Source organism: Notechis scutatus, chromosome 14 (genome assembly GCF_049901735.1).
Source record: "Notechis scutatus isolate UNSWTSFEM ecotype Mainland chromosome 14, rNotScu1.2, whole genome shotgun sequence".
NCBI lineage: Eukaryota > Metazoa > Chordata > Lepidosauria > Squamata > Elapidae > Notechis > Notechis scutatus.
In genome coordinates, this window is record NC_142022.1 from 3,360,575 (window position 1) to 3,480,303 (window position 119,729).

Sequence of the window (119,729 nt, forward strand, 5' to 3'; positions counted from 1 at the left end):
AAAGGTAATTGTTCAATCCAGGTGGTATTATTTTAATAGCCAATACTTTCCCACCCTCAGGAACGCTTCATGTTGCCTCTCTTGATCCCAGAGCAGCATTAGAGGGTGTGGGGCTATAGTGGCCTCTGCTCTGCAGGACGGTGGAGGCTCCCAATTAAGGAACCTTTCCGACAACAAGAATTAAGCCAATTGGAGGCTGCACCATTACGTTTTATGGACAAATCTTTTCTAGAGCCAAATCTCAAAACAGCTTGAATGGAAATGAATCTTCAACAGAAAATCAAGCAATGCACATTCCTGGTCTTTGGTCTGCTTCCCAGCCGAAACAGCAGTGTGATTTGGCGTTTCCTAAATTCCCTTTGCCTTCCGCTCCGTTTCTAGATTTAATTCCTTGTTGCTCAGCGTCCCCCAAGTTCTCAGTCCTTGAAGCATAAACCCATTTCAGAGAAATGGTCTTGTGTTCTAGGGCCCAGACTCTGCCTATTATTCTCTGATATTTCTTAGCAAGTTTTTTTCACTTTAATTTTGAGAAATCTTCGGTGAAATAGGCCCCCATTAAAAATACAATGCTGAGTCGAGATTCTTCCGCTCAGTCGGAAGGTTCTTCAAGTACCCACAGCAGCTGCCAGAAGCTGCTTGGGAGCAGGGCGGGGGGGATTCCCCACCCTTATTGCCCGACTGCCCCACCTTGGATTATAAATACCGTACATTTGGCTGATCCTAGATTGGACCATTAAAGAAAAGACCTGGATTAATTGGCAGGCTGGTAGCAAAACGGTTTGTGTTCTGTCCTGCTTTCTGGGACCTTTTGGGGAGCAAGCAGCTCACCCCTTAGTTTTTTCCTATTCCCGGTTTTCTCAAAACCGGAGCAACCTGATCCCCCTTTTGAAGTCGGAGTTTAGGGGTTCGGAGGGCTTTGAATTCTAAGGAATCAAAATATCTTCCAGCAAGTCCCAATCTTCCCCAGCACTTCCTTCGGTGGGGCCCAGGAGAAGAGCCGCTGTCCTGGATCCCTCTTCGAAGGTCACCCCTCTCTTTGTTGGAGGGGGGGACAATTAGAGGTCATCCGGCACCTTGAGCAGCTACCTGGTTAATCCTTTGCATAAATTCAGTGATTTCTGAAAGCAAGAGATCCTGTTAAGTGACCTTTGTTTAATGTTTTTCTAGAAACATTGTTTTTATAAGATTGTCCTCGTGGTGTTGGTAGCTGAGACCGGTTCCTAAAAATCAATATGTTCTTTTTAAAAAGCTGGCAAACAGATTGTTATTTTAGAATTTCGTTCACTGTTGGCACAAATGATCTGTTGTTCTCTCTTCTATTTTTTTTTTGGGGGGGGGGGCTTTGCTTCTTCCCAGAAGATTTTACAGATGAGGACTTTGAAACAAGGTGTTCCAACAATCCTTATGGCCAAGTGATATTGTTAGGAACAGTTTTTTGATCCAGTGGGAGATGCACGTTTTATTTTGCACATTTCCTTTTCTTCCCTTCTTCCCCTCCCCCTTTTTCCATACATGAGTATCTCTTGGAATATTTATTCCGTTGTGGAAGGATTATTATTCAGTAGAAAGTTCCAGTGTACAAACAGGAACGATGTCCTATGAAGTCCCATAAAATCCCATTCGACGAATTGAAATGGAAATGCATCTTGGGTTAGCAGGAAAAAAAAGACAAACCAGGCCTTTAGCTTGGCCTGTATCAGTGTGATCAATCTGAGAAAATTGCTGTGCCAGGGAGGTCATGTAGTCTGACCTGCTCAGTCCAGCTTCTGCCAGACCAGTCAGTTGTCCATCAAGCTCAGAAAGTCAGCCCAATGGAGAGAACCCTCCTAAGTGTCAAGAGTCGTGTTAGTCGACCCACAGATTCCTCTGGCTAACAGCTGGTGCAGTGAGGAAATTCCTTTTGGCATTTAACCTGGACTTCTTTTGATTTGGGGAGGGTCTGGTTTTTCTGTTTACTTAGGTAGACAGAAGGTACTAATTCTGTGTCGATTATGTCCATTTCTTTCCTCTCCCGGAACCAACACGGATTAGATCCATTCTCTAAGCAGGCCTGGGAGAGGATGCGTGGGTTGGTACTGGCATGAGGCATGAATTGTGAATGAAGCTCGAATGAGGGGAGGGTGGTCCTTAAGGAGTCCTAGCTCGATCCCACCCGTTCAGCCTGTCTCCGGAAGAAGAAGCCGGTCCTGCTGCAGCGCCAGAGGGCCCTGGAGGAAACGGATTAGCCCCTTCAGTTGGGATTCAGGCCTGGATAGGGGGTGAAAACGGCATTGGAGGTTCTCTGGTGGGAGCAGGTGGTGTGGCCATCCTCGACCTCTCAGTGGCTCTCAAGAGCACAGGACCCTTCTGGAGCGCCTTTGGGGGCTGGGAATGAGTTTGCCCCCTTCCCCCGAAGCCATTTCCAGCCAGTGCTGATCCAGAGCGAGAGGTCTGGTCCTCGGCCCCCTGCTTTGCGGTTCTCTCTGTGTAGCCTCTAGATGCAACCTCTGGGGGACTCCGCCCGTCAACTGGCCTACAGCTCTGCCCGTGGAGAACTCAGCAATGCCACAATTGTCTGCCTGGCACCTGGAGGCTGTGAAGGTCTGGATCAATCAAGGTTCAAGGTCTGCAACAGGTTCAAGGCCAGGCAAGAAGGGTATGGGCTCTGTGCTGTCCAGCCAACGTATGGGGATTGGATAATTAGTTAGCAATTATGAGCTGTCCCCTTAAGGGAATCATGGTAAATGTAGTTAAGGTATCCTGGGAAATGTAGTCCATGTCACGTGACCACATCTGTAATCCTGATTGGTCACTAAATTGACCCTCAATGGGTTGGAGGAGGTTTCCTCACTCTTGGCTGAACTCATGGACTCGTAGTAACTGCTCTACTTCTACCGCTATGAGATGGGAGGAAAGGGATCAGGAGATAACCATCTTTTTACCTGCAAGACAGATATGCAAAGGATTGGACATTAAGAAGAACTTTGTCACAAATGTGAGTTTTGAGGATTATTATAAAGACTTTGTATGAATGTTTTGTTGAGTTTATCTATCTGCCTCTGTACAGAAGACAGAACAGGCTCTTTGGCTCTTGGGGAAGGGCCACCTTTGATTGGATTGCATTGCCCCAGACCCAGGGTGCCACCTGGAGGTTCTCCTGGACCTGTCACTCATGCTGAGGAGCAGGTGGCAATTGTAGCCAGGAGGGCCTAGGCAAAATGGTGTGTTGTGTGCCCGTTATCCCCGCTCCTGGGCCAGCAGGCCTTGCTCCCAGTCACCCACACCCTAGTCTACTCCTGTTTTGACTTTTGTAAAGCACTCTGCATGGGGCTGCCCTTGGAGAGTATCTGGAAGCTTCAGTTGGCTTAAAACACAGCAGGCCACGTAGTTCTGTGCAAACCCAAATTTCCACATTTGTCACCTGTTGTGTGGGAGCTGCATTGTTTGCCAGTTTGCTTCTGGGCGCACTTCAAGGCGTTGATTTATCACCTTTGAAGCCCTTCATGACTTGGGGCTATAGGTCATTTGGCAGACCGCCCCTCAGGGGATGTGTGGCAGTTCCTCTCTATTATGGAAGACCACCTGGTGATACCAAGAAAAGGGGGCCGCCTTTCCCTGTGGAACGTCGTGCCCCCAGAAGGAAGGCTCTTCTGAAAAGCCCTGAAGAGACGTGGCTCTGTCTGTGGGCCTGGGGGGCCCAAGTTGATATGGAAGCAATCCTGTTTAGTTGCTCGTTGTTGCCCGGGGCAGAGGAGGTGCGCTGGGCAGGGTGGGGTTTTTAAATTGTGACCTTTTTATTGCTGCATGTACACTGTGGGCCATCTAAATGTGTTCATTAAAACAAAACCAGAAGTGGGCCCATAGTAAATTGGAAGCTTTCAGGCTTTGAAGGCTGAAGAAAGACACATTGATCACCTGAGAATATTTTATGGGAATGTTCCTGCAGTAACTCTTAAAACAGATCGCCCTTCGGATAACTTCTGAAGCCCCCTGTTAAATATCGGCAGCACCAAAGCTCAAGTTCCATTATAGGAAGCAGAATTTGGCATCGCTGATATTTTCCCCTTTTATTTAATGGAGTCTGGTTCTCAGAGGCTTCCTGGACAGGACCCTACAATTTTCTTGCAAGGTTTTTCCAAAGTGCTTCGCCGTTGCCTCCTCCCAGGGGCTGAGAGACTGGCCCTAAGGTCATGTAACTGGCTCTGTGACTAAGGCAGGACTTGAATGGAGCATCTCCCATTTTCCAGCCTGATGTCTTCACCACAGCCTCAAAGTGGCTCACCCCATTCTGGAAGAGAAGGCTAAGAGTCACAATCCATGCTTCCCATCCCAGGATCATCCAAAACAAATACAGATCTTCGCAGTTGACATTTTCCAAAAGGTCAGTCTCGAGTTGAGAAAAGTCAATAAATTGCTATCAAATTTCCTTGTTTATTTCATTGACAACACTGCACATTCAGCTGATCTGACTCACCCAGGCCAAGAACCATGATTAATGCAAAGGTTAAAGGAAGAACGGACACAAACCACTTTCAGTCTTATAAGTTAACATAAAGCATGTCAAGTGGAAGGAAGGCTGGCCTGGTGACTGAAAAGTGGCTGGGGGAAGAAATGTGATTGACAGCTTTTAGATACACAAGATAGTATAGATAAGGCAAATTAATTTCTGTGTTTCTTACAGCAACATTAGTAGCATTCCATTTTCAAAAGAAATAAAGACTCTGTGGGCTTCAGTTTAAACATCATATACACTTCTTTTTCTTTTTTTGTAAATTTTATTGGTTTTTAAAAACAAACATAAACAAACAAAACATAAAAACATCAAACTTTCTTCCATAGGTATACAAACAGTGTGCCGGTTGGTTTACAAATCATTTTGTGCATCCATTTCGTAGTCTTCAATTACAGTTACATTACATAAAAGCTCATATTATGAATCAAAAATTAAATACCCTAATATTATTAATCAATCATTTGACTATAATTTTATTCATTCATATTTTACGAGATAACCACAATTTACTTAGTTTATTTTATAACGATTCATATTATCCTCCCAAATCTATCCTAAAAACATTTTGTAGATATAATAAAAAAGAAATACATCTTTATATATTTATTATTTTCTAAAAATCTACATATTTCATTACTATATTTTATTATCTAACCATTGATAGAAAAGGTCCCAAATTTTATAAAATTGTTTATCCTCTTGTTCTCTAATTTCAAATGTCAATCTACTCATTTCAGCACGTTCCAATATTTTCTTAATGATTTCCTCCTGTGATGGTGTTTTCTCATTTTTCCAATTTTTGGCAAATACAATCCTAGCCGCTGTTAATACATTTACAATCAGATATTTCAAGTCTTTACTATATATTTCAGGTAAAATTCCCAATAAAAATATCTCTGGTTTCAAGTCTATATGTTTTTTTGTCATTTTTTCCAACCACATGTGGATTTTAGTCCAGTATTTTTTAGCATCCGCACAAGTCCACCACATATGGTAATATGAGCCAGGTGTCTGATGACATTTCCAACATTTTTCAAATTTATTCTTGAACATTCTTGCTATTCTTGTCGGGGGGGAAATGCCACCTGTAAAACATCTTATACAAATTTTCTTTATAAGCTGTTGACATTGTCATTTTATAATTTTGAGACCACAATTTTTGCCATTTCTCTAAATCAATCCCATATCCAAAGTTCTTCCCCCAAGCAATCATAGTTTCTTTAACTTGTTCTTCTTCTAGTTTAATTTCTAATAAATATCTATACAGTTTTTAAATCACCTTTTCATCAGTACCTGTCAAAATCTTATCTAGATCAGTCAATTTATCATAGAATCCCTCTGTTTTGAGATCTTTATCATACCTTGAATGTGTTTGCGCATATGAAAACCAATTCATCTTTATACCTTGTTCCTCTAGTTTTTGCATCGATTTGAGTTCACCCTTTTCATTCAATATTTCCCCATATCTAACTGTTTGTTCCTTTTTATATATTATAGGATAAGAAAATGCTTCAATAGTCGATAACCAGACTGGACTTTTCAAATAACATTGCCTCTTAATCTTCTCCTAAGGCCAACCTAATTCTAACCCTCTGTGGCTCAGGTTGGGAAGCCCAAAGAGAAAAAGCTACTCGGAAGGGCCCTCCCTGGCACGCGAGGAAGCAGGCTCTCCCCGCTCTTCACTTTGTCAGGAGCAGTTTTTGTCCCACTTTGGTCACGCAAACCATCTATAGCTCACCAAGTCCAGGGAGCAGGAGCAGCGTGGGGAGGGGAGGGGAGGGGAGGGGAGGGGCTACTTGAATGGCAGTGGGTGGGTGGGTTGCTTCTGGCCCTCTAGTCCCCTGCCCACCCTCTCAGCTGCTGCCCTCTCCGAAAGCCAGGCTGGGGACAAATTCCGTGTCCCAAGCAAGTGAACCTGGGTCCCTTGCAACAAGGTTCATTAGGGTTGGGGTTGGGGTTGGGGATATCTCCTCAGGGAAAGCTCGGATCCGAAAATCAAGCGGGTTTTCAATATTTTCCACCCTGGGGAACATGAAAATGAGGTTCTTTTCGAAATCCGAGCTCTGCATCAAAAGTTTTGTATTGTGGCTGAATTGAGTTCAACCCACCATTTTGAGATTAGGGTTAGGTATAGGGTTTGGGTTAGGGATATCTCCTCAGGGAAAGCTCGGATCTGAAAAAGAAGCGGATTTTCAATGTTTTCCACCCTGGCTGAATTGAGTTCTACCGACCATTTTGAGATATGTCTTGGGATATCTCCTCAAGGAAAGCTCGGGTCCGAAAATGAAGCAGGTTTTCGATGTTTTCCACTTTGGAGAACATGAAAATGAAGTTCTGATTGGTTGTGAGACTCCCATGGGGCCATGCAGGGGCAACTCTGTACTGAGTCCCAGGCTTGGTTGAGCCTTTGCTGGATGATGATGCTTTGGGCAATTCCTATTATAGCTTTACCTGGAGTAGATCTTTGTTATGTAGAATACTCTGGCCCAGGTGTTAATGGCCCACCCATTAACAAATGTGGGGGCTGAGCTTCTGCTTCTGAGGTGAGTTTCTGCTTCTAAGTTTCTACTTCTCTTTTTAGGGAAATATTCTGCCTTTTTAATATTTCCTAGGATATTTCATTTTTCTAGGAGAGAAAAATTCCTATTCTATTCTATTCTATTCTATTCTATTCTATTCTATTCTATTCTATTCCATTCCATTCCATTCCATTCCATTCCATTCCATCCTATTTTCTATTCTATTCTATTCTATTCTATTCTATTCTATTCTATTCTATTCTATTCTATTCTGTTCTATTCTGTTCTGTTCTGTTCTGTTCTGTTCTTTTATTCCATTCCATTCCAGTCTGTTTGCCCTTCGGGGAGAGGCCTGCAGTGTCCCCGGCGGCCAGCAGAGGGTAGCACGAGACCAGCCTTTCCTAGCCCTTCCTCCTCCTCCCCCACCCCCTCCTCTCTGCACGGGTTTTCTCCCCGCCTTTCTGACGTGCTCTTGCAAGCCGGGGACGCGGGGACAAGATGAATCCCCCGTAGCTTCGTCTTTTGCAGGTGAGGAACCGAGGAGAAAGGGATTCGAGGGGGCTTCCTCTGGGGAGGGGAAGGGTTGGAGCGGGGGGCTCCTTTGGGGCGGAGGGATGCCAAAATAGACTCGGGGGGTCTTCCCATGCAAAGGCTCTTTCCGTGCGAAGAAGCAAGACACGCGTCGAGAGAGAGGCGTCTGGACCCAGATGCGGGTCGCCCAGAAGCTTGACTGGGGGGCGGGTGGGTGGGAGAGCAGGGGAGCAGTTTGGATGCCCTTTCTTTGCTTTCCTTACTGGGTTCCATCCAGCTTTCCAAAGGAAAGGAATCTCTGCCTTAGTGGCCAGGAAAAGAGTTCCTCTGGGCATGGGCAGAGTGCATCCCTTTCCTTGTTCTATTACTGTTGGAAGCAAGGGGAAAGGGGATGGGGCTTAAACTGAACCCCCTGAAACCCAGAGAAGCCCCCACAAGCTACAACAACAACAACAACAACACACACACACACACACACCTGATTTGCACCCAGGGGGTTGTGTGAATCCAGCCAACTGGGTCTTAGAGTCAGCTCAGAAGGGACTTTGGAGGTCTTCTAGTCCAGCCTGCTTGCTCAAGCGGGAGATCTTCCAGCCACCCAGCTCGGGACAGGTAAAGTGCTCGACTTAGGATGGAGGCCAACATTTCTGTTGCTTAAGCGGGACAGTGAAGTCAGTTTCCCCCCGTTTTGTGACTCACTGCCGTTCTTAAGTGAGTCACACGGTTGCTAAGTGAATGGGGCTTCCCCCGTCAACTTGGCTGATCAGAAGGGATCCCTCATGACCCCTGGACACTGCGTCCGTCATAAACGTGACTCAGTGGCCGAGCGTCCGAATTTTGAATTGCGGTACTGCAGCGTGGTTGTAAGTGTGAAAAACGGTCTTAAGTCGCTTTTTTCAGGGATGTTGTAACTTTGCTCCCTAAAGCAACGGTTGTTATGCTGTGTGCAACAAATACACGCTCCTTGTTGCACACCCTTGTTGAGGACTGGTGGGTGTGTGAACTCCGTGCCAAAACTACCATTGCGTTCACCCCCAGAATAAACTGGGTTTATTGTTGCTTTTTGCTTTTGTTTTGGGCCAACCCCCAACACAGGTGCATCCAGCTGTCAGGTGCAGTGGGAAGGGGGGACAGTTATTTGTGGGTGTCGGGGGGGGGGGGCAGCTGGCTGGAGCCCCCACTTCGGTTGTTGAGTTGCGCACCAGAAACTGCCCTGCAAAAAAATCCTGAAGAGGAAAAAGGATCTTAAAAAGGATTTTATTACTCCACATCAGTTCCAATTCTGTAAAATTAGAAGTTAGAAGCTGAATCTGGTTTAGATTTATTTCCCTTTTGGTTCCTTCCCTGGGGGGAATTTTGCCTTAAATTGTAATTATTCCCATTTTACGGGTGGGTGAAGGAGCCGGCATATAAAACAGATTCCCATTTCAACTTAAAGGCTCCAAAGGAGTCCGTCTCAATTATATTAAACAAGGTCGTAAAAGGGGGATCCCAGGACTTGGGGACATTGCAGTGGTCATAAGTATGAAACGGGCCAAGCATCTGATCATGTGACTGAGGATGTTGCAAATGTAATTGTGAAAAGCACTCATAAATCACACTTTTCACGTTGCTTTGGTCACTGGACAAACAGTTGGATTTAATCCTTAAATCAAGGATTTAATCTTATTTTTATTTTATTTTTTTCTCATTTTCACAGCTTCTTAAAAACAAGGAAGCAAAGTGGGTGAAAAAAATGGAATAATCCTGGCTTCTCCTTTAAACCAGTTTTTAATTTCTTGAACTTTGGAGCCTTTTCATGTTATATTGCAGACTGTTATTGGGTGGAATTCCTGCTTCTCCGGTTGCCATTGTTTGATTAATCATTTCTCAATTAATTAACATTCCTGGCGGGGCTGGGGCAGGAAACAGAGCTTTCAAAGAAATAGATCACTTGGCGGAAAAAAATCTGGAGTCTCAATCGCACTACCTCTTGCAAACTAACAACAGCAGCTTAGGAAAGAGTTCATTTCTGCTTTTAAAATGTTCGTGAATTGCATAATTCTCTGCAAATGTTGGTCCAGGGTGGAAAAATCTGCCAGTGGACTTCTGGTTTTTTAAAAATTAATATATATATATATATTGCTTCGTCTTTCCTCCGGCAACCTTAAAATGCAAGATTTTTGAAGTTCTTTAAATTCCAGGAACAAAGTTGGATCAGATAAAATAAAGATTTGAAAGGGGAAAAAATGTGTTTCTTGGCCTGTTTTTGCTGTGATTAAAAGAAATGTTAGAGAAAGGGTTTAACAGGTTAACAAGAGTTAGAAGGGACCTTGTAGGTCATCTAGTCCAACCCCCCGCCCAAGCAGGAGACCCTACATCATTTCTGACAGAGGGCAGCCCAATTTTGAAAGCCTCCAGTGATGAAGAAGGGTTAGAGAAGAAGGCAGTGCAGGTAGTCCTCTATTTACAACCGTTTGTTGAGTGGCCATTCAAAGTTACAATGGCACTGAAAAAAGTGACTTACAACCATTTTTCACACTTATGACCATTGCAGCATCTGCATAAACGTGTATTTATATTTGGATGCTTGGCAACCGACTCATATTTACGACGGTTGCAGTTTCCCAGGGGTCACATGATTGATCCCCTTTTGCGACCTTCGGACAAGTGAAGTCAGCGGGGAAGCCCAATTCACTTAATGACCATATTACTAACTGCAATGATTCACTTAACAACAGTGGCAAGAAAGGTGGTAAAACGGAGCAAAACTCACTTGACACGCATCTCGCTCGGCAACATCCATTTTGGCCTTAATTGTGGTCATAAGTCTGAAGGAGTCCCTGTAATGGGAAGTGAAACATTTGTTCTTTCCTCCTCCTTTCCTTCCTTCTCCCCATTCCTTTTCTCCTTGCATGCTGTGTCTTTTAGAGTCTGTACATTTTGGTCCTCAACTTACGGCCACAACTGAGCCCAAAATCTCCACTGATTAGCAAGACAGTCGCTAAGTGAGTTTTGGCCCATGTGGCAACTTTTCTTGCCAGAGTTGTTATAAGTGAATCCCTGCACTTGTTTAACAACCATACGGTCATGAAGCGAATCCGGCTTCCCCATTGGCTTCACTTGTCAGGCAGTCGCAAAAGGGGATCAGGCGACACACACACACACACACCCTCTCCCCCCGGGAACACTGCGACCGTCGTAAATACGAACTGGCTGCCAAGCTGGTCCAGATTTTGATCACGTAATCCTGGGGATGCTTGCAACGGCCGTAAGTGCGAACGACGGTCGTAAGTCACTTCTTTCAGAGGTGCTGCAACTTCAAACGGGGGTCACTAAACAAGCGGTTGTAAGTCAAAGACTTCCTTTACCGCCTCTCTTTCTCAGAGGGGTAATCGTGGCTCCTAATTGATGGGTCTTTGTAGTGAAGGCATGGATGATTTTTTTTAAAAAAAAAGTACAATAAGTAAATAGATCATAAATAGGTATAGGGTTGGACTAGAAGACCTCCAAGGTCCCTTCCAGCTCATTCTGTGAAATCTACTAAATGTCTGTGGAGATTCTCAATCATCCAGGTCATCGTGGTCCCAAAGGTGCTTTTTTTTTTCAAGAGGCAGCTGGACTTTCTTTGTTTTTCCTTTGAAGAGGTTTTGCTTTTCATCCCAGAAGCTTCTTCAGCTCTGAACTGGATGGTGGGGAAGGGAAGGATTGATACTCCTTGCAGACACAGCTGGTCATTTGCATCCTTGCAGAGGGTCATTGAGGTCACCTGGGGGCTTGTCTGTGTCCTCAGGGTCCAAGTAACCTCAGTGACTCTCTAAAACAGGGGCGGCTCACCTTTTTGGGCTCCCGTGCCAATAATTGCGTGCGCACTTGCCTGCTCATGCTCGCGTGCCATTGCCCAGAAGGCAATGCGCGCGTGCCCCCCATGTCTCCTGCGCATGCACACACAACCTGCGCAACTCATGCGATCTGCGCTTCTGCACATGCATGCACGGTCAGTGCTGCATGCTTCTGCACATGTGCACGCAATCCCCCACACGCGCCACATGCTTCTATGCATGCACGAGTGTGTTCTGCGCACCGTCGCACCCCTGCACTTGCACACCAGGCACCCGACAATCAGCTTTCAGGCGGGTGGCACACGTGCATGTGCAGTAGACCTTTTCTGGCCGAGTGCTCATGTGCCGGCAGTAATGGCTCTGCGTGCCACTTGCGGCACGTGTGCCATAGGTTCGCCACCACAGCTCTAAAAGGATGCAAATGACCAGCTGTCTGCAAGGAGTATCAATCCTTCCATTCCCCACCATCCAGTTCAGAGCTGATGAAGCTTCTTGGATGAGAAGCGAAACCTCTTCAAAGGAAAAACAAAGAAAGTCCAGTTGAAAAAAAAAAGCACCTTTGGGTTAAATCTGCTAATGCTTTTGTGCCTTGTTTGGGTTTCCTATGTAGACGACTCTGTTGGAATCTGAACCTGGAGCATCTGAGGGCCATTGCAAGAATCCCCTGGCCTGAGATCCGGTGATCCACCCTTCGGAGTCCTCATGGAATGGATCCCAGCCTCCTCGGGATCTCTCATTCATCCGATGGAGCCCGAGAGGTGGGAAGCGGCAGAGCCTCCGTCCGAGCCGGCGAGGGCAGCCGAGGAAGGGGCCGAGCTGCGCTGTGGGGCCTTTTCCAGCAACGGCTTGCAGACATGCCAGGGGTCCCCACCCTGCCCGCTGAGCCAGGTAACCTCTGGAGTGCCCCCAGCTCCAGCTCCCTCCCGCCTAAGCCAAGCCCCAGGGGTGCCTTCCGACCGGTCCGTCTCGGGTTCGTCCACCTGTTCGTCTTTGGCCAGTTCGTCCCAGGAGTCGGATGACGTCTTTAGCGACATCGAAGGAAGGTCGGTCACGACAAAGAAACGAGTGCTGAGGAAGGTGAGATATGGGTGTGTGTGTGTGTGTGTGTGGGGAGGTCCAGAGCTGGTGTGAAGGGGGTGTGTGTCTTTCTTTAAAAGCAGGGGGATCCAACCTTGACAACTTTCAAGGCCTGTGGGCTTCAACTTTCAGAGTTCTCCAGCCAGTTCTGCTGAGTTTGTGTCAGGATTCCAGCGATCGCCCTAATTAAATCATATGGGCCTTGAGCCAAACATCCAAAGGTTTATTAGGAGCAACATGCTGGCATGACCTGTATGAAGCCGACTCTGAGATACGAAATTTACAATCCTCTATGACCCCATTTCCCCCCCACTCCCCCCCCCCATCATCATAATTCAGATTCTCCAACAAAACACGTTCATAGGCTGAATGTCAGCAACCACATTCTCCAGTAAAGGATTTTCGGGCCAAAATACCCCGTTGCCTCAGTTACAATCTTGGTGAGATAAGCTTGGAATGTGCTTCTGAGTTCACTCGCCATCTGCGCCTCCAGGTTCCACCCCCATCTTTCTTATGGAGATTTGGAAACAGGCATAGGAATGTTTTACAAGTTGACAGTTGCTCGTCGGAAGCTCGGAAAAGGGGGGGGTCGTTGCTCGCCACCGTTGTTAAGTGAATCACTGCAGTTACTCTATGAGTCAAACGGTTTTTAAGTGAATCTGTTTTTTCCCCATGGACTGTTCTTGTCGCCAAGGGGGATCACGTGATCTCGGGAACACGGCAACCGTCATAAATATGAGTCAGTTGCCAAGTGTCTGAATTTTGATCATGGTGCATGGAGTTGCTGTGTTGTAAGTGTGAAAATCGGTCACAAGTCCGGTTTTTCTAGTGCTGGTGTGACTTTGAATGGTCCCTAAACAAACTGTTGCAAGTCGAGGATACGTGCAAGGGATTCATTGACGCAGATAAACCTATCTTTTCACTTCCGTTCCCCTCCTGAAGCAAGGAAGTTAGTTAAGGAAAACTGGGCTAAATCTGCAAAGAAGGCGCTTTGAAATCCGGCCAAGGCATTATCGTGAAGGTTTAAAGCCAAGTTTGTTTGTTTGTTTGGCTGTTTGCATTTTAAGCTTGGAAGCTCTTGCTTGATGTTCGCCAAAGTTAAAAAAAAAAAAGAAGTTTACATTAGAACATGATATTAGAAAACAGGATGTGGATATACGTCCACATAAACAGCATTTCTACACCCTGGCGGCTTGAAGATGGGTGGATTCAGGGGTTGGATTCAGCCGGTTCGGGCCAGTTTGAGCAAACCAGTTGTTAAATTTACATCTGGTTTGCCAAACTGGTAGTTGAACCGACCAGCCTGGCCCCGCCTACCCCTCCCCCTCCCCCGGAGTCTCCACACGGACCGTTTTGGATCCAAATAAGTGCAGGGTTTGCCTGGAGGTTCTGGGAGGGCAAAAAATGGGCCAAACTGGAAGTTCCGGAAGTCCAAAAAGGGCTTGTTTCCGGCTTCCGGAAAGCCTCTGAAGGTGGGCCACGCCCACCATGGCCACGCCCACCCAGCCACCAGGCAGCCAACCGGTTGCTGAGATTTCCGAATCCCACTCCTGGGTGGACTTCAACTCCCAGAATTCCCTAGCCATTGCTGGCTGAGGAATTCTGGGAGTTGAAGTCCACCCCTCTTCAAGGGTTGAGAAACATTGTTTAGTTAGGGAAACTTAAATTCCTCTTTTTGAAAAAAAAATCCAACATTGGATTCCCTTAGACCCCCGTGCATTGCTCCCCCCCAAAAAAATCTGGATTAAACAACCCCGAATTACATCAAAAGTCATTTTTTTCTATGGATAACCAACCACCACCACCACTCACAACCAAGATTTGAAGAAGAAAAAAATCTTTCCAGTTAAATGTTGAGTTTGCTTAGCAAACTTTTTTTTAGGAAGCCCAACTTTGACGAGTGGTGAAAAGGTCAAAGTTAAAATAGGAAGGAAGTGCGATGCTGGGATTCAGAGCTATTTGTTTGCAAAATAGCAGCCCTGGGTTTCTGCAAGATTAGCAAAAAAAAGAAAAAAGTTTTTAAGACATTATCAGCCTGTGCAAAAATGAATAACTCAAAGGAGCAGCGGACTGGACAGTCCCGAGGGAGAGTTCTGGAAGGCTTAATGTGGGGGTGAGGGGGGGGTGTTTGTCTCCAACCGTGGCCCCTTTAAGACTGGTGGACTTCAACTCCCAGAATGCTGGCTGAGGAACTCTGGGAGTTGAAGTCCACAAGTCTTAAAGGGGCCACGGTTGGAGACCCCTGCCCTGGATAACAGCCATGTTAATTCTTTAAAATCCTACCATTGCCAAATTTCTAGACAGGCTGATCAATACCCTTCTGCATATTCAAGTAGTCCTCGACTTAACGGCCACAAATGGAGCCTAAAATTATTGCTGTTAAGTGAGACGGTTGTTAAGTGAGGTTTGCCCCGTTTTACGACTTTTCTTGCCACCGTTGTTCAGTGAATCACCACCATTGATAAGTGAGTCACCAGGCTTTGCTTGTCAGAAGGGGACTACATAATCTGGGACATGGCAACCGTCATAAATACGAGTCAGTTGCCAAGCCTCTGAATTTGGATCACGTGAGCATGGGGATTGCTGAGAAGGTTGTAAGTGTGTGGAAAATGGTCGTAAGTCCCTTTTTTCAGTGCTGTTGTAACGTCGCTCACTAAACAAATCATTGTAAGTTGAGGAGGTCTGCCTCTTTAATTAATTGGTATTAATCGTTGTCCCCTTCAATCAAACATTTGAGCGTCCAAATCAAAAGTTTAAACCCCTCGTTTGCATTATTTAAAAAATGTCTTAAGCATCTGGTTGGAAGTTGAGAAGTTTCTTTCCTGACTAACCTCAACTACTAATTTTAGTAAAAGGCAGAAGCTTCTCAAACCCCCTCTTAAAAAAAAAAAAAAAAAAAAACTTTGTGGTTTTTTTTTCTTTTTTCAAAAAATACGTCTCTGCCTTTTTAATAACTTTTCAGCCTTCTAACTAAAAAGTTCTGGCTTTTTAATAACATTACTTGGTCAGAAACTGGGGTTACCTTGGATTGGTTGCCAACTAACAACTACGCGATGAAAAGAAGGCATCTTAAAGATAGCAAAAACTTTTTATTTATTTTACTAAGCGCTGTGTTATGATGAGTCAGATGGTTTTAAAACGCTGCAAAAAAAACCTCCCAGTTGTCGGTTTTAAGATGACAGTGTAGAAAACTGAAATAAATAAATAAAGTGTATTCATTATTGCTGTGTTTGATTCCCATCATTCGTGGAGTGAAAACCAGACAAGTTTTTAAGTTTTTGACCCTGGACCCATCAGGCTGGGTGGGGGGGGGAGGGTTCTGGATCTGGACTTGGTGGGTTCTGGATGTGAGGAAGGATGAACTGTTCTGCAGTTCCTAGAAGTTGCTTAGCAAAGTCAATTAATCGGAATAGAGCTGGAAGGGACCTTGGAGGTCTTCTAGTCCAACCCCCTGCTCAAGCAGGAGACCCCAGACCATTCCAGACAGGGGGCTGTCCGGTCTTTTCTTAAAGACCTCCACTGACTTCTGGAGGCAAGCGGTTCCACTGGTTATAGAATGGAACCGAATGGAACCGAGTGGAGTGGAGTGGAGCGCAGTAGAACAGAACTAGAACTAGAACTAGAACTAGAATAGAATAGAATAGAATAGAATAGAATAGAATAGAATAGAATAGAATAGAATAGAAATTGGAAGGAATAGAAAAGAACAGAACAGAATAATAGAATAGAATAGAATAGAATAGAATAGAATAGAATAGAATAGAATAGAATAGAACAGAACAGAACAGAACAGAACAGAACAGAATAGAACAGAATAGAATAACAGAGTTGAAAGGGACTTTGGAGGTCATCTAGTCCAACCTCCTGCTCAAGCAGGAAACTCCACACCATGTCTGACAAATGGCACTTGTGACTGTTTGCAGTATCCCACAATGACCAATCAACTAACAATCGGAATAGAGCTTGGAGATCATCTAGTCCAGCCCCCTGCTCTAACAGGAGGAAACCCGATATCATCTCAGACAAATGGCTGTCCAGTCTTTTCTTAAAAACCTCCAGGGATGAACTTCTGGTGGCCAGCTGTTCCACTGGTTCATTGTGCTCCCTGTGAGGAAGTTTCTCCTTAACTCCAGGTTGCTTCTCTCCTTGGTTGGTTGTTTCTTGTCCTGCCTTCTGGTGCTTTGGAGAATAATTTGACCCCCACCCCCCCTCTTCTTTGGAGCAGCCCCTCAATTCCTGGAAGATGCTCCTGTGTCTCCCCTCTTCTTTCTTGTCCCCAGACGGGCCAGACCCAAATCCTGCAGCCGTTCTTCCTATCTTTTAGTCTCAGGGCCTTTAATCGCCTCCGTCACTCTTCTCTGCACTTCTTCCAAAACTGGGTTGCCAAGCTGCCGCGTTGCCACAACAGAGCGAGACGAGAGCCGGCCCCGTGGTGCCTGGACCACGTGAGGAGCCCCACGGGACGGGCTCTGAGTGCAGGGCAGCCCTTGGTGCCAAAAGGACTCTGCATGCTTGCAGTCGAGCTTTTGCAACAGGGCCACAGGGGGAGGTCCTGGGCTGTTGCAGAGCTGTAGTTGCCAGGTGTGGCTGTGCCCGCTGCCTGTTTTCGGGGGTGCAGGGGGGCTTGTTGGCATTGCTAGCGCGACGGAGCTGCTGAAGAGCAGCTGCCCCTCCCAGCTGGCTGTGCAGGAGGAGGAGGAGGCGGCTGAGATTTCCTGCCTGGGGGTGACACACCTCAGTTCCTCCTCTGTTGGGGAAGCCGGGCAGGCCCCGACAATTCTGCCTGGTGTTCGGCTGTTTTGCACACGTTTTTGCACATCCTTGCGAGATGCAACTGTAATGCGGCAACACCCAGATTGCAAATGTTTAGGAATGCCATTCTTTGCACGAGCAGTTTCATGTTTTCTTTGCATTTAGGGCCATAGTTTTTCTTCTCCTTATGTGTTGTTATTAGTTGCAAAGTTGTGTCCGACCCATCACAACACCCCATGGACAACGTTCCTCCAGGCCCTCCTGTCCTCTACCATCCCCTGGAGTTCCTTTAAGCTCACGCCGACTGCTTCCGTGACTCCATCCAGCCCGCTCCTTCTCTCTTGTCCCTTTCTTCTCCTCCTTTGGCCCTCCCTCGTTCCCAGCATCCGGCTCTTCTCCAGGGAGTCCTTCTTCCTTCTCATGAGGTGGCCAAAGTCTTGGAGTTTCCTCTCCGGGATCCGGCCTTCTAAAGAGCAGTCAGGGTTGATCTCATCTAGGACCGACCGCTTGGATGGCCTTGCAGTCCAAGGGATTCGCAGCAGTCTCCTCCTCCAGCCCCAGAGTTCAAAGGCCTCCATTCTTTGGCGCTCAGCCTTCCTTAGCGTCCAACTTTCCCAGCCATACATTGCAACTGGGGAAACCAAAGCCTTCACTCTACGCCCTTTTGTTGGCCTTTAGAGTAGACCCCCCTCTTCTTTGGGGCAGCCCCTCAATTACTGAAATAGTGCAATTAGTCACGTGCAATCTCAATTAATGACCGCCATCATAAAATCGGCCACAGTCGTATGGGCGATCCACTTAAAACTGGCTAGACTTACCACCAGAATTACGGGCTAAGTTATGGTCATAAGTCAAAGACTTCCTGTATGTTCTTGGTAGCTTGAAAAATGGGTGAATTGTCAAAGAAATCATGTCTTGTGTTCTTTGGATGTGTTGAGCTCGAATATTTGTTGTCGCGCCCGGCCAGTTGGGTTGTGGGGAAAACTATCCATGGATATATCCATGTTTGAGGCCTCCCCACCAGGGTTTCTGGTTTTAACACACACACACACACACACACACACACACACACACACACTGACTTTCCACATTTTTCAACCACCCATTTTCTGGCTTCCCTCTAGACAAAATCCTGGAAGACCTTTTTCACCATGGTCCACTGGTCCTTGCGACGACGCAGCTCCTGGGTGCAGTTGGCCGGACACGAAGGTATGAATTGCACAAGAATCTGTGGGGTGGCCAGGGGGAAGGTGTGGGGAGGGGGATCAGGAACCAAGCCCCAATCTGAGACTGAACAGGCCGGGGAGTTAGTGTTTCTCGACTGTGGCAACTTTAAGATGGGTGGACTACAATTCCCAGAATTCCCCAGGCGGCATGCTTTTAGATGGGTGGACTACAATTCCCAGAATTCCCCAGGCGACATGCTTTAAGATGGGTGGACTACAACTCCCAGAATTCCCCAGTCAGCACACTTGAAGATGGGAGGACTACAACTCCCAGAATCCTCCAGCCACATTGGGAGAGGAGTCCAGCGGTTTTCCTTCCTTCTCCTTGCAGGCAACTTCAAGCCCAGCGAAGGGGGCCAAATCCTGAAGAAGTTCAGCGCTGTGGAGGCGGCGTGTCTGTCGGAGCTGATGACGGACGCCCTGCGCCCTTTTGTGCCCACCTACCACGGGGTGGCAGAAGTGGGTGGCGAACGCTACATCCAGATGGACGACCTTCTCCGCGGGCTCCAGCACCCCAGCATCATGGATTGCAAGATGGGCACCAGGTCTGAGCGGCCTTCCTCGCAGGGCGGGCGGGGCGGGGGTGGGAGAATGGGATCGGGGCCCTCTTTCATTGGCGGATCCCTCTAACTCCGTGATTGCTGACCTTTTCTCATCACGTGCCTAAGTGTGTGAGCCCTCGGCTGCACAGGGGAGGGGAGAACAGCACCTTTTCCCGCAGCCAAGTGTGCGTGGCTGCATCCATAAGGCAATGTGCACGTGCCCCCCTCCCATTTGCCCCACCCCACGGTGGATGTGCACGCGACCCCACCTTGCTGCCCCACGCATCAACACACAACACCACCCCCCGCGCCCCGTTTTGGGCCTAGTAGGCCTCCCTGCAGCCTTCTGGGAGCAAAGATGGGGCCCGGGAGGTGCGGCTCCTCCATGCCCCCTTTTTGCTCCCAAGAGGCTGCAGGGAGGCCTACTAGGCCCAAAGCGGGGAGCATGTGGAAGCCTCCCGGTCCCCCTGGGCTGTTCCTAACCCCCGGCACGTGTCTCACGCATGCAGCCTGCCCCGCGTGTGTGCATGGCAGAGACTTGAAGATCAGCTGGCTGGCGGGAGGCGCACGCAGATGTGCAGCGGAGCTGAGCTGGGGCAATGGCTCGCATGCCCACAGAGCGAGCTCTGTGTGCCACCTGTGGCATGCATGCCGTACGTTCGCCATCACGGTCCTAACTTATCCGGCTGTTAAAAGAGACAGAGGGAGATTCCTCCTTTCAGACCTGCAGGGTTTTATCTAGAACATACTCAAGCGTGGTCGTAGGTCGAGGACAACCTGTATTTGTGAGTGAATGGGAGGGAGAGTCCCAACTTACCAAGGCATCTTTTCCCTTTCCTCCCGGTTGGCCAGAACGTACCTGGAGGACGAAGCGGGCAAGGATCAGCCCCACGCAGCCCCCCGGCGAGACCTCTACCAGAAAATGGTGAAGATTGACCCCTGGGCCCCCACACCGGAGGAGCACAGCCAAGGAGCCGTCGCTAAGCCCCGTTACATGCAGTGGAGGGAGAGCAGCAGCTCCAGCACCTCCCTGGGCTTCCGGATCGAGGGGGTTACGGTGAGTGGCCGAAGAAGGGCCCCATGCGGATGCGTGCGCGCACACATGTGTCGTGTGTGTGTGTGTGTGTGTATGTATGCCGGAGAAGCAGGTCTTCCGTCAACAGGGCAGGATACACGCTTTCCAAACTCTCTCTCTTGAGCTGTGGTGACACAGTGGTTAGAATGCTGAAGTGCACCCTGACTCTGCCGACTGCTAGCAGTTCGATCCTGACTGGCTCAAGGCCGACCGTCCTTCCGAGGTGGGTAAAGTAAGGATCCAGATTGTTCGGGGGGGAAATACGCTGACTGTGTAAGCCGCTTATAGAGGGCTGGAACGTGCCATGAAGCGGGATATAAGTCTATGGCTATTCTATTCTGCTTTTATTTTATCTTCTGATTTTCTATTCTATTCTGCATTCTATTCTATTTTCTGTTCTATTTTCTATTCTGTGCCGTGCCATTCTATTTTCTATTTTGGTTGACTCAGCCTTGCATCCTTCCCAGATCAGTAAAATGAAGACCCAGATTGTTGGGGGCAACAGGCTGATTCTGTAAACCGCTTAGAGAGGGTGGTAAAGCAAGGTGAAGCGGTATATAAGTCTTAAGTGCTATTCCTATTCTAACCATGGCAGCACAGTGGTTAAAATACAGAATCGCAGACTAACTCTGCCCCCTGCCAGCAGTTTGATCCTGACCATCTCAAGGTTGACCATTTTCCTTCCTTCCCTCCCTCCCTCCCAGTGGTTAGATTGCAGGCTAACTCTGCCCACTGCTAGGGGTTCGATTCTGATCGGCTCAAGCTTGACTTAGCCTTCCATCCTTCCGAGGTTGTTAAAATGGGGAGCCAGATTGTTGGGAGCAACAGGCTGACTCTGTAAACGGCTTAGAGAGGGCTGTAAATGCATTGTGAAGCAGTATATAAATCTAAGTGCTGTTGCTATTGCTCTCTCTCTTTTTCCCTCTTTGCAGATCGAGGGGGGAACCGTGCAACGGGATTTCAAGCAGACACGGAGCCAGGATCAAATTATAGAGATCTTTTTGAAGTTTGTGAAGAATCGCGTGGATGTGTTGGTGAGCCCTTGACCGAGGAAAGTGGGCAGAACTCTTAGCTGGAAAGTGGGACCACGTTTCTGATCAGTGGCTGAGCTAAAATGTCATGAGGCGGATTTGATTTGGGGGTTTTTGGGTAGGGGTCCATGGTGGTCCCTGAGCTTGGTTGTTTTCTTGCAGACGTTTCATTACCCAACTAGGGAACATCATCAGTGTCAGAAGGGAGTAGGGTTCACTCCCTGTTTACATAGAAGTGTTGGTGGGGGTGTCCTTGCTTGTTCCTTGTTTAGCTTGTTTGTCTAAGTTGATAGTTCCTTGACTGGAGGGAACTTGTTTGTCTGGTGTTAATCTCTGCTTATCTGGGTGTTTGTTGTTGGCTGTTTGGTCTCTTTGTTTCCTTTTGGGTTTTGTTTTTTTAATGGTTGTGCAAATGTTGCTTTATCTCTATGTGTCTGGTGATAGCTGAGTTCCAGGCTTCCAAGAGTTCTCTGTTGTTTTTGGACTTGGCTCGGTCTAGGATGCTCACAAGTTGCTTTTTTTCCTGGCAAAGGATGTTTCTAAAAAGAGATTGGGGGGCGGGGAGGAAGACACTGGCCCCCAACTCTTTCTGATTTAATATTTAATAAAGGTGCATATGATTAACGGTTGCAGGAACTGGGCCTGGCTAGTCTAGTGAAGAGAAGGACCAGGGATGACAGGATAGCATCTTCCAATATTTGAGGGGCTGCCACAGAGAGGAGGAAGGAGTCTCAAGCTATTTTCTAAAGCACCCGAAGGCCAGACAAGGAATAATGGATGGAAGCTGATTAAGAAGAGATTCAACCTGGAAAGAAGGAGAAACTTTCTGACAGTGAGAACCATCAACCCATGGAACAGAAGTTGCCCTCAGAAGTTGTGGGAGCTTCATCAATGGAGGCTTTCAAGAAGAGATTGGACACCTGTCAGGAATGGTGTAGGGCCTCCTGCTTGTGCGGGGGGTTGGACTAGATGACCTCCAAGGTCCCTTCCAACTCTATTAATCCATTAATTCTCCTTGATTTGCAGAAAATCTACTTGGCCCGCCTGGAGAATTTATGCCAAGCCTTGGATGAGTCCAACTTCTTCAAGAGGCACGAGGTGATTTGCTGGGGACCACCTCGCCCCCAAAGGAGGAAAGCCGAGCACTTCTCAGCTCTCAAAGGGGGCGTGAGACCGAACTGTCCTATCCCACTACCCCAATTATGGAAAATAATCTGGGGGACCTGCTTCCCCCTAACCTTATTGTGGGTACCCAGGTTTGGACTGGAAGGTGTTGAGAAAAAGCAGGAAATTAAGCTCCGGGTTAGGATTCCGGGTTAGCATCTGGAGCAATTTTAAGGGGAATATTTTATCCAGATGAGCTTTCAACTCCCATAATTCCAAGCGCTTTGCTCAGGGGGATTATGGGACTTGCAGTTCCGCTAGGCCCAAGATGGAAGAGGGACAGCTTAAAGCACAGGCAACTGCAACAGGGTTGTTGTTTTTTTTTGTATTTTACTCGTAAGGAAACCTCCTCTAACCCAAGGGCTGCATTCACACAAAACACTGGGTCTGTGCGAGATCCTTGCATTTGCATGGATCTTTCAAGCTTGTTTAATTTGGGCCCTGGGTGGCCTTTAGTGCCTTGTGTCCCCATGTTTCGTGACTCCGTTTACAGTTTGGCACGTTGCATAATCCAGGTCAGTGGATTATACAACCAGTGGGCTGGCGACCACTGGTGGTCCGTGAGAAAATTTTGGTGATCCGCAGAGAAATGTCCTCCCCAAAGCAATTAACCCTGGCTGCGCGAGAACACAAGGCTGCACCGCCCACATGACCCGCGGGAACACAAGGATTGCATCGCTTGCATTGCGAACAACTCAAGGTAGTGAGGGGAGGGGGGAAAGGGCGGAGGGGGGGAACTTGCCCCACTCACCCCAAGCGCCTGGCCTGGCCACTGGGCTGCTTCTCTCTGCTTCTTTCTTTCTTCTGCTTTTGGCTGCACGCAAGGAAAGCAACTAAAGTCTTTCTTTCTCTCCCCCAAACTCTGCCAGAAATGAGACTGTGGGACCCTCCAAGGCCTCCTGCTCCAAGAAGCTGCGCCGGCAAAGACTCATTTCTGGCAGAGTTTGGGGGAGAGAAAGAAAGACTTCTGCTGCTTCTACTGTTTTCCTTGCATGAAGCCAAAAGTCTCTCTCTCTCTCTCTCTCCCCCGAGAACGGAGCTGGAGACGGAATCCTGTGATCCCAAATAAAGAACGATCGATCGGTGGGGAATTTTCCTGCAGACTTTTGGGGGGATTTTCCCAGGGTCTCTGGTCCGTTTGGATTTAAAATGATGAGTTTGGTGGTCCCTGAGGTCCAAAAGGTTGGAGACCCCTGCTCCAGGTTTATATTCAATTAATCAGATGTAAGAAAGTTGTGGGAACGCAGCCAGTCAAACTTATTTCTAAGGGGGCACATATAAACTTAATTTGCAAACCAAGAGGAGTCTAGTTCCTTTGTGGCAGGGACTTCCTCAAAAGGCGACTTTTAAGAAGCCTGGACTTCAACTCCCAGGATTTCCCAGCTTGCAGTATTTGAAAAACATTGGGTGAGAAGGGGCGGGCAGCTATGGCAACCTTACAGCCTGTGGACTTCAATTCCTGCCGAGTAAAATACAAAAAAACCAAACAAAAACCTGTTGCAGTTGCCTGTGCTTTAAGCTGTCCCTCTTCCATCCTGGACCTACCAGAACTGCAAGTCCCACAATCCCCCTGAGCAAAGCGCTTGGAATTACGGGAGTTGAAAACTCATCTGGATAAAATATTCCCCTTAAAATTGCTCCAGGGAATTCTGGGAATTGAAGCCCACAAAATTGCCATAGTTTCCCGGGGTTTAGAGGAAAGCTAGAAAGCAGCAGGGTTTTGGTTTTTTTGCATCCGGCAGGGTGAAAGAACTTTGTGCATGTTCAGGGGCAGCTCCACCCTGCTGCTTTAAAGCAAACAGCACATCCATGTAGAAGTGGCGTGTCTCCAAACAAGAGCATTTAAACAGAGGGGAAAAAATGCAGATTCTGTTTACATTGTCTGTAGTGGGATGGGTGGGTGTTCCTGCTTTATTTGCCCAGCTGCGTGAAGTATTTAACATTTGGCTTTCCCCAAAAATTGGCTCGTTTTTTTCCAGGCTGGATGGCATTTCAAGAGTTGTTTGACTTTCTTTCCTTCCCCTTGGTCCTCTCTCTCTCTCCTTCCCTTTTTCTCTCCCTTCTCTCTCTCTCTTCCTTCCACCTTCCTTCCTCTATTCCTTTTTCCCAATCCTTCCTTCCATCTGACATCTTTCTTCTTTTCCAACCTTCCTTCGTTCCTACCTCCTCCTATCCATCTTCTTTCCTTCCCTCCCTCCCATCGACTTCCATCTTCCTTCCTTCCTTCCTTCCTTCCTCCTTTTTGCAACCTCTCCTTTCCCTCTCTCCCATCCATCCTTCTTCCCCTCCTTTTCCTAACTTTTCCTTCCTTCCTTTCTTCCATCCTTTTTCCAATCCTTCCAATTTGCCATCTTCTTTTCCAACCTTCCTTCCTTCTCTTTTTCCTTTCCTTTATTTTTCTTTTCTTCCTTCCTCCCCGCCATCTTCCTTCCTTCCCTCCCATCGACCCCCCCTCCAACTTTCCTTCCTCCCTTTTGTAACCTATCTCTCCTTTCCCCCATCCACCCACCCATCTCCCTTCCATCCTTCTTCCCTTTTTCTAACTTTTCCTTCCTTCCCTCCATCCCTTTTTCCAATCCTTCCTTCTATCTGCCATTTTTCTTCTTTTCCAACCTTCCTTCTTTCCCTTTCCTCCCTTCTTTCTTTTCTTCCTTCCTCCATCCCTCCTCCCCTCCATCTTCCTTCCTTTCCTCCCTGCCAATTTCCTTCTTCCCTCCTATTTCTCCTTTCCCTCTCTCCCATCCATCCATCTCCCTTCCATTCCTCTTCCCCTCCCCTCCTTTTTCTAACTTTTCCTTCCTTCCATCCTTCCTTTCCTTCCTTCTTCCCTCCCTCCCTCCTTCCTCCTTTTACCCCCCTTGCTTCAGGTGGTCGGGAGTTCTCTGCTCTTCCTCCACGACCAGAAAGGCCATGCCAGCATCTGGATGATCGACTTTGGCAAGACTCTCCCAGCGCCAGCCCACTCCCACCTTCGCCACGACGTGGCTTGGACCCCCGGGAGCCACGAAGACGGCTACCTGATCGGCCTGCAGCACCTGACCCACACCATCCGGGCGACTCTGGCCAGAGCCGAGCAGAGCCAGGAGCCTCTCCTGGGTCCCTCCTGAGCCTGCGGCCCCCGGCACACAGCCGAGAGTGGTGGCAGCCGTGCTGCTTGGGGAGGGGGCAGCTGCTTTGCCAGAACGGTGGAGGGAGCCGGGACCCCCTTGCAACATCCCAGATCTTGCCGAAAAGCTGTGACCTGCCGGCTGTTGGGATTGCAACCGCACCAGAAACACACAACACAAGGATTTTGTGGCGAAGGGATGTAATTTCCTCTCCAGCCTTCCCGTTCCTTTTCCGGCTCACCTCCCCACACCAAAGGGGTCTCCAAAGGGGTCTCTCATTTCCCGAGGCCATTTTCAAGCCCCTCCGGGGTGGGGCCGACCTCCCTCCCCCCCTTGGAAAAACAGCGACAGCGAGGAGGGCCACGGAATCCCAAAGGAAAAGAAGAATCGTGGCGAAGTTGCTCACACGGGATCGAAGGCCGGACTTTCACAGGAAGAGGGGAGATTCAGAACCGGGGATCGCCCAGAGTTTATCCGCCGTGAACCGAACCGCCGTTTTACTCTGTCTGCCCCGACTTTGCAGTTTTCGTGCAACCTGCCGGAGCGAAAGGTGGCTGCGAGGGCCGGACTTTGGCAAGGCTGGGTCATCTGCAAGTCAGGGTGTCACACGTGTACTACACCCCCCCTGGACAAGTCGGAAACTGGTACCTTTGCAAAGATGCAACCTCCTCTTGGGATGTTGGCTTGAGATGAATTAAAAGCCAGGCAGAGGGGCCTTTTTTCAGTTCTTATTTGGAAGAAATTCTACCTTCTTTGCAATATCAAAGGAAATTCATTTAGGCCAGGGGTCTTCCAAGCTGGGTAGACTGGGTGACACTTGCAGACTTCAACATGGTGGCAGGGGCATTCTGGGAACTGAAATCCTGGCTGGGGCATTCTGGGAGTTGAAGGCCTGGCTGAGGCATTCTGGGAGTTGAAAACCTGGCTGTGGGGCATTCTGGGAGTTGAAAACCTGGCTGTGGGGCATTCTGGGAACTGAAATCCTGGCTGGGGCATTCTGGGAGTTGAAGGCCTGGCTGAGGCATTCTGGGAGTTGAAGTCCCAGCTGGAGCATTCTGGGAACTGAAGTCCTGGCTGGGGCGTTCTGGGGGTTGAAGTCCACCCCTCTTAAAGTTGGCCCTGACTTAGGCGATCAAATCTGCTTTTTTCCTCCCTTCCAAGCTCAGCTCACCATTCTGGCTTCAAATTCCACGGCACAATGTATTCTCTGTATTCTCTGCAACGCAACCCCACACAAATGGGGCAGCTGCTGCAGGAAACTCCACTCTGGCCACAGGCAAATCTGCCCTCTCCCCCCAAAAAAAACACCTTGCAGGCCCAGCCTCCAAGTTCAAGCCTTATCGTGGAAGTAGCTGTTGTCAAAACCCAAGTTTCTAGTCCTCATGGGGGAAAAAAAATTCAGGGAAAAGCTTGGCAAAGCCGTAGGCGGCAGTGGGCACCGAGTGGCCCCTTTTCTGCCTGGATTTTGGCCTCCCTTTGCAAGGGGGGGGGGGCGAGCAGGGACAGGGTGGCTTCCCCCCCCCTTCCCCATGGCTCAGCCTGGGGCCAGTTGGCTAAAGGGAATGGATTTTTCCCCTCAGTTCTGCAGCTTTGCCAGCCTCGAATGTGGGGTTGCCAGAGAGATGGAAGCCTCCCTGAAGGCAAGCCAGGGGCGTGTGGGAGGCAGGCAGGCCTCCAGGGAGAGGAAAATAAAAAGGGGTGGGGGGTTGGGGGGGCAGGATAAGCTGCCCTGGGAGACAGGAGAGCCTTTGTGGCCTTCCAGCCACGGCGGCCATTGCAAACCCAAAGCCCACGGTGGTGGCCGCTTTCTGCAGAGCCAGGGGGGTCTGGAGGGCCAGGGACGGGGGGCTGGGCGGCAGAGAAGGACCAGGAAGCGGCTCCCCCAGGCCTCCAGAGGGTTCAGAGGGGCCGGGATCGGGCCAGGCAAGGCCCGCGTGCAAACCTTGACCAGGGAGGTGGGGGGGGGGGTGAGCTTTGAATGCAGTGGGGTCAGGATAACAGAGTTGGAAGTGACCTTGGAGGTCTTCTAGCCCACCCCCCACCCAAGTGCCTAAAATCATAGAAGGATAAGCGTTGCGAGGGAGTTTGGAGGACTTCTGGAGAGAAGCTCCACCGTTTCATTGTCACTTTCAGGAAATGCCTCCTTAAGTTCCATCTGGCTCCTCTCCTCCATTAGTGGTTCCCTCCGTTGCTTCTCGTCCTGCCTTCTGGGGCTTTTGGAGAGCAGGTTGGAAAACAGCCCCCCCCCGCCCCCCCCTTCTTTATAGGAGCCCCTATAAGGCTGCTCCCAAGCCTCCCCTGGGCCGGTTCCTGCAATGGGAACCTATTCCTGCAACTACGCAGGCAAGGAAGAAGCTGCAAAGCTGCAGCACCCCGGAGAGCTTGCGTGGGCTGAGCAAGGAGGAACCGCTTTCTGCGTTGTTACTGCTACTACGCTTACAGGAAAGGGGCTGAGTAATCTCAGGGGGGGGGGAGGAGGAGGGAGGGCAGGCAGGAGGGCGGAGGGGTGGGGGGGTGGCTGGGAATCTCAGCTCACCCAAACCGGAAACCAGAAGTTTCGTCCTCGGATGGCGCCGGCTGCCCCCTGCTGGCCGGTCTCGGCTCTGCCCTCACTTGGCGTAATACACCGGGAGTCCTCGAGTTACAGCCAAAAACTAAGCCTCACATTCCTCTGGCTAAGGGAGGGTTTAAGTCAGCTTTGCGCCCGTTTTACGACCTTTCGGGCCACGGTCGTTAAGTGAATCACACGGTCGTTAAGCAAGCCTGGCTCCTCCCCCGTGGACTTTGCTGGCCGGAAGGTCGCAAAAGGGGATCATCCTTGTAGGTCATCTAGTAGTCCAACCCCCCACCCAAGCAGGAGACCCTACACCGTTTCTGACAGGTGGCAGTCCAGTCTCTTCTTGAAAGCTCCCACAACTTCCGAAGGCAAATTCTGTCCTTTGCCTGTCAAAAAGTTCATAAAAGGGTCATAAACGTGACCCTCGGACACTGCGACCGTCATAAATATGAACCAGTTGTCAAGCGTCTGAATTTTGATCAGGTGACCAGGAGGATGTTGCAACGGTTCTTAAGTGTGGGAAATGATCACAAGTCGTATTTTTCAGTGCCATTGAAACTTTGAACTAGGGAATCTGAAAACTTGGCAAGTGTAAGGCTTGTGGACTTCAGCTCCCAGAATTCCTCCTCCTCCTCCTCCTCCAATCATGTTAGCTCAGGAATTCTGGGAGTTGAAGTCCACAAGTCTTACACTTGCCGAGTTTGAAGCCCCTTGTGATAGATGACAGAGGATAGATACATACATACATACATAGATGATACTTAAATACGGTAGGTACGGAAAGGGAGAGAGAGAGAGATGATAGGTGATAGATCAGGGGTCTTCAAACTTGACAGCTTTAAGACTGGTGGACTTCAACTCCCAGAATTCCTCCTCCAGTCATGTTAGCTCAGGAATTCTGGGAGTTGAAATCCACAAGTTTTAAAGCTGTCAAGTTTGAAGCCCCTTGATAGATAGATTGATAGATAGGTAAATAGGTAGGTAGGTACAGAGAGAGAGAGGGAGGGAGGGAGAGAGAGAGAGAGAGATGATCAACAGATAGTTGATAGATCAGGAGCCTTTAAACTTGACAGCTTTAAGCCTTGTGGACTTCAACTCCCAGAATTCCTCCTCCTCCAGTCATGTTAGCTCAGGAATTCTGGGAGTTGAAGTCCACAAGGCTTAAACTTGCCAAGTTGGAAGGCCCTGGCTTTGAATGATCAGTAAATGAATGGACTACCTGGACCACTTTATAGCACAGGTGGAATACCCTATCAGTTCTGGTCACAATACAAATCGAAAGATCTACCAAACAGGAATTTGGGCTTGATCTAACCCTGGCAAGATTAACCCATCATAGATCGGATTTAAGCAAAGCTAGGATTAAAGAAACTCATTTTGTTTTGTTTTTTTAAGAAAAAAACCTTGATTGGATACATCACACATTTGGCCTCAAAACAATAAACCATCTTTTCGGCTCAACATTCTGAGCTGGATCGCAGGATATGCTAAAGCAGGAGAGAATTCCCAGAAAGTCCCAAAAACAAAACAACGCCCCCAAATAGTCAAAATGCCATTCGGGCAACCCAGGACAGCCGGCTCAACTCTTTCGAACTCGGCTCCTTTGCAAAACAAAAAAACCAAAAACCCACGCCTGTTGGAATCACAGCGATGGCAACCCAGCGTGGCCCCCACCTGGTCTGGAAACCTGTCCGGTGGTTCCTCTTCCTGCCACGTGGGCCGCGGAGGAACCGGGTGAAGGCAAACGCCACGGCCGTTAATATCGGGGTTTTCCAGGCTGGCCCCAATCCAAAGAGCCCACCTGCCCGCAATTAAGCCAGGATCTGACCAGGATCCAAGCAAGCGAGAGCATGAAAACGAGTCACATCCTATTTAATCTCAAAGTTGTTTTTCTCTCCCCTCCTCCTCTTCCTCCCCCCCACCCAGTGCTTTAGTGTGTGTGGGGGGGGTGGGAGAAAACACAGTTGCAGACCATGCATCAAATGAAGGGGGGGGAAGGAGACCCCCCCAAAAGTACAGAAAGAAGGGCGAGGCGGGAGGAGATGGCCGCTGACCTCTCACGAACTGTGCAGGTGTTGAGGCCGTATTGAAGCCCCCCCCCTTTCCTCACAGGTATGGCCAACTCCTCCGTGGCTGTGCAAATGACCCTGCGGGCCTGGGTCCGTGGTTTGGATCCATGGGGGGGAGGAACCCCCCTGCTAATCCTGGGTCTCTTCCAAGCGCCATTTGAGAGATTCTTCCTTCAGGGCATCAGGTTTGATCTGGTTTCGCATACCGCCCAGGAGGTTGGAGGTGGCCTCGGAGGCCACGATCAGTGGCTTGACCACGGTGGGAGGGATCTGCCGCAGGACGCCGCCCACAGCCCCCGTGATGCCCTTCTGCTCGTGCCCACGAGCGGCCACGTCGCAGATGGTCTGGGCCGTGTCTAGGACGCCCTAAAGACGGGGAGGAGACAGGAAAGAGAAGTTGGAGGCAGGGTGTCCTGCCCCTGTTGGAGTCTACATCCCAGGAGGAAGCCGAAGGGCTGACCAGGAGCGGGAGGGGGGCTCTGTTGGCTGTGGAGGAAACTGGGGAAGGGCAAAATCCGGCTGGGCAGAGCAGGGGAGAGGTAGAACAAAGGAGAGGGGGTTCAGAGGAAGACCTTCTCTTCATCCTAGGGCACGCAGGGAGAAATGGAGAAGGGAGCAACATGATACGTGGCTTACGGAGGAGGAAAGGGCCCTGATTCCCTCCATTAGCCACACTTGGGGATGAGAGTCTAAAAGAGATGCATGCTGAGAGAGGCGTCTGCTAGGAACAAACATGAGTTTACTTTGCTTATCTGCGTTCCTGACATCCTCCCAACCATGTTGAATTACTGCCCTTCATGTCTGGAATTCTTGCTCCTGCCCTGCCGGACTAATTACCTCATTTTGCCTTGATTGAACTTAGTTACAGTTTGTGCTGACCATGTTTTGGACTTGATTTTTTTGCAGCCAAAGGCTGTTCCTGGGAGAGTTTTTCTCAACCTGGAGTTGAAGTCCAGAAGCTGGCTGAGGAATTCTGGGAGTTGAAGTCCACAAGTCTTAAAATGGCCAAGTTTGGGGACCTCTGGCCCAGACAGTCTCCGAGAATCAAACAGGATTGAATAAAAGTTGGGGGAGGGGGGAATAGAAAGAGGATGTCAGACCACCCCCACTAGCCAAAAATGGGGCTAAATCTCTCCCTGCAACCCTTGTCTGCAGCCCCAGGGAGGATTACCTCACGCATGGTGTCGTAGGCCTTGGCTACCCCCTCGCGTAGATCTGCCGGCTGATGGCCCCGCCGTAGTTTACGGGCGTACTTCCTGTCCGGCAAAGAGCGAGATGGTGGAGCCGTGGGAGACAGGATGTCATAGACAGTCTCGGCCGTGGCCTGGATGAGGGAAAAGAGAGAGAGAGGGGGAAAGGTCGGCCATCTACAGGGAAGGGAGGGCTGAGTTTCCCACGGGGAACGGACATGCTGGGGGTCTAGGTCAGGGGTGGGTAGCCATGGCGACGGTATAACCTGCGGACTTCAATTCCCAGAATTCCTGTGCTTCAATTCCTGTGAATTGGAAGTCTACAGGTGGTGCAGTTGCATTCTGGGAGTTGAAGTCCACAGGTGGGAGGTGCCTGGCTGAGGAATTCTGGGAATTGAAGTCCGCAGGTGATACAGTCGCCATAGCTGCCCACCCCTGAATCTAGATTCAGCTTCTCCCCACCCACCCACCCACCCACCCAATTTTGGGCTGGGCTTTGGCAGACCCCCCTCCCGCTCTCCCTCCCTGAGCTGACCCTTCCCCGGCAACCTGAATCGCCTGCACCAGCCGGTTGCTGAGCTCCAGGGCCGCTGAGGCGGTGGAGGTGCCGAAGGAGGCGGCGCCACGCTGCAGGCCACGGATGATGCGCCCGTCCTTGCGGTACTGCTCGATGGGCAGCCAGAAGAGGTCCCGCAGGCCGTGGACTGATGGGGGGAGGAGGAGAGAAAAAGGGAGGGGGTGAGGAGAAGGAGGCCATGCGAGCCACCCACCCGCTTCCCGCTGAAATGCCGAGCGGAGGGGGCACTCACAGAGCTGCACGAAGGAGTGCATGGGCCCGACTCCTCCCAGGATGCCCGGCAGCTGGTTTTTGCGGATGTCCGTCAGCCACTCGGTCAGGGCGTAGCTGACCACCTTCTCCACCCCAAGCAGCCTGGAAAGAGAGAGGAGGCCACACAGTAGTACTCAAAACTTACAACCATTCTTTTTAGTGACGATTTGAAGTTACAACGGGGCCAAGGTGTTCACGCCGATGACTGCTGCAGCATCCCCACGGTCACCTGATCAAACTCCGGGCACTTGGCAACTGGCATGTATGTATGACACGTTGAGGTATAAGATGCAATAAGGATGAATCAGCACAGCATGGACATTGCCCTTTTAAGACGAAGAATGGGTCCACAGGAAGTCTTTACCCAGGGGCGGGACTCATTTTTTTTAAACAACCGGTTCTGTGGGCGTGGCTAGGTGGGTGTGGCCATGTGACCAGGTGGGCGTGGCTGCTTCTCTTTTTTTGCAGCCCCCGCAGCGCCCCTTTTTTGCCTCCTGGGCGAAGCAGTAAGACAGTAAGACAGGAGGATCCCGGCACAGCTGATCACCAGAAGGGGAATAAAAAAAGAAATACCTTAAGGAGTGACTGGGCAGGGGACAATGCACTTAGCAATGTCGGGCATGTGTGCGATGTCACGCATGCACGATAAGGACTGACTGGGCGGGGAGGGGAGGGGCCACCCAAGGGCACGATTTGCCAGTTCTCTGAACTGCGCAGAATCATCACAGCCGGTTCTATAGAACCGGTCCGAACCGGTAGAACCCCACCCATCTTTACCCCTTTAAGAGGTGTCTATATAAAGGCAGCCATTAGAGGGCGTGTTTCTCTCTCATGTCCAGTATCCATTGCAGAGTTCTCCGTGTAGAGTTAAGAAGATTGATTGCTTGCCAGGGATTTGCCTACCACCTATATTTCTGTATATGTCTTGTATATAAACCACCGTTAAATGTCTAGTTCTCTTCTGTGCTGAGTTCTATGGGTTATCTCATAATAATAGTCATGCTGCAAACGCTCTGACATGACAGTTGCAGCGTCCCAGTGGGGGGTGGGGTCCCGCGATTCCCCTTTTGCGCCCTTCCCAGTCAGCTTCCAACCCACAAACTCAAAGAGGGGGGGAGCAGGGTTTGCTTAACGACAGCAGGATTCACTTAATGGCAGCAGGGATTGGTTTTGCAGCGATGGCAAGATAACAAACATAACATGCTTATTCTGATAGTGGAACGCAAATGGTTTTCTGGGCTTGACAAAAAGGCTGAAATGTAAAGAAAGTGTGTTTGTGTGTCCCTGCAACACTCTGAGGTCATCAAAAGAGCCCAGCCCAAGTTAATACTCATGAAATGCTATTTGTGTGCATGTATGTGGTATCCTGGTTAAATAAGTTGTGGGTTTTTTTTAGATCAGGGATCTTCAAACTTGGCAACTTTAAGACTTGTGGACTTCAGCTCCCAGAATTCTCCCACCAGCTCTGCTTTTTGAAGCAAGTCCCCTATTTTAATCGTTCTCGAGCTCATTAGGTACCAGCTTTAAGCTATTACTGGTCCCTTCGGTTGCTTTCAACTGAAATATTATTGGTGCTGTATTCAAGTTCTTCCCTCCAATAAATCAAGCACTCAAAAGCTTTAATATGTACAGTATAGAATAGAGGAAATGCAATATTTTTTATAAATGGAAAGCATATTGGAATGAAATATGAAAGCATAGCTGGCTGGAGAATTCTGGGAGTTGAAGTTCACAAGTCTTAAAGTTGCCAAGTTTGGAGACCTTTTTTTTCGATAAACAGATCAAGGAAGCAAAACAAAAAAACAACAACTAAAAACACCCGGAAGTCCTTTGTAATCCACCCTCTTTCCTGGCCTTGTATATACCCCCCCTGCCCAAGGAGGAGACCCCACAACATTTCTGACAGATGGCAGTCCAGTCTCTTCTTGAAAGCCTCCAGATAACATCCAGAAAACCTCCAGGTCATATGTATTGTGAGAAGCCTGCCCCACGCTTCCCTGACCCCTAAGTAAGAGAGGGGGCTATTTACCCATGGCGACAGCAGAGTCTCTTCAGTTTCAGCTCGGAGCAGTTGAGTTGAGCCAAACCGATCAGAATGCCAGCGAAGGTGCCCTGGAGGGACAGGAAGCAATGAGAGCGGGATTTGTTTATTTTTTAAACAAAGTTTCAAATGTTTAATGCCAAAATGTGAATAATTGTTATACACTGCTTTTATAGTTTGAAGTTTTTGATGTATACTGTCCAGAGTCCCTCTTTGGAGAGAGGCTGGCGGTGGACTAACGTGAAATACAAATAAATAAAATGAATTAAATGTTATTGTAAACTCAATCAGAACAGAGTTGGAAGGGACCTTCGAGGTCTTCTAGTCCAGCCCCCTGCTCAAGGAGACCCTATACCCTTTCAGACAGGTAGTTGTCCAGTCTCTTCTTAAAAGCCTCCAAGTGATGAAGCACCCACAACTTCTGGTGGCCAGCAGTTCCTCTGGTTAATTGTCCTCATTGCTAGGAAGTTCCAGGCTGTTTCTCTCCTTGATTAGTTTCCCTCCATCGCTTCTTGTCTTGGCTTCTGGTGTTTTGGAGAATAATTTGACCCCCTTTTCTTTGGGGCAGCCCCTCAAAGGCTGGAAGTCTGCTAATCCCCGGTTGTATAAACAGAGGCATAGAATCCAAATCACAGGAAGCTTTAGTACCTCTTAGTAAAGGCCACACCTGGAATACTGCACTCCGTTTTGGTCCCCCACATTGCAAAAAAAAGGTTGAGACTTTGGAAAAAGTTCAGAGAAGAGAAGAGAAGAGCAGCCAAGATGATTAAAGGCCTGGAGACTGAAGCATATGAAGAAGGTTGCAGGATTTGGGTCTGGCCAGTCTAAAGGAAAGAAGAATTAGGGGGAGACAGGATAGCAGCATTCCAGCATTTGAGGGGCTGCCCCAAGGAAGAAGGGGGGGTCCATTTATTCTCCAAAGCACCAGAAGGCAGGAGAAGAAACAACGGATGGAAACCAACCAAGGAGAGAAGCAACCTGGAATTCAGGAGAAACTTCCGAACAGGGAGGACAATTAACCAGTGGAACAGCCGTTTGTCTGAAATGGTGTAGGGTCTCCTGCTTGAACAGGGGGTTGGACTAGAAGACCTTCGAGGTTCCTTCCAACTCTGTCGTTCTCTGATTCTGTTAACTTGTGGGGGGAGGGAAGGGCTCGGTGTGGCTTAGCTACCCACCACCTGGTCCACGCTGACGTGCTTCCCGTGGTAATCCAGCCAGATGGGGACCTCGGAGGTGAACCGGAACTCCCTGAGGAGGAAGAGAGAAAGGGGTCGGTGTGAAGGCCGTCCTTGTTTCTGGGAGGCCAGGAAAGGATTTCTGGATCCAAGTTTTCACCCCCGTCTTTAATGGGAAATCTGTCGTCAGTACCCCAAGGAGGTCTGTAATAACGCTCAACCGTTGCTAAGTGAACAATCGTAAATCAAGGACTACCTGTAATTAACACACACACACACACACACACATATATATATTTGTTTTCTTAAGTTTTCGCGGGTATTTACATGTATGGTATTCAGCTTTGTTCGGGTATTTTCCCACGTCATTACAGTTGTGCTTTTAAAGTTGTAGCAACGTTTCGGCAGAATCTCATCTGCCATCATCAGCTTCTGGTGAAATATATATATATATATATATATTTCTCTCTCTCTCTCTTTCTCTGTCTATGTCTGTCTGTCTGTCTCTCCCTTTCTCTTTCTGTCTCTCTTTCTCTTTTCTCTCCGTCTCTGTCTGTCTGTCCTTTTTTCTCTGTCTTTCTCTCTCTCTCTTTCTTTGTATGTCTCTCTCTCTCTCTCTCTTTGTCTCTCTCTTTCTCTCTCTCTCTCTCACACATACACATACAAAAATATGAAAACACAACACCTTCAGATCTTTTTTAGCAAAACCCTAGCTTGCTCGTCTCATTGCTCCAGTCTGGAAATGCTAAAATTTCAAATATTAGATTAAAGCTAGATTATTATTTCCCCAACTTCAGCAAGTTGGAAGGCGGGTGGCCTTCAACTCCCACAGCCATCTTAGCTTCTCGCTGAGTTTGGGAAACGGTGTTCGATCCGAACCCCAGAGGGGCATCCTTTGTTCCCCATCCATTTTCCCACCCTTACGATCCCCTTCCCGGCTGCTGCCCCCCAGCCCTGCCTGCCCCCCTACCGGAAATAAATGGGCTGCTCTGAGGAAGAGGAAGCGTTGGAGCTGTTCTCACTGGCCGTGGTCTCCACCGAAGTTGCCATCATCCTCTCGGCTGCCTCCGAGTCCTTCCCTGGGGACTCGACCCGACCTGAGGGAGGGAAGGGGTGACCTCTTTTGGAAGGCCATTTTGTCCCACAAATTCCTCGCAACCCTCCTCTGCACACCCAGGAATTGAGACAAGCACCCATCATCCCCGGCCAAAGAAAGACAAACGCAGGAGGAATTCCAATCCAGGCTGGGAGGTCGTGAAAAGAGTTTGGCCCTCTTGATAGGGCAAAAACTACATTTCCCAGCGTCACTTTCTACCAACCAGGTGGCCTAGCTCACGGGTCCACAACCTGTGGGCTGTAGCCCACTGCCGGGCTGTGGCCTAATCACCACTGGGGTGTGTGAGTGGCTGGCCGGTATGCACACATTCATGTGTGGGCACGGCCCCACTTGCGCAATTGTCGGTGCCAGTGTTCTGCGCAATACGGCCCCACTCGCACAAACATCGTTGTGGGTCCTTGTGTGAACGTCACATGTATTCACAATCCCACACTCAAGCAAGCCTCGTTGCGTGTGCTTGGGTCCCGAGGACGGAAGGCTAAGTCAACATTAAGCCAGTCAGAATTGAACCGGTGGCAGTGAGCAGTTAGCTTGCAAGACTGCATTCTAACCACTGATAGAGAGATAGATGGATGGATGGATGGATGGATGGATGGATAGATGATAGAGGGAGGGATAGAGGGATAGACACATAGATGGAGATAGATAGATAGATAGATAGATAGATAGATAGATAGATAGATAGATAGATAGATAGATAGATGGATGGATGGATGGATGGATGGATGGATGGATGGATGGATGGATGGATGGAGGAGGAGGGATGGATGGATGGATGGATGGAGGGAGGGAGGGAGGGATGGATGGATGGATGGATGGATGGAGGATGGATGGATGGAGGGAGGGAGGGATGGATGGATGGATGGATGGATGGATGGAGGGATGGATGGATGGAGGGATGGATGGATGGATGGATGGATGGATGGATGATAGATGGATGGAGGGATGGAGGGATGAATGAATAGAGGGATGGATAGCGGGATAGACAGACAGACAAACAGACAAAGGGATAGGTGGAGAGGGAGGAAGATAGATAGCAATAGCAGTAGCCCTTAGGCTTTATATACCGCTTCACAGTGCTTTTACAGCCCTCTCTCAGCGGTTTCCAGAGTCAGCCTCTTGCCCCCAACAATCTGGGTCCTCATTTTACCCACCTCGGAAGGACGGAAGGCTGAGTCAACCTGGAGCCGGTCAGGATCGAACCACCGGCAGTCAGTAGAGTTACCCTGCCATCCTGCCCTCTAACCCCTGTGCAACGGGGGGCCTACCTTCGGATCCGGCTTCCATGGGCACGACAGGGTTGATGCTGGCCGCCACGCTGGTGAAAAAGTCTTTGAGGAAAAACAAGGCGTCCTGCAAGGAGGAGGAGAGGAGCGGAGAAGGGCTGAAGAGGCGTTTCCCTCCCTTGGAAGCACCAGGTGCCTCCCGACTCTCAGGGGGACCAGAGACGAAACACAACCAGGTGGGCTCACTCTACAGGTGGACTTCATCTTACAAGAGTTCACTTAGCAACCGTCTGAAGTTAGAATGGCACCCAAAAAGGGACTTATGGCCGTTGCAGCATTCACACACGGTCCCGATTTCCTTTCTGGATGCATGGCAACCGGTTCCTATCTATGACGGTGGCCGTATCCCAGGGTCACGTCATTTCCTTTGGCGACCTTCTCACCCAACCAAAGTCAACGGGGGAAGCCAGATTCGCTTTACAGCCGTGTGACTCATTGAACCGCTGGGGTGATTCGCTTAACCAACGTGGCAAGGGAAGCCGTACAAATGGGGCAAAACACACCGAACACTTTTTTTTCACTCGGCAACATAAATTCTGGCCTCAATTGTGATCGTAAGAAGAGGATGTTCTGACCCAAACCTGGTTCCACGAGAGTGAACACAAGACAAAACCTTTGACTGTTTCATTTACTAGTCCCGTTTCTTCACAGATCAAAGGCTGCTTCCCACTAATTAGCTCCGACAAGAAAGAGCCTTGCCAAGTTTTTGCAAGGCTGCCAAGAACAACAGATAAAGTCCCTAAACAATAAATCCAAGAGTCTCCAAATACCAACTCAGATATTCTAACGTCCACCAGGCTCGAGGATCAAACAACTTTGCCTTCTGCAAAGATCTCCCGTTTCTCAGCTGGCTTTTATCTCTTAAGGGAGGGGCCATTACCTTGCAGCCTTACTCCCGAGTCGCCCGTGCTGCTGCAGCTGCTCTTTCCTTTGAGCAACCCTGCACACGCACACCCTGGGCACAGGCTCCTCGGGGTCTTCTTCATGCAGCCTTACTCCTGAGTCGCCCATGCTGCTGCAGCTGCTCTTTCCTTTGAGCAGCCCTGCACGCACGCACCCTGGGCACAGGCTCCTCGGGGACCTCTTCCTCACTGCTGCCAGCCTCCACAATCTCCAAAGCCAGCACTCCACCCCCCTGATGGTCCTGGCCCATCCCTGCATCCCACGCAGGCCCCTCCTCTGAGTCCTCGCTCTCCGAGACCTCAGCCATCCACACACCTGCTGCCCGCAAACCACAACAGGGAACTACCTGTACTTATATTGACAGAAGCTTGCAGTTCTCCCCCATTTCTTTTACAGCCTGAGAAACTAGGGAGGGTGTCTTCTGAACCTTTTCCTTTGTCTGTTATACAGTTATGGGCTAAGGCAGTGATGGCAAACCTTTTGTGCGGATGCATGCGCATACCCCAAATGCAAGGTGCGCCCCCCCCCCCACGCACGCATGTCCCGGTGCATGTGTGGCAGAGACCCGAAGTCCAGCTGGCCGGTGGGAGGCGCACACGCATGCACGGTGGAGCTGAGCTGAGCTGAGAGCACGCGTGCCCACCGAGAGGGCTCTGCATGCCACCTGTGAAACGCATTCCGTAGATTCGCCACCACTGGGCTAAGGTGCCTATTATTCCCTAAAGGTTCATTAATAGAATCTTTTAAGTCTAAAAGTACAAATCCCCCACTTGTGTCTTTTACAGCCTGAGAAACTAGGGAGGGTTTCTTCTGAACCTTTTTCTTCTCCCATTATACAGCTCTGGACTGACTTGTCCCTTATCTAATTGCTCCCTGGACGGGCTTTCTTGCCCTGTTTTCCCAAGGCCTTTCCCACATACCCTGATCCTCCCCAAGGGAGACCGAAAAGGTCAGCCAGAGCTGCAAAAGTGGAAGAATCCAAACGGCCCCTCCTCTTCCCACCTTGGTTTTGCCCCATCCATGTCAAGGGAGGTACTCAGCAGTGGAGTTGCAAAAGGAACTACATCCCCCCACCATCTCACAACTCCTGCCTGAGGTTGTCCCCTCCCCAAACAGGGGGGCATCCCCCTTACCTGGTCTATGTTGAGTCGGAGAGGCATCAGGGAGACCCTCAGGCAGCACTCGGGACCCCCCACGCCAGCTTCGGGGCAGACATGAAGAGCTTTGATAGTAAGCTGGGGGGGAAAAAAGGGAAGAGGATGGGAATTGCTGTCTGCGTAATTCTTGGGAGTTTTAACAGATTCACAGAGCTGGAAGGGAACTTATAGATCATCTAGTCCAACCCCTGCCCAAGCAGGAGGCCCTACACCCATGATGGCGAACCTATGGCATGCGTGCCATAGGTGGCAGTCAGAGCCATTTGTGCCGGCACGCCAGCCGCAGGGAAACTTCTCTCACTGCGCAGGCATGTGTGCACCTCCTGGCTGATTTTCGGCCTGTTTGAGGCCTTTTGTGTGTGTGTGTGTGTGTGTGTGTGTGTGTGTGGATTGCCTTCAATCACAATTTTTGGTACAGGAGCCCCAAAAGGTTAGTCACCCTAAACCGTTTCTGACCGATGGCAACCCCGTCTCCTCTTGAAGTCTTCCAGTGAGGGAGCTCCCACAATTTCTGAATAGCAGAATATCAGAGTTGGAAGGGACCTTGTAGGTCTAGTCCAAAAGCAGGATACCCTACACCATTTCTGACAGGTACTTGGGTGGAGGGTTGTTCTAGATGACCTACAAGAGCTCTTCCAACTCTGGAACCCTGCACCCAGTTTTGGTCACCACATTACAAAAAACAAAGGGGGATGTTGAGACTTTGGAAAAAGTGCAGAGAAAAGCAACTAAGAGGATTAAAGGCCTGGAGGCTCAAACATATGAAGAACGGTCGCAGGAACTGGGCCTGGCTAGTCTAGAGCAAAGAAGGACCAGGGGAGACAGGAGAGCAGCCTTCCAATATTTGAGGGGCTGCCACAGTCAGGAGGAAGGGGGATCTTCTCCAAGATACCTGTCATGCCCTTGTTGGAGTCTGATCCTGAGGGGGAGGTTGAGCAACTGACTGGGAATGGGAGTTTGGCTCCGGTGGCTGTGGAGGAAACGGGGGAAGGGCCCAGTCCAGCTGGGCACTCAGAGGAAGGCCCAGGGCCACCCCCTCTTCATCCTAGGGCACGCAGGGAGGAACGGAGAAGGGAGCAACATGGCTTATGGGAGAGAAAAAGGCCCTGATCCTTTCATTACTTGTAGTTGGGAGAACACGATATAAGGGGGGCGTTTGCACACAGCTCCTTGTTGGAAGCAAAGCGCGCATTATCTTGGTTTTGGCATCCTCCCAACTGTGGTTGCTGCGTTATCTTGTGAAAGTCTGCAATTTATCATCCCGGCCTGCCATGTTAATGACTTCAGTGTGGTTTGTGTTGGTTTTTTTTATTTCTAATTATCTTTACTTTGGGTTCGGGCTGCATTTCTGCCCTTCATAGACTGTTTGTGGAAGAGTTTGATATCCAGCCAAGGATAACTGGACACTGAGGCCCAAGTTGGAGGCATTAAAGGGAATTTATTCTACTTTTGTGACTGTGTTATTTTTGTGTCACGCCCTGGATCATCACAGCACCAGAACACAGGAGAAGAAGCAACAGATGGAAACTAATCAAGGAGAGAAACAACTTAGAACTAAGGAGGAATTTTCTGTCAGTGAGAACAATTAACCAGAAGTCATGAGGGCTCCAACACTGGAGGTTTTTAAGAAGAAATTGGATAGCCATTTGTTTGAAATGGCATAAGGTCTCCTTCTTTAACATGGGGTGGGACTAGAAGACCTCCAAAGTCCCTTCCAGCTGTGTTATTCTGTTATTCTGCAGTTATATCCAACCAAGCTCAACACAGTTGCTTCCATCTGGTCTGGCCAGATGCCCAGGGCATCTGTCACCACTCATTGGCTACGAAACGGGCATATCCCTGCTCCAAAGTCTGTACAGATTCTCCATCATCCAGGTCATGGTTGTTCCAAAGGTCCTTTTTCAGGAGGCAACTGGACCTTTCTTTCTTTCTTTCTTTCTTTCTTTCTTTCTTTCTTTCTTTCTTTCTTTCTTTCTTTCTTTCTTTCTTTCTTTCTTTCTTTCTTTCTTTCCTTTTCTTTCTTTCTTCTTTCTTTCTTTCTTCTTTCCTTCCCTTTCCCTTTCTGTTCTCTCTCTCTCTTTCTTTTTCTTTCTTTCTCCCTCCCTCCCTTTCTTTCTTTTCTTTCTTCTTTCTTTCTTTCTTTCTTTCTTTCTTTCTTTCTTTCTTTCTTTCTTTCTTCTTTCTTTCTTTCTTCTTTCTTTCTTTTTCTTTCTTTCTTCTTTTTCTTTCTTCTTTCCTTCCCTTTCCCTTTCTTTCTCTTTCTCTTTCTTTCTTTCTTTTCTTCTTTCCTTTCCTTCCCTTTCTTTCTTTCTCTCTCTTTCTTTTCTTTCTCTCCCTCCCTCCTTCTTTCTTTCTGTCTTTCTCTCGTTCTTTCCTTCCTTTCTTTTGAAGATGTTTCACTTCTCATCCAAGAAGCTTCTTCAGCTCTGACTGGATGGAGTGAAAGGGAAGGATTTATCCTCCTTGCAGACAGCTGGTTATTTGCATCCTTTTAGAGGGTCGTTGAGACCACTTGGGGATTTCTCTGTGTCCTCGGGATCACCTGAGTGGTGCTCCTGGTTCCTGTGGTCTGCAATTTTTCCTCTGGAAACACCCTTGGAATTGTGTGGGAGTAGGAATGTATTTCCAGAAGAAAAACTGAAGACTACAGGAACTATTTGCACCACTCAGGTGACCCTGAAGACACAGATAAACCTCCAAGTGGCCTCAACGGATCTCTAAAAGGATGCAAACGACCAGCAGTCTGCAAGGAGGATAAATCCTTCCATAATTCCCCACCCTCCAGTCAGAGATGAAGAAGCTTCTGGGATGAGAAGTGAAATGTCTTCAAAAGCAAAAACAAGAAAGTCCATTTGCCTCCTGAGAAGGCACCTGCTTCAACGGGAGATCCGGTCCTTACCATGTTAGAATGGGCCCGCCGGGGCAGGAGCTCGCTGCTGTACAGGTAGAGGAACTTGTTGATCTGCGAGGAGGCCAGGCGGTCTCGGATCTCCAGCTCCTGGACAACGAACACCTGCCTGGCTACCGGCTGCTCCTCCGATTCCACGGACAGCTTCTCGGATGCTCCACCTGAGTAAGATTCGTGCTGGAAACTCACCTGAGAGCAGAGGTGAAAGGGGGGAAGCGTCACTGACACCATACGAGCTAGGTACACAGGCCGACTCTGGGCCCCCTTCACTACAGGTAAGTCCTCGACTTACGACCACAATTGATGTCGCTAAGGGAGGAATTGGTTAGGTGAGTTTTGTCCCATTTTATGGTTTTTCTTGGCCACGGTTGTGAAGCGAATTGTTGCACTTGTTCCAATTAAGTCACAAGGTTGTTAAGTAAATCTGGCTTCCCCATCATGGCCTGTGAGAAGGCAGCCTCTGTCAGAATACATTCATGAACTGGAATAGAGCGTAGCAGCTAAGTCAGCCAATGAGGACTGTTTGGAAACTGAAACTAGAAGTAGCCTAGGCATGGCTCTGTATTAAGCTCTGCAGCTATGTTGAGCTCTATTGAGCTCTGTCCATTGAAGATGAAACGGCTTCTCTCCTCTGCTGTGTGTCTTGCTTGCCTGGTGAACTCAAGGGAAACTGAGGTCTGTTTCTGCTCTGAACCTGTCACATGTCTGCTTCTGTTGTAGTTTGCTCCATGCTGGAGAAATCTACAACTGGTATTGTAAAAATCACTTTATGTGTTTATGAAGAAGTTAAATGAAGCCTCAGGCATCCCTGTTCGCTTTTCTGGCGCTGAATTTATGCTGCTATATTCTGAACAGCCTCCAGGATCTTGGCAACCTGTCCTCGACTTAGGACCACAAAAAGGGCTAGGAAATTCATTATGAAGCAGATCGGTTGTTAAGCGGGTCATCACGTGACTAGAGCCAACCACGATCGTGGGGCCGTGGGGATTGTAAGGGCAGGGACAGTCACAGATGACTTTTTTCAGTGCCTTTATAACTTCGAATGGTCACTAAATGAATATAATGTTGTAAGTTGAGGACTGCCTGCACTTGTTTGCCACTGTTGTCTAATGTTGCCCCATTGCCCCTCTGGATATCTGCTTCCAGGGATTTGCTCCTCTCTTCTCTCTCTCTCCTTTCTTAGTCTTTTCTATCTCCTTTTTTCTCTTCTCTCTCTTCTTTCTTTCTTTTCTTCTCACCTTTCTCTCTCCTCTCTTTTATATTTTCTTTTTCTTCTTGCTCCTTTTGCTTCCTTCTTTCTTCTCTTTTTGTCCTATTCTCTCCTTTTGATCTTTCTTTTCATCTTTCCTCTTGCTTTTCTTCTCTTTCTTCTCGTCCCTTTTCTCTCTCCTCTCCTTTTTCTTGCTTTTTCTTCTCTCTCCTCTTTTTTCTATGCTCTCTTCTTTCTGTCTTTTCTTCTCTTGCTTTTCTTTCTCTCCTCTCTCTCTCTCTTCTTCTCTTTGCTCTTCTCTTATATATTCTCTTCTTTTTCTTTCTCTCTTTTCTTCTCTCTTCTATTCTCTTTCTTCTTTCTGTCTCTTCTCTTCTCCTCTCTCTCTCTCCTCTCCTCTTCTTCTCTTCCTTTCCTTCTTCCCCACGGATACACATATGGGGCTCCTACCTGTCTCTTCTGGCTGCCTCCAAACTGACCCCAAAGCAAGGCTGCTTGGGAACCAGACCGCCTCCCCCCTGCCCATGCCGAGCAGCCCCTCCCCATCTCACCTTCGTAAGCTGGATTTCCATCAGCAGGTCGTGGACACGGCCGGGGCCTCCTTGCGCCCGCCAGGAGCTCTGGGGTCGGCCGGGCCCCGAAGACCGAGAGGGGGAGGAACGGGTGCTGGGAAGGCTTGATTTTGTCCTGGAATTTGAAAGATGTGGTGATCAGATATCGGTAGTTATTAATATTCCACCCCCCCCTCCCCCCCAAAAAAGATCTGGCCAATCTCTTGCCAGCATTAGATGGAGCCTCTGTGGCGCAATGGTTAGAGTGCAGTACTGCAAGCTACTTCTGCTGACTGCCAGCTGCCTACAGTTTGGCAGTTCAAATCCCACCAGGCTCAAGGTTGACTCAGCCTTCCATCCTTCCGAGGTGGGTAAAATGAGGAGCCAAATTGTTGGGGGGCAAGAGGCTGACCCTGTAAACCGCTTAGAGAGGGCTGTAAAGCACTATATAAGTCTAAGTGGTATATAAGTCTAAGGGCTATTGCTATTAGGGAATTCCACCTACATCAGCATTTTCAAAGTAGGCAGCTAAAAGATTGGTAGACTTCAACTCTGTTAAGGTATTGAGATTGAATAGCTGACCAGCTGCTGTAACACTGCTGTAAATGCTGATGCAATGAGGATGAGTCAGGAGGGAAATTGCCACTTTAAGGCTGAGGATGGGTCCCACAGGGTTATTCCCGTTTTAAGAAGCTGTCTATATATAGGAGGCCATGAGAGGACGTACTTCTCGTGTTTTATCTCCATTGTAGTTCTCCATGCAGAGTAAAGAAGATTGACTGCATGCCAGGTATTTACCGACCATGTCTATGTATGTATATAGCTGTCTTGTATATAAACCACTGTTAAAAGGCAAAGCCTCTGTGTGTGCTGTGTTTTGCTCCTGGGTTGTTTCACAATAGTAGTTGTTCTGCAAACAACTCTAACAAATGCCCAGAATTCTCCATCTTTGGCTGACTGTGGAATTCTGGGAGTTGAAGTCCACCGAACTTATACAGGTAGTCCTTGACTTATGACCACAATGGAACCCAAAATTTCTGTTGCTAAGGGAAACATTGGGTAAGCTAATTTCACCCTATGTTACTACTCGATTTGCCACAGTTGCTAAGTGAATCACTGCAGTTGGCTTTCCCCCATTGACTTCGCTGGTCAGAAAGTCGCAAAAGGGGATTCCGTGACCCAGAGACACTGCGACCATCAGAATACGAGTCAGTTGCCAAGCATCCCAATTCTGATCAGGTGACCCTGGGGATTCTGCAATGGTCATAAGCATGAAAAACCGGTCCTAAGTCACTTTTTTCAGTGCCCTTCGGAACGGTCGCTCAATGAACCGTCATAAGTCGAGAACTACCTGCAGTTGAGAACCACCAATCCACATAGAAAGGAGGCCTTTTGGAAGTGTAATCAGATACCAGGGTCGTATTATCATATGTGGTGGACATGCCCAAAGGCAAAAAATACTGGACTAAAATACATATACATGGTTAGAAAAAAGGATAAAACGATACATAGATTTGAAACCAGAAATATTCCTGTTGGGTATACTACCAGAACAGTATAATAAAGGGAATACATATTTAATTTTACATGTGTTAATGGCAGCGAGAATTGTGTTTGCAAAATGAAGAGATCCCTACAGAGGATCGTACAGACATTTCCACCACTTTTGGGGGTGGAAAAAGTGCGTCTTATACTCTGAAAAAATCTGTCTATATAAAAGTGAAATGCCACTCACGCATCATCACAAAATCTCCAGAACCGTAATGCCTACAAACTTGAAATTTGGCACATGATGTTCCTCTTGGCTTCTAGGGGCTCACTAAGAAAGGATTTTTTGAAATGATTGTTGGAGCATTAGTATTGCCTATATTATTATTATTATTATTATTATTATTATTATTATTATTATTATTATTATTATTATTATTATTATTATTATTATTATTATTATTAGGCTCTGATGCTAATGAGTTCTACTCCCCCTTCCCACCTGAAAAGAAATGCAAAACACAAGCGGAGGAGAGGAGTTTCAGTTTTAGTTTCAGAGCACCAAGCACCTTTTGTCCGGAACAGTTGAGCTAAGCCATGCCCAGGCTCCTTGCTGTCTCCTTCTTGCGCACACAGCAAATACTGCTTCAATTTCCCAAAAGCCCTCAACTCTCTCACGCACAGACAGGGCGTTAGTCAGATGAATACCAATGGATGCTGGTAGGCAGAGGCAGAATTCCCCCCCGCCTCCCCCCTTTTATTTTCCTCCTCAAAAACTAAGCCAGACCGCGTAGTTTCCTAGCGAAGCAGGGGCATCCAGCTCGTACGGCATATTAATCTTCTTTCTTTTAAAGAAGACCTTTCCCTCAAACGATGTGTCTTTTAGCTCAGAAACCTGACAAAAACGAAAGCAGAGCGCAGGTGCTGGGAGGAGGGGATTACCTGGGGGAAGGCAGGTGTCCTGGGGGAGCGCGCCCTGGCCCAAAATCTCTGCCCCCGTAGAGGTGCCAGACCACCGAAATTTCCCGCATCACGACTCGGCTCTCGGGCACGGGGAAGTGCGAGGGGGCCCTCAGTAAATCCGTGCTGCCCAGGGGCCGGGAGAAGTGGCCCTCCTGGATGTGGACGGGCCCGTCCAAGAGCTTGGTCACCACCGGCTCCCCATCCCGAGGCTGCAGAGACAGAAGGCAGGATTTCCCAAGAGGGTCCGGGGGGGCGTGAAAAGCTGCCCCCTCCCCTCTTTTTTAAAACGGAGTTGGAGAAATAGTGGCAACGCAACAACGAATCCGGTCAACTGTGCATTGGGGGGGGGGGGGCGGGCAAAATCAGCTTTTAGATGAATGGGACTGCTGAAAAGCCAAAGGGAGGAACAATCTGGCCTTGCATCCCACCGGAATAATAAGAATGGAAGGGAAGGGGGAAGTGGGGGAGGGAAGGGAAGGAGAAGCAGAAGGGGAAGGAAGGGGAAAGAGGGGAAGGGGAGGGAATAAATAGAATACAGAAGAGAAGAGAAAATAGAAGAGAAGAGAAGAGAAGAGAAGAGAAGAGAAGAGAAGAGAAGAGAAGAGAAGAGAAGAGAAGAGAAGAGAAGAGAAGAGAAGAGAAGAGAAAATAGAAGAGAAAAAGAGAAGAGAAGAGAAGAGAAGAGAAGAGAAGAGAAGAGAAGAGAAGAGAAGAGGAATGCAGTACTTGTCCCATTTGGTTCCTGTGCCAAACCAGACAGTTATTAAAATAACAAAGGACAAATTCGATAATTCATCTCTGGAACGAGATCAGCAGCTCCTGGGACAGCCTGAACGTCCTGACTTCGATGCAGGAAGAACCGTCCTACAGACCCCTCACACCCGGGACATAAACTGTTTCAACTGCTACCCTCGGGAAGGGGCTTGAGGGCTTTGCACACCAGAACAACTAGGCACAAGGAGAGTTTTTCCCCCATTGCCATCCCTCTGCTAAACACCTAATTCCCACAACACTGTCAAACTACTTAGTAAGACTGCATTCTATTTCTATTTCTATTTCTATTCCATTCCATTCCATTCTATTCTACTCTACTCCTTCCAATATTTATTCTATTCTATTCTATTCTATTCTATTCTATTCTATTCTATTCTATTCTATTCTATTCTATTCTATTCTATTCTATTCTATTCTATTCTATTCTACTCTGTTCTCTATTCTGTTCTCTATTCCATTGCATTCTGTTCATTCTATTCTGTTCATTCAATCCTATCCCATTCACTTCTTTGTTGTGCTGACTCTACAGTAACTTTTCTCAGAAGATTCCCACTGCAACCCTCGAAGGAGACTCCAAAGGCGGCCAAATCCTTACCGGAATGCCTGTTCCCGGAGCATCCAAAATGCAGAACCCATCTGTGGCTTCGCTCTCCCCTTCGCTGTCCTCCGAAGGGCTGAAATCGAGGCCCTCGCCCACTGGGGTCCCAGCGGGTGGGGGGCACTTTCCTTGGCCTGCTGCTCCATTCTCACCGGGGAAGAGATACACCGAGACCGGCGAAGGCTGCCGCCTCATCCCACAATCCCCTGGGAAAGAGCATTGGAAAGAGGGTTGAGTAGCTGCGTTCACACAAGCTGCACTCCCTTGGACAGGAGGGCACCCCCTCACATCCCCAGAACAGGCTGGACAATTCAAAACTTGCAAAACTTCTTTTTGCAACCTTGCAAACTCCAGAGGGCTGGACTAGAAGACCTCCACAAGGTCCCTTCCAGTTCATTCATTCTATCCTTAATTTTATTTCATTTTATTGAGTGATTAGCCCCTGGGCCATCTCAAAGCGCAGGGTTCCGGAAAGAAATGGTTACTGAAATTTGAGAAAATCCATTTGAAATGGAATCGGAATCAAATACAATTTAAAATGAAATTGGAATAAAATACAATCCTTTAAGACATAAAATACAATGAAATTATATTTCAGTGTCACCCCTGCAATCAACCCCAATCAGTCCCGCGGATGCTGATCTCAACCGAACCTTTTTTGCTTAAGTACTGGGCTGTGTTCAATGTTATTTTCAGATTCTGGCCACACGTAAGGTAAGTTGGTTTGATATGGGGATCCCAATGGGTCATCCGTTTGGATATAGACCCAGGTCCCTTCTCGGCCTTTTGGCTAAGATCAAGGGTAGTATTCTTAAAGATGTTGAGACTCTGGAAAGAGGGCAGAGAAGAGCAACCAGGATGATGAGGGGACTGGAGGCTCAAACATACGATGAACGGTTGCAGGAACTGGGCCTGGCTGGTCTAGGGAAGAGAAGGACCAGGGGAGACAGGATAGCAGTGTGCCAATACTTGAGGGGCTTCCAAGAAGAGATTGGACTTCCATCTGTCAAAAATGGTGTAGGGTCTCCTGCTTGGGTGGGAGGTTGGACTAGAAGACCTCCAGGGTCCCTTCCAACTCTGTTATTCAATGTTCGAATTGTTCAACCCACCACAGGTGGAAATGCCACCGGTGTTGCGAAGTGTCATCCGAAGTCAGGCTAGAAAGTGCCCCTCCTCCCTGTTCCTCCCCACTCTCACCGGTCATTTCCTGGTATCCACGCTCGGTATCCATGAGGGCATCCGTCAGGTCCCGCTGGTTGATGGCCGCCGTCTCAGCTGGGGGACAGGTAGGCAGAGAAGCCGGGCTTTCGGACAACTAGCAGAGCACAAGAGGCCACACTTAAAGCGCGTACGCTGGGATAGAAATTATACATTGACAATGGCAACGACTTATAAGGGAAACCCGTACAAAACATTTCATAGGTGGCGCCTGCCAGGTTAGCAAAGATGTCCCAAAACATGTCCGCCAAATGTTGGAAATGCAATCAGACGCTGGGTACATAAATGTGGTGGATGTCAACTCGTAAAACATTCCCGTGCCTGTTTTCAAGTGGCCATAAACAAGGAGGGGGGTGGAATCTGAAGGAGCCGGTGCGCCTGTAAAACCAGAAGTACATTCCACCCTTACCTTCAAAAGATTGCAGCTAGGCGACTGGATATTCTGGCCGATTTATGACACCTGAACGTGCTTCCCTGGAAAATCTGATTTATGATACACCCAGGGGGGAGAGGGGGAAACAGGGTCACAGGTGACTGTGAATTACGCATGCCAGAGTATACCGGAGGGTCGCTGAGGCCACCTGGGGGTTTATCTGTGTCCTCAGGGCTACCTGAGTAGTGCAAATGGATGTGGAGCCTTCTTGGAACGGCTGAAATTACCCAGGTGGCCCTGAGGGTGACACAGATAAACCTCCCAGTGGCCTCAATGACTCTAAAAGGATGCAAATGACCAGCCGGTCTGCAAGGAATATAAATCCTTCCCTTCCCCACCATCCAATCAGAGCTGAAGAAGCTTCTTGGATGAGAAGCGAAAACTCTTCAAAGAAAAACCAAAAAGTCCAGTTGCCTCTTGAAAAAAAGCACCTTTGGGACAACGCTGACCTGGATGATTGAAAATCTCCATAGATACCTGTATAGGTCGTTCTTGACTTACATCTATTCATTTAGTGACCATTTGAAATTATAACGGCACTGAAGGGACGTGTCTCGCATTTATGACCGTTGCAGCATCCACATGGTTATGTCATTAAAATCCAGGCGCTTGGCAACCAGCATTGTTTCTGCAGTATCCCAGATGGTATGATCACCTGTCATGCCCTTGTTGGAGTCTGATTCTGAGGGGGAGGTTGAGCAGCTGACTGGGAATGGGAGTTTGGCTCTGGTGGCTGTGGAGGAAACGGGGGAAGGGCACAGGCCGGCTGGGCATTCAGAGGAAGACCCAGGGCCACACCCTCTTCATCCTAGGGCACGGAGGGAGGAACGGAGAAGGGAACAACCTGGCTTGCAGGAGAGAAGAAGGCCCTGATCCCCTTCATGGGCTGCAGCTGAGAATACTGTTTAAAAGGGCAAACTGCGCGTGGCAAAGTTGCTGGAAGCAAAGCATGCATTTTCTTGGTCGAGGCTTATCTGGGTTTTGGCGTCCTCCCAACTATGGGTGCTGCATTATCCTTTGAAAGCCTGCAATTTATCTTCCTGGCCTGCTGTATTAATTACTTCAGTGTGGTTTGTGTTGGTTTTTTTAATTTCTAATTATCTTTACTTTGGGTTCGGACTGCATTTCTGCCCTTCATAGACTGTTTTTGAAGAGTTTGGTCTCCAGCCGAGGATAACTGGACATTGTGGGCCAAGTTGGAGGCATTAAAGGGAATTTATTCTACTTTTGTGACTTTGTTATTTTTGTGTCACGCCCCTTTGGGTCATCACATCACATCACCATTTGCAACCTTCCCATCCAACTTCCGACAAGCAAAATCAACGAAAGAAGCCAAATTCACTTAAAGGACTGGCACTATTCACTATTCACTGTGATTTCTTTAACAACCGTGGTAAAAAAAAAAAAAAGATTGCAAAATCGGGCTTGGCTAACTTAACCATCCTGCTTCGCAGCAAAAATTCTGGCCCTAATTGCGGTCGTAGGTCGAGAACTCCCTCTTCCACCGAGAGAGGGAAGGGCACATCCACCTCCTTGGTTTAACCTGGTCAGAGTCTCCCTCCCCCTCCTACCCACAACTTTGGACTCACCTGCACCTTCTGTCCCGCGATCTCAGTGGGACTGTCGTGCCGACGGGGCGGGTGCTGGTCCCCTTTGTTGACCACGTACTGGATGAGGTTGGCGAGGGCAGCACAAGAGTCAGCGCAGGTGTGGATGTGCACCACGTTGTTGGAGCAGCGGAGCTCGAAGAGGGGCCGGGTCTGCCCCAGGGGGAGGGGAGGGCGAGGGAGGGAGGGGGAGAGGGAGAGAGACAAACAGAAGGCAAGTCACATTTACAGCAGGGACCTCCAGATTTCCATCAGACACTTAAGACAGTGTTGCTCAACCTTAGAAACTAATGTGGACTTCAATTCCCAGAATTCCAGACACCTTAAAGCAGGGGTGTCCAACCTTGGCAACTTTAAGCCTGGAGGACTTCAACTCCCAGAATTCCCCAGCCAGCAAAGCTGGCTGGGGAATTCTGGGAGTTGAAGTCCTCCAGGCTTAAAGTTGCCAAGGTTGGACACCCCTGCCTTAAAGCTTGCTGGCCGGGGAATTCTGGGAGTTGAAGTCCACCCCTCTTAAAGCATGCTGGCTGGGGAATTCTGGGAGTTGAAGTCCACCCATTCTGAAGCAAGCTGGCTGTGAAACCCACTTTTAAATAAACATTAATATATAAAACATATAGGGATGGAAGGGACCTTGGAGGTCTTCAATCCCCTGCTCAAGGCAGGAGACTTCATACCATCCTGGTCAAACGGTTCTCTAACCTATTTTTAAAAACCTCCAGTGATGGGAGCACCCACAACCTCAGGGGAGAAATTGTTCCTTTGAATAACTGTTCTCACTTTCGGGAAATTTCTCCTTTATTCTTGGTTGGATCGTTCTTTAACAAGCTTCCCCCCATTACTTCCTGTTCTATCCTCAGGTCCACAAGCTGGGCTTATATAATAATGCAGCCAAGGGCTTTGCCTGGCTACCTGCCAAGTTTCCCTTTTTTTAAAAAAAATTAACGAATCGAAGAGAGAAAAATATCGGGGAGGCGGGAGTCAAGCAAGGGCCCCGCGTTGCGGATACAGCCTCTGGGAACGCACCAATTTGCCGGTCGTGGCTCCTTTCCACGTAGTGATAACCAGTTCCAAGAGATCCACTTCTACCACGCAAACATAATCTAGGACGAGAGAAAAGACGAAACTGGAACTTGTTAAGTAAGAAACACGACAGAGGAAGATGTGCAAGTCCTAGAACCATGATGGCGAACCTGTGGCACGTAGAGCCATTTGTGCTGGCATGCGAGCTGCAGGCAAACTTACCTCACTGGGCATGGGTGCGCTTCACAGTTGATTTTTGGCTGGTTTGAGGCCTTTTTCGGCTTTCCAGAGGCTTGAGGAAGGCTTCTGCAAGCTTTGCAGGCCGAAAACTAGCCCCGTTTCATCACTTCCTGTTTTTCCGAAAATACTGGAAGTGATGGAACGGGCCTAGTTTTCGGCCTGCAAAGCCTGCAGGAGTCTTTCTCAATTCTCTGGGAGGCCAAAAAAAGGCCTCAAACCAGCCGAAAATCAGCTGTGAGGTGCAGTGCAGGTAAGGGTGAGGGGGGGCGCATTGCCTTCTGGGTGCTGGCATGCAAGCGCGAGCGTGCACACAATCTTTTGGCACAGGAGCCCAAAAAGGTTAGCTATCACTGTCCTAGAACTTCCAGTTTGCAGGCAATCCTTGGTTTATGACTGTAAGCAAGCCCAGAATTATGGTCGTTAAATCATGGCGGTTGTTAGGTATAACATTGATACCCAACAAGGTTTGGGTGGATAAATATATAAACTAAGGTATCATAGTTTAAGTGTTTGTAACTTTAAGCACCACACTGCATGTAATTAGCCAATTAAGGGTGCGGTTAGAAACTGCAATAAGAGGAAGCAGGAGAAAGCTTGCTGCTTACTGCCTACTGTTTTACTGTTTACCGTTTGCTGTTTACTGTTTACTGCTGTTTACTGCTGGATACAACTGTTTATTACTGTTTTACTGCGACTGTCTACTGTTTGATCGTTCTACTGAATATCCAGCGTTATCCTCTGGAGAAAGGCATCGGAGGAGGAGAAGATATCTTTATCGGCTGATAAAGATATAGTAAGGACTATTATCTGGACTGAGTTAGTGAGTCTTACTGAATGGATATATTGTGAATGACATACGGACTGATTGACAATGCTTAAACTCTAACTGGATTAAAAACTATTTAAACTACAAACAGTGTTTGTGTTCAGTGTGTGTATACTCTAAAACCCTTCCTCTCATTTGGCTGCCTGGCTTGACTGCTGCTGCATACTCTGCTAGGGGTTTATCCCCAAAACACTAACAGCGGTCGATGAAAGATCATCACATGATTGTAACCTGTTTTGCAGTGGTTTTAAAGCAAACTTTGTGGGTCGGGGTGTCCAACCTTGGCAGCTGTTAAGATTGGCGGACTTCAACTCCCAGAATTCCCTGGCCATCTGGGGATTCATGAGAGTTGAAATCCACCCATATTAAAAGTTCAGCCCCTGCTGTAGAACTTATGCAAATCCCTTGTCTGCAAAAAGGCTTTTTTTTTTTTTTTGCTGGAAACTGGGAAAAATTGTAATGTTATGGACTTTGGGGACTAATAAAAATGTTACCAAGAGTAAAAATAATATCAAAAATGCAGTCGTCTGAGCTGAGCCATTTCTAACAGATTACAGAGTTGGAAAGGGACCTTGTAGGTCATCTAGTCCAACCTTCTGCCCAAGCAGGAGACCCTACACCATTTCTGACAGAGGGTAGTCCAGTCTCTTCTTGGAAGCTCCAGTGATGAAGCCCCCAGAACCTCTGAAGGCAGCTTCTGTTCCATCAGTTGATTGTTCTCACGGTCAGAAAATTTCTCCTTATTTCTAGGTTGAGTCTCCTTGTTCAGTTTCCATCCATTATTCCTTGTCTGGCCTTCAGGTGCTTTGGAGAATAGCTTGACCCCCTTCCTCCTCTCTGTGGCAGCCCCTCAAATATTGGAAGACCGCTATCCTGTCCCCACTGGTCCTTCTCTTCCCTAGACTAGCCAAGCCCAGTTCCTGCAATCGTTAATCGTATGTTTTAGCCTCTGGTCCCCTCATCATCCTGGTTGCTCTTCTCTGCACTTTTTCTAGAGTCTCAGCATCTTTTTTATAGTGTGGTGACCCAAACTGGACGCAGTATTCCAGGTGTGGCCTTACTAAGGCTTTATAATCCGTTTTAATGATAGAATGTATAATGTCCCTGTTTTAAGACAAAAGCCATGCCCTTGGCCCAAGAAAATCCCCATCCCAGACGTGGGGCAGGGGGAGATGAGTGGGGAGGGGGTACCTTTGTTCAGGTCACCCGTCTCTTCTTCACATTTGTTGGAGAGGAACAGCGTGGAGTTATCCAAAATGAACCTAGCGGGGAGAACAAGCAGGGTTGGTTAGGAGCCGCTCTTGAACTGTTGTAAATCGAGTGTTCCGTCCAAGGCTTCCCCCCAAAAGCACCAAGCCAACTGTTAAGTCCCGGCAAAACCTCTTTTATTACATGAATGTGAATTTAGTGCATTCACATTCAGCCAACGGCTTGGCAAACAGACTTGCAAAGGTATAATAATTAGCTCAGACCTTATCTATCTTGGAAAGCTGCCCGGTAAATATTTCCACACTCAGTGCTGACAGGGAAGGGGCTGGGTTACACAGACAAATCTTCACGAGGCTGGAACGAACAAGCAAGCGAGCGAGCAAGTTGTTTCCTGCAAAAGCCCCCTCCCCTGTTGCTCCTCTTTTAATCCCTATGGGAGGAGCCATTCATCGTCCACCTGTGGCTTTACTCCCAAGTCGACCCTTGTTCCTTAACTGCTCCCTTCCCCTGGCAGCTCTGTGCATGCGCACCCTGGGAACAGGCTCCAGCTGTTCTTCAGCCCCACTGATGTCCGACTCCAAAGGCAGCTGATAACTGTCGGACAGCCCTGGCCCCATCTCTGCCTCGGATGCAGAGCCCTCGTCAGAGCCTTCCCCGGACTCCAGGACTGGCCCATGTTCCTCCCCAACCTCCTCACTACTGTCCGAGTCTGCTGCCAGCTCAGTCAGCCGACGGCGGGCCACAACACCGAGCACCTGTGCATTTTTCTTTATCTGTTAAATTTGTTCACCGCCCATCTCTTCTTGCAGGGTGAGATTGTTGAGAATCCAGTGAGGGGGAAAAAAGATTCCTTTCCTTCAAGTTCTTGGGGGAAAGGAAATACATGCAGAATCCAACAGGTGCAGTGTGCCAACAGGTACAAACAGGCACACCCATCCTACATCTGACAGGCCTTTCCTGGCATGCATGCCAGTTTTTTGAATTTCTCCACAAATGTTGTGGCCTGCCAGCAGCCAGCGAAGCTGGTGGCAGACTCGGACAGTGAGGAGATTGCGAAGGAACATGGGCCAGTCCTGGAGTCTGGGGAAGGCTCTGACGAGGGCTCTGCGTCCGAGGCAGAGATGGGGCCAGGGCTGTCCGGCAGTTATCAGCTGCCTTCGGAGTCAGAGATCAGCGGGGCAGAAGAACAGCTGGAGCCTGTTCCCAGGGTGCGCATGCACAGAGCTGCCAGGAGAAGGGAGCAGTTAAGGAACAAGGGTCAACTCGGGAGTAAAAGCACAGGTGGATGATGAATGGCCCCTCCCATTGGAAATAAAGAGGAGTGAAAGGGGAGTGGTGTTTGCAGGAGACAATTAGTTCATTTAATTAGTGTGAAGATTTGTTCGTGACTCTCAGAGGCTCCTTGCCAAGTATTTTCTAGTACAGCGTTGCGCTTGGAAGCTATCGGTCTGGCAACTCTCCAAGCCTGATAAGGTCTGTGGTCGTAATTCACTCTTGAAAGACTGTTTGCCGGGACTTTGCTGGATGTGAATGATAGGAATTCACATTAGCCTAATAAAAAGGGGTTTTGTTGGGACGAGGATTCTGCTTTGTGGTTTGGGTGACGCCTAGATCAGGACAGCAAAAGAGGTGGAAATGGGCAGGGGGCTCCTTGCATTCTTGCTCCAAATCCCCCTCTTTTTCGCCAAGGCCCCTTCTGTTCCCCCCCCCCCCAAAGAGATTTGGAGGGCTCAGCCCCACCACTCACCGAAGGAGGAAGACCGAGGTGTCCACAATGATATTACTGGAGAGGGTGAAGGTCTCAGCAGTGATGAGCACCCGGAGAGGTAAGTAGAGAGGCCTGTGAAGGAGAAGGTGGAGGTCAGCCTCTGGGGCAATGTGTCCCAACTCTGAGCACTTTAAGAGGTATGGACTTCAACTCCCAGAATCCCCCAGCCAGCTCTCATGGTGGAGAGGGGGAAGTCACAGCACAGCAGCCCCCTCTTGGGTGCAAGTCACCCCAAAACTCCAGCAGGTGGTGGAAGGAGGCTGGAACGAAACCCAACTAGGGATAACAAGAGTTGGAAGGGATCTTGTAGGTCATCTAGTCCAACCCCTCCCCCCCCCCTGTCCAAGCAGCAGCGCCTCCACCATTTCTGACAGATGGCCGTCCAGTCTCTTCCCAGAAGCCTCCAGGGATGGACCTCCCACAACCCCCGAAGGCAGCTTCTGTCAGGAAATTTCTCCTTATCATTTCCAGGTTGAATCTCTGCTCTTGGTGTTAACCTCGGTTTAGCGTGTTGTGGGAACCCAGCCGGAAAGCTCCGGCCTCTTTCCCGAGGCAGGGCTGACCGAAACAGCTGATGGCCGGCTCAAGCAGCCCCCAAATTCAGACCTCCTCCTCCTCCTCCGATTTCCAACGCCGTTACCTGTAATCCACGGCACAGTTGAAGAGGTGGGTGTGCAAAACTGTGATGATGGCGGGGGGCACGAAGCCCAGGATGGGGTCGTCCAGAACGTCCAGGAAGTCGATCAACTGGCAGAAGGAGATGTGGCCATGAGACTTGAACCCAGAGCCCTGGAGCCCTGCCCTGGCCCGCCGGCTCTCCAGCGCCTGGGAGTTAAGCTTAGCCCGGTCTAAGAGAGGATAGAGAAAGGGGCTGCTCCCAGGTGCTGCTCAGGCGCCCCTAGCTCGCTTCCCCCACCCCATGCCTCCTCTAACCAGAAAGCAGCCAAACTTCTTTGGGGGGATCCAGTCTCACCTGCGTGTACCAGCTCTGGTGGGCCAGTGCCATGCGGTGCCGTATGGTGGCACCCTCGAGGCGCAGGGTCACCAGGAACTCCTGCAAACCAGAAGGAAAATGTGGGTCACTGGCCGTAGGTTTTCTCCTAGTGCGTTCGGCTCTCCTTTGCCCGGGACTCCAAGGGAGACACGCTATTGTGGCCTGTCGACCGGCAGCCCCTCCGTCAGACGAATCAGAGGAGGAGGAGGAGGAGGAGGCAGAGTGGGAACCAGGGTCAGCATCAGGGCAACCTGAGAGCTCCGAGGGGGAAGAGGGAATGGAGCTGGCAGAGAGAGAGAGATGGAGCCTGGCCCGTCCATCACCCCTAGAGAGAGAGTCCACAGCCCCCAGGTCTGGAGGTGGAGGAGGAGGAAGAGGAGGAACAGCCGGGTCCAGTGCCTGATGTGCGCAGAAGGCAGAGGAGAGGAGAGCAGTGGAAATCTACAGGCCGGTCCTTGGGATGGAAGAGCTGCTAGCGAAGTCCCACCCTAGCTTTGGGGATACAAGGCAGGGGATGGAGATGAATAGATGCGGCGGACAACTATTTATCTGCTTGCTGGACAGATTTGTTAGCTTGCAGTGAGAGAAAAACTTTTTTGCGGAGGCTGCTGGTGCTCCTAATAAAGGAATCTTTTGAGTTCACTTCTGAGGGTTGGTCGTGTTTGGGGAGCTGGGTCAGAACACAAAGGAAAGCAAGAAGAGGCAGACGATAGTCCCTCACTCCCTGGGAAATAAATAGGAGGGGTTTGGGAGTGGCCAGTTGTGTCAGACAACCATTCGTCCAGGGGTCGCCAACCTTTTGGACTTCAGGGACCATCGAACTCATCATTTTAAACCCCACAGACCGGAGACCCTGGGAAAATTTAAAAAAAAGTCTGCAGGAAAATTCCCCACCCCGTTTTCCTACCGATCAATCGTTCTTTATTTGGGATTGCAGGATTCCGTCTCCAACTCCGTTCTCAGGGGGAGAGAGAGAGAGACTTTTGGCTACATGCAAGGAAAGCAGCAGAAGCAGCAGAAGTCTTTCTTTCTCTCCCCCAAACTCTGCCAGAAATGAGTCTTTGCTGGTGCAGCCTCTTGGAGCAGGAGGCCTTGCAGGGTCCCAAAGACTCATTTCTGGCAGAGTTTGGGGGAGAGAAAGAAAGACTTCTGCTGCTTTCCTTGCATGCAGCCAAAAGCAGAAGAAGAAAGAAGCGGAAAGAAGCAGCCCAGTGGCCAGGCCGGGCACATGGGGCGAGTTCCCCCCCTCCGCCCTTTCCCCCCTCCCCTCACTACTCGTGTTGTTCGCAATGCAAACGACGCAAGCCTTGTGTTCCCGCGCAGCCTGGATTAATTTCTTTGGGGGGGACATTTCTCTGCGGACCACTAAAATTTTCTTGCGGACCACCACTGGTCTCCGGCCCACTGGTTGGCAACCACTGTTCTAGTATACAGCAAGCAATTTGGATTCCTTGGCCACAACTAGGTTTGTTGGGACTAATGACGTTTGGCTTTTGTTTATCCACGTGAACAAAAGACTGTTTCTGCCCTGTTTTGAAAAGGGGTTTGTTTTCCTCGTGAGTAAAAGCAGCTTGTCATTACTTCAGAAGGCTGTGTCAGAATAGTACCTTTATCTTCTTCTCCATATCCAGGTTGATCTGAATGGCCACGGACAACATCTTGAACGGGCTCTCCTTCTTGGGCCCCAGAGGCCAGCTAATGGGGCCCTCTTGGGAGGCATAGATGGTGGGGTGCAGCCCATCGGGGGGCAGGAAGTTGGGAATCTCCAGATGCTCAGCTGGAAGATAGTCCTCCACGACAGCTGTTGGGGGGGGGGGGAGTGAGAAGAAGAGAGAAAGCATCGCGGATTAAGATAAACTGCTGCAGATTTTGCCCCTTTCCAATCCCATTTTCTGTCTCTCCTACTCCAAAAGTTAGAAGAAGAAAAGGCAACAATAGCAACAGCACTTAGATTTATTGTTCTGACCCAAACCTGGTTCCACGCGAGTGAACACTAGACAAAATCTTTGACTGTTTCATTTACTAGTCCCGTTTCTTCACAGATCAAAGGCTGCTTCCCACTAATTAGCTCCGACAAGAAAGAGCCTTGCCAAGTTTTTGCAAGGCTGCCAAGAACAACAGATAAAGTCCCTAAACAATAAATCCAAGAGTCTCCAAATACCAACTCAGATATTCTAACGTCCACCAGGCTCGAGTATCAAACAACTTTGCCTTCTGCAAAGAACTGCAGTTTCTCAGCTGGCTTTTATCTCTTAAGGGAGGGGCCATTATCTTGCAGCCTTACTCCCGAGTCACCCGTGCAGCTGCAGCTGCTCTTTGAGCAGCCCTGCGTATACACGCACTGGGCACAGGCTCCTCGGGGGCCTCTTCCTCACTGCTGCGAGCCTCCACAACCTCCGGAGGCAGCACTCCACTCCTTGATGGTCCTGGCTCATCCCTGCCTCACACGCAGGCCCCTCCTCTGAGTCCTCACTCTCCGAGACCTCAGCCATTCGCACCTGCTGCCGGCAAACCACAACACTTATACCGCTTCACAGTGCTTTCCAGCCCTCTCTCAGCGGTTTAGAGTCAGCCTCTTGCCTCCAACAATCTGGGTCCTCATTTTACAACCTGGGAAGGATGGAAGGCTGAGTCAACCTTGAGCCTGGTGGGATTCGGTCTGCCAAATTGCAGGCAGCTGGCAGGCAGCAGATGGGGCTTGCAGTACTGCACTCTAACCACTGCGCCACCAAGACTGAGTGTACAAGGGTATAATCAGATGAAAGTGTCAGACGTGTTCCCCCAAACATGAAATACAGAGTCCCCGATGTACGACGGAAATCGGGATTGGAGTTTCCATCCGTAAACGTTTTGTTCACAAAGCTGGACCGCTTAATGAGGGCAACCCCGGCAATCCTGCTTGCTGCCATTAACGGATTCCCGCCGTCATTAGGCATGGCAACTTCCTGCTGGTTTTCTACAGCCAAAATCATTTGGGAAGCCAGCAGGAAGTAGCACGTTAGCTGGGGATCACTGGGAATTGAAGCCCGCCCCTCTTAAATGGTTGGTGTACAGCAGAGGTCCCCAACATTTCTGGGTTGGCAGCAGAGGTTCAGCCGGTTCTGAGCGGTTCTGGAGAACCAGTGGCAGGCATTTTGAGTAGTTCAGAGAACCTGCCAATCCCACCTCTGACTGGCCCCGCCTCCATCTATTCCCTGCCTCCCACTGAGTCCCAGCTGATCGTCTGGATCTCCTTTGGTTGCCCTGCACAGGAGAACGGAGCTGGAAAGCAGGTTAGTGGGGTGGGGAGGAAATGGAGATTTTGCGGTATTCTTCCGCCAGGAGTGGAGTAGGAATGGAGATTTCACAGTATATCCTTCCCCTGCCACGCCCACCAAGCCAAGCCAAGCCACGCCCACAGAACCGGTTGTAAAAAAAATTGAATCGCACAACCAGTTGGCGACCTGGAGGGGGAAGGGGGTGGTTTTGTGGGAGGGGGTAGGCACACGTGAGCACATTGCTCGTGCAAGTGGGGCTGAGAGTGCCTGCGATGCTCGTGCAACTGAGGCCCCGAGCACATGTGACATGCGAGAGGGGTCGACATTGCCCTCGACGCGCACATGAGCCAGCCCATAGGTCCCTGTGACATTCACGCAAGTGGGGCTGCAAGCACCCGCGACCCTCACGCAAGTGAGCCCCTGAACCCCTGCAGTGCACACGGGTGTGCCCATCAGCCGGCCTCTCACGCGGCCCACTTGAGAATAGGCCGTGGCCCAGTACTGTGTGCAGCCCACAATTCACCTGAATCTGTTACCTACACACACACACACACACACACACACACACAGATACATAAGAAGTGTGCCTGTTTTAGTAGTTGCCATAAAAAGGGAGGGAAGCCAAAATACATTCCAACTCTTATCTTTAAAAGATTGTAACTAAAATACCAGAGTTTCTGCCCCCAAATATATTTAACTGGAGAATGTGAATGATGACACCCAGCCCGTGAAGGTGCTCAGTTGGAGAATCTGGTTTATGAGACACCCAGGGGAGAAGGGGGGAAACAGGGTCACACTGGACTGTAAATTAGGTATGCCAGAGTTGGCTTCATAGAGGGCAGGGCCAGTAGGTCGCCTCTAATGAATCCTTTGAAGTTTTTTGAAGTTTGGCTCGAGAATCATGATTTAATTAGAGCGATTGCTGGAATCCTGACACACAGGCACTAGGCTGGACCCTGACCTTTGTGATAAAGTGCCACCTTCTCAGCCTCGATGCAGAAGTAGCCAATGTCCTCGCGGCCTTTGTAGTGCGAGACACTGAAGAGGCTCCCGTTCTCCACATCCAAGACGAGTTCCCCGTGAGCCGTTTCCAGCCTCTTGCCTCCTTCGCCCTGCAGAGACGAAGGGAAGAACCGAGTGAGTGAAGGCAGTTGAGAAGCAGGAAGGGCCGAGACGATCTAAGCTGCAAACACATCTTACAGGTAGTCCTCGACTTACAACGGCTCATTGAGTGGCCATTTGAAGTTACAACAACGGCAATGAAAAAAAGTGACGTGACCGTTTTTCACCCTTAACAACTGTTACAGCATCCCCATGGTCATTGATCAAAGCTCAGCTGCTTGAAAACTGGTTCACACTTATGACCGTCGCAGGGTCCTGAGGTCACGAGACCCCCTTTTACGACCCTCTGACAAGCCAACGAGGAAGTCCGTTTCACCTTAACAACCATCTTATGAACACTGCAGTGATTCACTTAACAGTCGTGTCAAGGAAGGTCGTAAAATGGGGCAAAGGTCATTGAACCAATGCCACTTAGTCAGAGAAATTTTGGGCTCGACTGGGGTCGTAAGTCAAGGACTAAATGTATTTCATTTCGACAGTGCATACAGCTGTCCACCTAACACACAAACGTGGAGTGCAGATAGGAATGGCCTCAGAACAGTGTGCAAGACCGAGGAAGAAAAATAATGAAGACCAGAAAGGGAGGCTCTCTGTGCACATGTGCGTGCAAAAATGAAGCAGGATGGTGGGAAAGAGAGTATTGTGGCCTATTGGCCACCGCCCCCCCCCCCAGCAGTTGAATCAGAGGAGGCAGGGTGGGAATCAGGGTCAACATCAGGGCAACCTGGGAGCTCCGAGGGGGAAGAGGGAATGGAGCTCGCAGAGAGAGAGAGAGAGAGAGAGAGACGGAGGCGGAGCCTGGGCCGTCCGTCAACCCTCGGACAGAGAGTCAACAGCCCCCAGGTCTGGAGGTGGCTGATGAGGAAGAGGAGGAACAGCCGGGTCCAGTGCCTGATGTGCAGAAAGCAGAGGAGAGGAGAGCAGTGGAAATCTATGAGACGGTCCTTGGGACGGAAGAGCCACCGCTGCTAGCGAAGCCCCACCGTGGCTCTGGGGATGAAAGGCAGGGGGCGGAGATGACTAGATGTGGCAACTATTCATCTTTGGCCGGACGGACTGGTTGGCCTGCGGTGAGGGGCTGCCAGCCCTCCTAATTAAAGGAATCCCTGAGTTCACTTCAAAGGGTTAGTCATGTTTGGGGAACTGGGGGGAAGCTGGCCCAACTCTTTGCAAACGGTCCCCCACACCACAACAATGGATGCAGATAGTGTCGTTTCTCACTTTGGCATTGCAGAGCGCCGTAATGCGTCCCTGGCCCACCCGGAGCACGACAGAGATGCAGCTGAGGGGAAAGGGGTTCCTCAGCTCCCCCCTTTTTTGCTGTGTGCCCGTCTTGTCCGCCGAGTAGAAGTGGGAGTCATCGTCCTCCGAGTCCGAATCTGCAAAGAGCAACGGAGAGAAGGACCGTTTTTCTACCCCGCCTGGTTGTCTGCCGACCGGAGTGTGCACAGGTGTCACCGCTCCTACAATGGCTGTCGATGTGCTTCCGGGTGCAACTCAAGGGGCTGGTTGTCCCATTGAAAGGCCTTCATGGCTTGGGACCAGGTGATCTGAGGGACCGTCTCTTGCCGGTCACACCCACCTGACCCACTAGAGCGGGAAGGCAAGGAAGGTTGCGGGTTCCGTCCCTTAAGGAGCTACGTCTGGCGGGAGCCAGAAGGGCCTTCTCCATGGCGGCTGCCTCCTGCTGGAACGTCACCCCTCCAGAAATGAGACCAGCCCCCCCACTCTGACCCTTGTTCGGAAGGCCCCGGAGGTGTGGTTCTGCCAGGGGGCTTGGGGCACCCAGAGTGGGGCAGAGCCCATTAAATGGCTGGTGTGTGTTCGTGTGCATTTGTGTGATTATTTTATTATTTTTATTTCTTCTACTTTGTGTTTGTATTATCTGTAAGCTGCCTAGAGTCTCTGTGAGCAAGTAGGTGGCTATATAAATAAAATAAAAATATAAATAAAATATAAATAAAATAAAATAATAAAATACATCAAATCAAATCCCGGGATGGGGAATAATGGCCTCTTTTATTACCTGTGTGTGAACTTTAACTCCCAGAATTCCTGAGCAAGGAATTCTAGGAACTGAAGTCCACAGGTAATAAAAGGGGCCGTCGCTCCCCGCCCTTCTTCTATCCAATAATGGCCAACCCTCCAGGCCACAGCCAATCAGACAGCAAGGGGGTTGCAAGCACCGTTCCCCTCCTCCAGAAGCCCCCTCCCCCCCAAAAAAAAGCTCTCCTCCCCCCCCCCGCCCCAAACATCGCTTCTCACCCAATTTAAAGGCCGACTTGCACATCTGGAAGCTCTCCGGCCAGTGGGCGGGTGAGGGCCCATCGGGGGCCAAGGGGGATGCAGACCTGGCCCCTCCTGGAGGATCAGTGGGGCTCGGGAGGGGGCTGAAGGGCTCCCACATCAGGAGGTCATTATTGATCCTGGGAGGGGTAAAAAGAAGAGACAGCCAATGAGAAAGTCCCAGAGGTTTTTTCACTTGCCTGCAGGGGAAAATGACAGAGTCAGTCCTCGACTTACGAACATTCGTTCAGTTCCCTTTGGAGTTGGAACAGCATTGGGGAAAAAAAGTGACTTTATTCACACCTGGTGTGGGACTCATCTCCGGGGGGGTTTAAGTCTGCCTATCGAGATGAGGTGGACCGGCTGCTTTCGTGGTGTGGTGACCATAATTCGGTCCTCAACACCAATAAGACCAAGGAGCTAATAGTGGACTATGGAAGGAACAGATCAGACATCCAGCCTGTCAGCTATAAAATTCAGCTGCCACATTTTTTTAGGAGAGTTGGAGGAGTTGAAAAGTTCAAGGTTATTCTGTATGTCGTATTAAGAAATTCCAGTGGCAGTTAATTGGTTCTCATGATTTATGAAGTGTAGAAGTGGGAGGAGAGAAGGTGGATTCTGTGTAACGGGCGAAAATAATTTCACTTGGGAAATTGCCTTTGACATGCCAGATCTGTTTCTAAATAAATCAATTGGAGAGAAATGGAGTGATTGATATCATGGATACTTTCTGGATGTCTTATACAGCCCTTGCTTATCAAGGGAGACCGAGGGGAGCAAGTGGCCAGTTTTAAGTTTCTGGGTGTTATCCTAAAGGATGACCTGACCTGGGGGGTTCACATTGCAGCCCTGGTCAAAAGGGCCCAGCAGAGATTCTACGACCTGAGGCTTCTCAGGAAACAACAACTGAATGGAAAACTGCTGGGGACCTTCTACCGCTGCACCATAGAGAGTATCTTAACTCACTGCACCTCTGTAGGGTTTGCCAATTGCACAGGGCAGATAGGACAGCACTCCAGAGGGTGAACGTCATTGCCCAGAGGATCATTGGTTGCCCTCTTCCCTTTTTGGCCTTTTTTCGAGCCCTTTTCAAAAAACAGCCTGGAAACAGCCCGAAAAACAGCCTGGTTTTTGGCCCTTTTTGGTTGCCCTCTCCCCTTTTTTGGCCCTTCGGCTGTTTTTCAACCCCCCAAAATGGCCTGAAAAATGCCCACAAAACAGCCTGCTTTTTGGCCATTTTCCGGGCCATTTTCCGGCTGTTTATCAGACCTTTCTCAGGCTCTTTTTGGCCCAAAAAACGCCCTGAAAAAAGCCTGGTTTTGGGGGTGCTTTTCAGGATGTTTTTCGGCGTTCCAGCCTCCATGAAGACCACGCTGGCCGGAAACCAGAAGAGCAGCTGGTGACAGCCGCGTGCCCACAGAGGGGTTTGCATGCTACCTCTGGCATGCGTGTCATGGGTTCGCCATCACAGGTATAGTGCTATATGAATGCAACCTCGAGGGTTTTCAATTCAACTGTATAGAATGGGAAGGATGTGTGTTTGTGTTTTATTTTTATAGTTACAATGTACACTGAGGATGGCATGTAATTTTGTTGTACGAGGTGCAGTGACAATAAAGTTTAGTTTAGTTTAGTTTAGTTCAGTTTATTGTCGTTGTACCTCTTACAACAAAAAACACCATCTTCAGTGCACATCATGACCATGAAAATAAACACAAACACACATCCTTCACACTCCACACACTGAACCGAAAACTCCCAACACCGCACCAACACTCCACTATACAGTAGAATTCAAACGAGCTACTGCCCTGGGATAGAAGCTGTTTTTCAGCCTATTTGCCCTTGTTTTTATTATCCTGAACCGTCTGCCAGATGGTAATACTTCAAAAAAAAGGGGGGGGGGATGCCCAGGATGAGATGGATCTTTGAGAATGTTTTGAACTTTCTTAAGGCAGCGGGAGCTATAAAGCTCTTCCAAAGAGGGGAGAGGGCAACCCATGATCCTCTGGGCAATGACGTTCACCCTCTGGAGCATCGTCCTACCTGCCACTGTGCAATTGGCAAACCATACAGAGGTTCAGCAAGTTAAAATGCTCTCTATGGTGCAGCGGGTAGAAGGTCACCAGCAGTTTCTCATCCAGTTGTTTTCTGAGATCCAAAAGGCTGGCGACCCCTGCTCCGCACCCGTCCCGTGTCCCCCGAGCCTGCTGACCTGTTGTAGATGCTCTCGTAGAACTTCTTGCTCGGCAAGAAGATGTGAACGGTGGGGAAGGTCAACTCCAGAGTGTAGCGGGAGGCGGCCAACGTCTCGCTCTGGAACTCCGCCATCTCCTCGGGGTCCCCGGGGATGACCATCTTGCAGAGGGAGAGGGAGAGGGCGATACCCATAGAAGATGTGCCGCTTAGGGCTGACCCCGTTCCCCCCCCCCCCCGGGTGAGAATCATAATTCAGATTCTCCAACAAGACACGCTCATGGGCTGGGCGTCATCCATCACATCCTCCAATAAAGGATTTTCGCAGGCAGAATACCCGGCTGCCTGAGTTACAGTCTTGGTGAAATAAGCGTGGAATGTGATTCTGGGGGACAACTATAAAATGGGCATCCTGTCGGGATCCCTGGCGAGATCCACAGAGCGGCTGAGGGAGGAATCTGACCGGGCTACCGTCGGAGAAGAGGACCCGTCAGGCCGCCCGAAACAGAGGGGACCTCCCACGGACCTTCTGACGTGAGAAGCAGGTGAGATGACAGCCCTCCTCCTCTACCCAGCAGCAGCAGAAGAAGAAAACTATCCCACCCGATCCGGTTCGAACAAGTGGATGGCTCCCTACTGGGAGGAGCCTACCCCACTCACTTCACCGAACCAGTGAGACGAGAGCTAGCAGAGCACTGGGAGACAATTCGATTCGTAGCAGCTCCCAAAATGACAGATACAGTCATACTGGGACTTCCCTGGCCAGACAAGTGGGGCCCAACCACCTGGGGGCCAGAGGGTAGCCACAGGTTGAGGAGAGCAAAGGGACCTCAACCCCTTCCTCACCATCCAATGACCCCAGGATCAAGGATGACAGGGAATTACGTATTTCAGAGTCGGCTACGCCCAGGCTAATGCCAGCATGTTAACTTCTAGTAAATTCTTTGAAGTTTTGGGAGTGTGGCTTGAGGCTCATGATTTAATTGGAGTAACTGCTGGAATCCTGACGCTGAGTTTAATTCCGTAGGCTCCTTCAGCTCCCCTTTCTTATGGCAACTTGGAAACAGGCATAGGAATGTTTTACAAGTTGACATTTGGTGGTCTCTGAACTCGACTGTTTTCTTGCAGACATTTCATTGCAGACATTTCATGACCCAGCTATGCAGCAGCATCAGTGTTAGAAGGGAGTAGGATTAGGTCTTTGTTTACATAGAGTGGCTTGTCCTATCAGTGTTGGTAGGTGTTGTTGAACAGCATCTTCTAGCACTGATGTTGCTTAACTGGGTAATAAAATGCCTGTGAGGAAACCACCAAGCTCAGAGAGCACCCAGGACCCCACAGCCCCGCCTCTTTGTCCTCTCTGCAAACCCGACTCCCTTCTAACACTGATGACATTACTTAGCTGGGTAATAAAACGTCGGTAAGAAAACCACCCAGCTCAGAGAGCACCCAGGATTCCACAGAAGAGGATAAGAAACAAAGAGGAAAGGTCTGTTCCCCAACAGTCTGGAGAAAGGGCTAAACCAAAGGGACACAATTTTTTTGGGGGGGGGGGGGCTTTGAGGGGAGGGGGCTGTTCTCCAAGAAGTAGGCGGGGCCAAAGCAAGAATTCCCTTGGATTTCTTTTCCAATAAAATTCCATTTAAAACTATTCCTACTACAACCTTTGTGGCAGTATTTCTCAACCATGGTAACTTTGAGATGTGTGGACTTCAACACCCAGAATTCCCCAGCCAGCATCCTTGGAATTGAAGTCCTCACACTTAAAAGCATGCTAGGCTGGGGAATTCTGGGAGTTGAAGTCCCCACACTTAAAAGCATGCTGGCTGGGGAATTCTGGGAGTTGAAGTCCTCACACTTAAAAGCATGCTGACTGGGGAATTCTGGGAGTTGAAGTCCCCACACTTAAAAGCATGCTGGCTGGGGAATTCTGGGAGTTGAAGTCCCCACACTTAAAAGCATGCTGGCTCCCAAAGCATGGGAATTCTGGGAGTTGAAGTCCCCACACTTAAAAGCATGCTGGCTGGGATTCTGGAGTTGAAGTCCCCACACTTAAAGCATGCTGGGGAATTCTGGGAGTTGAAGTCCCCACCATGCTGGCTGGGAATTCTGGGAGTTGAAGTCCTCACACTTAAAAGCATGCTGGCTGGGAATTCTGGGAGTTGAAGTCCCACACTTAAAAGCATGCTGGCTGGGAATTCTGGGAGTTGAAGTCCTCACACTTAAAAGCATGCTGGGCTGGGGAATTCTGGGAGTTGAAGTCCCCACACTTAAAAGCATGCTGGCTGGGAATTCTGGGAGTTGAAGTCCCCACACTTAAAAGCATGCTGGCTGGGAATTCTGGGAGTTGAAGTCCTCACACTTAAAAGCATGCTGGCTGGGGAATTCTGGGAGTTGAAGTCCCCACACTTAAAAGCATGCTGGCTGGGGAATTCTGGGAGTTGAAGTCCCCACACTTAAAAGCATGCTGGCTGGGGAATTCTGGGAGTTGAAGTCCTCACACTTAAAAGCATGCTGGCTGGGGATTTCTGGGAATTGAAGTCCACCCACCTTAAAGCCAGCCAAATTAAGAAACCACTTTGTATTGAATAATTTCTGCCATAGCCTTCTCAGCTTTCAGATCTGGTAGCCCCCAATTTTGGCTCCCCTGCCCAGCATGCTGCCTCCAGCCCGTGCCCCCCCCCCCCTCCCATGGATGGGGCAGCCAGAAAATCTCTCACCTCCTCCGTCTCGTACATCGTCCGTTTGGAGGAGAAGGGCGACGGCTCCGGCTGCTTCAGCTCACAGGGGCTTTCGACCGTCGACAGCTCCACCTCTTCGGCGGCTGCCAGCACCAAATCCCAAGGGGCATCGGTGGGCACTGGACAGAAGGTCAAGATGAGCCTGCCAAGGACAGAAGAGGAGAGAGCTGGACTCCCACCACCACCATACCATCCCTTCCCGTTTTGGAGTTTCAGCTGTGGGGCCACAGAAAGTCCCGTTCTCTTTGTAGCAGGAAATCTCTCTTCTCTGCTCGTGAGAAACTGAACGGTCAGGATCCGCGTATCGGCCATTTCTCCGATGGAAGAAAGGGGAGCGTTGGATTTGATACATTTATTTCTTTTCCTCTCTCTATATTCTAGCTATCTGTTTCTTGCCTGGTCTTTTGCATAACCTTTTACTTGATTTATAACCGTTGCCTGGCGCCCCAGACGCCTGGAAATTTCTCACCTCTTGGGGAGATACAAGGGGAGGAAGGGGCCATGTGGACTGCAATGCCGGAAGATCTCCCCGAGAATCTTTCCTTATCTGCTTTCTCAGGGACGCTGGTATAATAACCTCTTCACACCTGTGGATTGGTGGAACCCACATCGGACTGTTGGGAGTGGTTTCTAATTTCCTATATCCTGGTTGTACACCCTGAGGGACCTCAGATCCTGCTTTGAATTTTGACTTGTTTTTACCTCTCTTCAATAAAAAGATTCCTTTTGAAATACAAAGTTTTCAAGAGTCTGTACTTATTTTTGAAGAGGGGAGAGGCTGGTCCTTACACTTACTTAGGAAGGAGGTACTTCTTCCCGATGCCTCTGGCCAGTAAATCCGGGGCTTTGCCTACCCGAAAACAAGGGACTGACAGCATCTCACCATCTTCATAAATGCCTGTGTAGGAGAAGAACAGGCACAGCCAGGGGCAGAGTTAAGCAAGTCATCAGCCTAGAATCAATACGTTCTCACAAATGCTCCAAGTCCAACACCCCACTTGGGCTCTGTTGGCTTTTATTTAGCGCCGATTTAGCACTGAACATTAGTCGACTAATTCCTTGCCTATAGGCTCGAGCAACCTAGGTAGTCCTCAATTTACGACAAAAATTGAGCCCCAAATTTCCGTGGTTAAGCAAGACAGTTGCGAAGTAAGTTTTGCCCCATTTTACAAGCTATCTTGCCATGGCTGTTTAGTGAACCACTGCAGTTGCTAAGTTAGTAATACGGTTGTTAAGTGAATCTAGCTTTTTCCTTCGATTTTGTCATATTTTTGAAAGTCCTTAAGTGAGTTTGGGACAGTGCAACCGTCATAAATATGAGCCAGTTGCCAAGCAGCTGAATTTTGATGGTGTGACCGTGGGGATGTTGAAACGGCCCTACGTAACGAAAAATAATCACTTTGAATCATAATTAAAAGTGAAAGTAGGTTACTTTTTTCTTTTTTAAAAAATTGTTTTTATTGATTTTTCTTTTTTACGTATCTCAATCAATAATAAACAGCACGGTGATACATTTTTATACAACTACTTTCCATATCAATATTATATACCCGTGGTGGCGAACCTATGGCATGTGTGCCGAAGTGACACGCAGAGCCATTACTGCCGGCATGCGAGCACTCGGCCAGAAAAGGTCTACTGCGCATGCATGCGCTGCCCGCCCATCAGCTGATTGTCAGGGATCTGGCATGCATTTGCGGGGGCACAGCGGTGCACAGGAGACACTCACGCATGCACAGAAGCATGTGGCATGCGTGGGGGGGTTGTGCACGCATGCACAGAAGCACATCACACGGGTCGCACGTGCAGAAGCAAGCAGCACAGGTTGCGTGTGCATGTGCAGGAGGCATGGGGCACCGCGCGCATTACCTTTTGGGTGATGGCACGCGAGCATGAGCAGGCAAGCGCATGCGCCATTATCGGCACGGGAGCCCAAAAGGTTAGCCACCACTGATCTATATGTTCTATTTCTATACTTTTTACAACTATATAATACATTTTATTTTATTTCTTTCCTCCATTCAGTTATACCATTTTTCCCATATTGCATAGAATTCAGAATCTTCTTTTCCTTTTAATTCTATAGTCATCCTATCCATTTCCGCACACCTGAATTTTTTTTTTTTGATTACTAGGCCTTTGGACTTTTTTCAATGCTGTTAATTTTGAACCGTCACTTAACAAATGGTTGTAAGTCGAGGACTAGCTGTATAGGGCTTGTAGTCCCAGATGTCCTGGCAGCTCTACTAACTGTCCCTTGTGGACTTCTTCCACAGAGGGTGGCCTTCAGCCAGTTCCGACCACTTCTGTGGAACCGGTAGTGGAAATTTCGGGTAGTTCGGAGAACCGGCAAATGCTGCCTCTGATTGGCCCTGTCCCCACCTTCCATTCCTAACCCTAACCCTCCCGTTGAGTCCCAGCTGATCATCTGGGTTTTCTTTGGTTGCCCTGCACAGGAGAACGGAGCTGGAAAGCAGGTCAGTGGGATGGGGAGGGAAGGGGGATATTGCAGTAACCTTCCCTGCCACGCTCACAGGACCAGTAGTAAAAAAAATTGAATCCCACCACTGGAAGGAAGAGAGGAACAAAAAGGGAAGGAAGAGAGGAAGGAAAGGGGATGGAAGAGAGGAACAAAAAGGGAAGGAAGAGAGGAAGGAAAGGGGATGGAAGAGAGGAACAAAAGGGGAAGGGAGAGAGGAAGGAAGGGGGAAGGAAGAGAGGAGAGAGAGGGGAAGGGAGGAAGGAAAGGGGCAGGAAGAGAGGAACAAAGAGAAGGAAGCAGAGGTGGTGTTCAGCCGGTTCTGACCAGTTCTGGAGAACCGGCAGCGGATATTTTGACTAGTTCAGAGAACCGACCAATACCACCTCTGACTGGCCCCGCCCCCATCTATTCTCCGCCTCCCATTGAGTCCCAGCTGATTGGCTGGGTCTTCTTTGGTTGCCCTGCACAGGAGAACGGAGCTGGAAAGCAGGTCAGTGGGGTGGGGAGGGAAGAGGGATTTTGCAGGAATCTTCCCCTGCCACACCCACTAAGCCACGCCCACCAAGGCACACCACGCCCACAGAACCGGTAGTAAAAAAATTTTTTGAATCCCACCACTGTTCTCCCTGGGGAAGAGGGACATTTGGGAAGCACCTCTCCACTCACCGTGCAAGTCGGTCAGGGTGACTTCTAGCTTGGTGGGCCCCGTCGGCTCCAAATCTGTGCGCAGCTCGACGCCGGCCAGGTCCAGCCGGAAGTGCTCCCTGCGCACCGCCTTCTCAGCCCAGGCACGCCTCTCAGTCCAGGGGCGGAGGTCTGGGATGGGGAACTGGAGGAGCAGGGACACTTTGGGGGCGACCAGCTGCACGTTGGCCTGCCATCGGGCAGCCGGGGGGAAACCTGGCTGGCACCCAGCAAGGGGAAGAGAAGGAGAAGACAACCTCAGAAGGAGAGAAAGGTGTTTCTTCCAGCGAGGACGGTCTATCAGGGCAACCTGGTCTACCCAAATGTGGGACGGAGCATATGGCTTCCGCTTTCTCCTTTCAGCCCCAATCCAGGAGCCCTTCGCAGGCGGCCGCTTTCGCAACAAACTATTTTTGTGTTGAATTTTGCTCGTCGCGAAAGAGACGGAGGAGGAGGAGAGGAGGAGAGGAGGAGAAGGAAGAGAAGAGGAAGAGGAAGAGAAAGAAGAGAAGAAGAGGAAGAGGAAGAAAAAAAGAGGAAGAAGAGGAAGAAGAGAAAGAGGAGGAAGAAGAGGAAAAGGAGAAATAGTTGCTGTTGTTGCTATTAAAACTTTGGGTAGACCAGGTTGCCCTGATAGACTGGTCTCACCAGAAAATCCCTTCACCTTCCCCCTGGTCTAGCCAGGAAAGGAAGGAGAGCCTGTGGCTTAGAGGTTAACACACCTACCTAATATGCAAGTAGCCCAAGTCTGAATCCCAGAAGGGTACGGCTACCTGACGAGAGCTAAACAGTTTGGAATAGATCTATGCTAGTCTCCCTTTTTTTCCTTGCCAGTAAAGTATAAATTCAACTCTGAAGGAGGAGCCACCCTCTGGAGCTGGCCAGCCAGCGACTTCCCCTCCGCCTTACCATGGGTTCTTCGGGAGGGTAGCCACCCGGCCGGGATGGCCCCATGGTGGGCTGCAAGAGGGAGCAGAGGCGATCCAGGGTACCCAGGTCCACTTCCGAGAGGAACTCAGCCAGCTCTACCACCAAGTCCACCGTCAGCTTGGACGAGGCCCCTTTGGCCAGGCCACTCTGCAAGGATGGCACGAAAGGTCAGCCCGGAGCAGACCTCTCAACCTTGGGGACTTGGAAGACGGGTGGGCTTCCAACTCCCAGAATTCCCCAGCCAAGCAAGTTAAGAAGGGCTGGTCTAAATGTCCAAGGGATGGGTGAATTGGAGGGTCAGGCCAGGCCATTCAGCTCGACGGTGGCTTATTCTTCACACACTGCCTTCGTCATGCCCCTGTCGGAGTCTGAATCCGAGGAGGAAGACGAACAGCTGACAGGGAGTGGGAGTGGGGTTCCGTTGGCTGTGGAGGAAACTGGGCAAGGGCACAGTCCGGCTGGGCAGAGCAGGGGAGAGGTAGAACAAGGGAGAGGGAATTCAGAGGAAGACCCAGGTCCACCCCCTCTTCATCCTAGGGCACACAGGGAGGAATGGAGAAGAGAGCAACGTGGGTTGCATGGCTTACGGGGGAGGAAAGGGCCCTGATTCCCTTCATTAGCCACACCTGGGAATGAGAGTTTAAAAGAGATGCATGCTGAGTGCACCATCTGCTGGGAACAAACGTGAGTTTTATCTTGTGTTGACTTTAATTATCTGGGTTCCTGGCGTCTTCCCAACCGTGTTAAATTACTGCCGTGCCTTCACGTCTGGAATTCCTTCTCTTGCTCTGTTGGATTAATTACCTCATTTTGCCTTGATTGGACTTATAGTTACAGTTTTTGTTGACCACATTTTGGACTTGATTCTCTGCAGCCAAAGGCTGTTCCTGGGAGAGTTTTTCTCCAGCCAGAAGGTAACCAGGACATTGGGGGCAAAGTTGGAGCAGATAAAGGGACTCCTACTGATTATCTGACTGTGTTGTCATTGTGCCACGCCCCTTTGGGTCATCACAGCCTTCTCTGCTTGCAAACTTTGCCTTTGGTGAACTGGGGAGGGCGTGTGTGTGTGTGTGTGTGTGTGTGCTTGTACAAACCCACCACATTATCTTCTTCTGTGGAATTGTACCTTTGCCAAGGCTCTTTGAAACAAAAGCAGGTGCAAACTTGGGCCTTAAAAGAACCCCAAAGGTGTGTTTTTTTCCAAGGGGCAACTGGACTTTTTGGTTTTTCTTCGAAGACGTTTCGCTTCTCATCTGAGACGTTTCTTCTCCTTGCAGATAGCTAGTCATTTGCTTTCTTTTTAAGAGGGCCATTGGGGCCACCTGGAGGTTTATCTGTGTTCCCGGGGGACCAAGTAACCTCAATGACTCTCTAAAAAAGGATGCAAATGGCCCAGCTTTCTGCAAGGAATATAAATCCTTCCATTTCCCACCATCCAGTCAGGACTGAAGAAGCTCTAATAGAGCAGCCCCTCCAGGGAGGTAGGAGTTCTACTTCAGACATGCCCAGCAAGGCCCACCCCCACTCCACAATACACCCAACCCAGCCGGCTTGCAAACCTTGGAGGACGGCAGCTTCTCCAAGTGCTTGGACCGGATCCGTGCGCAGGGCTGAGGCGCCTGGCTGTAGGGAACGGGTCCCGGGGTGGGAAAGACCAGCAGCTAGAAGGGAACGAGAAATACATGATCAGCTTTTGTCCTGCGCTATTGTCATGGTTGACTTGCTACGCAGCTTCCTCGCAATCGGACAGCAATAACAGGAGGAAGGAGGGAAATCATCGGAATGTGAGGATGTATCGGGAGGGAAACTCCGGAAGGTGCCATCTGGAGACAGATCCAGAGCCCAAGGTCACCAAGTCCGAGAAGGATATATAGAATCAAGATCACGTGAAGCGTTAACACTAATTTATAGTGCACTTGGAAGACGGCGCTCAGTTTTGGTCACCAGGATGTAAAAAAGAGGTTGAGACTCTAGAAAGAGTGCAGAGAAAAGCAACGAGGATGATGAGGGAACTGGAGGATAAAACATGTGAAGAACAGTTGCAGGAACTGGGTATGTCTAGTTTGATGAAAAGAAGAACTAGGGGTGACATGATTTATTTATTTTATTTGGTTGGTCAATTGCTTACAAGATAATAGGTATAAGTAAAAACATAGTTATGAATACATGGATACATATAAGAAAAATAAAAGAAACAATAGGACAGGGATGGTAGGCATGTTGGTGCGCTTATGCACACCCCCTACAGACCTCTTAGGAAAGGGGTGAGGTCAATATTAGAAAGTCTAAGGTTAAAGTTTTTGGGGTTTGGGGAAGAAACCACAGGGTCAGGTAGAGTATTCCAAACATTGACCACTCTGTTGCTGAAGTCGTATTTCCTGCAATCAAATTTGGTGCAGTTTATCTTGAGTTTGTATCTATTGTGTGCTCTTGTGTTGTTATGGTTGAAGCTGAAGTATTCATTGACAGGTAGGACATTTCAATGGATGATTTTATATACTATACTTAGATCGGACCGAAGGTGGTGTAGTTCTAGATTTTCTAGATCTAGAATTTCAAGTCTGGTGGCATAAGGTATTCTACAACGAATAGAGGAGCGGAGAACTCTTCTTGTGAAATATTTCTGGACTTTCCCAACTGTGCTAATATCCGATACGTAATGCGGGTTCCAGACTGATGAGCTGTATTCAAGTATTGGTCTAGCAAATGTTTTGTATGCTCTAGTTAGTAGTGTGATATTACCAGAGAAAAAGCTACGCAGGATTAGGTTAACGCCTTTTTGGTTATGTAGTTACAGTGGGCTCTAGCACTTAGATCATTAGAGATGAGAACTCCAAGGTCCTTGACAGAGCTTGGATCATCAACAAGGTCTTGACTATGCAGCCTGTATTTTATTTTCTGATTATTATTTTTTTTGCCAATATGTAGGACAGAACATTTATTTGTTGAGATTTGAAGTTGCCATTTGTTTGACCATTCTGATACACAGACCCTGCGTGGCCCCCAGCCCACTTCTTCTGCTTGCTCGCGGCTGCAACGGAGCAGGAGGGCGAACAATGCACTGGTGCTGCAGCCCCATGACCGTTGTTGGGGTGTGGAGGGCCCTGGCTGCAGGGGCCCTGAGGTAAGCCGGTGTGGGGCTGTGTGGGGCAACTCCACCCGCTCTTCGCCTCACCTCATGTTGACGGTACCGCGAGCAACCAGATGGAATGGGCAGATGGGCGGCTGCGCAGGCACTTAAGTAGGGCTTATTTTGAGGGTAGGGGTTATATTATAGGCATGAGTTTAAAAAAAAGCTTATTCGGGGGATAGGTCTTATTAACGTCCTTCTCTTTCACATCCAGGGAGAACCCTCAACCTCAACTCCAGCCTTGGTGAGGCTACCCCCTCCTCGAAGACACTCCCCCCCCCCCCTGCTCCGCACCTGAGTGTATTCGGGTTTCCCCGTCCTTCTGCTGGCTGGCCAAAGGCACTCCAAGATCTCCAGAAGGCCGAAGGAGGTGTCCCAGTTGAGCCCACGCAGCTGCTTAGAAGCCTTGTGTTCGCAGGTGAGTTGGACTGCAGCCCCCGTCAGCCTGGAAGATGGAAAGAAGCCCCCGAATGCACCTCAGAAAAAGAAAAATGCACCTCAGAAAAGGACAAAGGAGCAAATTTAAGAGCAGGGGAAAAACCCCGGCCTATTCGCCTTAGAGCTGTGCTGACTGGGGAATTCTGGGAGTTGAAGTCCACTTTTCTGAAAGTTGCTAAGATTGAGAAACACTGAGTGGCTGGGGAATTCTGGGAGTTGAAGTCCACCCATCTTAAAAGTCTCTAAGGATGGGAAACCCTGGATTGGACTCACCTGACATGGCTCCGTGGGATGGCCTCCTCGAAGCAGTGGCGGAGGGGATGGAAATCCCGGCCTCCGAAGGCTGTGTCCTTCAGGGCCCCCAGCTGGGAGAAGAACCGCTGAGCAACGACGAGGGAAAGGATGTCCGATGGGAAAAGCCCAGGTGGCTGATGGAGCAAGGTCAAGGTCAGCCCCCCGACAGTCACCCGCAGCAGCATCTCGGGACGCTGGCTGTCCAAGGAGGGGGGCGGCAAGGGGGAGGGCTTGCCTGAAAGAAGGTGAAAAAAGAAGAATTGGAATGCTGGGAATTGAAGTCTACACCTGTTGAAACTGAGAAACATTGAGCTAGCATTCCACAACCCAAGGGAAGATTCTGGGAATTTAAGCCCACAACTCTCAAAGCTGCTAAGTGTCAGCTCATAAAATAATTCCACGGTCTTTTAGAGTTGCCAGCAGAAAGGGATGGGGGAAGGGTTTGAAAAAGCAGTGCAGCAGCTTGGAAACTGAAACTGCATTCCATAAACGTTTTCAAAAATAGTAACTAGGTGACCGAAGTTTCTGCTGCACAAAATTCTAACTGGAGAGCATGACTGATGACTCTGGGCTATGGATGTGTTCCATTGGAGAATATGAATTACGATACACCCAGGGGGTGGAGGGAAAACCAGGGTCAAGGGCGACAATGAAGTATGTGTCTCAGAGTCGGCTACACCCAGGCAGTGCTGGACATGTTAACTCCCAATAAATTATTTTTAAGTTTTGGAAGTTTGGCTCGAGACTCATGATTTCAATAGGGTTAAATGCCAGAATCCTGGCACTAAGGTTGAAAAACATTGCTCTACAGTACAAACAATCCTCCAATTACAACCATTCATTTAGTAACCGTTTGAAGTTAAAACGGCCCTGAGAAAAAGGGACTTAACGCCCATTTTTCACACTTACGACTGTTGGGGCACCCCCGTGGTCAGGTGACCAAAGTCCAGGCCCATCTTGGCACCTGGCTTGTCTTTGTGATGGTTGCAATGTCCCCAGGGTCAAGCGATTCCCTTTGACAAGCGAAGTCAATGGGGAAGCCAGATTCACTTAACAACCGGGTGACCAGGTTAACAACTGCTGGGATTCACTTACCAACCAGAGAGGGCCATAAAATGGGGCAAAGCTCATTTTAGCAACTGTCTTGCTTAGGGATGAAAATTTTAGGCTCAACTCTAGATGTAAATCGAAAACTATGTGTAGAATAATAATAATAATAATAATAATAATAATAATAATAATAATAATAATAATAATAATAATAATAAACAATGGTAGTAGTAGCAGTAGTAATAGTGGTAGTAGTAGTAGTTATTATTATTATTTATTGGTTAATCTTTTACAGCGTTACAAATTTACAAATTCACAGCCTTTGGGGCTGGTTGGTAGCTCAACAGCTCGAGTCCTAACCAAGGACCTAGGAACTGTTCAGGTAGCATCGTAGGACATGAGCTGTTCCACGTAGGGTGGTTTTTTGTAGAATCAGGGTATTCAAGTCTGATAAATTCAGGATTTCCAAACAGGCAGGTAAGCCCTTTAGGTATTGCTCCAAGGGCTCCAATTACAATTGGGATAACACATGATTTCTTTTTCCAAAGTCGCTCAACTTCAATTTGTAAGTCCCGATACTGATATATATATTTTTTGCTGCTTGTCTTCAATTCGTGCATCACCAGGTATTGCAATGTCAATGAACCAAATCTTTTTCAACTATTGTTATGTCAGGTGTGTTGTGGGCCAAACGCCCGACAGTCTGAATTCTGAAGTTCCACAAGATCTTGACTTTTTCATTCTCCAGAACCTTCTTAACCTCATGTTGCCAAGTAGTTGTTACTATACTCAAATCCAAACTTTTGGCACAGTTTCCAATGAATGATTTCAGCAACTCGGTTATGGCATTCTAGGTAGTCAGTTTGTGAAATTTTGCTGCACCCACTGATTAAATGGTCAACTGTTTCATCTTTCTCTATTATTATTATTATTATTATTATTATTATTATTATTATTATTATTATTATTATTATTATTATTATTATTATTATTTAACAAAGTAGGATGTTTAACTGTATTTCATGCAGCGTTCTGATGCTCAGCCTGGCTGGAAGAAGGAAACAGAGAAGAACCCCACAACCTTCTCCCCATCGTTTCCCAGACCCCCCCCCCCACTCTCCTCCGCCCCGGGGAAATTGCAGGAAAACCATCTTACTTGGTATCTTATTGAGGCCTGGCAGGGTTGAGGCAAACGGCATCCGTCGGTAACGCCGGGGGCTCAGCTGTGGAAGAAGGTTAATTTGAACGTGTTTTTTTCAATGTTCATTTTAATGCTTTCGGTTTTAAGCTTTGGGTTGAAAGGACGGATGTTTTTAATAGTTTAAAATTTCGAAGTGTCTATTTTGTCGTGTGTGAAACTGTAAGGTGCCCGGACTCACTTGATAGCGAGATGGATGGCATATCAGTTTAATAAATAAATGGAGGAAAGAGCATTTTCAGGACTTAGGGCATAGAATAGGGTTGGAAGGGACCTTCAAGGTCTTCTAGTCCAACCCCCTGCTCAATAAGGAGACCCTGTACCATTTCAGATAAATGGCTGTCCAATCTTTTCTTGGTGTCCTCCAGAGCGTTTACGACCTCTGGTGGCAAGCTGTTCCACTGGCTAACTGTTCTCACTGTCAGGAACTTTTTCCTTAATTCCAGGTTTTCACTCCTTGATAAGTTTCCATCCATTGTTTCTTATCCTGGTGCTTTGGAGAATAATTGAGCCCCTTCCAATACTGGAATACTGCTATCATGCCACTGCCTAAGTCTTCTTTTCTCTAGACTTAGCCAAACCCAAATTCTCCAACCAATGTTTTAGTCTCCAAGTCTTTAACCATTTTAGTTGCTCTTCTCTGAACTTTTTCCCCAAACATCCTTTTTGTAATGTAGTCACCAAAACTGGATGTGGTATTTTTTATTTATTTTTTCATATACAATAAATCCATTCCATTTCAACTGTGTGTCAATTAGATACATATTTGTGTGCTTAGTTATAATTAATAGTTCGCTTATCAATATAACAATAACCACATTTTCATATGAATAATATCTAGTGTATCTGTTTTACGATCTTCTCTTATTACTTTATATATACATCTAATCCATTTTAATTTATCTTATTTTCTAACCATTAGCAAAATAAATCCCATACTACGTAATATTTTACTTTAATTTCCCATGTTAGTCTATTCATTTCTGCACATTCAAATATTTTTTTCAATAACTTTTCCCTCTATCGGTATCTTGTCACTGTTCCAATTCTGCACAAATTCAATTCTAGCTGCTGTTAATACGTTTACAATTAAATATGTATTTTCTTTACTGTAACCTTCAGGTAGCATTCCTAATATAAAATATTTCAGATTTCAAATCTATATGTTGTTTAATCATTTTTTCCAACCATATGTGATTTTTTTTGTCTAATATTTTTTAGCTTCTATGCAAGACCGCCATATATGTAGTATGTTCTGGTGTTTGATGACATTTCCAGCATCTAGTTATAAACTGGATGCAGCATTCCAGGGTCAAGGGTGACAATGACTTAATAGACTTCTGGGAGTGTTTATTAACCATTACCGTATGATTATATAAGCTCTTTCTTTGGGATTTAAGAGTAAATTGGAAGGGCTTGGTTTGAGTGTCATCACTGTTGCACATTCTGGGCCCCATGCATGTGCGTGAAGCAGGGGTGGGATTCAAATTTTTAACAACCGGTTCTGTGGGTGTGGCTTAGGTTGTGGGCGTGGCCTGGTGGTCATGTGACTGGGTGGACATGGCTTGTTGGCCATGTTATTGGCTGGGTGTGGCTAACTCAATATCACTCACATTAAGGCAAGCATCTCCTCGCCTGGCCTCTCATGACTGTGGGGATGCTGCAACAGTCGCAAGTGTGAAAAATGGTCATAAGTCACTTCTTTCAGTGCCATTGTAACTTGGAATGGTCACTCCACACAAGCAAAGGAGCAGCAAAGGAGGAGGAAAAAAACTCCAGAGACGTTCCAGAGACAGGAAGTCTAGTCCTGCCAAGAACATAATAAGGGTTAACGGAGAGGCAGTTTCTGTAAGCAACACCAGAATGTTTCCTTCCTGCCTTCCTTACAGGATTAGCCCAGTAATTTCTTCTAACAACCGTTTCTCCGAACTGCTTAGAATGTTAACAACCAGTTCTAGCGAATAGGTGCGAACCGGTAGAATCCCACCCCTGGCGTGAAGACGGTATTATTGAGATCCACAAGACAGTTAGAAACAACTGAGAAAGATGAAGGATGGCCACGGGGAAGAAAAAAAGGCTGGGCAAGGCACTTACCCCCAGGGCGAAGGCTGGAGGCTGCAAGGGAGTTGTGCTAATGTCACTGTGGACCGACGAATCCAGATCCGAGAGGTCGCTGACCGAACGCAGAGACGCTACGCTGCTCGTCATGGGTGCCATGGAGAAGAACATCTCTGCAGGGAGGGAGAGGGAAAACGGGTGGAAGGTTTAACGTTTGCTCGTGGGTGGGTGGGTGGGTGTCCTTGGTGCTCTCTGAGCTTGGTGGGGGGGGTTTTTTTTGTAGGCGTTTTATTACCCAAACTAGGTAACATCATCAGTGCCAGAAAGGAGTTGAGGAGGGTGTTGGGGGAGAGGGAGGAGGAAGAGGAGGAGATGGAGAAAGAGGAGTGCGAGGTACTTGGTGCTGAGTTTGGTTGTTTTCTTGCAGGCGTTTCAATACCCAACTAGGGAACATCATCAGTGCTGGGTTTAACATTTGCTAGCTCTCCCTGTCTTTCAAAGGAGACATGGAGTGCAGAACATTTCTAGATTCTGGAGAGAATTTCCAAATGTGGAAGAGGTCGTAGGTTTCTCACCCCTGCTTCTCTATCAATTAATTAATTGTTTATTTATTGAACCAATTCACATAGTGGCCCATCACGTGCATATGTGAGTTGGGGCAGCTTACAAAATTCTATTCCAGGGGTCCCCAAACTTGGCAACTTTGAGACTTGTGGACTTCAACTCCCAGAATCCCTCAGCCAGCAAAGTCTTAAAGTTGCCAAGTTTGGAGATCTCTGTTCTAGAGTAATCTACCGTATCGTGAAAAAACCATGAAAAAGAAGAGAGAGAGACCTAAGAAATGACATCTCTGCCCCAGAGATCTATTCCTGATCTCCTGGAGAGGGAAGGAGAGGCGGATCTCCTCGCCAGGACTCACCTCCGTTCTCCGCTCCAGCCACCAGGCCCTCCAGATGTGCAGGGGCCGATCCCAACCCCGAATGCAGCTGCTGGCTGAGGTCTTGCTCAATCAGCCTCAGATCCTCGGAATCCAGAGGGCGGTTTTTGCTCAGCTGCTCCTGCAGACGGCCGGATTCTTTGCCGCGGGAGGGGGAAGAGAGGAGGAGGAGACACATTTAGAGAAGTGAATCTCCTCCACAAAGAGGGGGGGGGGAGAAACTGGGCATCGCAAGATTCCTCGAAATCAGTAATTTGGTACTTGCCAAAGCTGGATAAGAGGGATCCTCTGGGCCAAACCCACAAAACTGTACTATTTGTTAATTTATTTTATATATACTTTATTTTATAATATATAATTTATATATATATAATTTATTTTATATATTCTTTTTACAAAGAACTCAAGGCAGCAAACAGATGCATCATCCCTTCCTCCTCCTATTTTCTCTAGAACAACAACCCTGTGAGGTGGGTTGGGCTGACAAAGAGGGACTGGCCCAAGATCTCCCACCTGGCCTTCGGGTCTAAGGCAGGACTAGAACTCACCACCTCCTGGTTTCCAGCCAGCCACCTTCACTGCTAGATCAAACAGGCCTCTCATCCTATTCAGTCCCCAGAAGCACAATTTGCACATTTTCCAGATTCACACAACCTCCTGGGCTAACCAAAGATGTTGGATTCACCAGCAAACTAAGGGCAAATGTATGCCTTGCCTCTTTGGGAGATTTAGTGAGCCAGGAGTGCAGGATGAACCTCCCAAGAGTTCTCAGAGAAAAGGGCCTAGGGCAGCGCTGTTCAATCTTGGCGTGCTGGCTAGGGAATTCTGGGAATTGAAGTCCACCTTAAAATGGCTAAGTTTGGAAATCCCTGACCTTGAGCAACGGAGAGCGGGTTCAAGCACCACAAGACCCCAAGGTTGGAGGCTGTGCTGACCCAGCTCCCCAAACACGACAAACCCTCTGGTATGAACTCAAAAGATTCCTTTTATAAAGCAGCCCCGGCAAAAGGTTTCCCTCTCACCGCAGGCTAACAAGTCCGTCCATCCAGGAGATGAATAGTTGTCTGCCACCCCTATTTGTCTCCACCCTCTGCCTTTGATCCCCAGAGCTATGGTGGGGCTTTGGTAGCAGAACAGTGGCTCTTCCGTCCCAAGGACCGTCCCATAGATTTCCACTGCTCTCCTCTCCTCTGCCTTCTGCATCAGGCACTGGACCCAGCTGTTCCTCCTCTTCTTCATCAGCCAGCTCCAGATCTGGGGGCTGTGGACTCTCCCTCTGAGGGCTGATGGACGGCTCAGGCTCCACCTCTCTCTCTCTCTCTCTCTCTCTCTCTCTCTCTCTCTCTCTCTCTCTCTCTCTCTGCCAGCTCCATTCCCTCTTCCCTCTTCAGAGCTCCCCTGACTCCCACCCCTCCTCCTCCTCTGATTCTGCTGCTGGAGGGACTGGCGGCCAACAGGCCACAACAGAGGCCTTCAACCATCTAGATCACGGGCATCAAACTCACTGTGTCACATTGCCGTCACACGACGTTTTCTCTCTTCACGGAGATGGATGTGGACGCCAGTTTGACACCCCTGATCTAGATCAAGGGTCCCCAAACCCCAGCCACAGTATACTATCGGGCCGTGGCCTATTCGGAACCGGGCCGCACAAGCAGCAGGCTGGTGCATGCACAGATTTAAGCAAGTGGCGGGCCGGCACATGTTAACAGACATGCTCAACTTGCACAAGTCCAGCTGTGCGCACGTGCCGCCTCACCACTTGTGCAAGTTGAGCTGCACGTACATGCATGCATGCACCAACCCGCCACTCGCACAGTCCGGTTTCCCTCTCCCCTAGCCAGGCCGCCAAGCCACAAAGGTTGGGGACCACTGATCTGGATCATGACTTCTCCAGCCCTTCCATCGCTCACCGGACAAGTTCAGGGATGAGAGAAGATCCGTCAGGAGCAATATCTGCCGAGGAGCCAGCAGCAGGTGCAGAGATCCAATCTTTCCATCTAACTCCAGCTGCAGGTGGAGAGAACCATGGTCCACGTCAAAAGAAGCAGGTCCCTGCCCTTTTGGGGAAAGGGCGAAATCCAGGCATCTGGCTCTCCCCCTGGACCTCACAGCCTAACACCCATCAATAAGACCCAGCTAGACCGGGATGCTAAACCGAGCATGGCTTCAGGAGAAAAACCAACAGGTCTTGCATGCTTTCACGATGAAAAAACATAGAACATAGAATAATAATAGAGTTGGAAGGGACCTCGGAGGTCTTCTAGTCCAACCCTATGCTCGAGCAGGAGATTGGCGAGCCTATGGCACGTGTGCCACAGGCAAACTTACCTCACTTCGCATGTGCGTGCCTCCCAGCTGATTTTCGGTGGGTTTGAGGCCTTTTCAGCCTCCCAGGCTTGAGGAAAGCCTCCGCAGTCTGAAAAATAGGCCCGTTTCATCGGAAGTGACAAAACGGGCCTATTTTTCAGGCTGCGGAGGCTTTCCTCAAGCCTGGGAGCCCAAAGGAGGCCTCAAACAAACCGAAAATCAGCTTGGAGGCGCAATGCATGTAAGGGGGCGGGGGATTGCACGCGCATGCACAGGGGGTGTTGGGGGCGCGTGCATTGCCTTCTGGGTGCTGGCACGTGAGCATGCATGCGCGCGCACAATTTTTAGCACAGGAGCCCAAAAGGATTAGCCACCACTGCCCTATACCATTTCAGACAAAAAAAAGGCATTCCTTTGTCTGTCTGTTGACCTGGCTTACCTAGAAAGGTTAACATCAACCTTGGAAGTTTCTATCCCTCCGTCTTATACTGAATGGTGTCAATCTGGTGTTAGTTTGAGCTTCTTTCTCACTTTTCTTTCAATTTTTGGACCAGGGAAATCTCTTCCCCCAAATAGCTCTTCAGTGTTTTCCCTAAAGCCAGCTCCATGTTGCTTTGAATCATCCTTGCCCTTAATGGCAGCTTGTTTGTGTGAGCTGCTATTTATTCAACAACCCAGGTTGAAACAAAGGATGGCTTGTTGCAATGGGTGAGCCAGTCTAAATTGTATGATTTCAAGCCGCCTAACCTAGGGATAAGCCAGTTCCATTTATACGAGGAAGACCTGGGACCGAGTTAGCAATGGAAATTTGGGGTTCAATTGTGGTCTTTTTTCAAGCCAAGGACTATCTGTACACTTAAGCTCATGTCTTCTTCGCTAAGCTCCGTTTGGCTTACCCAGCGAGGCCGTTAAAATCAAACAGGGAGAACTTTGGAAGTAACTAACCCTAACCCTAACCCAACAACCCAACAGGACAGACACAGACTTCAGAGGATAGTTAGGACTGCAGAAAAAACAATGGCTAGCAACCTGCCTTCCATGGAGGACCTGTATATCCTGCACGAGTCCAAAAGAGGGCTGTGAAAATACTTACAGACCCCTCACATCCCGGACAGAAACTGTTTCAATTCCTACCCTCAAAACGACGCTATAGAGCCCTGCACACCAGAACAACTAGACACAAGGGGAGTTTTTCCCCGAACGCCATCACTGCTAAACAAATAATTCCCTCAACACTTTCCAATTTACAAAGTCTGCACTAGTATTACTATTAATCTTATCACTCCTTCTCACCCATCCCCTCCCACTTGTGACTGTATGACTGTAACCTTGTTGCTTGTATCCTTGATTTTTACTGACTGTTTCCTAGTATGCTTGATGGCTTATTGTACCCTATGACTATTATTAAGTACTTGATGATTCTTGATTCCTAACAAATGTCTCTTTTCTTTTAGGTACACTGAGAGCATTTGCACCAAGACAAATTCCTTGTGTGTACAATCACACTTGGCCAATAAAAGAATTCTATTCTAAATCATTCTTCTATTTCTTGACAGGGGAAAGTAGCAATCCACAATCACGCTAGTTTTTGCATTCCCATGTTTCCTGGATGTACTCAACAAGCCAGGATTGACCCAAATGACCTTAGCTCCAGGGAAGGCCTCGTTTTGCTTGAGCTTAATCCGCATCTCGGTGTACCCGGAGCAGCTTCCAATCTGAAGCAGAGGGCTGGATCCGGCCTCTTCCCCGCCAGAATCGCACGGCTCGGCCTCCTGGGTGAAAAGGAAATCAAACATACCTAAAAACAACGCCGGGGACTTTCAGCACGGCAGCTGCCCTCCAAACGGGCCAGACCAAGAGTTTGTCAGCTGACCCCGAGCTGCCTCCTCCTCCGCCCCTGTCCTGGCTGCGCCTCTCCTATCCAAGCTTCATGAGCCGACAGCCTGACGTTGGCCATGGGGAGGGTGGGGAGACAGAAAGATCGGAGCATGTCATGGTTGGGTCGCTACACGAACCCTGCTTGCAAGCAGGTGTCAGCAACGGGAGGAGGGATTGGAAGGCACTCTTGGTGGAAGGTGCCCCAGGAGCCTCCTTGGCGGGCTCAGCCGTGCTACAATTGTCAGAGGTGTAAGGGAGGGGCAGGTGGGGGAGAGGAAAGCCCAGCTGAGCCTTGGGAGAAGCTCCAGCCAGCCAAGGTCAACTATGGAGATGCAGAGCTGGGAACCGGGAGCCTCCTCCCTAAACAGTATGCAAGCACCTAATTGGAATTGGCGGATGGCGAAGGGGGGAGGGAGGGAGAGGGGCCTGTTTGTGTTGGGGGCACAGGGAAAACTCCCCAGGTTCAGCTTCGCTCCTTCTGCAACCACTTCAGCTCCCGTAAAGTCGGCTCTGGGCAAAACCAAACAGGCAGGAGTCTCTTGTTTTTTTTGGCTAGGTGACCGAGTGGGACAGTTGGCACCCCACCCCACCCCCAAGACGGAAGGAGGGTCTCCCACAAGGCCATACCTTCGTGCCCCGGGCACTGCCCTCACCAAATTCCTCATAGTAAAGCAAGAGGCCGCTCAGCTGGAGGATCTTTTGCAGAAAGGGAGGAGGCTGGTGGATGTCAACAGCAAGCGCCTGCCCGGGGTCCCGCACCACTTCATCGCAGTAGTCCAACCTGTCAAGAGAAGAGGGGAACGCTCAGGACCAGGCGCCGACCATCTCCCATCAGGCTAACTCAAGGCATCCGTGGTTGGGTCGGGCATAGGAGTGGTGCACAATCAGGAGGCTCGCGAGTTCGATCCTACGGAGAGGCAGATATTTCTCTCTCCGGGCACAATGAGAATATATCTGCTGAACAAAACTCCGTATTGGTGACAGGAAGGGCATCTGGCCAGTTACAACTTTGCTAGCTCCATTCAGTTTGCCCAGAATCCACCCTGCAAGGGATTATGGGATTGTTAAAAGATGATGATGATTAGGCTGCCTTCACCCATCACACCTACCCAAGTTCCTGGACAAACTTAAATCCTGGGTCCACACAGGACATTAAACAGGACTCACCCAAAATGACATGCCAATCAATCAATCAATCAGAATACAGTTGGAAGGGACCTTGGAGGTCTTCTAGTCCAACCCCCTGCTCAAGCAAGACACCCTATATCTGTGATGGTGAACCTATGCCACGTGTACCGGAAGTGGCACGCAGAGCCATTTCCCCCAGCACCCGAGAGCTGGCCTGGAAGAGCCCCACTGCACATGCGTGCACACCGCCGCCACCCGCTGATTGTCAGGTGTCTGGCGTGCACGTGGGGGGGCGCAGGAGACATGCGCGCATGCACAGAGACGCGCAGCATGTACTGGGGGTCGTGGTTTTATGCGCAGAGATGCACAGCACGCAGAGGAATCGCACGCCCATCTGCAAATGGATCGCGTGCAAGAGTGATTGCGCGCACATGTGTATGCGTGCAGAAAGGGGAATTGCGCATGCATGCACAGACGCGCTGCACTGCGAGGGGATAGCGCATGTGCAGAGTGCTGCGAGGGGATCGCACGCGCAGGTGCAGGGGCTGTGGGGAGGGCCAGCACGCATTGCCTTCTGGCATGTGCTGGCATGTGAGCGCACGAGCACAAGCGCAATCATCGGCACGGGGGCTGAAAAAGCTTTGCCACCACCGCCCTGTATCGTTACAGACAAACGCCCGTCCTGCAGGGGTGGGAGTCTACCAGTTTGGAACCGTTCAGTAGAGCTGGTTGTTCCAATTCTGCACAGTTCGGAGAACTGGCAAATCATGACCCTGGCTAGCCCCCCCTCTGCCCGCCTCTCCCCGCACCCAGTCCTCATCGTGCATACGCAACATCATGCGCGTGCCCGACATCCCTGACTGCATCAGTCATTCCTTAAGGTGTTTTTCCCCCTCCCGACGATCAGCTGTTACAATGATCGGCTGTGCCGGGATCCCCCTCGCTGTCTTACTGCTTCGCCCGGGAGGCCAAAAGGGCGCGCCGGAGGGGTGGGGGCGGTTGGGGAGCTGCAACGCCCCCTGTGCTCCGTATTTTGCCTTCCTGGGAAGCTTCAGGGAAGCCTCTTGGGAGCAAAAACGTCCCCCAGGAGGCTTCCCTGAGGCCCAGGAAGGCAAAAAATGGGGGGGGGTCCTGCAAAGGAGGGGGGGAGGGAGGAAGGAGGAGCCACACCCACCCAGTCACGTGGCTGTGCCCACCTAGCCACACCCACAGGACCAGTTGTTAAAAAACGTGAATCCCACCCCTGCTGTCCAGCCTTTCCTTAAAAACCTCCAGTGTTGAAGCATTGACAGGTTACGGTGGCTTTTCCGCTGATCGTTTGTTCTACCTGGCAGGAAGTTCCTGCTTACTTCTGGATTAGATCTTTCCCTGGCCAACTTCCCCCCATGACTTCTTGTTCCGTCCTCTGGGGCTCCTGGGTACCCCCTCTGACCCCACTGCCTTTTTCAATGACCACCCCCCCTCCCCCTAATTGTGGCTCTACAGGTAGCCAAGGGGTGACCTTCCTCCAAGGGAGCCCCCCGGACAGGACGAGGCACCTGTACCCCAGAATCCTCCCGGCCAACGTGGCTCCTAGAAGCGCCCCTTCCTTCTTACCCCATGACTGTCTTGATGGACTTGAGGGGGAAAAAAAAAAAAAAAAAAGAGCCGAGCATCAAACCACCAACTCCGAGACGGTCCCCACCAGAGAGGAGACCTTCCAACATTTCACAGGAGGCGTCGATTCGGAGGGGGGGAAGCCGACCTTTGGATGTGAATTTCCAGGGCCACACCGGGCGCCTCCCGGCTTCTGGGCGTGTGTTCCACGCGTATCACCGTGTCCAAAAAAGTCACTTCGACTCTTCTCAAAACTGGGGGAGAGAAAAAAGGGGGCGACACCAAGCGGGGGATACGGGCTGTAAAGCAGGGAAAATCAACTCCTCGTCACCCATTGACACTGTTGTGGCCTGTCGGCCGCATCTCTCTCTCCCCAGCAGCCGAATCGGAGGAGGGGGAGGGGGAGCCGGGATCGGCATCGGGGCCACCTGAGAGCTCCGAGGGGGAAGAGGGAATGGAGCTGGCAAAGAGAGACGGGGGAGGGAGGGAGGGAGAGGGGGGAGACAGAGAGAAGGAGACAGGGAGAGAGGGAGGGAGAGGGGGGAGAGAGAGACAGGGAGAGGCAGCTCTGCGCATTGGCACACGGAGGAACAGGCTCCAGCTGTTCTTCTGCCCCACTGATGTCCGACTCTGAAGGCAGCTGATAACTGCCGGACGGCCATGGCCCCATCTCTGCCACCAACACAGAGCCCTCGTTCAGAGCCTTCCCCAGACTCCACGACTGACCCACGTTCCTCCCCAATCTCCTCACTGTCCGACTCTGCTGGCCACTGGCAGGCCACCACGGTTTCTTCCCTGTTTCTGCCACCTGGGCTGAGCTGCCCCCAGTTTTGGATTCCTCTCCCTTCCACCCCTTTCCCAGCCCCTCCCACCTACCTGTTTCAATGGTTTGGGCAAACATTTCCAAGCCCTCCAGGGGCTGGCTGGTGTCCGAAGGCTCCTCCGCCTGCTCCTTCAAGCACTCCTGAGCCAGCTGCATGGAGGTCGTCATGCAGGAAGCCCAGCCTTGCGACTCTGAGCCAGCATGACCTGGGGGGGGGGGGGAGGAGAAGATATGGAGAGGTCAGAAACGCAGGTAAGGAAGCAGGATATGCTCCCTTCCATCAGGCACTCCCTTAAAGACAAGCCAGCTGTGTGCGGCGGCAGCAGCCAAAAAAGCAAATACAACCCTTGGTTGCATAAATCGAGGCACAGAATCCGAATCACGTGAAGTTTTAGTACCGCTTTATAAAGCCTTAGTAAGGCCTCACCTAGAACCCTACATCCAGTTTTGGTCCCCACATTACAAAAAAGGATGTTGAGACTTTGGAAAAAGTACAGAGAAGAGCAACTAAGAGGATGAAAGGACCTGGAGGCTCAAACATACGAAGAACGGCTGCAGGATTCGGGCCTGGCCAGCCTAGAGAAAAGAAAGACTAGATAGCAGTTTTCGAGTATTTGAGGGGATGCCCCAAAGAACGGGGGGGGAGGGGGGGTGTCAAATTGTTCTCCAAAGCACCAGAAGGCAGGAGAAGAAGAAGCAATGGATGAAAACTAATCCAAGAGAGAAGCAAGCTGGAATTCAGGAGAAACACTTCCGAAGAGAGAGGAGCCAGTGGAACAGCTGACCTCCAGGAGAGCTTGGAGGTTTTTAAGAAGTGACTGGACAGCCACCCACCTGAAATGGCAGAGGGTCTCCTGTTTGAGCAGGAGGTTGGACTAGATGACCTACAAGGTCCCTTCCCACTCTGTTATTCTGTACTATTCTATAACCAGTGGAACAGCTGGCCTCCCAAACATTGTGGATGCTTCATCACTGGAGGCTTTTAAGAAAAGTCTGAAGAGTAACTTGTCTGAAGTGGTATAAGGGTCCCTGCTTTAGGAGGAGGTCTTCTAGCCCAGGGATCGCCAACCAGTAGGCCTGGGGACCACTGGTAGTCTGCAAGAAAGTGTTGGTGGTCCGCAGAGAAATGTCCCCCCAAAGCAATTAATCCCGGCTGTGCGGGAACACAAGGCTGCTCCACCCACATGGCCAGCGGGAACACAAGGCTTGCATCGCTTGCATTGCGAACACCACGAGGTAGTGAGGGGAGGGGGGAAAGGGCGGAGGGGGGAAACTTGCCCCACTTGCCCTACATGCCTGGCCTGGCCACCGGGCTGCTTCTTTCCGCTTCATTCTTCTTCTGCTTTTGGCTGCAGGCAAGGAAAGCAGCCAAAGTCTTTCTTTCTCTCCCCCAAACTCCGCCAGAAGTGAGTCTTTGGGACCCTGGAAGGCCTCCCTGCTCCAAAGAGGCTGCGCCGGCGTGAGAAATCTCACAAAGACTCATTTCTGGCAGAATTTGGGGGAGAGAAAAAAAAAGACTTCTGCTGTTTCTGCTGCTTTCCTTGCATGAAGCCAAAAGTCTCTCTCTTTCCCTGAGAACTGAACAAGAGTTGGTAAAGAACGATCGATCGGTAGGAAAACAGGGTGGGGGATTTTCCTGCAGACTTTTTGGGGGATTTTCCCAGGGTCTCTGATCCGTGGGATTTAAAATGATGAGTTTGGTGGTCCCTGAGGTCCAAAAGGTTGGCGACCCCTGGACCAGACCTCCAAGGTCCCTCCCAACTCTAGCCAGCAGGCCCCAATTATTACCCCTCCCCCCTCTGGCTCCCACCTTGGCGATATTTGGGCCGACAGGTGACCTGCAGCCCACTGACTTCCACAGTGCAGTTCTCGGTGACTAAGGCAGACCAGGGGATGGTGACGGCAATGCTGTCGATGAAGCCATCCAGGATCTCCAAGGGGGCGCCCACGGACTCCAGGAACTCATTCACGGACTGCAGAAGGGAAGGCAACAAGGCAACGTCAAGTGGAGCGCCAGCCCAAAGCAAAACTTACCTAAGCAAACTATCCTGCATTAACCGTTGCTGCTCACGGTCACCCACACCTAATTCACCTCCTGCAATGACCCAAAGGGGCGTGGCACAAAAGCGACAAAGTCACAAAAATGGGTAAAGTCCCTTTAATACCTCCAACTTGGCCCCCAATGTCCAGTTATCCTCGGCCGGAGACCAAACTCTTCTAAAAACAGTCTACAAAGGGAAGAAATGCAGTCCGAACCCAAAGTACAGATAAATTAGAAATTAAAAACCAACACAAACCACACTGAAGTAATTAACATGGCAGGCTAGGATGATAAATTGCAGACTTTCACAAGATAACACAGCAACCACAGTTGGGAGGACGCCAAAATCCAGATAAGCCTTGACAAAGATAATGCGTGCTTTGCTTCCAGCAAGGTGCTGTGTGCAAACACCCTTCTCATATCCTGTTCTCCCAGCTGCAGCCCATGAAGGGGATCAGGGCCCTTTCCTCTCCCGTAAGCCACATTGTTCCCTTCTCCGTTCCTCTCTGCGTGCCCTAGGATGAAGAGGGAGTGGCCCTGGGTCTTCCTCTGAAGCCGGGCTGTGCCCTTCCCCCATTTCTTCCACAGCCACCGGAGCCACACTCCCACTCCCTGTCAGCTCCTCAATCTCCCCCTCATAATCAGACTCCAACAAGGGCATGACACCTCCCGTCTTGACCACTGCCATGCACTCTATGTGGGGCTGCCCTTGAAGAGTATCCGAAAGCTCTGGTCGGTTCAAAATGTTTTTTCTGTTTTTTTCCTTGAAGACATCTCGCTTCTTATCCAAGAAGCTTCTTCAGTTCTGGTCGAAGCAAAATGTCTTCTAGGAAAAACAAAAAAGGCCAAGTTGCCTCTTGAAAAAGCACCTCTGAGACAACCGTGACCTGGACTGACTGGGAATCTCCATAGATAAAAGTGAACAGAGTACTAATTCTACTGAGCCCATGTGTCTAAGCAGGGGGTTGGACTGGAAGACCTCCAAGGTCCCTTCCGACTCTGTTATTCTACATATTCCGCAGAAGAAAATTGACTAGATTATTTTTAAATCTAATAATTAAATAGGCAGCAGCCCATAAATACTTTTACATTTATTGTTTGAATTTTGATCACACGACCAAGGGGATACGGCAGTGGTTCTAAGTATGAAACACAGCCATAAGTTGTTGTTTTTTTAGTGCAGTTGCAATTTTGAACAGTCACTAAACGAGCGGTTGTAAGTCAAAGACTACCTGTACTATAACCAAGTTAAGCTTATTGTGACATAGCAATATGTCAGGTGCAGAGAAAACAATGGTCTTCGAAGTTCAAAAGCAAAATTTAAAACTGAATCTGCTGTGTCGTGGAAACTTACGGAGTAGAAAATCAAGCCTGCCAATGAATCTACAACGGGGAGGAAGGAAATAGGAGCATAAGGGGAAGATGTGAGAGAGACACGTAGGCAAAAATGAGCCTTCAGAGCGATGCGGAATGGAAGAATACAAGCTGCAAAAACTGCTGGAAGAGGAAACTAGCTGAACCGAGTAAGAGGAAAGCTACTGCACAAATGATTTAGCAATAGCAACAACACTTAGATTTATATGCCGCTTCACAGTGCTTCACAGCCCTCTCTAAGAGGTTTACAGAGTCAGCCTCTTGCCCCCAACAATCTGGGTCCTCATTTTACCCACCTCGGAAGGACGGAAGGCTGAGTCAACCGTGAGCCTGGTGAGATTTGAACTGTTGGCAGTGGGCAGAGTTAGCCTGCAATACTGCATTCTAATCACCAGGAAGGAGGGAGGGAGGAAAGGAGGGAGAAAGAAAGGAAGAAAGGAAGGAAGGAATAGCACTTAGACTTATATCCCACTTCACAGTGCTTTCCAGCCCTCTCTAAGCGGTTTACAGAGTCAGCCTTTTGCCCCCAACAATTTTACCCGCCTCAGAAGGACGGAAGGCTGAGTCAACCTTGAGCCAGTCAGAATCAAACTCCTGTCTGTGGGCAGTTAGTCCCAATGCCGCATTTTAACCACAGGAAGGAAGGAAAGAAGGAAAGACGGAAAGACGGACGGACGGACGGACGGAAGGAAGGAAGGAAGGAAGGAAGGAAGGAAGGAAGGAAGGAAAATAGACCCTAAAGTGGTTGTGTGGGGTCTCTAACAATTCTTTGAGCTCTAAGCACATAGCACGTATAAGCAGTACCCTGAATAATGGGGAAGGGAGCTTCCGATAATCTTCTCCGCTGTCCTCACCACTCTCTGTAGGGGCTTTCCATCCATCCATCCGTCCATTTGGGTTGGAACTTTGGAGAGAACCAAGCTTTGATAAGCTTCTCTTCCACTTATTGCAATAAATGAAGCAAAAGGCCTTCCTGGCTGATTATTAGCCAGGCGACCTCGCCTCTGGTGATTTGCCATCCAGCTGACTTTCATGCCTGAGGTGGGACTAGAACTCACCATCTACTGGTGATTGGCCCAAAGTCACCTGTCTGACTTTCATGCCTAAGGCGGGACTAGAACTCACCATCTCCTGGCGATTAGCCCAAGAAATCAGAAAGCCACCTTGGCTGGTTATGGACCAGGCAAGCTCGCCTCTGGTCAACAAAGGAAAATAGCACATCACACCGGGCAGCTACAAATATAAATCAAGCCAAGGAACAAAGATCCAGATTTGCACTTCCGGTTCATTGGGAAAGCGGCTATTCCTCGCACGCCCAGAAAGACCCTCGGGCTGGGCCTGAGGGCAGGGAGATCCACGTCCCCTGTTTTTGCAAAGCTAGCTGGCCAGACAACAGCCGTGAGGAGGAGGCGGACGGAGAGCACATGAGTCAACTCTACAAAAACAAACAGCCCACATTCCTCTCCAGACACTTGACACTTCCTGGAGCCCTGGCTCCACCCGATGCTGATTTGCTCTCGCTCAGGGCGGCCGGCCGGCCGGAGCCTCAGGCTTCCCCGTTCGTCGCTTAGATTTCCATTTCGCTCTTCTTCCTTTGCAAGTGGACTCAAGGCTCCAAACCTATCGGATGATCTGTTCGTATCACATCGTCTTGTTTTCTCCACAACAGACACTCTCTGAGGTGGGTTGGGCTGGGGGGCCCAAAGTCACTCGGGTGCATTTCATGCCTAAGGCAGGACTAGAACTCGCTGTCACCTGGTGATTGGCCCAAAGTCACCCATCTGATTTTCATGCCTGAGGTGGGGACTAGAATTCACTGCCTCCTAGTTTCTAGGCCAGCCCCTTCATCAGTACACCAAACTGGTTCTCGGTTTTATCCATTTGATCTTGCAGCACATCAAGGAACCCTCTCCGCTCCTGGGAGAGACACCTGTTGGCTTCACACGTGACCCATACCTGTAACACATTCTGGTTTTGATTTCATGTACATATCGAGTAAACCTGGCCATGAATCCAGTTCCCAATCCAGAATACAACCAGCGGAAAGGAGGTTGGACTACAGTCTGGCGCTTGCCTAGAACAGGGGCCTCCAACCTTGGCCACGTTAAGACTTGTGGACTTCAAAGCTGGCTGAGGAACTCTGGGAGTTGAAGTCCACAAGTCTTAAAGTGGCCAAGGCTGGAGACCCCTGGCCTAGAAGACCCTCCAAGAAATAAAAAAGACAGCAGAATAGAGTACAGCTGGTCCTCCATTTACCCCCTTTGGTTTAGTGCCTGTTCAAGTTACAACAGCACGGAGGCCCTGTCCTCACATGTACAACCATGGCAGCATCCTCGGGATCACATGATAAAATTCAGGAAGCTTAGCATGTAATTATTACTATTACTCGTTCAGTGTATTTGCTGCCTATCTGACCTTTTATGATTCACGATGGTTGCAGCATCCCAGGGGGATCATGTGGTCTCCATTTGTGACCTTCTCAGCCGGCTTCCGACCAGCAAATCAAGGCTAGATATGCTTAACGACCACCTCATCCACTTAACCACAGCAACAAAAGTTGTGCTCACTTAATGACCACCTTGCTTAGCAAGGAAGCTCCAGTCTCAATTGCGGTCCTAAGACAAATCACTCAATTTACAACATACACGGAAGACAGTCACCTGTCTGAAATGGTATAGAGTCCCTGCTCAGGAGGTTATACTACAGACATCTTCGAGGTCCCCTCCAACTCTGTTATTCTATGTTCTAAATATGTACAAACTTCAATATCTATACAAATATATTTATATATTTTATAGCTTTTCGTGTATACATTTTATTTACAGGTTTGTAAGCTGCATATAGATAGATAGATAGATAGATAGATAGATAGACAGACAGACAGACAGACAGACAGACAGACAGCGGCAGACATATAGATAGATAGATAGATAGATAGATAGATAGATAGATAGATAGATAGATAGATAGACGCAGACATATATAGATAGATGTGGATAGATAAATAGATACACACACACAGTGCTATAAAATGTTGTCCTATATTTATTGGTATCCTGCCTTTATTATTTTTACAAATAATTCAAGGCAGCGAGCATATCCAATGCTCCTTCCTCATCCTAGTTTCCTCACAACCTTTGAGGTTAGCTGGGATGAGAAAAAAGGACTTGCCCAAAGTCACCCAGCTGACTTTCATGGCTAAGGCAGGACTAGAACTCACCATCTCCCACTTTCTGTATATGGTAAACAGCATACAGTATGTGTTTATATGTACAAATGTATATACCGAAACACACAATTATAAATCATATAGAATAATACATGTATATTAATAGATTTTTTATAGATAGGTGGATATAGAGAGAGGATGGATGGATGGATAGATGGGGGGTTATAGAGGGAGGGGATAAATAGATAGATGTAGAGAGACATAGATCTCTGTGTTTATACACATACAGCCCCCCCCCCCATAAAATCTACAAATGTGTGTATATCTCTAGATAAAGTGACATACACACATGTACAAAAACATGCAGATTGCTAGACACACCTTAAGCCCCAGAGCTGTTGTTATCTACAGGCATGTGATTGTGTGTGTGTGTGTGTGTGTGTGTACACACACATATTTACATATACATATACAATGGCAGTTTCTCAGCTGTCACCAATGCCAGCCGGGTGGACTTCAACTCCCAGAATCCCCCAGCCACCACAGCTGGATCTGAAATTCTGGGAGTTGTAGTCCATTCACCTGAAAAACGGCTTAAGGTTGAGATACCTGGCTTATGTTGCCCATCTGTTGGGAGGGAGAAGCCCATCCTAATCCCCTCTGGGTTGAGTTGGGACTACACTACCCATCATCCCAGCCTCTTTGGCAGCTGCCTCTCTCGGGAGGGGATTATAGGGTTTGTAATCCCAAGGACACTCTGGGGGGAGGGGGAGGGCCCAGCAGGCCTTCCAGGAGAGGGAGGGGGAAAAAAGGAAGCTGCACCGGTGGGTTTTCTGCCTGCCCAGGAAGCCAGCGAGGCCCCTCTCGCCTCCTTTCCCTTCCCCTCGCTCCACCGCGGCGGAGAGGCCTCACCCAGACGTCGAGGTGGAGGCGGGTAAGGCGCCCGGCGCCCGCATAGAGGTCGAGGCTGAGCTGTTCGAGGCCGAGCCGCTCCTCCAGGAAGTGGCCCAGGTAATGCTGCAGCAGGTAGCGGCAGGCCCGCTTCTTGATGGAGCTCGACCACGGGAAGAACCAGCTGGACATGATGAGAGAGAGGCGGTGCGGGCTATCGTCGTCTTCGGAGGTGGTCGCCGCTGCCGCCGCCGCCGCCGCCACCCGTGGCACCTTGCCCGGCCACTCCAATCACGCGATCCCCCGGCTCCGTGTTCGGCTTCTTTTACTCTCCAGGCCCGACTCGCTGGCCGACGGGCTCGCTCATTGGCCGCGCCTCCCCTTTCCCCTCCTTTGATTGGTCGCTCGGCAGGCCTCGCGGGTGACGTTGAAAGGGGGCGGGGACCTGAGATGAAAACACGCCACCCGGGGCGGGGCGTCAAGCAAGTTCCCTTATTCTCCCCTAGAGAGAAAATATCAAGAGCCACCCAACTCCTGTAGGAGAACGTGCTTCCGGGCTCGCTAAGAAAGTCTTGAGTTTTTCTGTTTCTAAAGAGGCGTGCTAGGAGAAACGGAGGCGCCATTTGGAAATTTTGACTTTCGTCTCTAAGAGGTTCGAGCGTCCCTTCTTAAATACCCAAATAACCCTTCTAAGATGGAAAACATAAAGGCTTCCAGACCCGGGTTGCCAAATGGCAGGATGAATAGAATAGAATTCTTTATTGGCCAAGTGTGATTGGACGCACAAGTCTTCAGTGCAGAAGCTCTCAGTGTACAAAAAAAATACCTTCATCAAGAATCATAAGATACAACACTTAGTGTTAGTGCTAGGATATAAATAAGCAATCAAACTCATACTAGGAATCTAAATAAAGCAAAAGAATAGAATAGATTTTGGAAGGAATGGAATGGAATGGAATGGAATAGAATAGAATAGAATAGAATAGAATAGAATAGAATAGAATAGAATAGAATAGAATAGAATAGAATAGGGATAGGATAGGATAGGATAGGATAGGATAGAATCTATTTCTACTATCTTCTATCTAATCTATTCTATCTACTCTATCTATCTATCTATCTATCTATCTATCTATCTATCTATCTATCCATCCATCCATCCATCCATCCATCCATCCATCCATCTATCTATAAAAGTGAAATGCCACTCACGCATCATCACAAAATCTCCAGAACCGTAAAGCCTACAATCTTGAAATTTAGCACGTAGGTTCCTCTTGACTTGTAGATGCTCACTAAGAAAGGATTTTTCCAAATGCCCATCAGAGCATTTAGTATTTCCTATATTGTTATTATTATTAAAACGCTAAAGAGTTCTACTCCCCCTCCCCATCTGAAAAGAAATCTGCTCCAAATGCAAAACACAAGCAAAGAAGAGGAGTTTCAGTTTGAGTTTCACAGCACTAAGCAGCTTTAGCACAGTTGAATAGTCAAGACCTTGTTGATGATCCAAACTCTGTCAAGGACCTTGGAATACTCATCTCTAATGATCTAAGTGCTAGAGCCCACTGTAACTACATAGCCAAAAAGGCATTAAGAGTTGTTAACCTAATCCTACGTAGCTTCTTCTCTGGTAATATTACACTACTAACTAGAGCATACAAAACATTTGCTAGACCAATACTCGAATACAGCTCATCAGTCTGGAACCCACATTACGTATCTGATATTAGCACAGTTGAGAAAGTCCAGAACTATTTCACAAGAAGAGTTCTCCACTCCTCTACTCCTTGCAGAATACCTTATGCTACCAGACTTGAAATTCTAGACCTAGAAAACCTACAACTACGCCGCCTTTGGTCCGATCTAAGTATAGTATGTAAAATCATACATGGCAACGTCCTACCTGTCAATGAATACTTCAGCTTCAACCATAACAATACAAGAGCAAACAATAGATACAAACTCAAGGTTAACCGCACCAAACTTGATTGCAGGAAATACGACTTCAGCCACAGAGTGGTCAATGTCTGGAATACTCTACCTGACACTGTGGTTTCTTCCCCAAACCCCAAAAACTTTAACCTTAGACTGTCTACTATTGACCTCACCCCTTTCCTAAGAGGTCTGTAGGGGGCGTGCATAAATGCACCAATTGTGCCTACTGTCCCTGTCCTATTGTTTCTTTTATTTTTCTTATATGTATCCATGTATTCATAACTACATTTTTACTTATACCTGTTCATCTTGTAAGCAATTGACAAACCAAATAAAATAAAAATAAAATAAAATAAAGCTTGCTTCCTAAGGCAATTCCATGAAACTTAGGAAAGAAAGATCCTGCAGGAATCTGCCCTTGCGATACAATAATCGGCCACAGGAGGCAGTGTAACACAGCTGCTGACTTCATGCCATACTGTGTGTAACTAGCTCACCATTTCTCAAAGTTGCCTAGTTTAAAAGGGGCGGACTTCAACTCCCAGAATTCCCCAGGCAGATGTGCTGGCTGAAGAATTCTGGGAGTTAGCCCATACATGCCAGCTGGGAGCTGAAATCTGCTCATTTTAAAGTGGCCAAGGTTGAGAAATACTGCTGTAGATTCTTCAGTCCAGCAGTGGGACTCACATTTTTTTTACTACCAGTTCTGTGGGCGTGGCTTGGTGGGCGTGGCAAGGGAAGGTTACTGCAAAATCTCATTCTCTTCCCATCCTACTTTCCAGCTCCGCTCTCCTGTGCAGGGCAACCAAAGAAGACCCAGCCAATCATCTGGGACTCGGGAGGCGGAGAAGAGATGGGGGCGGGGCCAGTCAGAGGTGGTATTTGCCGGTCCTCCGAACTACTCAAAATTTCCGCTACCAGTTCTGCAGAACCGGTTGAATACCCACCTCTATTCTTCACTCCTATTTCAGCTTTCCCCGTGCATGGATGGATGGAAGTTGTAATACAAAAGATCTGGAGGAGGACAGCTTGAAGAAGGCATCTTAGCTGTAGCCTATTCCAGAGTATTCTGTTGGCTACCAGTACGTTTCTAGGAAAATAGCTATTCATGTAGTCCTCCACAACGACCACAATTGGATCCAGAATTTCAGTAACTAAGCAAGGCAGTTGTTAAGTGAATTAACGTGAATCAGGCGGTCATTAAGTAAATCCATCAGCTTTGCTTATTGGAAGCCAGCTGGGAAGGTTTCAAATGGTTCCATGCATGGCTGGTTGTGAAGCACCCAAATTTTATCCTGTGGCTGGGAGGTGGTGGGAGGAGAGGGTTATTTTGAGGACTGGTCATAAGTTAGTTTTCTCGGTGCAGTTGTAATGGTCGCTAAATAGCTGTAAGTCGAGGATTATCTTACCGTAAGAAATAGCTTTGTTGTTGTATTTACCAGAAAGGAAATCAGAATGTTCTTTTTTGTATTTCCTTTCTTTCTGCCCCTTGGGTTTTTTTCTTTCTTTCTTTGTTCTTTCTCTTGCTCCTGCTTTTACCTTTATTGCTTTGTAGATCAAAGAATCCTGGGGTTGGAAGGAACCCTGGAGGTCTTCTAGTCCAACCTCTTACCCAAGGTAAGAGACCGTGTATCTCAGACAAATGATTGTCCAGTCTCTATTCTATAACAATATAACAATTCTATTTCATTCTTTTATGTCCAATCACACTTGGCCAATCAAGAATTCTATTCTATTCTATTCTATTCTATTCTATTCTATTCTATTCTATTCCTTCCAATATTTGTTCTGTTCTATTCCATCCCATCCCATCCCATCCCATCCTATTCTATTTACATTCCATTCCATTCTCTATCCTATCCTATAGTATACTATACATTATACACTATAGTATACACTATAGTATACACTATACTATGCTATGCTATACTAATACTATACTATTCCATCGCATCCCATCCTATCCTATTCTATTTACATTCCATTCCATTCTCTATTCTATCCTATCCTATAGATTATACACTATGCTATACAGTACTATTCCATTCCATTCCATTCCATTCCATACTATTCTAATCTTCCATTCATTAACAAATGTTTTTTTTATCCTAGTTTGTAAAAGCAACTACAGAATTACCTGTATTTGTTTTTACAAGCTAGGATAAAAAGGAGCAATCTGCACTGGGAGGACTTGCTGGTCCTCCGTGTGAATCAACTGCTCTGGACAAGTAATCGGATAACTTCTTCTTCCTCAAGCGAATTGACTCCGCACCCAAGTTTTCTGCCCTTACACAGAGTGGAGCCTTTCTCCACGCCATTTGAGATCCTCTTGAATCTCCTTTTGATTCAGTCAGAGTCAAAACATTTGGTCTTGTGATGATGGCACCAAGTTAAAAAAAGCCAGGAGATTCTGAGTTCTAGTCCCATCTCAGACACGAAAGTTAGTTGGATGACTTTGGGCCAATCAACCAGGAGATTCTGAGTTCTGCTCCCGCCTTAGGCATGAAAGCCAATTGGGTGACTTTAGGCCAATCAACCAGGAGATTCTGAGTTCTGCTCCCGCCTTAGGCATGAAAGCCAATTGGATGACTTTGGGCCAATCACCAGGAGATTCTGAGTTCTGCTCCCGCCTTAGGCATGAAAGCCAATTGGATGACTTTAGGCCAATCAACCAGGAGATTCTGAGTTCTAGTCCCAGTTTCTCTCTCTTAGCCCTGCCCACCCTGCAGGGTTGTTGTTGCAGGGGGAAATAAGAGAAGGAAGGCGTATTATTAAGCATCTTCACGACCTGGAATTATATATAAAAACAATAAAAGTGTTATAAAAATTAAAAAAAATAGCCCAGAACTCGGTAATTCCCCTTTTCAAAGTGAGGGACCGCTTTCTCCAAAATTCCAGATACTCATTTAGTAGAAAAAAACACAAACCTCTGTTTATTGATTGACATTCAACTAGAAAAGGCACCAATAAATACCCTGAAAACGAGCTGGGCAGGGGGGTCCCTATGTATTTGGGGGCGGGGGTCTCTGCCACACTACATGAGTAGAGACCTTCCATATCCTCAACCACGTCATCTCACAGCTCGTAAGAAATCTTCCATCATTCGCCCTGATTTTCATCTTTGCACAATGCTGGGTTTTCCCTGTTCCAGCCTCTCGGATGTTCCTTGAGGTCTACATCTCCCAACCTTCCCTCTGTCCAGGGATGGTCAAGAGGACAGCCCTGGTTGCCAGAACCATGCTGGAGCAACTGAGATGGAGAACTAACCAGGGCAAAGGTAAAGATGAGGAGCTTGCTGTGCGCCTTAGGACCAGTGGTGGGATTCAAATAATTTAACAACCGGTTCTCTGCCCTAATGATTTCTTCCAAAAACCAGTTCACCAAACTGCTCAGAAAGTGTCGTGCCCCTGTCGGAGTCTGAATCTGAAGAGGAGGGAGATGAACAGCCGACAGGGAGGGGGAGTGTGGCTCCGTTGGCTTTGGAGGAAACGGGGGAAGGGCAAAGTCTGGCTGGGCAGAGCAGGAGAGAGGTAGAACAAGGGAGAGGGAGTTCAGAGGAAGAGCCAGGCCCACTCCCTTTTCATCCTAGGGCATACGGGGAGGAACAGAGAAGGGAGCAACATGGGTTGCATGGTTTACAGAAGAGGAAAAGGCCCTGATTCCCTTCATCAGCCACAACTGGGAAGACAGTTGATAAGAAAGGCAGGCTGCGTGTGGCAGGCTGTTGGGAGCAAACATGACTCTATCCTGTGTTGTCATGGCTTATCCATGTTCCTGGCGTCTTCCCAACCATGTGAGTTTTGCCGTGGCTTCAAGTCTGAAATTCTTGCTCCTGCCTTGCCAAACTAATTACTTCAGTTTAGCTTGTTTGGACTTTAAGTTACAGTTTGTGTTGATCGTGTTTTGGACTTAATTTTCTGCAGTCAAAGGCTGTTCCTGGGAGAGTTTTTCTCCAGCCAGAAGGCAACCTGTACCTTGGGAGCAAAGTTGGAGATGATAAAGGGACTCTTATTGATTATCTGACTGTGTAGCCTTTGTGCCACACCCTGGGTCATCACAGAAAGTTAACAACCGGTTCTCCCTAACTTGTGCAAACTGGCTGAATCCCACCACTGCTTAGCACCCATAATTAATTACACACGCACACATACACTGAAATGTTTGTGTCCAAACATATCTGGCAGCATGAAAATCATCGTTTCGAAGAACCCGAAGGCCACAAGTTTCTTTGCCCCAGAGTCATGGCCGCACAGAAAGGGAAGCCAAGTTGGCTTCCTTCGAGAGAGAGAAGAACCACAACTAGGAAAGTCCATTGGCTTCAAGATGCCCAGAAGAAAACCTTGGGCCTTGATTGTTCTTCTCCGTTGCAGATGCCAAACTTATCTCTCTTGCTTTTCCTTCCGAAAATGGAAGCTGTGTAGTGATCTTGGCCACCGGCTAGCCTGCTGGAAGGGCCCGACGGCAAATGGTTGGCCTCAGTTTTATGATCCTGCAACGCCCGCGGGAGATGCCAGATCTCAGAACCCGATTTCCCCCCCATTGGAGCTCAAAGGCGGGTTGACTGGATGACCGGAGATGTTGAGCTCTTTTCCGGCGTCTCTGCCAGGATGGCTTTGGATTTCCATCTAGCTCTGGGGAGACAGATGTTAAAAGGCCATTATAAGCCACAGATTTTATTAGCAGGAGGAATAAAGGGGAGGTGAGATACGTGATTGGAAAAAGAGGCTGCACCCGAGCAGAGAGAAGGCTCCTTGGTACAAAAGAGAGACGGAAAATCAATTTTTGCAGAGATAGGAACAGGCAATGGGAAATTGCAAAATGATGAAAGGCATCGAGTCAGAGGGAGAGAGTGGAATACAGCAGGGTAGGGCGCGGTAGGGTAGGGTAGGGACAGGACAGGACAGGATAGGATAGGATAAAATAGGATAAGATAGTAGAATAGAATAGAATAGAATAGAATAGAATAGAATAGAATAGAATAGAATAGAATAGAATAGAATAGAATAGAATAGAATAGAATAGAATAGAATAGAATAGAATAGAATAGAATAGAATAGAATAGAATAGAATAGAATATTGGGATGAAGAAGGGAATAGAATAGAATAGAATAGAATAGAATAGAATAGAATAGAATAGAATAGAATAGAATAGATATTGGAAGGAATAGAATAGAATGGGAGAATAGAAATAAGGGAAGAGAAGAGAAGAGAAGAGAAGAGAAGAGAAGAGAAGAGAACAATATAATGAAAATGAGAGGAGAAATAGCAATATAGAAATAGAAACAGAACAGAATACATAGATTATATAGGATGGAATAGAAAATAGGATAGAATAGAATAGAATAGGATAGGATAGGATAGGATAGGATAGGATAGGATAGGATAGGATAGGATAGGATAGGATAGAATAGAATAGAATAGAATAGAATAGAGAATAGAATAGAAAATATATAGAATAGAATAGAATAGAATAGAATAGAAGAATGGAATAGAATAGAATAGAATAGAATAGAATAGAATAGAATAGAATAGAATAGAATAGAATAGAATAGATATTGGAAGGAATAGAATAGAATGGGAGAATAGAAATAAGGGAAGGGAAGGGAAGAGAAGAGAAGAGAAGAGAAGAGAAGAGAAGAGAAGAGAAGAGAAGAGAACAATATAATGAAAATGAGAGGAGAAATAGCAATATAGAAATAGAAACAGAACAGAATACATAGATTATATAGGATGGAATAGAAAATAGGATAGAATAGAATAGAATAGAATAGAATAGAATAGAATAGAATAGAATAGAATAGAATAGAATAGAATAGAATAGAATAGAAACAAGGGAATAGAAGAGGAGAGAAGGAAAACAATATAATGAAAATGAGAGGAGAAATAGAAATAGAAAAATGGAAATATAGAAATAGAAACAACAGAACAGAATAGAATGGAAGAAGGAGACTGGGGAAAGAGAAGGAGGCAATGGAGAAGGTGACCCACCTCTCTTCAACCTCTTCCACTGTGTCCAGCAGAGGGACGTTAAACATTTCAGGCAGAAACACCGCCGAAAGGCCAGAAACGACGGGCGTCACCCCAAATATCACCAGGGGCAGGAAAGGCTGGTAGTCCCCTGCCATCAGCACGAGGGGCGCTATGATGCCACCCAGCCGGGCCATCACTGTAGTGAAGCTGCTGCCCGTTTGCCTGGCAAGGAAAAGCCACAGAGATCTTTAAAGGCCCCCGTTGGTCCTACCTGGTCCTCTTCCCCGGCACAGCGACCCTGTGAGGTAGGCTAGGCTGAGTCACCAGCCCATGGTTCCCCATCGGGGGTGGGGTGGGGAACCCTGCTGTAGCTTCACGCAAACTACAGATCGCACCTAGCCGGGCAGGCTCTGTTTCCTCCACACCCAGAACCACAGAAATGGTCGAATGCAGCATTTCTTTAAAGGGGTGTGGACTTCAACTCCCAGAATTCCCCAGCCAGCCTCCTGGAATTCTGGGAGTTGAAGTCCACATCCTCTTAAAGTTGCTGAGGTAAGAAACGCTGGTCTAGTACAGGGGTCCCCAACCTTGGCCACTTTTAGACTTGTGGACTTCAACTTCCAGCATTCCTCAGCCAGCTTTATACTGCTTTGCTGGCTGAGGAATTCTGGGAGTTGAAGTCCACAAGTCTTAAAGTGGCTAAGGTTGGAGACCCCTGGTCTAGTATGTTGTCCAGTGGTGGGATTCAATTTTTTTTTACTACCGGTTCTGTGGGGATGGCTTGGTGGCCGTGGCTGGGGAAGGATACTGTAAAATCTCCAGTCAGAGGTGGGATTCGCCAGTTCTCTGAACTACTCAAAATTTCCGCTACCGGTTCTCCAGAACTGGTCAGAACCTGCTGAATTCCACCCCTGATGTTGTCTGAATGCAGTCACAGCATGCTGAGATTCAAGCAGGGTTGTCTTAACACATGGGCCCGATGGGCACTTGCCGGTGGGCCCCACGAGCATTGGGGCCCCATACTAATCTGTGTAGGTGAACCCTTCAATGCAGCTGGTATCATATAAATACAGCAGCATATTTATTACATTATTGCATTTTTAAATTAATACTAACATGCAAATATATGCTTAATTTTATCGACCATTTACATTTTTATTCCTGTGAATAGTTGTCGTAGGGGGCCCAGTAAGTACACTGCTTTGCTTAGGGCCCACAATGCTGTTAAGGTGGCCCTGGATTCAAGGGCTGGTTTCTTCAATTCTAGGCTGATCCTTTCGGGACACGCCAAGCAGGGGTCCTCCAGGGGGATTAACCACAACTATCATCCCCTGCCTGCTTGCTTGGTCATGAATGTGGTAGGAGAATCCTGGGCTGCTGGATCTTGAAAGAGAGCCAGGATGTCTCTGAAACCTGACCTGGATTTCCAAGAGTGACCCCCTCCCCCAACATGGTTTCCACCTATCAGCTTACCTGATCACCGTCGGGAACAGTTCCCCTCCATACAGGTAGAGGCACATGGAAGATGCCGCTAAGCAGCCTTTACCCAGAACCACAAAGACAAGACGCACCGTCAACATATCTAGAAGAAACGGAGGTGGGTTGAAAGTATAACCTGGTTAGTTTTCTTCCAAGGTGGGCCCAAGAGAAAGTGTTTTGCAACCTTGGCTGCTTTAGGATGTGTGGACTTCAACTCCCAGAATTCCCCACCCAGCATGTTGAGAAGCACGGATCTAACTCTATCCATCCATCCCTTCCTCCATCCATCCATCCATCCAGAGATGGGATTCAGCCGGTTCAGACCAGTTCACGTGAACCGGTTGTTAAATTATTTGGATCCCACTGCTACACCCATCCATCCTTGTTTCTCAAATTCGACAACATTAAGATGCATGGACTTCGACTCCCAGAATTCACCAGCCAGCATGTTGAGAAGCACTGATCTAACTCTATTCATACATGGCTAGCTGGGGAGTTCTGGGAGTTGAAGTCCACACATCTTAAAGTTCCCAAGTTCAGAAACACTGCTCTTGATCCTGTCTTTTCCCACAAGCATAGCTAGAGGTGAGTAAACTACAACTACTAGCAGACCCCTAAAGGTGGACACTCCTTCTTGTTGTTTCTTCTTACCAGAAGGGACAGGAAGACTGACCAAAAGGAACATTCCTGCAAGGGTGAGGGAAACGGATTGGATGATGCGTCGGCCGACGTAGCTGAGCAGCAGAGCACAGACCATCTTGGCCACCAGGTCTATCGCTCCAAAGAAGAGCTGCACCAGGAAGATGTTCATGTCGAACATGGAGAGATCCATGGAGAGCCCAAAATAGGCCATGTTCATGGAGAAACTGAGAAGGACAAATATTGGGTTAGAAGTGATTTAGGTAGAGTTCCATAACTGGTAAGAAATGTTGGGTGTTGGGTTGAGGGTCTCCTCATTGGCTGGAGAAGATGGAAGTTGCCATCTTCTCCATCAGAGAAGGAGCTATGTTTGGAGAACCCTCCATCCTTCCTTTGGTGCTTCGTCCACCCTCCATCCTTCCTTTGGTGATGTCTTCACCATACCTGATGAACATGAGACAACAGCTGATACGTCTCAGTCCAGGGGTGCGGAACAGGTCCAAGCAAGAGTGGTTGCCCCGTCCTGGAGAATTACTTCCTGTTTGGGTCTCTAGCATCTATGCAGGGGGGAAAAGAGATTACACAAGAATAAACACAAGAGTTTTTGTGCATAGAGCACTGTTGAAGAGTAGACTTCAACTCCCAGAATTCCCCAGCCAGCATGAGGAGCTGAAGTCCACAAGTCTTAAAGTTGCCAACTTTGGAGACCCCTGGTCTAAAGTATAGTTGAGCTGGACTGGTCCCCAGTGACAAGTTAGGTTGGACTTGGTTAGTCCTATGTTAGGAGATCATAATAAGATCTTAGGAATGTATGTTAGACTGGGAGGTTGAAAACTATTCCAGAAACAGACAAGAGTGAGTTGCTTCCATCTTGTTGTCCAAGAAAATTGCCCAGATGTGAAGTTCATTGGTGTTCAGGAATCAGCTTGGACTTCAGATGTTACATCATAGCTGATTTGCACTAGATTGGAGTTTCTCACACTAGTCCACGTGAAGATGTATGGGCTTCAATTCCTAGAGTTCCCTAGCCAGTGTGGGAATTGAATTCTGGGAGTTGAAGTCCACTCATCTTAAAGTTGTCAAGTTTGAGAAACAAGGATGGATGGATGGATGGATGGATGGATGGATGGATGGATGGATGGATGGATGGATGGGTGGATGGGTGGATGGGTGGATGGGTGGATGGATGGATGGATGGATGGATGGATGGATGGATAGATGGATGGATGGGTGGATGGGTGGATGGATAGATTGATGGATAGATGGGTGAATGGATGGATGGATGGGTGGATAGATGGATGGGTGGATAGATGGATGGGTGGATAGATGGATGGGTGGATAGATGGATGGGTGGATGGATGATGGAGTTAGAAAAGTGCTTCTCAGCATGCTGGCTGGGAATTATGGGATTTGAAGTCCACTCATCCTAAAGTGGTCAAAGCTGAGGAACACTAGGGTAGTGTTCCCAGTCAAGAAGGGCCAGACCAACCCCTAGAGAGCCAGCTATGGGGCGGGCACTGAACCTCAGAGAAACCTCGTTGCTCCTCACCTCCAGGACCACAGCTTCCCCTGCTGCAGCTTTCCCATTGATCCTGGCCACATGCTTCAGGTTGCGCAGGGCGGCCTCCCGTTCGTTGTTCATGAGGAGCCAGCGGGCCGACTCTGGAAGCCACCTGAGAAGAAGGTCAGGTTGGGGGGCTTGAAGTTGCTTACGGGGCTCTGGGTTGATTCTGCTCCTACTTGGTTCTCCATGCAGGAAAGCCTAGTGCAGGGGCCTTCAAACTTGACCACTTTAAGACTTGTGGACTCCCAGAATTCCTCCTCCTCCAGTCATGTTAGCTCAGGAATTCTGGGAGTTGAAGTCCACAAGTCTTAAAGCTTGCCAAGTTTGAAGACCCTTGGCCTAGTGCCGTGATCGGGTGAACCTATGGCATGCGAGGCATGCAGAACCTTCTCAGTGGGTATGCGCGCCATCGCCAGCTGCTCTTCTGGTTTCTGGTGTGCACATGAGTGCATCTATCTATCTGTCTCATCTATATCTTCTATCTATCTATCTCTATCTATCTATCTATCTATCTATCTATCTATCTATCTATCTATCTATATCTATCATCATCTATCTATCATATCTATCTCATCTATATCTTTCTCTCTCATCCATCTATCATCTATTTTCTATCTATCTATCTATCTATCTATCTATCTATCTATCTATCTATACATCTATCTATCTATCTATCTATCTAACTAACTAACTAACTATTATCTATATCTTCTTTCCCTCTATCATCCACTTATCATGTATATCTTCTATCTATATCTATCTGTGATCTATATTTTCTATCGTCTATCTATCTATCATCCATCATCTATATCTTCTCTCTCTCTCTCTTTACGATGGCAGGACTCACTTCACACTTGCTGTGATTCGCTTTCACAACCATGGCAAAAAAAAGGGGTGGTAAAATTGGGGCAACTCGCTTTATGATCACCTCAACTAAACAACAGAAGGTCCAGTCTCAGTCATGGTCATAACTCAAGGATTACCTGTCAGCACCAGCTGACATTACCTATGGTTTCCCCGGGAAATAGAACCTGATGTTTGAGGGACATCTGGACATATCCAGAGCCTTCCTTATGACTAAAGGGATGTTCTGTCTTGAAGTGAGAAATAGGGACTCACCAGGAATAGGCGAAGAAGGCGAAGAACGGGGCGGAGATGGCCAGCTGCAGCCAGCGCCAGTCACGGATGGCGTAGGCCAAACCTCCCAGCAGCACCTGCCCAGCTGTGCTGCAGTAGCTCTGGATGGAGACGACCACCGCCCGGTATTTGGTGGGCACCCACTCCAGACCTGGGAGAGGGAGAGGAAGACAAGCCGAAATTTCAGATCCACCCAAAGGGAAGACCGATCCAATGATAGAAGAGAATGTTTGCAGCTCAGGGCTGAACTGTGAGCCCTTTGAGCTGCGTGGTTTTCTTGAGGACATTTCTTTTTTTAAAAAAAAACCAAATTTTATTGATTTTAAAAACAAACAAAACATAAGACATCAAAGTCTAAAACCTCCTTTCTCAAAAATTACTTATAAGTTTTAACAAGGCAAATAAGGCATTATTTTTTAAAGCATAGTTCCACACTATCACATTTCCATTTAAACACATATATATCTTTTCCAAATTTCTCATTGTTTCTCCCTTCACTTTTATTCAATTATATTTCTTTCTATCAAGGTTTTATTAATTCTCCATCAAGCATAAACACACAAAATACAGAACATAAAACAAAACCTAAAAAGATAAAACCTTCTTAATTATTATTTATACATGTCTTTTCCAAATTTCTCTCCCTTTAGTTTTATTCCTCCAAGGTTTTATTAATTCACAATCAAAACATAGCTAACCAAAACACAAAACATAAAACTTCTTTTGAAAAGTGGCTTGAGGACATTTCATGGCCCAGCTAGCTGACATCTTCAGCGTTAGAAGGGGGTGGGGTTTATGGAGGGGGGGGGGAGGAGGAGGAGGAGGAGGAGACGACTGTGGGGTCCTTGGTGCTCTCTGAGCTTGGTTGGCGATGATGGTGATGATGATGATGATTTAAGGAAACCACTCCCACGGCCTTCTAGCACTTATGATGTGGCCTCGTTGAGTCATGAAATGTCTACACGGAAACAACCAAGCTCAGAGAGCACCAAGGATCCACACCAATCTACGATTGCTTTCTAAAAGTTGGAGGGTCCCCTTGAGGCTAACCAGTCCAGATCCTGGCTGAGGCCAGTAGCCATCATTTGACCCAGAGTTTCTCACTCTTTGCTACTTTAAGTGAGGTGGACTTCAATGCCCAGAATTCCCCGGCTGGTGTGCCCACCGTTTACCCAATTTAGGGTGGCCGGAGAATCATTAGGAGTTAAGTCCACCCTGGATCAAACCCCAGCTCTAGCCAACCTTCACCCCACCTTCCCGTGTGTCCCACTTCTCATCCTGTCTACCCAGCACTCACTTAAACAGATGTAATTCAGCAGGAATCCGGAGATGCCAATCCCACTCAGGAAGCGGAAGATGCAATAGGCCAGGAAGCTGTTGGAGAAGGCTGCCCCAGTGCCCATGATGGCCACCATCAGCAGCGACCCAATAAGGATCAGCCGGCGTCCGTATCTGTGCCAAGAGGGTTACAAGTAGGATTAAGACATGTCCGTTAGGTCCCAGGTTTGGGGGCAGTGGGTAGGGCAGGAGACGGATTTTGGGTAGGATTTGAAAGGAGAGTGGGGGGTGGGGTGACTTTGGACTTTGGACACCAGGAGACTGGGAGTTCTAGTCCCACCTTAGCTGTGAAAGCTGGCTGGGGAACCTTGGGAGAATCGCCAAGAGTTCTAGTACTAGGCATGAAAAAATGGCTGGGTGACTTTGGGAGGGTAAAAGGACTCTTGCCTTGCGGGGGTGGGAGAGATTGGACTAAGACCTCCAAGGTCCCTTCCAACCCTATGATTCCATCCCCCCCCCCTCTCTCAGTCCTGTCCAATTCACAGGGTTGTGGGGAAAATAGGAGGAAGGTGTGTTGGATATGGGTTGGACGTGCTCGTAGCCTTATTCGTAAAAATAATAAAAACGGGATATCAATAAATAACAAGATAGATAAATATGCTAAATTTAGACTGCCTAAAATTCCTGCCTTGCAAAATTCTGCGATTTGTATTCCTCTCTGGATCGGGCAGCCCACCTGTTTTCTTTGCTTGCGGAATTTCCTTACCTGTCCGAGAGGTCTCCCAGGACGAAGGCCCCCACCAGGACCCCGGCCATGAAGAGGGATTGGGCCAGGCTCTTCAGGGGCTGCAGGTTGCAGACCAGGTCCCACTGCAAGGACACAGAAGAAGAAGAAAAGAGCTGCATTCCCACAACATGCTTAGGCAGTTTTGGAGAAAACCCAGGTGGGGAGGTCTGTGCAACAGGCTAAGCTCGGCTGCTGGGAACCTGGGAAAATGCATGTATTTCTCTCCAAATTTGGCCCCTTTAAGCCTTGTGGATTTCAAATCCCAGAATTTCCCAGCCAGCTGCTGGCTGGGGAATTCTGGGATTTGAAGTCCACAAGGCTTAAAGTCACGGGTGAGCTACTATCAGTTCACTCCGTTCGTGCGAACCGGAAGTTAATTCTACATTTGGTTCACTGAACCAGGAGTTGCAACGACTGGCTGGCCCCACCCCACCCTCCCCTCCCAGGAGTCTCCACGTGGCCCGTTTTGTATCCCACTTAAGTGGAGGTATATAAGCTGTGAAGAGGTATATAAGTCTAACGGCTACTGCTATGGTCCTCCCTCTCTCCCTTCGTTCCTTCATTCCTTCATTCATTCCTGCTCCATGATTAGAGTGCAGGCTAATTCTGCCGGCTGCCAGCAGTTCAATCCTGACCAGCTCAAGGTTGACTCAGCCTTCCATCCTTCCCAGGTCGTAAAATGAGGACCCAGATTGTTGGGGGGCAAGAGGCCGCCTCTGTAAACCGCTTAGAGAGGGCTATGAAAGCACTGTAAAGTGGTATATAAGTCTAAGTGCTGTTGCTATTGCTATCCCTACAAAACTGGGCAACTGGCCCATATTTTACTATGGTTGCAGCCTCCCAGGTTCACCTGATCAACATTTGTGACCTTCCTGGCCGGTTTCTGACAAGCGAAGTCAATGTGGGGGGAAGTCAGACTCGCGTAACAACTAGCTGATTTGCTAAATGATGTGCAGTGAATCACTGAGGAAAAGAAGGCTGCAAAGTTGAGCATGAGTCACCGAACAACCGCCACGCTCAGTCCGGGAGTTTTTTTTTGGGTCCTGGTTGTGGAAAGTCAAGGACTGCCTGAACATTGCCAAACCGAAGAAGGTGGAAATCTTAAGATAAGATAACAGATGAACAGAGTTGGAAGGGACCTTGTAGGTCATCTAGTCCAACCGCCCTGCCCACGCAGGAGACCCTACACACCATCTCTGACCAATGGCAGTCCAGTCTCTTCTTGGAAGCCTCCAGGGATGAAGCTCCCACCACTTCCGAAAGCAACTTCTGTTCCATCCGTTGATTGCTCTCCCTGTCAGAAAGTTTTTCCTTATTTCCAGGTTGAATCTCTCCTTGTTCACTTTCCATCCATTGTTCCTTGTCTGGCCTTCAGATGTTTTAGAAAATAGCTTAACCCCTTTTTCTTTGTGGCAGCCCCTCAAATATTGGAAGACTGCTATCCTGTCCCCCCTGGTCCTTCTCTTCACTAGACTGCCAGGCCTAGTTCCTGTAACCGTTCTTCATATGTTTTAGTCTCCAGTCCCCTCATCATCCTGGTTGCTCTTCTCTGCATTTTTTCTAGAGTCTCAACATCTTTTTTATAGTGTGGTGACCAAAACTGAATGCAGGACACTAGGTGTGGTCTTACTAAGGCTTTACACAGTGGGATTAGTACCTCCCTTGATCTCGATTGACCAGCCATAAACTGAGGGCACATACAGCTATCCTTGACTTACAACAGTTTAATGACCAGTTACAACAGTAGTAGGAAAAAGTGAGTTATGATCGTTTTTCACACTTACAACTGTTGCAACATCCCCATGGTCATGCAATCAAAATTCAGATGCTCCTATTTATGACGGTTGTTAAAGGATGATAATGACCGGTATCTGAATATAGATCTTTTTAACAGTCATGTTTTAGTGTTTTTTTTAATCTAGGTACATATTGCAAGCCCATCAGAGGTGGTCTTCAGCAGGTTCTGACCAGTTCTGGAGAACCAGTAGCGGAAATTTTGAGTAGTTTGGAGAACCGGCCAATGCCGTCTCTGACTGGCCCCGCCAACCCCATCTATTCCCTGCCTCCCATTGAGTCCCAGCTGATTGGCTGGGTCTCCTTTGGTTGCCCTGCACGGGAGAACGGAGCTGGAAAGCAGGCTAGTGGGGTGGGGAGGGAAGGGGGATTTCGCAGTCTATCCTTCCCCTGCCATGCCCACAGATTGACTGACTGACTGATTAAATAAGTAAATAAATAAACACAAAATAAGTAAATAAGGGCGGCTGCAAGTAACCTCCGAACATACCTCCGTCACGATGGTGGAGGCGAAGGTGCTGTGGTCATACTGCCACCCATCAAGGCAGGGCTCCAGTCCCACCTCCTTCCCCGCCGTGTCGTTAGAGTTGGGCGCCAACCACCCTGTGAAGCGCCGGCAACGGTCCGGCTTCAGGTCTTCCCCAAGAGGAACAAGGTTCTCTTGCCGGGAGAGGTTGCCGGGCTGTGCCAGCCTGCACTGGTGCTCTGGAGTGGCCGCGCTGAAGTTCTGCACCAGGTTGTGGCTGGCCAGGAAGAGGACGGGCAGCGAGAGGAAAAAGACGGAGAAAATCTGAAAGGTGCCCATGCTGCCCACCTCTTCCAGCAGGTCCCCGAAGGGGATGGTGGCCACGGGAGGCCCCGGGCACAGGGAGAGGCGGCGTTGACCCTTCGCTGGTGCCATGTCTGCCCGGCCTTTTCTGTCTTCTTCCCTACTGCCAAGGAAAGGACCCCTTTTTATAAGCAAAGGAGAGGAAATGGAGAGGGCACTTTGGATTAATGAATGGCCACCAGGAAGCTGCGGCTGACCGGGCACCCCCTGGCATGGGGAAGCAGATGGGACAGCAGCCATGAAGAGGGCAGGGTCTGCGGGTGTTTGCGTGGGTGTGTGTGTTTGAGTCTTTTTTTGCCTGTCCTGTATTTGCCCAGGTTTGCCCAGGACCCTTTTCCTTCCACCCCTCCAAAAAAAGCAATGCACAGGCAGTCCTCGAGTTATGACCGTAATTGAGCCCAATGTTTCCACAACGAAGCAAGACAGTTGTTAAGTGAGTATATGCACCAAAGACAAATTCCTTGTGTGTCTAATCACCCTTGGCCAATAAAGAATTCTATTCTATTCTATTCTATTCTATTCTATTCTATTCTATTCTATTCTATTCTATTCTATTCTATTCTATTCCTTCATTCCAATATTTATTCTATCCCATCCTATCCTATCCTATCCTATCCGCAAACGATGATTTTAGATCTCTGTCGCACCCAAACAATATAGTTGATACTGTATTTGGTGGTGAATGTCCACACCGCACACCTCAATATTTGAACCAGTGGCTGCAAAGCAGTGGTGGAACTGAAAGTGTGAACATGCTTCACGTGCATGTGCGCACATTCTGTGCTTGCACGCGGCTTCAAACACACAACTATTTCATGCGCGCGGCTTCCAGCACATCTTCTCGGGCAGCCGCTGTGAGTGGAGCGGGTGAGGCATGGAAATCCCCTGGGCTGTGTGGGTGGGACAAGTGAGCCAGGGAGAATTAGATATATCGGGCTGGATAGAACCGAGGTGAGTGGGCAAACCCAGCCGGTGGTTGGAACTAGCGGTCCGAACTGGCAGCGGCCCACCTCTGGTGCAGTGGTTACAGCAGTGACTTGGACCAACATTAACCTCCCAAAGATGCTGGCTTAGCAGTGCAGGAGAAGTTGTTTCCCCCTTTTAATCTGGGGAGAAATTGAGAAGAAACCTCTATGCCAGTGCACATCCGTTTGATGCACTCGCTTGCCAGATGTGCACATCGTTCTAAGCGCCCAGTGGTCGCCCAGTGGTTGATTTGGTGACGGGAACACTCTGCCCTCTTTGCAGAAGTTGCCAAGCCAGGATATTTTTTAGCCACGCTTTACCGAACAGGCTGCCTTTGAGATTAATAATACAAAGTTCACAGCCAGCCGGTGCATCAAAATGCGTCATTTCATTCCTGGAACTTTCGTTTTGTTTATCATTTATCGAAAGGCTTCGGAGCGCCTTCCTTAAAATGTTCGTTTCTTCTCATTGGAGACGAGTGTTCCCTCCTCACATGGTTCTAGTTGATCAGTTTGCAGCCGCTTTCCCCAGTCCATCCTGCCTTGCATCCAGGGATGGTCAGAACATGGCTAACCATTGATCAACTGACCTTCCCTCTCCTGCCAGCTCTGAGCACATGGAGGGCCGCGCATGTCCTCCCTTCGTTTTGGCCCTTCCTTCCATGAACTCAAAATTCCTGGAAATCAACCTGCACGGAGAGCCCCATGGGCTACTTCCTCTAGAGGCCTACTCCTGGCCTTTTGACACAGTCCCTGCTGATTTGGGTGCACACGCATAGACAGTATCCTAGAGTCATCGGATTGGAAGGGGTCTTTGAGTTCATCTAGGCCAACCCCCTTGTGCAGGGTCCAGTAGAACGATGTGTTTCTCAGCAATGTTTATAGACAGCTTTGTTCTAGTTTGATCTACATGTGGACCAGTTTGGTCTGGTGGTTAAGGCACCAGGCTAGAAAGCAGGCAACTCCGAGTTCAAATCCCGCCTTAGGCATGAAAGATGGTTTGGTAACTTTGGGCCAATCCCCCAGAGGTAGTGAGTTCTAGTCCTGCCTTAGGCACAAAAGCCAGCTAGGTGACTTTGGGCCATTCACTCTCTCTCTCAGCCCAGCCAACCTCACTGGGTTGTTGTTATGGAGAAAAAAGGAGAGGAAGGCAAGTTGATAACTCAAGTGAAAGAAAGGAAGGAAGGAAGGAAGGAAAAAAATGTGTTAAGATCTGTAAACATCAACTCCCAGAATTCCCCAATGTCTGCTGGGGTGACAGGAAGAAACCCAGATAGTTTGCAGCAGCAGACTTAGATCTGATCCTACAGTAGTCCTCGACTTAAGACCACAAGTGGGAGTGGAATTTCCATTGGTAAGCAGAGGGGCGTTAAGTGAATCATGCCCAATTTTATGAGCTTTCTTGCCATTGTTAACTGAACCGCTGGGTGGAAGATCATTGAAGAGAAACGGCTGGAAAATGCCCCCCAAAACAGCCGAAAAACGGGTGGTGGGATTAGCTAGTTTGTCGAACTGGGCAGAATTTTAACCACCAGTTGAATCCCACCTCTGGAGAAATCCAACCTAGAACTGAGGAAACATTTCCTGACAGTGAGTACAATCGGTGGAACGACTTGCCTGCAGAAGTTGTGGGTGCTCCAGTCCTGGAGGCTTTATAAGAAGAGTCTGGACAGCCATTTGTCTGAAATGGTATACAGCGTCTTCAGCAGGGGGGTGGACTAGAAGACCTCCAGGGTCCCTTCCAACCATGTTATTCTGTAATTCTGTAATCCTATTACCACCCCCCTCCCAGCAAGTGGCGAAACCTCATCCCTTTTGCCCGCGGTTTTAATTCTGCACTATTTCAGTGATCAAGAATAATGTCGACTTGGATTGCGCGGATGCTATGATCCCATTTTTAATCTCCTTCTGTTTTTCTTCCCGAATGCTGCTCTTGGCAGAAGAGCAGAGAAAATTGATCACAAAATGCATTTCAGAATGGTAAACCTGGGGCTTAAGCAATGAGAGGGCATCCAAACCACCCCCAACCCCCCGCCAGCCCGATCTGCTTAATCCAGATTATCAAGCAATTTGGCAGCCGCATTTGCAAAGCGTGGTTCGTTTTCACCTGGATTAGTTTCCTGCAGAATTTAGCAATCTTGGACAAAGCCCTGCCTATTAGCTTGACTGATGATTCGTGCGTTGTTGCACAGACTCGGAAAATGGATCCGTTCACAGGCTGTTATAATCCCAGGCTCCGTTTTTGTGCTAAATCCCAGGCAGATTATTTTTGTGAATTGCAATGAAGCAGCTCAGCCGGTCAGAGGATCAAAAGAGATTCGCTCTTCCAGCACTGGAGCATCTCCTGAATGTAGAGATAACATTTTTGGGTCTTCATTGTTATTGTAATTCTGTTTCTTTTCCAGTTCCATGGGTGGCAATTTTGTTTTTTCCCCTGATTTATGAAGGCCTTGGAGATGCAAGCCAATCGGCATTGACTGTGGTCAGAACAGTAGATAAATACAGGGGAGGGGGAAGGAACGGAGAGATCTTTGATTGGCAAAACAAGTTGTTTGCAAGGAGGTCTTTTGGACTTTTGCCTCTGGAGGAGACAGGGATGTGTGTGTGTGAGAGAGAGAGAGAGAACAGGTCATTTCCTTTGCTGGTCCTGAATGGCAAAATAAACTGGGTTGGCCTTGGGTGCAAATCAAAAGACTTTTCCAGCTTCGGCTGGTTTTTCTCTCCTGATGAACCTCTGGCAGGTGCCAGGCAAGGCAGGGGTGAGCAAGGGCTTCCTAATCCAAGGGTGGACCTTGCACTCCCATTCCCATGGGTCAGTGGTCACCTTGGCCGAGGGACGGCCAAGGCTCTGCTTTGCAGCTGGATCCAGAATGCCACGACATGACACCGATGGGGAGATTACGTGGCAATAGCTTGCGGTGTTGGGTTGAACTCAGCACGTCTGCAGAGTTAGAATCAGAACCAGAGATTTGGACGCATCCTTGGAGGTCTTCTAGTCCAGGGGTCGCCAACCTTTTGGACCTCAGGGACCACCAAACTCACCATTTTAAATCCCGCGGGCCAGAGACCCTGGGAAAATCCCCCAAAAAGTCTGCAGGAAAATCCCCCACCCCGTTTTCCTACTGATCATTCTTTGGGAATGATCCTTTGCAGGATACCATCTCCAGCTCCGTTCTCAGGGGGAGAGAGAGAGACTTTTGGCTTCATGCAAGGAAAGCAGCAGAAGCAGCAGAAGTCTTTTTTTTCTCTCCCCCAAACTCTGCCAGAAATGAGTCTTTGCCAGCACAGCCTCTTGGAGCAGGAGGCCTTGCAGAGCCCCAAAGACTCATTTCTGGCAGAGTTTGGGGAAGAGAAAGAAAGACTTTGGCTGCTTTCCTTGCATGCAGCCAAAAGCAGAAGAAGAAAGAAGCAGAAAGAGGCAGCCCGGTGGCCAGGCCAGGCACGTGGGGCGAGTGGGACAAGTCGTCCCCCCCCTCTGCCTTTTCTCCCCTCCCTCACTACCTCATGTTGTTTGCAATGCAAGTGACGCAAACTTTGTGTTCCCACGCAGCCTGGATTAATTGCTTTGGGGGGGGGGGTGACATTTCTCTGCGGACCACTAAAATTTTCTCGCGGATCACCAGTGGTCCCCGGCCCACTGGTTGGCGAGCACTATTCTAGTCCAACCCCCCTGCACAAGTAGGAGACCCTATACCAAGGATCCCCAAACGTGGCAACTTTAAGACTTGTGGACTTCAGCTCCAGATCTCTCCAGCCAGCATAGCGACCTCTGCTCTATACCATTACACACCAATGGTTGTCCAATCTCTTCTTGAAACCCCCCAGTGAGAAGGGAGGGAGGGAAGGAAGGAATGCTAAGGAGTTG

The 119,729-nt window shown here is 48.7% G+C and overlaps 3 protein-coding genes across 4 annotated transcripts; 1 reads left to right on the forward strand and 2 right to left on the reverse strand.

The window, feature by feature from the left end:
* Positions 1-7,452: 7,452 nt before the first annotated feature.
* LOC113424194 (inositol-trisphosphate 3-kinase B-like) lies at positions 7,453-26,068 on the forward strand. Its single transcript, XM_026685798.2, has 8 exons — positions 7,453-7,539; positions 11,974-12,440; positions 18,317-18,401; positions 18,750-18,963; positions 19,813-20,017; positions 20,968-21,069; positions 22,093-22,164; positions 25,098-26,068. Exons 2-8 carry the CDS (start codon positions 12,066-12,068, stop codon positions 25,335-25,337), a joined length of 1,293 nt encoding a protein of 430 aa, XP_026541583.2. The 5' UTR covers positions 7,453-7,539; positions 11,974-12,065; the 3' UTR covers positions 25,338-26,068.
* A 3,198-nt stretch (positions 26,069-29,266) lies between these two features.
* Positions 29,267-97,869, reverse strand: ATG2A (autophagy related 2A). 2 transcript variants are annotated; one of them, XM_026685793.2, is made up of 42 exons: positions 97,506-97,869; positions 91,820-91,982; positions 90,063-90,215; positions 89,335-89,440; positions 87,090-87,243; positions 86,228-86,356; positions 84,188-84,284; positions 82,257-82,412; positions 81,374-81,510; positions 79,238-79,304; positions 77,011-77,266; positions 76,594-76,744; positions 74,729-74,830; positions 73,149-73,316; positions 72,222-72,459; positions 69,869-69,971; positions 69,053-69,215; positions 66,352-66,494; positions 64,116-64,276; positions 63,072-63,229; positions 61,690-61,840; positions 59,079-59,272; positions 57,451-57,531; positions 57,118-57,224; positions 56,457-56,549; positions 54,692-54,762; positions 52,438-52,514; positions 51,394-51,564; positions 49,351-49,468; positions 48,151-48,359; positions 46,761-46,990; positions 44,331-44,466; positions 42,561-42,758; positions 39,638-39,739; positions 37,584-37,668; positions 36,169-36,295; positions 35,199-35,271; positions 34,012-34,094; positions 31,963-32,084; positions 31,703-31,857; positions 31,135-31,287; positions 29,267-30,329 (listed from the first exon to the last, which is right to left on the reverse strand). In XM_026685793.2, exons 1-42 carry the CDS (start codon positions 97,674-97,676, stop codon positions 30,093-30,095), a joined length of 5,949 nt encoding a protein of 1,982 aa, XP_026541578.2. In that variant the 5' UTR covers positions 97,677-97,869; the 3' UTR covers positions 29,267-30,092. The 2 variants fall into 2 exon arrangements, with proteins under 2 accessions (XP_026541578.2, XP_087799616.1); XM_087943490.1 differs by lacking the exon at positions 97,506-97,869 and adding an exon at positions 94,229-94,441.
* A 5,711-nt stretch (positions 97,870-103,580) lies between these two features.
* LOC113424193 (solute carrier family 22 member 6-B-like) lies at positions 103,581-114,971 on the reverse strand. Its single transcript, XM_026685797.2, has 10 exons — positions 114,561-114,971; positions 112,256-112,359; positions 111,509-111,663; positions 110,194-110,362; positions 109,060-109,183; positions 107,955-108,067; positions 107,523-107,737; positions 106,866-106,974; positions 105,411-105,614; positions 103,581-104,053 (listed from the first exon to the last, which is right to left on the reverse strand). The coding sequence occupies exons 1-10, from the start codon at positions 114,969-114,971 to the stop codon at positions 103,969-103,971; spliced, it is 1,689 nt and encodes a 562-aa protein (XP_026541582.1). The 3' UTR covers positions 103,581-103,968.
* Between the last annotated feature and the right edge of the window lie 4,758 nt (positions 114,972-119,729).

Bases quoted from the DNA above. Each gene is read 5' to 3' on its own strand.
- LOC113424194 (XM_026685798.2), top strand. From the start codon at position 12,066: ATGGAATGGATCCCAGCCTCCTCGGGATCTCTCATTCATCCGATGGAG. The intron at 21,070-22,092 runs GTGAGCCCTTGA...CTTGATTTGCAG, and splicing joins AGAATCGCGTGGATGTGTTG to AAAATCTACTTGGCCCGCCT. The intron at 22,165-25,097 runs GTGATTTGCTGG...CCCTTGCTTCAG, and splicing joins ACTTCTTCAAGAGGCACGAG to GTGGTCGGGAGTTCTCTGCT.
- ATG2A (XM_026685793.2), bottom strand. From the start codon at position 97,676: ATGTCCAGCTGGTTCTTCCCGTGGTCGAGCTCCATCAAGAAGCGGGCC. The intron at 72,460-73,148 runs GTAAGGCGGAGG...GCTGGGTGCCAG, and splicing joins ACCCTCCCGAAGAACCCATG to CCAGGTTTCCCCCCGGCTGC. The intron at 32,085-34,011 runs GTAAATAGCCCC...CTCTCTTTCCAG, and splicing joins AGACTCTGCTGTCGCCATGG to GCTGCTTGGGGTGGAGAAGG.
- LOC113424193 (XM_026685797.2), bottom strand. From the start codon at position 114,971: ATGGCACCAGCGAAGGGTCAACGCCGCCTCTCCCTGTGCCCGGGGCCT. The intron at 111,664-112,255 runs GTAAGGAAATTC...CTCTTGGCACAG, and splicing joins CTGGGAGACCTCTCGGACAG to ATACGGACGCCGGCTGATCC. The intron at 106,975-107,522 runs GTAAGAAGAAAC...CGTTTCTTCTAG, and splicing joins CAGTCTTCCTGTCCCTTCTG to ATATGTTGACGGTGCGTCTT.